This window comes from Symsagittifera roscoffensis, chromosome 1, assembly GCF_963678635.1.
Source record: "Symsagittifera roscoffensis chromosome 1, txSymRosc1.1, whole genome shotgun sequence".
Taxonomy (NCBI): domain Eukaryota; kingdom Metazoa; phylum Xenacoelomorpha; order Acoela; family Convolutidae; genus Symsagittifera; species Symsagittifera roscoffensis.
In genome coordinates, this window is record NC_087062.1 from 54,292,030 (window position 1) to 54,436,208 (window position 144,179).

Sequence of the window (144,179 nt, forward strand, 5' to 3'; positions counted from 1 at the left end):
GTTTGGAGAGTCCAGAACGACTGAAACAACTCCTCTGATGTAGTTTTTGTCATATAACAGCTCCAATTGATGGCAGAATTTTTTGCGTACTTGTGGGGATTCTCAACCACGATCAAATTGGGTATGCTTTGACTTTCTTGACTTTCTCGACCGACAGTTTTCAATATTTTGAAAATTTGTTTGTTTGACCCTGCATAGATAGGTTTCGACTTTCTAGGCCAAAAATCAGTATGTTTCGATTTTCTCGACCGAAAATTTTTAAAAATGTTTTTTTTTTACCCCGAATAGATTTGTTTCGACTTTTCGACCATGTTGAGTAAGTATGTTTCGACTTTCTCGACTTTCTGACCCCGCATTTTTTGACTTTCTCGACCGACAGTTTTTAAAAATATGAAATTTTGTTTGTTCGATCCCGCATAGATAGACATGGACCTGGGAAAAATGATACGTTACAAAATCATTTTGCACAAAAGCACCTACACTCTCTTTTAATCTTTGATTCTATCCAAATTTATAAAGTACTTCCAAAAAACAAGTCTGTGCCTTTAGTGCATTTCACTGTCATACAATTTTAAAACAGTTTCTAGACCAAAGCAAATGAGCTAAAATTTAGTATGATTGTGGTCACTTACTTGATAAATCTTTATCACCACAGATAAACTAGTGAAATTGTTCAAATGCAAATGGCGTGATAATAGTTTACACATCAATTACTTGTCTTTACTCTTGAGCTCTCGTTGAAATTCACAGTTTTTGAAATATGTTTAAAATAAATATTTTGAAAAAAGATTAAATTTTTAAGCGGTAATGCTGCGGCATTTTAAGCACACTTGGAGCCGAGCGACTATGTTGTTCGCTCTTTCGATCCGATTTAAGTTCCGTTTAACTCGACCGACAATTTTTATATACGAGTTTTTTTACCCCGCATAGATGAACTTAACTTCTCCACCAAAAATTGATATGTTTCGACTTTCTCGACCGACAATTTTTTTTTTAATTTTTTTTTTTTTTACAATGCATAGATATTTTTCAACTTTCTCGACCAAAGGTCGATATATTTCGTGTTTCTCGACCGAAATCTTTTTGAAACTTGTTTGTTCGATCCCGCATAGATACGTTTCGGCTTTCTAGACCAAAAATCGAGATATGGCTCGACCTTCTGCGCCGACAGTTTTTATAAAAGAGTTTTTTATGACCCCGCATAGATAAGTGTTGACTTTCTCGACCAAATTGGGTATGTTTCGACTTTCTCGACCGACGATTTTTCAAAATTTGAAAATTTTTTTGTTCGACCCCGCATAGATACGTTTCGAATTTCTAGAACAAAAATCGATTTGTTTCGACTTTCTTCGCCTTTTTTTATGACCCCGCATAGATATGTTTTGACTTTCTCATCCAAATTGGGAATGTTTCGACTTTCTCGACTTTCTCAGCCGACAATTTTTCAAAAACTGAAAATTTGTTTATTCGACCCCATTTAGATACGTTTCCATTTTCTCGACCAAAAATCGATGTTTCGACTTTCTCGACCAAATATTTTTATAAATTTTTTTCCTGACCCCGCATAGATATGTTACGACCTTCTCGACCAAATTGGGTGTGTTTTGTCTTTCTTGGCTTTCTCGATCGACAGTTTTTTGAAAATTTGAAATTTTGTTGATTCGACCCCTGCAATTTGGAATTATGGGTCTGGTTTTGCTGCAGTTTACAGAGGTAATGGGGATCAATTTTTCATTTTGAGGGTGTTTCAGATAATTCAAAACAGCTCCAATCTCCTTGCAGCGAGTAGCAATCATGTCAAAGGGGTTTCGAACAACCATCACTCCCACTAGTTTCCACTTGTCCTACAAGCTGTTAGAAAAATGAAGTCAAACGTATCTGGTATCTGGCTCATAGATGATAGAGAGCTTATTTTCAAAAATTGTGCGAAACATGTCGTGTTTGTTCATTTTTTGGAAACCTGACAAAAATTTTGAGGCCGAATTATAAAAAAAAATTGGTCAATTTTAGATGACGAGGGAGGAGTGTCACATTTAGCTGGTACACGTCAAATTTGTAAGAAGTTTTTCTACAAATATCCTATGCAAAATCCTCGACTCGCCAGAAACTTGTGCAAATTCTAATTAAAAAATTAGTACACAACTTTGAGATCCATAAATACACTTCAGATTTGAGCTTCCACATATTACCGTATGAAGTATAGATGAAATGAGAAATGAGAAAACTTCTGTAGACTCCACGGTCTTGAAAACGCATGCTAAGAAAATCAACTGACTGGTCAAACAAACACTCCAGGGCGTGGAAGACTTAGAGCTCGTGTCGTAAGAAACAGAGTCAAAAAAATTTAATGAAGAACTTGCGTTGCAACAACCAATATGATCAGCTTACATGGAAAGCAGTCCTGAAGATAATACAGAGAGGCAGTTTGACAACAGTTTGGTTACAATGAAGCATTTCTGTTCCCCAGATAAGAAACAGCACTAAATTGGGCATTGTCTTATTTTCCTGAAACTGAATTAGTTCAACAAATCAAGCAAGCAAAAGACAAATAACTTCGCTTTAATTACCTTGCATGAATGCAACTGTGCAACTCAGCGATCAGATACACCGTCCCAAAATGCAGAGCCAATCACCACAGCACCCCAAAATGTGAAACAGATCAACAGCCCCGATAACTACTTTTCCTTGCATTCTGCTTCAGTGTTTAAATCTCGCGAGGGTCTCGCTAACAAATCAAGTTTCCACAAAAAAAAAACAAACGTATTTGTTTTTATTAAAAAAATAACCAAACTACGCTAAAACATTGCGCACAGTTTTCGTTGTTTGCTGGTCCTGGTGGCATTGCGTGCTAATGCATAATAAAACAGCGTTATGAACATTTACTAGAACCGCGGTAAAACAAACTTATCTGAACCCAAAAAAAAAGATTTTAGACCTTGCTACCAATTATTAACCGATCTTACCCCCTTTGATTCACCAAACTAACGCCTTCCCCAAGAGTACTCATGACATGCGGTGTAAGCAAGAGAGCGGTAAACTCATGTCAAAAATAACAAGATTATGACTAAATGACCACACTGATTGATTGGTGGCTTTCAGTAAGCAAATGACAATGACGCTTCCTAAATATGTAGAAAAAAATTCGTTTACTTTTCTAAACAACAAAACTTTTACAAAAACTTTCGAAAAGAGCGTTCGAAAGTATTCTCTACCAAAGTCGTACTGCAAGATTTTGATTAATCACCATACGGCAAAAATATTAACTGACTGCCTAAGTTTTTTGACGAACAAAATTTATTTCACAATAACTTTTTGCCCCATATAAAATTTAAAGGAAAACTTCAGTATGAAGGGTGCTAGTATCTTCGGTGGCAATCTAAACATTTTCTACTTTATGATCATTTGAGGTATAAGGTTTTCCATTTTTTTAAAAATAAATTTGCCGTTGAATTTGCCCTCATTATTATATATTTTTTTGAGTTCACATAGAACTTGAGCAATTCTAGCTTGACAATTCAGCAGTTATTGCTGGGCAGTTATGAAACAACTTTTGGTGTTTTCTTTGCTTTCTATAAGGGGATAGCAAGGTTTTCCAACTTGAACACCCTCTCCTCATGTGTTATTCTCAATGATAACGAGACAAGCTCGTGCACTAATTGAAAAATTAACAAACAGCTCAGGAACAGAAACAAGCCCTGAATGACCTGACTGGCCTTCTCGGTCGGGCCAGAAAAAGTTTAAAAACTCTACCAACTGTAATAAGAGCTGTATATTAAACTTGCACAGCAACCAGATACCTCACTCATTCTTTATACTCGCTCTAGTCTAGTGGGAAGTAGGGGAACGTATTATGGGAAAAAGTTGTCTCCTGTTGCCGTTGAACCCGATAAAGAAGACAAAATTATCCACGTGTTGGAAGATTTGTCCACACCCTTATTTGCAATCTGTAGTCTCAGTTGGTTCGAGTTCGTCAACTAGGCTCATGTTATCGTCGAATATTTTCATAAATTTACTGCTTTCCAGTTTTGGAAAATTGGGCGTTACTATTTCCGAATAGATGAAAGTATATTTTTGAGGTTTTATCTCAGATTTTCAGGAACTAACTTTAAAGAGAAACAAAGCATAACTAACAAGAAAAAAACGTATACAACAAGTTTTTTTCGTCTTACCGTAAAACGTCAGTTTAAACTTTATTAAAGATACAGTGCTTTATTAAACATTTAAACTATCCGGACAAACCGCATAAAAATTGAAATTTAAACTCGTTTTTCTCAAATTAGGACGAAAAAAATAAAGGAGAAATGCAGCAGAATTGTTACAATGCAGGTGGTTTTGCGAAACTTGGTCCAACATTTCTACGCCAAAAACGGATCCTTTTAGACTTTTTAGTCAATTAAAAATTTCACTAAAAACACCAAATCAATTACTGTCAAAATTATATCAAACTGAGCCTATTGCGTTGCCCAACAAAATTTAACAACGATATACTCACCAAAACATAGCAAAAAATACTTCGTTTTTGTTTGATCTCCAAAAAAGTAATTTTACTTAAAAAAACCAATGTTTATTGAAAAACAATTGTTTAAATGTGTCGCGCAACTTTTTGCAGACTATAATCTTCTTAAATTTTGTTAGGCCACATAAGATACTCACTTTGATATCAATTTGACAGTAATTGATTTCGTAGTTTTGGTGTAAATTTTTTTGTTCCGACTTTCGATACGAAAGTAGTTTAATATTTGTGCTCAGGGTGGGTTTTTTTCTTTAGACACATTAATTTCGACTTTTTAACTAGCCTTTTTGGACGGAATTTTTTAAATATCATTCGAAAGGTGTTGTTGTCCTGAGCTCAAGTTTGAAAAGATATTTCACCTGTGATCATTTTTCGTAGTGTTAGCGCGGTTTAAAGACTGCCATTTTGGCCAATTTGGGACAATTAACGCGCGACATATTTCGCGCTATTAAAGCGTAAACGGAGAGTTAATCCGTCTTAGAAATTGTTCCAAATTTGTTGAAAGAAGCTTATTTGCCATAATTGATTTGTTACAAGGAGCGAAATCTATCCTTTTGTACTTTATATGGCGTGTGGGGGATGATTTTCATTAAAAAAATTCAAATTTTAGAGAAAAAAAAATTTTTCAGGTTTTTTATTACAATTATTTTTTAAATGTTATTACTGCTCCATAAACCTTAAAAAGCAGTCGGAACATTCAGGGCTTCGCCCTGATACGAGTAGTCTTGTTTGACTAAAAAGTCAAAAATGATCCGTTTTTGGGGTAAAATTTTGGGCGTTAATTTCGCAAATTAAATTGCAACATATTAATTCTGCTAAATTTTTAAGCAAAAGGTGTGTTGATTCTTGCCTTAAGTCAACGCAAGCCTTTTGTTCGATCAACTTGAATTAGGTTGATATACTCGATCTAACAAAAAGATAGTACAGATTCTGGATCAATTTTAAAAAAATTGTTTTGTTCTCAAGATCGCTTTTGCTCTCCAGATTGTCATTTAACATGTAAAATGCAAAAACCATTGCTTGTTTAGTATCAATTTATATTTATTTTGTGAGATATGCACATGCTGTATATTAAACTTGCACAGCAACCAGATACCTCACTCATTCTTTATACTCGCTCTAGTCTAGTGGGAAGTAGGGGAACGTATTATGGGAAAAAGTTGTCTCCTGTTGCCGTTGAACCCGATAAAGAAGACAAAATTATCCACGTGTTGGAAGATTTGTCCACACCCTTATTTGCAATCTGTAGTCTCAGTTGGTTCGAGTTCGTCAACTAGGCTCATGTTATCGTCGAATATTTTCATAAATTTACTGCTTTCCAGTTTTGGAAAATTGGGCGTTACTATTTCCGAATAGATGAAAGTATATTTTTGAGGTTTTATCTCAGATTTTCAGGAACTAACTTTAAAGAGAAACAAAGCATAACTAACAAGAAAAAAACGTATACAACAAGTTTTTTTCGTCTTACCGTAAAACGTCAGTTTAAACTTTATTAAAGATACAGTGCTTTATTAAACATTTAAACTATCCGGACAAACCGCATAAAAATTGAAATTTAAACTCGTTTTTCTCAAATTAGGACGAAAAAAATAAAGGAGAAATGCAGCAGAATTGTTACAATGCAGGTGGTTTTGCGAAACTTGGTCCAACATTTCTACGCCAAAAACGGATCCTTTTAGACTTTTTAGTCAATTAAAAATTTCACTAAAAACACCAAATCAATTACTGTCAAAATTATATCAAACTGAGCCTATTGCGTTGCCCAACAAAATTTAACAACGATATACTCACCAAAACATAGCAAAAAATACTTCGTTTTTGTTTGATCTCCAAAAAAGTAATTTTACTTAAAAAAACCAATGTTTATTGAAAAACAATTGTTTAAATGTGTCGCGCAACTTTTTGCAGACTATAATCTTCTTAAATTTTGTTAGGCCACATAAGATACTCACTTTGATATCAATTTGACAGTAATTGATTTCGTAGTTTTGGTGTAAATTTTTTTGTTCCGACTTTCGATACGAAAGTAGTGGAATATTTGTGCTCAGGGTGGGTTTTTTTCTTTAGACACATTAATTTCGACTTTTTAACTAGCCTTTTTGGACGGAATTTTTTAAATATCATTCGAAAGGTGTTGTTGTCCTGAGCTCAAGTTTGAAAAGATATTTCACCTGTGATCATTTTTTGTAGTGTTAGCGCGGTTTAAAGACTGCCATTTTGGCCAATTTGGGACAATTAACGCGCGACATATTTCGCGCTATTAAAGCGTAAACGGAGAGTTAATCCGTCTTAGAAATTGTTCCAAATTTGTTGAAAGAAGCTTATTTGCCATAATTGATTTGTTACAAGGAGCGAAATCTATCCTTTTGTACTTTATATGGCGTGTGGGGGATGATTTTCATTAAAAAAATTCAAATTTTAGAGAAAAAAAAATTTTTCAGGTTTTTTATTACAATTATTTTTTAAATGTTATTACTGCTCCATAAACCTTAAAAAGCAGTCGGAACATTCAGGGCTTCGCCCTGATACGAGTAGTCTTGTTTGACTAAAAAGTCAAAAATGATCCGTTTTTGGGGTAAAATTTTGGGCGTTAATTTCGCAAATTAAATTGCAACATATTAATTCTGCTAAATTTTTAAGCAAAAGGTGTGTTGATTCTTGCCTTAAGTCAACGCAAGCCTTTTGTTCGATCAACTTGAATTAGGTTGATATACTCGATCTAACAAAAAGATAGTACAGATTCTGGATCAATTTTAAAAAAATTGTTTTGTTCTCAAGATCGCTTTTGCTCTCCAGATTGTCATTTAACATGTAAAATGCAAAAACCATTGCTTGTTTAGTATCAATTTATATTTATTTTGTGAGATATGCACATGACTGTATTTTTGATTTTCTAAAAACCAAACTAAACAAGACTGCTCGTATCAGGGCCAAGCCCTGAATGTTCCGACTGCCTTTTAAGGTTTTATGGAGCAGTAATAAAATCAAAAAATTAAATGTAAAAAAATTCAATGAAAATCATCACCCACACGCCATATAAAATACAAAAGGATAGATTTCGCTCCTTGTAACAAATCAATTATGGCAAATAAGATTCTCGCAGCCAATTTGGAACGATTTTAAGACGGATTAACTCTCCACTTACGCTTTAATAGCGCGAAATAAATCGCGCGTTAATTGTCCCAAATTGGCCAAAATGGCAAATTTTAAACCCCCATAACTTCACGAAAAATGATCACAGGTGAAACATCTTTTCCAATTTGAGCTCAAGACAACAATACCTTTTGAATGATATTAAAAATTCCGTCAAAAATGGCTAATTAAAAAGTCGAAATTTGTCTGAAGAAAAAAAAACCCACCCCGAGCACAAATATTCCGTTACTTTCGTATCGAAAGTTGGAACAATAAAAACTACTTTAAAACAAATTTTCTGCGAAAACAATTGAGTGTTAAAGATCAAAGTTAGTTGGAAACACACTGTCTTTCCGAAAAAAAATATAACAGGCAATCGCCCGGACCATTCTTGTCCTTTGCAAATCTCTTACACATAATAAAAACTATAGTTCGTGAAACATTACACAAAATATGACAAGACTGCTCGTTTGTTCATATGCTCATATGCAAAGCCCTGAATATTCTGATTGCCCTCTATTGTCGATCACAATCTTTTCGCTTCAAAACTTTTTATAAAATGTTTGAAAAAAATAAGTTTTTTAAAGTTTCCTTTATTTGTCCGAATTTCCGAAAAAATGACGGAACTTTTTTGCTTGGGGTGTTTTTTTTCTCCAGACAAAGTTCGACATTTAACTAGCAATTTTTGACGGTTTTTTTTGTATATCATTCGAAAGGTACAGCAGTCCTGAGCTCAAAAAATCACCTGTGATCTTTTTTCTTAACAATCTGGGGTTTAAATATCAAAATTTTAGCCAATTTGGGTGAAATAATGAGCGATATAGTTCGCGCAATTAACGCATAATCGGAGATTTAATACGTCTTAAAAAGCTTCCAAATTGGTTGCAGCAAGCTGTTTGCTAAAATTGCTATGTTACTAGTAGCAAAATCTATCACTTTGTATTTTTTTTGGTTTGATTTTTAAACGAATCTTGAATTGCGGTAAAATCTTGTTCAGACAAAGTAATGACGATCAAAAATATCCCGAGAGAAATTTTGTCACTTCATCAATGCAACATCAACAATTTTGTTTCAGTTTTTCGAAACCAAAAAGATTCGTAATCCTTACCATGTCAACTGATGGTTAATTGGTAAAAAAGTTCATTGCTCTGCCCAAAAAAACTCAATACCCGTTAAATCCCACTCCCTTTCAACAATTTGCGAAGGTTGATAGCTTTGCGCACACATAACCATTTTCTTGAAACTCTTACAAAATAGTTTTTAAGCTCAAATGTACGCATTTAATTCATGTCTAGTTGCCTAGCACAATTTATTGTTCCGTTACATTCACCACTCACACCATTCATTCAATGAAGTCGCATTCAAACAATTATTGTACTCTCGAAAAAAGTGACGCAATATTTGTCCTCGGGGTGGTTTTTTTTTCGATATTTTAACTAGCTATTTTTGACGGATTTTTATATCCTCTGAAAGATGTTGTTGTCCTGAGCACAAATATAAACAAGACTGCTCGTATCAGGGCGAAGCCCTGAATGTTCCGACTGCCTTTTAAGTTTTTATGGAGCAGTAATGACAATAAAATTTTGAATGCAATAAAAAATAATAATTTTTTTTTTCTAAAATTTGAAGTTTTTTATGAAAATCATCCCCCCACACGCCATATAAAGTACAAACAAATAGGTTTAGCTCCTTGTAACAAATCAAGTATCGCAAATAAACTTCTTTCAACCAATTTGGAACGATTTTAAGACGGAAATAATTCTCCGCTTACGCATTAATAGCGCGAAATATATCGCGCGTTAATTGGCCCAAGTTGGCAAAAATGGCAATCTTTAAACCCCCATAACTTCACAAAAAATGATCACAGGTGAAACATTTTTTCCAATTTGAGCTCAAGACAACAATACCTTTTGAATGATATTAAAATTCTGTCAAAAATGGCTAATTAAAAAGTCGAAATTTGTCTGAAGAAAAAAAAACCCACCCCGAGCACAAATATTCCGTTACTTTCGTATCGAAAGTTGGAACAATAAAAACTACTTTAAAACAAATTTTCTGCGAAAACAATTGAGTGATAAAGATCAAAGTTAGTTGGAAACACACTGTCTTTCCGAAAAAAAATATAACAGGCAATCGCCCGGACCATTCTTGTCCTTTGCATATCTCTTACACATAATAAAAACTATAGTTCGTGAAACATTACACAAAAAATGACAAGACTGCTCGTTTGTTCATATGCTCATATGCAAAGCCCTGAATATTCTGATTGCCCTCTATTGTCGATCATAATCTTTTCGCTTCAAAACTTTTTATAAAATGTTTGAAAAAATTAAGTTTTTTAAAGTTTCCTTTATTTGTCCGAATTTCCGAAAAAATGACGGAACTTTTTTGCTTGGGGTGTTTTTTTTCTCCAGACAAAGTTCGACATTTAACTAGCAATTTTTGACGTTTTTTTTTGTATATCATTCGAAAAGTACAGCAGTCCTGAGCTCAAAAAATCTCCTGTGATCTTTTTTCTTAACATTCTGGGGTTTAAATATTAAAATTTTAGCCAATTTGGGTGAAATAATGAGCAATATAGTTCGCGCAATTAACGCATAATCGGAGATTTAATACGTCTTAAAAAGCTTCCAAATTGGTTGCAGCAAGCTGTTTGCTAAAATTGCTATGTTACTAGTAGCAAAATCTATCACTTTGTATTTTTTTGGTTTGATTTTTAAACGAATCTTGAATTGCGGTAAAATCTTGTTCAGACAAAGTAATGACGATCAAAAATATCCCGAGAGAAATTTTGTCACTTCATCAATGCAACATCAACAATTTTGTTTCAGTTTTTCGAAACCAAAAAGATTCGTAATCCTTACCATGTCAACTGATGGTTAATTGGTAAAAAAATTCATTGCTCTGCCCAAAAAAACTCAATACCCGTTAAATCCCACTCCCTTTGAACAATTTGCGAAGGTTGATAGCTTTGCGCACACATAACCATTTTCTTGAAACTCTTACAAAATAGTTTTTAAGCTCAAATGTACGCATTTATTTCATGTCTAGTTGCCTAGAACAATTTATTGTTCCGTTACATTCACCACTCACACCATTCATTCAATGAAGTCGCATTCAAACAATTATTGTACTGTCGAAGAAAGTTACGCAATATTTGTCCTCGGGGTGGTTTTTTTCGATATTTTAACTAGCTATTTTTGACGGATTTTTATATCCTCTGAAAGATGTTGTTGTCCTGAGCACAAATATAAACAAGACTGCTCGTATCAGGGCGAAGCCCTGAATGTTCCGACTGCCTTTTAAGTTTTTATGGAGCAGTAATGACAATAAAATTTTGAATGCAATAAAAAAAATATTTTTTTTTTCTAAAATTTGAAGCTTTTTATGAAAATTATCCCCCCACACGCCATATAAAGTACAAACAAATAGGTTTAGCTCCTTGTAACAAATCAAGTATGACAAATAAACTTCTTTCAACCAATTTGGAACGATTTTAAGACGGATTAATTCTCCGCTTACGCGTTAATAGCGCGAAATAAATCGCGCGTTAATTGGCCCAAGTTGGCCAAAATGGCAATCTTTAAACCCCCATAACTTCACGAAAAATGATAACAGGTGAAACATCTTTTCCAATTTGAGCTCAAGACAACAATTAATTTTAAATGATATAAAAAAATTCTGTGAAAAAAGGCTAGTTAAAAAGTCGAAATTAATGTGTCTAAAGAAAAAAAACCCACCCTGAGCACAAATATTCCACTACTTTCGTATCGAAAGTCGGAACAAAAAAATTTACACCAAACTACGAAATCAATTACTGTCAAATTGATATCAAAGTGAGTATCTTATGAGGCCTAACAAAATTTAAGAAGATTAAAGTCTGTAAAAAGTTGCGCGACACATTTAAACAATTGTTTTCCAATAAACATTGGTTTTTTTAGGTGAAATTACTTTTTTGGAGATCAAACAAAAACGAAGTATTTTTTGCTATGTTTTGGTGAGTATATCGTTGTTAAACTTTGTTGGGCAACGCAAGAGGCTCAGTTTGATATAATTTTGACAGTAATTGATTTGGTGTTTTTTGTGAAATTTTTAATTGACTAAAAAATCTAAAAGGATCCGTTATGGCGTAAAAATGTTGGACCAAATTTCGGAAAACCACTTGCATTGTAACAATTCTGCTGCATTTCTCCTTCATTTTTTTCGTCCTAATTTGAGAAAAACGAGTTTAAATTTCAATTTTTATGCGGTTTGTTCGGATAGTTTAAATGTTTAATAAAGCACTGTAACTTAAATAAAGTTTAAACTGACGTTGTACGGTATGACGAAAAAAACTTGTTGTATACGTTTTTTCTTGTTAGTTATGCTTTGTTTCTCTTTAAAGTTAGTTCCTGAAAATCTGAGATAAAACCTCAAAAATATACTTTCATCTATTCGGAAATAGTAACGCCCAATTTTCCAAAACTGGAAAGCAGTAAATTTATGAAAATATTCGACGATAACATGAGCCTAGTTGACGAACTCGAACCAACTGAGACTACAGATTGCAAATAAGGGTGTGGACAAATCTTCCAACACGTGGATAATTTTGTCTTCTTTATCGGGTTCAACGGCAACAGGAGACAACTTTTTCCCATAATACGTTCCCCTACTTCCCACTAGACTAGAGCGAGTATAAAGAATGAGTGAGGTATCTGGTTGCTGTGCAAGTTTAATATACAGCTCTTATTACAGTTGGTAGAGTTTTTAAACTTTTTCTGGCCCGACCGAGAAGGCCAGTCAGGTCATTCAGGTCATTCAGGGCTTGTTTCACACGTCATAATAAGTACTAAGTGATGGATTTTGCTCCTATTAAAAAATCAATTAAGGCATATAAGCTTCCTTGAACCAATTTGGTACTTTTTAAAGACGGATTAAACCTCGTTTCTGCGTTAATAGCTCGAAATATATCGCGCGTTAATTGTCCCAAATTGGCCAAAATGGCAATCTTTAAACCCCTATAACTTTACGAAAAATGATCACAGGTGAAATATCTTTTCAAATTTAAGCTCAGGGCAACAATACCTTTCGAATGATACAAAAAAAATTCCGTCAAAAATGTCTAAATGAAAAGTCGATATTTGTCTGAAGAAAAAAAAAACCCACCCCGAGCACAAATATTCCGTTACTTTCGTATCGAAAGTCGGAACAATAACTACATAGAAATTAAAACGCAGCCGGAACATGCAGAGTCTTAGTTTGATACCAGCGGTCGTGTTAATTTCATCCCGCTTTATATAAAGTGCCAAATGCTATAATTCTCGAACGCGAACCTATTATTACGAGCAAATAGCCTGTCTCAGTTTCAGGAATAAATTTACCGCTTACGCCTTAATAGAACAAAATATAATGCGCGTTAAGCATCCCAATTTGATTTAGTCGAAGTCTTATTTTTGAATTGAAGTAAATTAGTGAATTAAAATAGTCTCAAGTTTTAACTATTTTAACTTTGCGAAAACTGATAACAGATGACTAGTTTTTGTTCCGACTTTCGATACGAAAGTAACGGAATATTTGTGCTCGGGGTGGGTTTTTTTCTTCAGACAAATTTCGACTTTTTAACTAGCCATTTTTGAAGGAAGTTTTTTAAATCATTCGAAAAGTATTGTTTTTCTGAGCTCAAATTTGAAAAGTTATTCCAGCTGCGATCATTTTTCGTAAAGTTATGGGGGTTTAAAGGTTGCCATTTTGGCCAATTTGGGACAATTAACGCGCGATATATTTCGCGCTAATAACGCGTAAGCTGAGAGTTAATCCGTCTTAGAGATCGTTCCAAATTGGTTTAAAAAACCTTATTTGCCATCATTAATTTGTTACAAGTAGCGAAATCTATCCTTTTGTACTTTATATGGTGTGTGGGGGGAGGATTTTCATTAAAAAAATTCACAAATTTTAGAAGAAAAAAACTTTTCATTTTGTTTTTTACTTTAAATTTTTTTTAATGTTACTACTGCTCCATAAACCTTAATAGGCAGTCGGAACATTCAGGGCTTCGCCCTGATACGAGCAGTCTTGTTCACTTTGAGAACAAGGCATCCATATCTTTCAGATGGTATAAAAAGTTTGCTTGAATTTATTTTGACTGAAAAATACTTACAGCAACTAAATATGTTCAGCACTTTCTTCCAAAGTCGGAACATCAAGGCTCCTCGTATAACAGGGCGAAGTTTCCGACTGCCTTTAACTGGTCTCGACTAGGTTTTGGAAATAATAAGTACTAATCAGTCAGTTTGTTTAGACTGGTTTCAGAATTACTGTAACGTCAAGTTAATTTAGTGGTCTACGCGTCCCCTCTGTGATTTTGAAAAAACAGGGATCGCTTTCCACGCTGAGCAAATGTTTTTTTGTATGGCCCTGAGAATGATCTGATTGCTTTTGTTCCGACTTTCGATACGAAAGTAACGGAATATTTGTGCTCGGGGTGGGTTTTTTTTCTTCAGACAAATTTCGACTTTTTAACTAGCCATTTTTGACGGAATTTTTTTTATCATTCAAAAGGTGTGCTTGTCCTGAGCTTAAATTTGAAAAGATATTTCACCTGTGAACATTTTTCGTAAAGTTATGAGGGTTTAAATATTGCCATTTTGACCAATTTGCGACAATTAACGCGCAATATAATTCGCGCTATTAACGCGTAAGCGAGATTTAATCCGTCTTATAAATCGTTCCAAATTGGTTGAACGAAGCTTATTTGCCATAATTGATTTGTTACAAGGAACGAAATTTATCTTTTTGTACTTTATTTGGCGTGTGGGGGGATGATTTTCATAAAAAATTTCAAATTTTAGAAAAAAAAAATTCATTTTATTTTATTTCATTTAATTTTTTTATGTATTACTGCTGCTCAATAAACCTTAAAAGGCAGTCGGAACATTCAAGACTTCGGCCTGATACGAGCAGTCTTGTTAATGTTTATCGAGTAGTGTTGGATTTTGCTAATTTTGATTAACCTTTAATCAATCAAAAACCTATTGCCAAAAAGACGAGATTGTGCTTAATGAATGCACTCGTTTAGAGCCATTTGCGCAATCACGCTACTTTACTGGAACAAATGAGAAATCGATAAGCAAATATGATAAATTCACAGGAGAAACAACAAAATTAAGCAGTAAAATCATACTGCAACTCTTAAATACTTTTCTTTCAGACTTGGAAAACATGATTAAAAGTTTTGCCGACTGATTTTTCTTGGAATGGAACTTATCAAACTACTTTTGGCAAATTAGGAAGAAACTAAATACCTATTATTAGCTCAGTTTATTTCCCAACATATCAGTTAACTAAACGTCGACAAATAAAAAAACTCGTAGAATAACATGATACCAAAACCATTCAAAGCAAACTATTTTTCTGGAGAGCTGTACCATTATGAGACGACATACATAACCAAAATCCATTAATGAACGCTCTGACGTTTAAATTAAAATAAATAGTTTTTACTGTAGAAATGTTATCAAAATTACGAAATTCTAAATTTGGCTAAGACTGAAGATGATGGTTTTTGAGTGCCACATATTGCGAAATATTAATATTAAACTGAGGCTTCATTTAAAAATGATTCCCAAAGCGTCATTTGTAAATTATTTGAGGTCGTGAGTTTACAATCGGAGGTAATTAATATTTGGGGAGAAAATAAAACACTAAAAATCCATTGTTCCTTCTCGGTGGTTCTCGTAATTTAGGTGGAATTGTTGAAGCAACAAAAAAAAAACGGAATGAGTTTTTCACTAGATAACAAAAATTCTGTTTTTAAATTTTTTCATTGCGAAGAAGAAACACAGTGGAATTCCTCATAAGCGAAGGACCGAATGCGCGAAAATGAAAATCAGACAATCAGATTTCAGTAATCTAAAATTTGGAAAGAAAGTAAAAATTTCCAGGGACTGAATATTGATATTGGCCGAATATAAAAACGGTCAAACTGTCACTGACAGCCGCCGAATTGCTTCATGTATTTTCATTTTGATTGAATTGCAATTGCTTCTTTTTAAAAATTGACTTTCGGCTTATTTTGTTTTCGGTAATTTAAAACAGAATGATTGTCAACTAGTGAAAATCTCAATCAGTTTTTTTTTCATTGTTTCGACAATTGCAACTCCAGATGAAGAGAAGGAACTTTGTGTTTTTTTTTCCTCGCCAAAATTTAATTACTTCCAACTATAAACCCATGACTTCAATTTTACAAATGACACGTTTGAAATCATTTGTAAATGAACCCTTAGTTTAATCTGCTCGCAATTTTTACCTTAGCTAGTATGTTGTCGCATTAAATTAGGTCCATTGCCTTTTATCGGAAACTTATAAAACTTATGTTTGTTTTCCCAATTTTTTCATTTTTGTTTTTGGAACTTTCTATGCTACTTGCACAGCAATCAAACAATTAATCGAAAAAAAAAATCGGAATGCGTTTAGTGTGAAGCATGGAATCTTTTTTTTTGAGTTAAAGAAATAGTAAGATAAAATTAAAGTCTGTCAAATGAAATAACATGATAAAATAATGTTTGTTAAGGAAAAAAATATTAAAGTTTGTTCTAAAAGTCTAAATCACGACTTTTAAATTATTATGGTACCAACTCAAAAGTGAATTATTATATTATTATGGTACCAACTTAAAAGTGAAGCTGCCCTTCAAAAACACTAGCCAGAAAACGGCAAAAAAGCAGTTATACTATGAAATAAGAGAAAGTAGAAATAAGCTTCGAATTGTTAAGACTTTGCCATGAGTCGGATTTGATGTTGCGACATCGAGGTAACGAGTCTCACGTCCTCTCCTCTCAGCCACGGACGCTTACAGTCCTTCAAACCCTAGGCAAAACAAAAACAGAACAGATGCTATGAAGTTTCCAATGCAACAGATTGTGATTAGCAGACAGCGGGAAGAAAGTAAATTTTTGGCGGCAAAAAATACTTTGGAGGCAAAAAAGTAGTGAAAAAGTAAGTTTTTTTTGGCAAATTAACGCAAAGTTGTTTGTTCTTGTTTTTTGCGCTACCTGCTGATTATAGCTAAAGTGCAACCAAATGAGAATTTGGAAAAAAAGTAGATTCATACTAATACACTAAGCTCTCTACATTGTTTAAATACAGATAAAAGGCGGTAACAACCATCCTATTGCAGAGTTCATTAACAGTAGGAACGTGGTCTGAAAAAAAATTTTTTGTCTATTATATTTCATTTAGTATATTTTGTACAATCACGGATTTAGTGTTTTTTAGAGAGGGCGGGGGTTGTTAGGCGGAGTTTCAAGTAATATTTATTCAATTTTAGATCAAGCCAATCGGTTGTTCGAAGTCTGCCAAAATATCGCCGCCGACGTTTATATGAGATAAGGCAAAAATTGACGCTTAAGATCGTTCATTTTTTCTGAAAACTGACGAAGTATGTTGTTTTCCAGCGCGCTTGTTTCTCTCAAAATAAGTGTACAATGGCGCCATAAACCTCTTCAGACAGACTTTAGGACGATTATCTAAACGAAAATGTGTCATGTCAAAGCAGTGGCCAAAGTGCAAAAATATGGAGTTCTCATGTACAGGAGATGGTCAACCCGCGTTCTTAATTCCTCACTTGTCATTGGCTTGAAGTTGCCGAATGATGTTACTATTTTTTAACGGGGCGGCATTATTGCCACCAAGTGCACTGACAAAGTTATGCACGAACTCGAGGTAAGAAATGTTCAGAATGTAGTTGGTAGGCAAGAACAATCTGTTCGATAACTTACCGATTCTATAATAGGTAGAAGAATTCAACTACTAGACCCCGCTTAAGGTCTCGGATTAAGGCCCCGATAATGGTTGAAGATCTCAACTACGAGCAAGACCCAGATTAGGGTCTACGACAATAGCTGAAATGAACCATGAAAAAAAGTGCGAAGAGGCGGATAAAACAAACAAACGGACACAGAGGCAAAACTATGCTTGGCAAACACTATGGAGGAAACGAAAAAAATTGCTCCATTAAATGCAATAAAAAAAAGTATGAGAAAGCTTTGAAAAATGAAACGTTTGCTGTGGCAGAATCGGTCCTACCTCCAAAAGATTTATAGTCCCATGTTCTCGCATCTGCTCTACAAGCCCTTAAGAATTTGCAAACACTAACTACAAACAAGACTGCTCGTATCAGGGCGAAGCCCTGAATGTTCCGACTGCCTTTTAAGGTTTATGGAGCAGCAGTAATAACATAAAAATTTAAATGAAATAAAATAAAATGAAATTTTTTTTTCAAATTTGAAATTTTTTATGAAAATCATGCCCCCACACGCCATTTGAAGTACAAAAAGATAGATTTCATTCCTTGTAACAAATCAATTATGGCAAATAAGCTTCGTTCAACCAATTTGGAACGATTTGTAAGACGGATTAAATCTCCGCTTACGCGTTAAGAGCGCCAATTATATCGCGCGTTAATTGTCCCAAATTGGTCAAAATGGCAATCTTTAAACCCTCATAACTTTACAAAAAATGATCACAGGTGAAATATCTTTTCAAATTTAAGCTCAAGACAACAATGGCTTTCGAATGATATAAAAAATTCCGTCAAAAATGGCTAGTTAAAAAGTCGAAATTTGTCTGAAGAAAAAAAAACCCACCCCGAGCACAAATATTCCGTTACTTTCGTATCGAAAGTCGGAACAATAAAGTAGCTAGATATGCTACTAAACTGACATTGCGATGCAGCAAAAAAGACACCAAAAACCAACAGACACAATTTTGCATAAAATAATTTGGAATATATCAAACTGAAAGCATCCACACTAAATTTGCATGTAATGAAGTGGAAAGCATAAATACGAAGAGTTAGAAAATTTCTGAAATCAAGAAAAATGAATGAAAAATGCATCAGCTGTGTTTACGTATTACTAATCGAATGTCAAAGCACATGCGATCAAAAAGCCGTAAAAGTGACCTAAAAGTGGCACCAATATTTGCTAATTTGGTTGGGAAAAAATATTATTATTACACTACGCTCGCTTAAAATCCCAAGTTTTAGGATGATGAATCCCTGAGGGTGGAGCGTCCACTCTCATTCGCTAAATCAGCCACATATTGTGCCTTGTTTTTTAAAGCTCTTTGAACGCCAAATAATTTTAAGATTAAAATGCAGCAGCAAACTTCTTCGAATAAACCACACTTTAGTAGTAATATTCTAATGTATAACTCGAATTAAATGGATCTGAGCTCTAAACTTGAGTCTGAGCCGCAAAATTTCATACCAATTTTTGTCACACTCGAGGAATTTTATTCTCTCTATCCGGCGCATGAGTTAAAGCGCGTTCAGACAATTCGGCCACAGACAATTCAGCCAATTTCAAATTCAGACAATTCAGTCAAAATGAGTGAGACAATTCGGCCAGACTATTCAGACAGTTTTAAAGTTTTGAAACGTGCGCGCAAAAACTTTTCACATGCGGCAAAACATCAAAGCTTTCATTAGACGACTTGTAAGTAATTCCTTTCAAATGCACATAAAACAATTAAAATTAACAGAACCAAAAATACCTAAGCATAATAAAAATTTATACAACTCATTATGTTTCCAATTTTGGAATAATAGTTAAGCAAAAATCGAACTCAACAAAAAACTGCGCAATACTTAAAAGTTAACCAATTTACACGAAAGCAGACCCGGAATTGGGAATTTACAGGCGGTCAAAAAGGATATCAGTTAAAGGGCTGACCACCCCTACCACTTACTGGCCACACAGTTACGCTGATATTCTTATCATGCCTTAGGCGGGGGAGGGTGCCACCGCCTATCAGGTAATTTGGGTAGTTGGTTGATACTAATTTGAAACTTAAACTTTTTTAAAAGATAAACTAATTGCGATTAAAATATTGACCAACCAGAAACCAGTACCGCGTTTAGCGCCTACTTTTTGCAGTTAAATGGTCCATTGACACAATTAACATTGATTAATTTTCATTAGTAAGTAGCTTGAACAACTGGTTGATTACTACCCGAAACATTCTCATTCATTCACTTTTAGCAAAAGTTGACGTAAAATGGAATTCGTAAAATCTGAACTCGGAAAAAAACATCTTTGTCTCGACGGTTAAAGACACTGTGAAAAAAACTAACTTAAGAACGGTCTCATTAAATGGCAATCTACATTTGGAAATTGTTGAGCAGTGGGTTATTTGGACGAACAGCAAGAATTTACCTTAAAAACCGAGCACGCTCATTTACCGAGCCCCTCAAAGAGTTTTAGTTTTTGCAACACTACCAGCGCTTGATTTGCTTTCTCAGTCGGAAATCTGTCATTGCGATGGAACGTTTTCAGTGGCACCAGACGTCTTTTACCAAGTTTATACTATTCATGGTGTAATCGAAAACGCAGTTATACCCTTGGTGTATGCTCTGTTGCCCAATAAGACGCAAGACACTTACGAAAAACTTTTTGGCTGCTTAGAGCAAATTGGAAAAAAAGTAGTCATTGACTTTGAAGCCGCTGTTCGCAACGCCATAAAAAAAATGCAACCTGATACAGAAATTTAATTCTGCTTCTTCCACCTGGGCCAAGCAGTATGGCGCAATGTACAAAAACTTGGTTTTACGCGCAAGTACATGGACGATGATGAGTTTTGACTGAATGTCAAAAAAATGATTTGCTTGGCATTCGTTCCCATTGACGACGTTATTTTCGCGTTTGAGGCGCTCCGAAAAGAGGATCCCTCAGAGGAATTCCAGAGTCTATCAGACTACTTCGAAGACACCTATATTGGTGCTTGTCGAGGAAATAGACGCGTCAAACCAAAGTTTGACATTGCCGATTGGAACGTTTTCAATCGGGTGCTCAGCGGAGAACCTCGTACGAACAATGCGTTGGAGGCATGGAATGGCAGCTTCAATAAATTCGTATCGACAAAGCATCCAGCCCTCCCCAAGTTGATCACCCGATTCAAAGATGAGCAAAAAAACGCCGAAATTAATGTAGAGAGACTGATGTCCGGTGATATTATCAGAAAACAGAAGCCCAAGTATTCAATAGCAAATGGTAAACTCGTTCAAAACGCAAAAAACTACAATCGAGACCATATACAGAAGTATTTAAAACTGTGTACCTTCAATGTACATATTTCGTAAAACTTTATGCATAGCAAGTTTGTTTTGATCTTCGAAATTTAATATTTGATGTTTTACATTTCTTTGGTAAACTGTTGAAAGCCTTCTGACTCTAATCAAATTAGAAAAGTTTTATTGTTCCCTTTTATCTTCTCTCTTTAATCTAAGTAGGCCGAATTGTCTTTGGCTGAATTGTCTGAGTTTTTTTGACTGAATTGTCTGTATTTTAAATCGACTGAATTGTCTGTGGCTGAATTGTCTCTGCGCCGAGTTACAGGTCTGAATCCGGTACCACGATCAATTTTGTACGAATTGCGGAATGCAGGAATGATCGAAAAATTAAGCCTTGACCGCAAAATTAAGCCTTGAGAGGGCTATAAAAAATTCTTCACGCAAAAAATCTTGATCCTCTCCGCAGATTCACAAACTTTCTTTACTAAACACTATATTTCAGCTGGAAAAAAAACGAATAAGTAAGCAAAGTACTCTTAATTGAAAATTAGAAGTGCACATTGTATCTAACATAGCATTCAAGTTACAAAAATCAAAATGGCGTGCAAATGTTTTCGAATGAAAATTAGGCTCGTAAATTGTAGGAGAAATGCTTGACGCTGCGTATTCTACGAGGAGCCACACCAGGATATTCTGAAACACAGTAGTTTTCAAGAAACAGCAATATGTTTGATGAAGGCCTGAAATCTTCATTTTTTACAGGTAGACTTGCAGCTTTGAAACTCATTAAACTAGTTGTTTACTCAAACTATTACTTTATTTTCAGCTGAATTTGTCTACTAACGGGGATAAATGACGGGCCTATACTGGTCCAAAGCGAAGTTATAGTCCAATGCTGAAACATGCACATAAAATAGTGATTTGATATCTCTAAATGTTTTTGTTTATTATTATTATGAAAGGTGGTCGAAATTTTGAATTGAAATGAGTGAGTGAATATGTCTTCTCACCTGACTGGTATGCCAGGTGTCGCATGTAGTAGGGTCTCTTCTGTCGCTGCACTCGCATTCCATAAAACTGCTTCGCCCGCTCTTGTCGATCTGAAACAATTATGTCCATTCATACTAACTTAATTTATATTGCATTTAAAAAATGGATAAATCAAAAATTTTAAACAATTTTTCGCTCTCAACAAACCATTTGAGTTTTGACGGAACTTTAGATCCCAATGTTTTCTCCACAAAAACTCCGGTTCAACAAAAAAGTCGACAACAAGGCGAAGCGGAGCCTTCGTTCCACTCGCGATACAACACAAACAAAAAACATAAGTCGAAAAAACTGAAAAATTTGGAAAAAATCTAGGCGAAAACTTTCGATAAGACAACTATAAGACAACTAGGGGCCCAGCTAAGGCTGCGATTCCCATTAGGGACTAAGCCCGATTAAGCCCTTCATTCCAGATTTGATATTTAGAAAAAGTCAAAAAGCTTTATAACTTTAAAAAACTTTCTGCAAAAAAGTCCGTGGCCACTTAAGCAGAGAAGATAACCAAAACCCAAATTTATCGATTGTATACCAAACCTGAGAAGTGGCAGGATAGTTTTTGAAAAATTCCCAAAAAAAACAGTCAAAATTTCAAAACTTTGACATTTTTGAAGAACAATTTTTTTCTAAACACAATTGGGAAAAACCGCTTAAGCAGGTGTAGGTTTTCAACAACCTGTCGTTTCAATTAAATCCTTGATATCAGAATTGACAGGATAGTTATCGAGAAAAGGCAAAAAGTTTCCAAAAACGGTCAAACGATCCAAAATTTGATTTTGCCGTGAATCATAGCTTTTTGTATAAAAGAAAAATGAGCGTCGCAACCTGTAAATTTTTATTGAAACCAAAAATAAAGATTTGGGAGCTAAGTTTTCGAGAAAAGTCAAATAGTTTCAAAAACCGGTTAAAAAAACAAATATTAAAAACAGGGCCTTAACTTTTAGAGAGATACAATTTGGGCGTAGTCACGTACGAGAAAAAAGCTTCCTTAGATTGAACCAGTTTCAAAAGCGGTCAACATTTCAAAACTTTGACATTTTTGAAGACCATGACGTTTTGAACGAATAAATCAATATTTACCGGAAAAATATTTTCAATTGCATACCTACTAAGAAAAACCCAAATACCGGATTTTAGGGTGCAAAGGCGACGGCGTTACCTATATGCCAAGAGCGAGGGAACCTGATATTTCTTAAGAATCGGGAATAAAGCAAGATGAAAATGAGTAAAAAAAAGGAATTACGGGAAAAAAGCCTAGTTCCCGATTACATGACACTTGCTTTCGCAGGTGTAAAGCTGAGAGGCGAAGCTGCGCTTCGAAAACAGCAGCGAGAGTTCGACAAAAACAGCTTTCAAAGGAAATTAAAAAAAAATAGAAATACGCCTCGGATTAGTAATACTTTGCTACGTATAGGATTCAAACCTGCGACCACGGATGCGTAACAATCGACAAGCACTAGTCTCAAATGAAGCCGCTACCAATGCTAATAACATGGCAAAGCGATGCGGCAGAAGTAGTACCGAATACAAATAGACGAAATTTTGCATGTAATAATTTAAAATATAACAGACTGAAGGCATCCACATTAACTTTGCATGTAATAAATTGGAAAGCATCAAAAGGAATTATGTATAAATTATTCTTTTCAAAAAATGCGAGAGATTGAGTTGGAGAATTTAGGAAATCGATACCACAAAAATAGCATTGCAAGCTAGCAGACAGGAAAGGAAAAGAGAGCCAATAAGTCCAAAGAAAATTGAATTTTTCTTCGAAAATACCACAACTAAAAACTTCAAAATCTTGTCTGGGATGATGCGTTATTTGCTGAACACACGTCCAGAAACACATTGGACTGCGTTTAATGAGCAAAAAATTGTGAGCGAAAATAAAAATGTCATGAAAAACTTAGAAACATAAACTCTATTCTGAGATTTTCAACGTTTTTCGCAATCGAGAGGAAAGCATACAAATTATTGTTCCAGCGAAGGACCCAAAATTAGGTGAGTAAGCCGATAGATAAATTATAAACCGAAATAGTTTTGGCCGAAAAATTTTTCAAGTGAAAAAAAAATGAAAAATAAAGAAAATATACGATGTCAAGGTTAGTAGAATTACAAATTGAACGAGTAAATGAAAACATAAAAAGCAACTACAATGAAAACTGCATGCAGCACAAATAGCCAAAGACGTGGCAACTGAGTCAAAAAAAAAACATAAGCATGCCAATAATAAGCCGACAATAATTTTAAAACGGAGAATTTCCCGTTTGAAAAAAAACAGGTCCTGGTCAGATTCGAGCCCAGGACCTTGTGATTTAGTTCAAAAAACCTAAATTCCGATTTGATTACGCTTGCCACTCGCAAGCGTAAATTTTGTAGTTGTTTGGAACAAATAGCTTTTTTCTGTTCATTTGAAGAGTTAAAAATTCAACAACCGTGCTAAATTATTGCTAATCAAGTGCCAAGCACATGCCATCAAAAAGCCGTAAAGGTGCCACCAAATGTGGCACCAATACTTGCGACTTAAGTTGGAAAAAAGAATAGTCGTACTATTACACTACACTGACTAGTGTAAAAAAGAGCTCAAAAAGAACCTTCGATTTTGGGAATTTCAAAAAAAAATCAGCTTTATGGTTTTTGACTTTTTATGTTAAACACTATTTCGATTAAAAAACTGGATCAAAAATACTTGTTTATTCGCTGACTATTCTCAAGGTTGACATCCATTTTTGAAACTAGAATTAATTCGCATTTCTCAAGCATTCTGCACTTTGCTTTTCAGAAAATGAATTTGAATTAAACATCAAATCGCGAAAAGTCAAATTTGCGCTGAGCACACTTCAAGAATGTTTACTAAAAATCTCAAAAAAAACATCAACCTGAAATATATTCGTGACTTCACTACGCGTTCGTTGACACGTTATATTCTATTCATTCCTATATACGAAAAACACTGTGAAAGATATTGATACCAGTACTCGGAGCATACAATTCCAGTGGCGTATGTAGTTAACTGAATAGGGCAAAACTTTTGACATTAGGCTGAGCTACTTTCTTAAATGCAAATTATGTTGTTTGTTAAGTTCTATCGAGGTAGCCAAGTTTCCTTTGAAAAGTTTCTTATCTTGGATGGTTTTGAATGCGACAAGATCCAGAATTTTTTTTAAAAAAGTCAAATATGTCGGTTGGGAAAATTTGATCTTCAGTTTTTCATCCTTATCGTGAATGCGAAAAGATCCAAATAACAAATTTTGAAATCCGTTGAAAATTTTTGTCTATTTTTTCATTTGAAGGAAATATGTGGTCCTCGTGTATTTATATTAGAACATGATATAAAAATTATTTCACTGTTGAGTCAAAAAATATTAAGAGCCTTAACCAGAGGCGGATCTAAGATTTTCTCGAGAGGGCTGATTTTCAAAAAAAAATTCGAATTTTTTGTCGACCTTTTCTTTTAGGTCGAGACCAAACTGATTTTTCGAGAGCTCTCCCAAACAACTAATAAGTCCCTGTTTTGGTCAAATTTTCTGCGCCGGAGGCAAAATTAAAAAAAAACAGGCCAAAAATACAAGCCACTTTGAACAAAAAAAAGTCGCGTTTCTTCGGCGCGCGCTCCCCCCTAAAAGTTATTAAATTTTGGCGCTGTAAACTCACTGTAAATTCTAGCCTCTAGAAAGTTCTGCTTCTTATTTCTAACTGCACGACTGTTCTTGTTCAGCATAGTCCTGTGGGGATTGTTGGACATGAGGACCTTGCGTCTGTAATATCTGCGCCAGGCCAGTTGGATGGTGAGAGCAGCCACCTCTTGCTTCAGACTCTGCTCCTGGCCGATGCTCCTCCGAAGCAGAAACACTTCCTTGAACGCCTTGTAGAACTTCTTCGATTTGAACCCATACCTAAGAAGCACACTATTGAACAAAAACGATCAACATCTAAGAGTACAATAAATAATATGAAATGAGCTGACAGTTGTGTAATATTCAAAACCTGGAGCTGAACGCAAACTGTTAGTGAATTAGTCATTGCTGAGATTTATCAGCCACAAATGCTACTTTAGACAAAATAATGACCGAAATGGTGATCTATTCAGAAAAATAAGAGCAATTTCCAGCCTCTCTTTGGTACAACTCTAAATAAGGTATAAGTTCAATTTGGATATTGACTGCTCAAAGGGAATGTGTTAATTAATATTGAGGAACGATGCAAGTGCAAATTAAGGATCTGATTCATCTGAATCTCGACTTACGTCCTCCATGCTCTCTGGATGAGTTTGGCTGCATTATTCCTTCTCTGAATCTCACTCCTCCGTTGCTGTTCGGCCAGTCGGATCCTCTTGAAATGTTCCTGACGCTCCAACAATCTCGCCATACTCTCCCCTCCCCCTCCCCCTTCCCCTCCAGCTCTGTCGCCACTTCCAGTCGCACCCAACGCATCATTGGTAGTCAGGACAGGAGATCTGGTCACACTGAAACAGAATAATTACATCATCTGTAAGATTGATGAAGAGGTATCTTTGACTTTCCACACTCTCCAAAACTAAAATCGCACTCTCTACTTTCGTTAGGGAGAAACTTCGAAATCGCATCGCATCACACAGATTTTTTTCTTCATTAATGAGTGAGTCTAAGCTAAAAAAATAAATAAGAAGCAAATAAAACCAAACTAACGCTTCGCCGAGAAACTCTAATTATACTTATAAATTATACAACAATATTCAGTGTTCGGATCACCGGCTTTGTTTTCTTTTTCCGCATTTTTTTCGAGACTCAAATTAGACTGATAATTTATCGTTAGTGCTAATCAATCGATCGCCTCCATTCATAACACGAAACTCGGGTGATGAAAAAAGCCGTCCACACATTTTCAAGAAAAAAGCTTCGTATCAAAACTGCGTGTAATGATTTTCGAAGATCATGCATTTGTAAATTTGATTTTCTTTCTAACTCAAGTTTTGGTCACACTTCACACGGTCAAATCTTCACCTGAAATAGAATTTTCTTCTCGCATATTTTATCCATTAAGTTCTATGGATGACTATGAAATGAATTGTATCGAGCCATATAAGACAGTAATCTACTGATGTAGCTATTTGGAATGAAGTTGTATAGCATAGCTAGAACTAGTATTAGGCTTGCTTTTGACTTTTAGGGCGAGCACGCGTAGCTTGCTGATCTCTTCAAAAGAATGGACAGCATTTTGGGCACACTTTGTTGCCCTGGTGGTCATTATTTAGACACACTTGACCCTCGCACCAACATCTGCAAAACGAACAAATTAGATACTCCATATAGTTTTCAGACGTTTGCTAAATTTTTCAACTGAAGAGCTAAAATTAAGGTTAATGGTTAATACAATTAATTGTTAGTATCACTTTTAGCTCAGAAAAGCTTACGAGCAGCCGGTTGCTCTGTAGCACAGAATGTTCCGATCACAATGACGCTATTAAAGAAAAGTCATAAATCAGAAAAACCAAAAAAATTCTTAAGTTTTGTTGGTTTTTTATTCAAGTTGAATTTGCTTTAGAAAATACAATAACTAGAGTTAATAATGGCTAAATTACGCCAGGTTTGCTTTAGAAATGACCTAGGGGTTACTAAATTGAGTTCAGTGTCATCATTAATTTTTTGCCATTAATTTTTTGCCTTAAAAACAGGCGATTTTAGACGAGTTTTTCTTAAAACCGAAAGAAGTAGACTGAATTTGTTTAGAATCCGAATCACGGCTGAAAGGACTGTTTTTGGAAGAAAACATTCATTCATTTTAAGTTAAATTTCACCTGTTTTTAGAGCACTTGAGTTTCCGCTTTCTACTGCCAAACTGCCTGGTGTTAGATGATCGAGCAAGTTGTTCAGTTGAGTTGTGGTTAGTAGCATTATAGCTGTACTGTGACTCATTGTGGCTATAGTAGTCACTAAACTCCGAGTCACAGTCAGCGGTGGCGGCGAAGTCCAGTTCGGAACAGTGGTCATCTGTCGCCGACTGACAACCGTGCCCCTTCTTACCCAGGATGACCAAACGAACTCAAGGAAAATCTATACATCAATTTATACCCCAACTTATACTTGATATAAATATAGCATTGATAAACGGCTGCCTTTTGGAAAAACAAGCAAAAATGCAAAAAAGGAATACAAATCACAAAAATAAAAAAAATTATCAGAAAATACAAACAGCCAATGAGCGCAAAATTACAAACATAGTCAATGAGCGCAAGAAAACAGAAATAACAAATCATCCAGAATTTTTCGCATCATTTATGCTTTTACTATTCAAGAACACAATTTGCCTTCAATTTAGCAAATGAAATTGAAGCGAATTTGAAAAGTAATCAAAAGTCAAACTGCTGAAGTTAAAAATTGAGCATGAAAAATTTTAAGACTTTTTGCTGAAAAAACGCTACCTAACATTTCGCATATCAAAACTTAATAAATAATGTTGGGAAGCCGCCAACCATCTTATGATTGACAGAAGGATGAGCCAGTCAAAAGCTTTCGACTGTTCGAGTCTGATTTTTGTTTTTTAACAAAACAAGCTTATATTCCTCGACTCGATGTTCAAATAAAATGTTCCGAGTGAGATACTAATTTCAAAACAGAGTGACAATGATTTAGTCTCCAAGGGATGGCAATATAGTTGGTCACCCTGTGAGTTGAGTCGCACTGCTCGTAGTCGTCTCTGTCTCGTACATCTCCCAGAGTAGACAATGAGAAGTTGGCATGCGACAGATGTCTCTGGATGGGTTGGAGGGAACTGGTCGGGGTCTGGAAGTCCACTGAGCGTCTGACAATTTAGTCTTGGTTAGTTTAGTTAGTATTAATTAGTGGTTACTGTTCGCAGTTAGTTCACAGCAGGTTCTTTAAACCATTTGAACAATTGAATTTTCGAAAAATACTAAAAGGATAAAGGATACTAAATACGAAACGGCAAGATATTCTCAAGTATCCTGCTAACTATTTTGCAAATTTTTCGTCGAGGGATCTTCTTCTGTGCTATATACCTTTTTTTGGACTCGTCTTCAGCAGTGACATCAAATGGCACCACACTTTCCTGTCGCATCTGTCTGTACATGGACACAATCGACATCTTACTATTTCTACCTTCCTCTCCCTCTCCCTCTCCCTCTCCCTCCACGCCCTCTCCAATGGTGCGACTACTCAACGAGGAGCATTTCGAAGATGTCGAGGAGGATGATGACTCGGGAACCGGATGTGCCCGTTCTCGATTCGGACTTCTGACCTAAAAAAAATCATTTCATCCTCTACTTTGCAAGACCTCCTGAATCGCTAGCATGCCTCATTACTCGCTCAATCAATCCTCATAACCAGGAGTTTAAAATAGTTGATCCGTTGCATGCATTTAGAAAACTGCTTGAGAAAACCTGCGATTTTAAAGAGAAATCCACGAAAAATTTGAAGTATGAAAGGAATGCTACTCGCCTTTTTCCTTCGATCTTTTCCCTCATCCTTAGGTGGTTTCGGAGTGCTTTGTGTCATGTGTGCACGTTCGTTAATCCGAATAGACGATGTCTCGCTGTTCGCCCGAGGCGTCTCTGCCTGAGCTGCGGATCTCTCAGACTCCGAGTAGGGGTAGAAGTTTTCACTGCCTCTCGCCGTTCCCCCAGCCGACTCAGTTTTGTTTGACTTCTCTGACCTGGTTGTGATCTTTTCTTGTTGTTCCTCGTCTGTCTGAATTGGACTTTCTTTCATGAAGAAACTCGCAATATCTTGCTGGTTTTGAACTTTGGCTTCTTCATTGTCGCTTTTAGACTTGTTAGAAGTAACTGAGATCTTTTTGTGCTCTTTTTCACTTTTGGCACTTCGATCACTTGCGTTTTTGGCATTTATAGAGTCAGAATTAGACAATTTTGATGTGTTCTGGCCAGGTTTTGCTTCAATATCCTCATTTGCTGACATCGTGGATTCGTTGATATCTTCTTTAGAATTAGAAACTAGGGTAGCTTTGTTTGTACTCAACTGCAACTGATCATTTTGTGCTGCATTAGCGTTTGTTTCTTCGACTAATTTCCTTTCGTCTAATACATTGTCGGATTCAACTTCCTTTGATTTTCGGTTTATGGTCGAATTTTTACTTTCCGTGTCTGAATCAGTAACCATGTCCTTCTCGTTAACCGATGACGTCTTATCAACCGGATCAGCTCCACCTTCCAGATCCAGTTCCCTAGCTGCGTGGTCCTCTGGAGCGGAATAAATTTTTTCTGTCACGTTTGGCTGAATTTGAGACTGGCTGCGTTGATTGCTGTTTGTATTCTGCTGTTGTTGTTGGTTATTTGTAGATGAGATTTTATTTTTTCTATAACAAAGATTTTTATGAACATTTGTTTTAGAGCTATAAGCTGTCAAAATTACATTTGTAAATTAACTAACCGTATTTTATCATGCTTTAGCAGTAGTGTTCTGCGTTCGATAAAACTGCGTCTCTCTCTTGCTCCTTTGAAAACGGCCTGAAAATTATAAAAATAAAATTACTGACAGAAGTGGGATTCGAACCCACGCACACATTCGTGTACCAGAATACTCCGTGAGCAATTCTTGAGTCTGGCGCCTTAGACCGCTCGGCCATTCTGCCTTAATAATCACTCCTTCTAGAGAATACTGAACGACATACCACATTGATTAGACTCTTGTAATAGTTTCTATCAAAATTTCTTCCGTGCTACTAATAATATACTATGGTACTTAACTGGAGGCGGATCAATAAGCAGAATGGGTCAAAGAACAGAAAAACAGAAAATTATTGACTTATATTGGTTTATACGGGCTAATTGAAAAAACAATAATTAGAATAGTCAAAAAATACCAAAAAACGAAAAAGTTCTGCATGAATTGACTGTTTTGTGATTAAATTTTTTCTAAATTCTTCATTAAATTACTCAAATTATGCATAAAATGTTCGTTGCTTTGGTATTATTGACATTTCTGATATTTAATTTACCTATTAGCTTAATAAAGTTGATAATTTGTTTTTCTGCTCTTGCACTCATTCTGCTCTTATACCATTCTGCGTATTGACTGGCCACCTACTAAACTATAAACTTATAACCAATTCCCTTGAGAAAAAGACACTAGCACTTAAATCGGTACACAAGAGTGATAGAGGGGTCCCGGTAAAAACCAAGTATTACAGAGCAGGGCTTGGTGAAAGTCAATTGGTGACCAATTAATTGCAATTAATTGGATACAATTCATTGACTTCTTTGTTTTTCCAATTTTTGACTATTGACAAAATCCGCCAATTAATTGCAAATAATTGAAGGTTTGCTAACTTTGAAATTTATATGATTTTGTCTTTGAAATGTAAAGCTAGTATTGGTACTACTATGAAAAAGCAACTATGATAGACAGGTCCCGCATGCATTTCGCATGTTATAATTTTGAAAACAAGTTTGTGTATAAATTATTCATTTCAAAAATCTTGCTAAATATGTTCAGCCAGAAAAAGCAACTATGATAGACAGGTCCCGCATGCATTTCGCATGTTATAATTTTGAAAACAAGTTTGTGTATAAATTATTCATTTCAAAAATCTTGCTAAATATGTTCAGCCAGAAAAAGCAACTATGATAGACAGGTCCCGCATGCATTTCGCATGTTATAATTTTGAAAACAAGTTTGTGTATAAATTATTCATTTCAAAAATCTTGCTAAATATGTTCAGCCAGAAACTTTTCAGATTGAAAATTGTAATCACTATTGTTTATATATTGAAATTTGCTCGCTTTACTTTATTTTACGGTTCAACAACCATATAATTGGGTTGACTTATTTGACTTCAAAACCCACTATTGGCGTTTTTTTTTTAGATTTCAACCTTGAAATGTTGAGGGGGAGGTTTTAAGAGGTAACATAACATGAAATTTGTTTGAAAATAAACTGCCAGATATCTTTCTGAAAGGCGTAATCATAATTATTAAACGATTTGAGAGCTCTAGGTGTCTTATTCTCAAGGGACCTGGTTATTTTCAAGGGACCACTCTATCATAGTAGTACCCTAGTATTGATTTAAAGTGTACAAAGAAATCAGCGGACAGTGTTTATCAAGATGTACGATATTTGAGGCCAACTTCCAACATGGCAGAAAGATTTTTCAAAGCGGGATTTGCTTTTGGTGACTTACGACAGAGTATTTTGCCGATGAACCTTGAAATGCAGCTGTTTCTGAATGTTAACAATCAATTTTGGTCGAAAACTGACGTTGCTAAAGCTATAAATGAGACCCAATTAATTGCAATTAATTGATAATTGACAAAGCTTGAGCAAACAATTCAATTAATTGACAATCTTTTCAAGTAATTGACTTTTTGTCTACCAATTGACTTTTACCAACCCCTGTTACAGAGGAGTTCCACGTCCCAAGGTGCTAAGTAAATAAGACAACCGGCTTTTAAAACGACAAGACATTAAGACGACAATTCAAGAGTAAAATGAGCAGCTCGAAATTAAGCGGCGATTTTTTTCCTCAGAACCCGGGCTGAGGTGCTCGACTCATGATTCGACCGAAACAGTCGAGCGATGTCCGATTTCGACTTTTTGAGTTGAACGATGTCCGTTTTCGATTTTGTTCGACTTTACCGGATATTGTTCGACTTTGCTCGACATTGTTCCACTACAGTGCTCGACTTTACCAGACACTGTTCGACTTTAACGAAATATTTTCGCTTTTAGTGGGAATTAGCCGAAGCGTCCTGAACTGCAACGAAACTCGGACATCATTTGACCATTTCTGCAAATCATGTGTCAAAAACCTCAACCTGGGAGCCGCAAAATATAATAGAAAATGCCACAAACTTGAGCATCGAAGGTTCGTATAGCCCGGGTTGAGTTGTTGGACTTACATTTCAATCAACCAGACCAAAAATGGCTATGTTTCGACCGGCTTGTTTAAAAATGGCTATGTTTTGACCGACTCGACCCAATTTGGCTAGGTTTTGACCGACTTGATCAAGCATTTTTTGGTTCCCGGGTTGAGGTCGGGGACTTATGTTGCGAGCATTGCGACTCAAAATGGATATGTTGCGACCATTGCGACCCAAATCGGGTATGTTGGGACCATTGCGACTCAAAATGGGTATGTTGCGACTTTCCGCGACCGAAGAATTTTTATGCGACTTTGCGCGACCCAAAGAAGATATGTTGTGCGACTTTGCGCGACCCAAAGAAGATATGTTGCGATTTTGCGCGACCCAAATAAGGTATGTTGTGCGACTTTGCTCGACCCAAATAAGGTATGTTGCGACCATTGCGACTCAAAATGGGTACGTTGCGACTTTGTGCGATTGAAATAATTGCGCGACTTTTTGGTTTTCCCTGTAAACTCGAATTGAAATTGTACTGCCCTAAAATATAAAAAGAAATCCATATTTTGAACTGCAACTTATTGCAATCAAGGAAAATGAAAAAAGATAATTGTGAAGTATATTACGTTCCAAAATTCAGCGTGATTTTAAAAATAATTTTTTTTTATAAAATGTAAATCAGACGACGGAACATTATAACGACATGACATTTCGACGACAAATGAGCGTGCTTAAATAATCAACATGAACTTTCAAATTGGCGAGGCGATTTATTTTTTCTCAGAATTTCAATTGGAGAATTGCATGTAGCGTCGTCTTAAATTCCCATCAAAAATGGTTGTCGTCTTAACAGCTGTCGTCTTTTTTGCGGGTCACCGAGTCCCAAATCACACTAATTTAGGCAGTAGCGGATTTGGGGGGGGGGGGGGGGGGTTGGTAGCTGCGGACGCCCCCTTTTCAGGGATTCGATACGCTGAGACCCAAATGGTCCCCCCTTTGTATTATTTAGAGATATCTATTTTTGGCGAGGTACCCTTAAACTTTCCATATATACTAATTTTTGATGTGGGAGCGCGCCATAAAAAAACGCGATTTTTTGGTCAAATTTTTCCAAAAAATGCCTAAAAACACCATTTTTGTCCTGTTTTTCCGTACAAATTTGGTCAGAATGGGGGCTTAAAGTTATTTGAGAGAGCTCAGAAAATCAATTTGGTCGACCTAAAAAAAAGAAAAAGTCGACAAAATTTTCAAAACTTTTTGAAAATCCGCACCCCTCGAAAAATCCTAGATCGCCCCTGCAAGCAGTAACAAATGTTTCGACCACAAGCATTGAAATAAGAAATTCAAAAATCTGGACAGATAAAAAGGAATGATTTCATTTTTTTTCAAATTCTTGTCAAACGAATGTCCCACGTTTCGCCTTACACACATTTCGCCCCTCTTAAATTTAGTGGCACGTTTCGCCCCTCACACTATTTTCCCCAAATAATTTCACAAATTCGTCCTCGCACGTTTCGCCCCTAACTTATTACACAGTTAATTAACCGCCGCTTTCTCAATGTACAATTTGAGGGGCGAATAGTGCAAGTAATTTATGAGGGTCGAAACGTGCGAGGGGCCAAATGTTTGAGTACCCTATCAGACCCTAAGCTCTAATCGTTTAATAATTTTAAGTTCACCATTCAGCAAAATATCCCAGTATATTTTCAAACAAAATTTTTGTTTCTTTAATTCGCATGACTTCTCCCTCACATTTTTAGGCGCGAAACAAAATAAAAATGATCAAAAATTACGAGGCCAAACTGTGCACTGATAGATGCACAATTCGGTGTCTGTATGCTCCTGGATTCCAGAGACAAATCTTTAAGCATGTTCGGAAATGTAAGCTGATTCCACTTCAAAAATTCCGTGGATTCTGCGTACAAAAATCTGTAACGTAAATTTTGTCGGTACATTAGTTTTGTTGCGGAAGTTACTCCGGTTTCCGCAAATGAAAGCGGAATTCGCAAACATAAGTGGATTCCGCAAATTTATGCGGATTCCGCTAACAATTTACGGAACCCGTTAACAATTTGCGAATTCCTCTTACAAATAACGGATTTCACTTAGTTGCGGATTCTGCGACAGCTTAAGTTTCCGGGGCACTACAACAGTCCCGAAAATGAAAAGTGCTCAACAGTGCCGAAAATTATTGATTTTCGGCACTGTTAAACACTATTTCATTTTCGGCACTGTTGTACTTTGGCACTAATTTACTGACCTTAGAGGGTCGCTCAACGTTGCCGAAGCACTTAAAAAAATTATTGCTCAACAGTGCCGTAGAATGATGATTTTAGGCTCTGTTGAACGGTTTTTAAGTTTCGCTACTGTTGGGTTTCGGCACTTTTGCGCGCCCCCAAGTTTACTTAACACATATATTATTAATTGTTTGTAGATTCCTCAAACTGCTCCGGATTCTGCAAATTTTGTTGCGGATTCCGCAGTTGCCTGTTTTTGACCTGTTGCGGAATCGGCCTACAATTCACAAAATTCATAATTTGGCCTTGCAATGACCGTAAAATTCCTCTTTAAATCATTTTGGGGATTTAAATACCGGTTTTTCAGAAATTGATTTCGCGGGCAACACAAAATTGATCTAATTAGTAAAAAAAAATCAATCATTTGCAAATTAAGATTAATCTACTACGCTATTAACAAGATAAAATAGCTATTCGATATAAAAAAAATTCTCCCAGCTGTATATTCAGCGAGCTTGTTTGAAATGAACATTTTATGCGGAATTAAACTTCAAAATTGATACATGCTTGAGGAGGACATTCTATGGTAGGTCACTTAGTGGGAAGGATTGTACGGTTGAGCCAAAAAAAGTGTCTAAATTGCGTTTTGATGAGAATAAAGTTAACCCAATTATGGTTGTTGCATCATAAAATAAGTTGAAACGAGCATTTTTTTAAACGGCGGTGCATTGACTAGCATTAAGCAGGACTAGCAGAAAAGGTTCAAGCTTGAAAATTGTTTCGTTAGCATAAAATCCAAACACAAAATTCAAACGAGGATAGCCTGTTTTCGAGCAAGTAGCACATAACTTTCCGACCATGGTCTTAAGAAAACAAAAATTGTCCCACTAAGTTCCACTTTTTCAGTGTGGTGTGATAGATAACTGGATCCGAACAAAAAAACTAGAACTTAAGCCACATTCGACAGGAAAATTTGACAACAGTTTTTGAGTCTTTTTCAATTATTCCGCACAAAAATCAATTTTTAAACATCTTGAGCTGAAAGTATTTCGCTTCAATTTGATTAGCTAGAATTAGCCAATCAAATTTCAGCACCATTTCAAAATCTTTTATTTACAAATAATCCGGAATAGCCACAACAATAATTCTGTAAAAAACTATTCAAGTTTGATAAAATAACCGCTGACAGAAACGCAGAAAAAAGCTACAGGAAAAAAATGCCAAATATCTGCTAAAACTCGGCCTTTTTAGAAACCGGTCGAAAATTAAAATGATCGCACTTGTATTAAAAAAACGAACTAGTGCGATCATTGCTTTGGACTCTGTATTTATAAATTGAGTAATAAAAAAATTCAAAAATTGGACGGAATAACATAAACGACCCCAATTTTTGAAAAAAAAAACAAAAAACATCTTGTGAAAATCAAAAACCAATTGCCAACAGCTTTAATTAAGCATAAATAAGCCGATTGGCTTGCTTTACTTGCTCGGAATTCGACGAAAAATCAAAAATGTCAAACTAGTTTTTCTGAACACAAGTAAAATGTTTTTAACATTTTTAAGAGTCGTTCAAATCTTAACTGAAATGGCTTTAATATGATATATCCCCAACTATGTCCGATGACTAGTTATGGCACCTGATTTTGCCTAGAAAATAAAAAGAAAAAACTAAAACACACCCGAATACAAAGTTCCTCCTCATTTTCAATGATCGCAACAAGTCACTTGCTCTCGAAACTGAAACAAATACTGTCACAACTGAATCATTATACAAAAAACATGGATCAACAAGATTAATTTTTAAAGGTGAATAAATTAACTTAACTATTGTTAATACATTTTTTCTTCTTTCCGTGCATCGTAAGACCACGCATCCAGTCATTATAATAGTAAATCAATAAAGGAAATTGAAAATCTGAAAAATGGGAGGAAATGTAGGTTAGTAGGAGGAAATGTAGGTTAGTTTTCACGGCCGCATCTATCACAGTAGTTACTGCGTCCGGTAAAAAAACGACAGCTGTAGGACGAAAACCATTTTTGATGAGACTTTAAGACCACGCTACACACAATTCTCCAATTAAAATTCTGAGGAAAATAAATCGCCGCTTCAATTTGAAAGCTCATTTTTATTATTTTAACACGCTAATTTGTCGTCGAAATGTCATGTCGTTATAATGTTCTGTCGTCTGATTTATATTTTATAAACAAATTGAAAAAACAGTCTCTTGTCGACTAGGGCGATGAAAATTCAAGCTGACATGTTTCATCTAATTCTATTGAAGTACACATTGTAGAAGAAGGAGTGTTTGAAAAAGCAACAAACCGCCATATCTTGAAGTCGAAGTTGCATCAGAATTACGTAACAATTGCATAAAAACAATGACAATCTGTTGTGATATTGCATAATAATGATAGTTTTCGGCTTGTTGGAATGGCAATCCTATTTTCGGTTTGTTGACCCTTCGGCTTACTGGTCTACCGCGATTTTCGGTTATACCCTCCCTGGATGATAAATTTTTGCATAAATTGCATAAAACAGTGGATCGATATTACATGGAAAAGCTAAGTGTTAATAGTGGACTGGCTATGAAGAAGCAGTTTAACTAATTTACTTTCAAAATCGCACTTTTCTCTATTTTTTAACCGTTCTCTCCATGTGAGACCAGATTCAAATCAGACTACATGTTGTTTATTTTCTGTTTTGAGACCAAATGTAGTTTAATTCGTGCTTTTTGCATTATTCTAATGTGACTCAGTGCTCGGGACATGCAAAATAGGGTGCATATACAAAACAGTCCCATACAAAAGAGTCCAATACAAAATAGTCCAAAAAATCATGTAATGGAGGAATAAAACAGTCCAATACAAAACAGTCCGGTTTAAGGTCGCCGGTGGGCGCGCTTTTGCAGCAATAACCGGCTCTAAATTTCGTATAAAGTCCTAACCTCTGTTGGCAAGCTAGCAACACGTTGGCGCGACTGCGGCGGTCACTATTTTGTTCATTATGCTTGTTGGACAACGAAAAATTCTCGGCCTGCCGGCTTGTTACAAAATTATTAATTGGGACTGTTTTTCGGACTGTTTTGTATCGAATTGTTTTTTCGTTCATTTTCATACTTTTCCGGACTGTTTTGTATGGGACTGTTTTGTACAGACACGGCAAAACAGATCCATTGGTGTAATGAAAGTTTTCATTTTATTTTGTATCATTCAGGGGGGACAACTGAAATACGCCAAGCTTGTTGAGCTCCCTTTCATAGAAGGTTAGTAGGGGACGAATGTAGTATCATACGGGTCAAATCGTAGTTACCGGTTTTACAAAAATCAATCCAATATCGATCAACAATTGCACGAAAAAATTAAAACATTCTTTTTTCAGATTTTGGATCAAATTAACATCCTCAGTCCTTTCCCTCAGATAGCCAAGTTAATGTCTTCCACTACAGAATTTAAATCAGTTTATTTTGCTAAGCGCTGCATGTAAAATGCTCGATTCTGATTGGCTGAATAAATCGCCGCTTCAATTTGAAAGTTCATTTAAAATATTTTGAATAAAAATTCGAGCTGAAATGTCTCATCCAATTCTATTGAAGTTCCCATTGTAGAAAAAGCTTGGAACGTTTTTGGTTTACCCTCCTTAGATGATGGAATTTTTAAAATAAAATTGCAACATTGTATCGATATTACATGGAAAAGCAAAGTATTAAAATGGTACTTGCGATAACGAAGCGGTTTAATTAATTTACTCTCAAACTCACTCTTTTCTCTATTTTCTAACCGTTTTCTCCTTGTGAGACTAAATTAAGTTCGAAACACATGAAGTTTATTTGGTGTTTTGAGACCAAATGCAGTTTAATTAGAGTTTTTTTGCATTATTCTGATGTGATTCTATGCTCGGTTCTCCATTTTTGAACAAACTAGATCCATTTTTAAGCTGATGTTTTCATTTTAAAGTTTTATCATGCATGGGGTGGGGGTAACTTAGAAAAACCGAAGCTTGTCGAGCTTTGTAACCAGTACCTTTTGATAAAGATCGAAAAAAAACTGATGTTGTGATCTACTGTTTTCTCTTTGACGCATCTATTTAACGTATATTGAATATCTCATAGAAAGCTAGTAGGGGTCGAATGTAGTATTATGCGAGTCAAATCGTAGTTACCGGTGATACAAATATCAATCCAAAATCGATCAACAATTGCACGAAGAAATTTAAATATTTAATTTTCAGATTTTGTATCAAGTTAACATCCTCACCCCCATCCCTGAGTTAAACCAAGTTCATATCTTCCACCACAGCATTTAAATAAGATTTAGTTAAGACCATTTATCCACGGAGGAAAGGACCAACACAAGAGCTGTACAGCTCATCACGGCGAACCGCTGTTGTGCCCCTGTTTAAGAACTACATGCAATTTTTTTTTTTGGTTATTTTTCTGGGCTGGGTAATGTTGCTTCACCCTCAAGCAACGAGCACGGATCATGGTGGGCCTCGAACATCCGACCTTTCGATTGAGAGGCGGAGACGTAACCACTTCACCACCGCTCCCCAGCTCTGCAGCTTCTTCCCACTTTCCTTCACATTGAATTTCAGTTTTGAATTTCAGTTTTCGTAATGTAATGATTTTCGCATGGTGAAAAATTTATCTATGGTAAACATATTTGATCTTCGCACATTACATCGTACATAACATTCAGCTATAATAACAAGCAAGACAACTGAGAAAAGGAAAAAATGAAATGTGGGGTGAAAATGGAAAAGAGCCAGAGCTGCATGTAAAAAGCTCGATTCTGATTGGCTGAAATTTCAAATTTTGAAACAAGTTAAAACCTCCCTTCCTCCCTCCCCCCCAACTACTTTGGGGGTGTAAAGATTTTAACATGATCCCAGATTTTTGATGATTCTATCACTAAAACTATACACCGAGACAAAGCTGCGCTTCGCAAACACTAGCGAGAACACGACAAAAGCATCTCTATAAAGTGCAAAAAGAAAAAATAGAAATAAGCCTCGAATTAGAAAAAATTCGGCTACGTCTCGGATTCCATCTGCGACCTAGAGATTGCAAAACTCCCACATTAAGCACTCAGCCACGGACGCTTGAAATATCACCAGCCAATAAAGCAGAGAAAAGATGCTATGAAAATTCCAATGCTAGATTGTGATTATAGCAAAAGTGCAACCAAATAAGTGAACAATTTTAATGAACATTTTTATTTGCGAGTTAGGTTAGAAAAAAAAGATTTTGTTCACATTTTTAAGTCGACTTATAAATAAACCGAATTGACCAAAATATAAAATGTTTGGTTAGCTATTCAAATTTTATTTCAAAATAGCTTTAGGGAAACAAATGCCCTCATTCACATCAGCTCAAAATTCGGCCAAGTTAGAAATCGGCTTAACGATAAAGTCATCGCATTTGTATTAACCAAACCAATCAGAGCTATCAGTGTTTTGCTCGCTGCATTTATACATTGCATAATAGAAAACCGCAAAGTTAAGATATTTGGGCGGAATCAGTAAAAAGACTCGGTATTTCTTTTTCCAAACCAATTTCTGTATTTGCAATGCATTTAGATGAATCTCACATTATATTTTGAACCAAAAGATGTACGTCAAAACGAGCAAATTGTTGAAAAATGTGGATTGAACGATTGACAATACGTAGCAAGCTCGCTGGTGTAAATATCTGAAACAGCTGCGAGACCCTCGGCCATTGTGAAGCATTTCCCCCTTAATAGAGCAACTGAACAATCTGCCCAACCCCTTAAATTAAAGGGCAAACTCGAGCAGTAAGGTCTGGATGTACTAGTAGGTTCTGAAAATACTCAAATTTGATTGGCTGGGGAAAAGACTGCTTTCAACCAAGTGAAACCTCCCTAATATTGTTCACTTGGTCCTGGTCCGGACCCTCTCCCATTCTATACTTTTTCCAATTTCAAAGTTTTCGTCTTGATTTTGACTGTTACCTGTATCTTGGAAGCGGCAATGTCTCTGATTCCATTGATGGACAGTGCGCCAGCATTCTCAATCATGAACTGGGCCACTTCGTGGTGACTGTTCAGCAGGGCGTAGTCGAGCGGTGTGTACCTCTCCTCTGAGAACTCCATATAGTTTGGGAATGCATCGCACTTCACCAGCAGCCTCACTGCGTCCAGGTGTCCCAGGCTGCAGGACCAGTGCAGTGCTGTTCTGCCCTGGAACAGTCCGAAATTATCTATACTTCCAACCTATTTTTGTACTGCAGTTAGATGCTTGAAACAAGTTAGTCTCTGGTGAGTTTTTTGAAAGATGTTTGTTGTTTTCTCTCGTAGGCAACTTTTTATTCATTTCTACTTGGAAACTTCTAGAACCTCGTTTGCTCAGAAACACTAAGGTACCACGGAGTCAAATATTATTAATTAAATTTAAAAGAGAAACTGAATTCAGTTACAAAATAGGCACATTTTAGTTATTGTTAAACGGAAACACTCAAAGACGTAAACTTTTGAATTTCTGATCTACGCTGCAACTTCACGGCTCTTTGCATTTTCTAGGGGGACATAATTAATTATGTCGACTTTTTTTTCTTTGAGGTTGACCAAATATATCATCCGAGCTCTCCGAAACACTATAAATACCCTGATTAGTCAACAATTTTTTTTCGCGGGCAACTTTGGCGGAACAAACAGGTCAAAATTACCCGTTTTTGGCAACTTTTGGCAGGTTTTGCCAAAAAATGCGTTTTATAGGCGCGCGCTCCCCTCAAAATTATTTTATACTAGCAAGCCCGCCTTGAATAATCAATTAGCTCGCAAAAAATTAGTTGCTGTTCTGATCAAGTTATCCAACGTAAAAAAAACTTAGAACAACTTCAAGTTAGGCCATTTCATAAATCGGTTTGAAAAACTTTAGGTTTCACAGAACGAATCGTTTCCTGACAAAAATGAGTTTTCCTAAGCAAGCTATGAAACTTTGAGATATTTCAAAATGTTTCATGAAGCAAATCGAATGACGCAACTTAACTCAATTAGCAAAAAAGTTAAGTTTTTCTAGGCAAGCTAGGCAAAAATTTAAACTTTTTCTTAGCAAGCTAAGGAAGCTATGAAATAAAACTTTTCAAGTTAATTCACAGAACGAACTGGTTCACAAAAGGTTCAAGTTTTTCTATGCAAGCTATTTAAAATATGAAACTTTTAAAATCTTCTAAGCTATTGCACACACTCATTCCGTTCACAAAAGTATAGGTTTTCCGAAGCAAACTATTAAGCTATGAGTTATTTCCAGTTATTTTAGACTAAAAAACTCGCAAAAAGTAAATTTTTCTGAGGAAGCTGTTTAAGCTATGAAATTTCAGATAATTCAATTTTTTTTCAAAAATGAACCGGATGGCAAACTGTTTTTCTATTGAAGCCTTTCAAGTAATTTCCAGGTTTTTCAGTTTTTAAGTTTTTTTTCGCGAGCTAAAGGAGCAAGGAACTTCGAAAAAACCCAAGCTATTTCTTAGACCGAATCGTTTTTGCCAAAGGTTAGAAATTTCCAAAGCAGGAAATTCAAGCTATGAAACTTTGACATAACTCAAGATATTTAATAAAACAAATCGGTTCACGAAAAATTTGTTTAAGCAAGCTATGCGAAACTTTGAAACTGTTCGATACTTCGAAAACTACGAGACTTCAAAAAATTTCCGAGTGAATTCATAGACTGACTCGGTTTGCGAAACTTAAGTTTATCTAGGCAAGCTAATAGAGCTATGCAACTTTGAAATATTTCAATTCACCTCATAAACAGAATCAGTACGCAAAAAGCTTTAAAATTTTCCAAGCAAGTCAATAAAACTTGAATTCTTTCAAGTTATTTCGTAGACCGAATCGGTTCGCAAAAAGTTTAGGTTTTCCTAAGCAAGGTTCAAAGCTATGAAACTTCAAATTATTTCAATTTATTTTGCGGATGGAACCGGCTCGCAAGAAGTTTAGGTTTTTCTATGTAATGCAAGCTTTTTAGGCAAGAAATTTAGAAATAATTCAATTTATTTCATAAAATGAATCAGTTTGTGAAAGTTTTCTAAGCAAGCTATTCCAGCTATGAAACTTTGACTTTTCAATTCATTTCGTAGACCGAGTCGGTTCGCAAAAATTTAAGTTTTTCTAAGCAAGCTTTTCAAGCTATGAATTATTTTATGTTATATCATAGACTGAATCGGTTCGCGAAAATTTAAGTTTTTCTAAGCAAGCTTTTCAAGCTATGAAACGTTGACACAATTCCATTTGATTCCTAGACCGAACCGGTTAGCAAAAAGTTTCTTTCTTAGCCTAGAGATTGCTGTTTTTAAGTGCTTCGTTACAGACTGAAATGAATCTAAAAAATGCAAAATTTTGAACAAAAAGTGGGCAGGTGCTGTCTAGTCTTAAAATTGAATCGAGTTCATCTCGCTCTGATTGTTGCATGAGTGAATCTTAAAGTACCGATCAAGGCCTTTTCAAACATTGCGCTCGATAGATCCTTAAACATTAGGCGTCGGCATAAGATTGGCGTCGGTGCTTAAGGACATTTTCAGCGTCAACGAAAATTGAAGTGAAACACTACGAAAGGAGGAGTCGAATTCGGATCAACCGTACAATCCCTCAACCCTCAACCCCCAACCCCCACCCCACCCCCCCAATCAAACTAGGGGGGATCAAATATGGATTTTTCATGAACTAAAACTAACTTTCATAATAGCCTATTTTAGTCAAAATTAAGCGTTTCACTTAAAAAAATTGAATTGAAACATTAATCTAAGCAATTACCAGCAATACAAATGCAATCCCGGGTACTAGTATGATAGAGTGGTCCCTTGAAAATAACAAGGTCCCTTGAGAATAAGACACCTAGAGCTCTTACATCGATTAAAATTTCTGATCTCGCCATTCAGAACTCTTTCGCAGTACATTTGGAAACATATTTTATGTTTTATTCTCTACATTTTCAGGTGGAAAATCCAAAATAAAGTCAAAATTGAGTTTTCATGACAAATAAGTTAACCCGAATATGGTTTTTAAACCGTAAAATTAGTTGAAGCGTGCATATTTCTTGATATAAACACTGTAGTAATTACACTTTGTAGTAAAAAAAGTTTCTGAATCATTATATTTCGCGCGATTTTTGAAATGAATAATTTATACACAAATTAGTTTTCAAAATTAGGCTCTTTTTCCTTTTCCCCCCACCTGAAAATTTTTATAATTAAAATTTTTGTTCACATTGGCCGATTGTCCTGAAAATTGACATGCAGACTGATTATGCCATGATGGCAAACATATTTGGTCTTCATAATTAACCTCGTAAAACCACTCGTTAGGCCATAAAATGGATGGTCGTGTGAGGTGGGGGGGGGGGCTCTTTTTTCTTCCCCCCCCCCCCCCCCCACCTGCAAATTTTTACATGTAAATTTGTTGACTACATTGTCCGATTGCTATGAAAATATACATACAGACTAATAAGGCCACGACAAACATATTTGGTTTTCATACTCAACCTCGTAAAACCACTCGTTACACTAATATATTGAAGGTCGTGTGAGTTGGGGGGAAAAGGAAAAAGAGCCGGTGGGGGGTAGGAAAAAGAACCCAAAATTATAGCATGCGGGACCTGTCTTTCATAGTTGCTGTTAGTTCTTAAACAGGGGCACAACAGCGGTTCGCCGTGATGAGCTGTACAGCTCTTGTGTTGGTCCTTTCCCCCGTGGATAAATGGTCTTAATTAAAATGCATATTCTATACAGAATCAATTTTCAGATATAATACATGCTTGGAGGAGCATTCGGATCTACTTAAGTTCCATTTTTCTGAGCCAGTAAAAAGCTATTTTGATACTTTGACATGCATTTGTTTCATTTAAGCCTACCTCTCTTAGTAGGCCGATAAAAACTTCTCTCAATCTCTCTTTAAAAGTAAAAAGGATTGATCTCTCTGTCCAGCAACATTTGATGAACTAAATTTATACACTCAAATTCATATTTCGGGATCAGCTCGGAGCTTATTATGTCATTATCCAACCAGACAAAAAGAAAGCAATAATCTATCTGATTCTGCTTCAACCCAGCTTGAAAAGCATTCAAAGTAAATGATACCTAAATGAGAAGAACGACTGAACAAATTGAAAAGAATATTTTATGCGAAAATTTCGCGTATTTTATAGATCTAAGTTTATTTTCCATTCCTGGTGTGGAGCCATTTTTCATAGAAATGAACTTATTGCAGGGCTATAAAGAAACAGCGCAGAGGTCATATCGAAAAATCAAATGTAGCATTAATTCACCGGGTATTTTTCAAATTCTAATAAGACTAACGGGGTTCTTTGGACCAATCAGGGCCCTCTGGTCAATTCTGGCGACTGCGACCCTCAATTTTGGTTCACCAACTAAATGAAAGACAGATTCCTCACAAAGCTACTAGTCCCGCATGGACAACTTCACTACTTGTGCATTAAATTATTAAATATTTAATAGCGTATAAATTATGCATTTCAAACAACTCTTGAAATATACTGATTTAACACTTTCTCAAACCGAATTATGATGGCCATCCTGTTGCTGATGCAATTGCTAGTTTCTAACTAATTTATTAATTCAATTGCACGGTTGTAATTACGTCCATCTTTAGCAGAAATTTTTGATTTTTTTAGAGACTTCTTATAGATCAAAAAAGAAAGTTAGAGTAGTCCCTTGAAACGTACTACCAATTTAAATACCAAGTTTTACCTCCTTGTTAAAAACTGTGACTCAATAACTTGAAAACTCTTTGAAATTATGTAACCTCTTACCTGATGTATAATACGTAAATAACAGTAATTTACTGCTTTGCATAACTTTTACCGTATACAAAGCTAATTCAAGTTATTCGAACAAAAGGCATGAAATTTTAAATTTAAAACGCGTTTTTATCAAATTGCGTTGACACCTTTTGCTTAAAAATTTAGCAGAATTAATATGTTGCAATTTAATTTGCGAAATTAACGCCCAAAATTTTACCCCAAAACGGATCATTTTTGACTTTTTAGTCAAACAAGACTACTCGTATCAGGGCGAAACCCTGAATGTTCCGACTGCCTTTTAAGGTTTATGGAGCAGTAATAACATTAAAAAATTAAATGTATTAAATTAAATTTTTTTTCTCTAAAATTTGAAATTTTTCAATGACAATCATCCCCCAACACGCCATACTAAGTACAAAAGAATAGATTTCGCTCCTTGCAACAAATCAATTATGGCAAATAAGCTTCTTTCAACCAATTTGGAACAATTTCTAAGACGGATTAACTCTCCGCTTACGCGTTAATTGCGCGAAATATATCGCGCGTTAATTGTCCCAAAATGGCAATCTTTAAACCCTTATAACTTTAGGAAAAATGATCACAGGTGAAATATCTTTTCAAATTTAAGTTCAAGACAACAATAGCTTTTGAATGATATTAAAAAAATCCGTCAAAAACGGATAGTTAAAAAGTCGAAATTTGTCTGAAGAAAAAAAAACCCACCCCCAGCACAAATATTCGGTTACTTTCGTATCGAAAGTCGGAACAATAATAACACGTATTTATAACAGTATTGAAGGCCTAGTGTAGCCTGGGTATTCTGGGGTGGCTAGTCAATAAGCAGAAAGATCTAAAAGCAGAATAGATCTAAGAGCAAAAAAATATTAACTTTTACAAGCTAATCGGTAAATGGTCGGTAAATTATATGAGAATTGTCAAAATTACCAAAAAAAAAACTAATATTTTATGCATAATTTGAGTAGTTAAATCAAGAGTTAAAAAAATTCAATTGAAAAAAATGAAATTATTCCTTTCATGCAAGATTTATTCATTTTCTTGGTATTTTTGACGATTCTAATAATTGTGTTATCAATTAGCCCGTATAAACCAATTAAAAATAATATTTTTCTGTTTTTCTGCTCTTGGACTCATTCTGCACTTGGACCATTCTGCTTATTGCTCCGCCTCTGTATTCTGGCATTGTGTGATTGGCATCGACTTTTGCCGGCAAACTTGAATGTCAGTTATTCCGCAAGTACAACCGCCGACTATGAGACAAAAAGGGGGCTATTCTCATGCGCGAAGGACCGAATGGGCAAAAAAAATTTGTGGGCCAAGGACGGAAGACAAAATTAGCCGAAAATCAATTTTCAAAAAGAATCAATTGCCATTCAATTAAAATGAAATAAATGAAGCAATATTTTGCTTTTCTAACGAAATTCTTGAAATATAAAGTTTGTCGCAATTCGGCGGCGGTCAGTGACAATTTGAAATTTTTGCATATTTCTTTCGTGTATATAATTGGGCAATATCAATACTCAGTCCCTAGAAACGTGCGAAGGACATTAACTTTCTTTCCAAATTTTGAATAACTGAAATCTGATTGGCTGATTTTTATTTTCACGCATTCGGTCCTTCGCGTACGAGGGATTCCACCGGACAAAAAGACACGAAAGTTTGTTATAAATCATCCTCAAAATGAGGATCAGACAGTATATTGGTATATTGTCTTGTTGAAAATATGTTTTATTTGAGAAAGCCCATTAATTGCAATTAATTGCATTAATCAGGGGCGGATTTAGGGATTCGACCCCCTGCCGACCCAAAGGGTCCCCATTTGTACTATTTTCCAATATACATTTTTGGTGATAGACCCTAAGAACTGTCTAAAGACGCCTTTGGCGCCAATATGTACTAATTTTGAGGGGAGAGCGCGCGCTGAAAAAACGCAAATTCCAAAAAGTGCCTAAAAACGCCTTTTTTGGCCTGCATTTTCCAAATTTCGCCTGCGGCGCAGAAACTTTGGCCAAAATAGGGACAAAACAGTGCTTTGGGAGAGCTCGAAAAATCAATTTGGTCGACCAAAAAAAAGTTCGACTAAATTTTCGAAAATTTTTGAAAATCCCCCTTGAAAATCCGTCCCTGGCATTAACTGATTGATAGAAAGCCCCCATTACAACTAATTGATTTTCTTGAAAAGAACTCAACAAACTAATTTCAATTAATTTTTGAACATCCCTGTTTCCAATGCTATGAACAAAATTGGATATTGTGCGATAGCTTAGGTTATTCATGGTGCAAGAGCAAATGGTTTTGGAACTATTATTTACCCTGCATGACAAATTTTATAGTAAACAAGTTGTTTACATATTATTTATTTGAAAAAACTTTCAGAGCACTAAGATGCCATTTTCCGTTTTTTTTCAAGGCTCGTGTTGGTCTATATAATATTTTGGGAGAGCTGGAGAAATCTTTTTTGAAAGACCTAAAAAGGTCGTTGAAATTTGAAAATGCTTTTTTGACAATAGCATCCCCCAATTGAGAAAATTTTAGACCCGTCCTTGGTTTTTGTGGTAATTTAGCAACAAATACTTGATAGAATCTCTCACGTTGACGCATCTTTTGGATCTTTTTACTAATTCCGCCCAAATTTCTTAATTTTGCCATTTAGTAATGTTCAATGTAAAAATACTTAAAAACACTGATAGCACTGGTTGATTTGCATAATACAAATTCGTTACTAATCTTAAGCCGACTTCAAACAAGGGCGAATTTGGAGCCGATACAATGGTGGTCATTTTTTCCCTGGAGTTGTTTTATTTCTAATCTGGGCAAGACTATAGGGCGTATTTGAAACAATTTTGAGTAGTTGAATCAAATTAACATCCTCCTCCCTTATCTCTCCCCCTCCCCCCCCCCCCCTCCCAAACTCCCTCCCTCCCTCCCTCCATCCATCCATCCATCCATCCATCCATCCATCCATCCATCCATCCATCCATCCATCCATCCATCCATCCATCGATCCATCCATCCATCCATCCATCCATCCATCCATCCATCCCTCCCTCCCTCCCTCCCTCCCCAAATAGACCAAGTTATGGTCCTCCACCCCAGCGTTCATTTTAATTTATATCTACTTAGCGCTGCATGTAAAATGCTCTATTCTGATTTGCTGAAAATTCGAACTCACAACCAAGTTAACATCTCCTCCTTCCCATACGGATTGGGGGGATATTAACTTGGTCTGCGTAGTTTACCAAACATTCTTCATTAAAGGCCATTTCGGCTTATTTATTATTTGATTTAAAATTGTGAACAAAACATTTTGAGATGGTACTATTATTTGATTGAGTTACTCAAGCCAATCAGATAAAAGCAAAATAGTTTCAGCTCAAGATAATGAAATACTGTTTTTTGGACGGAATACGTAAAAAGACCTCATATTTTAACTAAACGTATCGAAAAATGAACAAGGATAGCCGGTTAGTGCAAGTTGCCCAGAATATTCCGACCATAGTCTAGAAAAATACAATTTTTTAAAAAAAATTAGTTGTGTTTTTTTCTGCCCGGTGTGATAAAAGGATCTGAATTAAAAAACTAAAACAAAGAAATCTTTGAGAGTCATAGTTAAATAAGCAAAATTGGACAACAGTTCTGAAAATTTAGACTTGGTAATTTTAAGTAAATTCGACTAATAGCAAATTCGCTGTGTATTTGACAAAATCACCTTGCGTTTATAGAGGTTTAGAATTGTACGCTACGATAGTTTAATGATCCAGTTGAAAACTGTTATCCGCAGGTGAACGAACTTGGAAAATCAATATTTTGAGAAAAATCAGGTTTTAACCTCTTTATCGATACTTTCCGAAAAACCGGCATTTAGGTCTTGATGTACAAGTAACAACAGCTTCTCCCTCTCCAATGATATTTATAGCTTTCATAGAGCACGAGCATGAAATCGGCTCACTAGGAGATGCCAACTTATTGAGATCTCGGTAAATCCACCTGTTGCCCATGGATTAAGAAAGGCTAAAAAAATTCTAGACACAGCTAGAGGAACTCAAAAATTTTAAAGCCGGTCATCTTAATGGTTCTATTTAGGAACACATACAACCTTAGTAGACTAGGCGATAAAAACTTCCAGGTATTCAGCGCTAACAAATACCTTAAGAAAATAGTCCTCAACCCGGACTTTCGGAAGTCGTTTATCGGCTCCCGCTGAACACAGAGGGTCAAACTTTTTGGATATGATAGATAATGGCAAGATAATCGTATGCCAAGAACTGAACCTGACGATTGGATTGGAAGTTATTAGTGTTTGAGAAGAATACCCCTGAGACCAGAAGCGGGCAATTGACGCAAAATAATGAGCGAGTGCATATTGAATTTAAGGCGGCAAAAGACAAAAGAAGCCTACCCCTAAAAGAAAGTAAAGTGACCCAAACCCCTCCGACGACCCCTTCCGGTGTTAAAAGCCATCCCACAGGATTAGTGACAACGGACTAAAAAAATGGGACAAATTGGGTAGTAATGGAATATGAACTAAACTTGGTGCGTAGGATCCCTATGGGTTTATGAACTCGCATTTGGAAGATTAACCCCGGGTGACCTATAAATGAACTTAAAGCGTTTATGACCAAAATTGCAAAAAAAAACCCGAGATTAACACCGGAAAATGGCGTAATTCCCAGCCCCAACCCTTTAAAATCGGAAACGGTGACCTTACTAATTAGAGGTTAGCCTGACTATTGGGAAATCAATCAGAACGTAAAGGGATTTAGCTTTTATATTGCGTTCAAGTAGTCTATTGAGTTTAAGTGAAAGTAGGTAAACATTGGGTTGAGCGTTGCTACGATGGCTGAGCTATTATAAGAAAGACAATTAGACCAAAGCAAACAGTCCCAGAAAAAATGGGTATTAAGTGAGTGAGTGTGTCAAGGAAATAACTGCTCATAAACAGTATGATTGTACGGAATATTCATTTAGCTCCCTAGGTAGATTTTTGGTGCAATTAGACCCGTAGCGCTCGCTACCGAATGAAATACGCTCTTCAAAAAGCTGGAGGTTAGGGACTGAAAAAGAGTATGGGTGGGAATTTTAGAAGCTTGAAATGCTGGAAATGACCGACCTTTAGACCTAGGAGCGCGGAGCGCTAATGTGATAATTAAATTAAATCCTTGGGAAGTTGTTTAAGTAAACATTACTTTAGGTTTAGAGGTGAAATCGGACATGCCATTTGTACAACGTAGTAAGGGATATCTATGGTGAACTTAGCATTCATAACTAGCGCCGCCAGGGACAAACTCTCAATAGATTCTTTGGAGAAACAGTATGTAGTTGTTTCTCATAGTTAGGCAGAGAAAACTTGCGCTGTGAGAGCGAAGGGTTAGTTCTCATAGTTAGTTAGAGAATAACTTGCCACTTGTGAGGGTAGTTTTTCTCCCAAGCAAACGTGAATACGTTGAGTTAGTGAATTCTCAAGAGTGAGAGATAGTGAGGTAAAAAAATAGCTAGTGTTAACGGGAATTTCAATTGCAACCTGGCAATTGTGTTGACTGATCGCGTACCTTTTCCTTTTGATTCGATTACTAAGTTATAATATGGCCACTTTGCAGCCCTCTGTATCTGGATTTATATTCATCTGATCCAACTTAACCCTTTCGGGATTGTGAGTGGTACTGAATCTCGGTCAACCCGCTGAATTTAGTACCCAAGGAACTACTTTGCGGTGTCATTAAGAGAGCGAAAAAAATATAGCAAGAGAACAAACCTAAGGAAGCAATTCCTCAAAACTATATAAAAAATGACTTAAAACAAAAAAAAACAACATGCAACAACTTTTTGAGTTTTTGAAACTTTTAACTCCCAAATGGCGCTAAACACAATCTTCATTTGATTAAAACTAAGTTTTCACGGCCTACCGTAAGCAACAGGAAGCTATTTTTTGGAAAGTTTTAACGTCGTTCGAATTGCAAATGAAAAGACTTTATGATACATAACTCAACCCGTTCCCATGATTATTTGTGGTACCTGATTTTGCGTTGAAAACAACACATAGCCAAAAAATTAGATGGCCTTAAGCTCTTTGAACTTGTAGAACAATATATGTTTTTTGGTTAAAATTAACCCAATTTGAGAAAACTGGATCAATAGATAAAACTTTTATTTCGCTGCGAAATCTGATAATTAATTTCCGTTTTCGAAATCAGAAGTCAATCACGTTTTTCGTGGCCTTCACAATTTTGCTGTTCGATAGAGGAGCTCGCCCTCCTTTTAACAATAGAATAGCACTGAGCTTTAAGAGAAATCACAAACCGTGAAAACTGAAATTGAGCGGGAACAAATTTTAAGACCTTTTCCTGAAAAAAAATCAGCAAGTTCTATATAAGAGTACTCGCTACGTTCATTACTCTTAAAAAGAAAGAAGAACTAAAACACCCGAATACAAAGTTTCTCCCCATTTTTCAAGTGGTCGGAACAAAAATTATACGTAATGAAATGCATACGTAACGGTACGCCACCCCCTTTGCTAATATGTGGTCATAAAATCACTTTTTATCAAAACTTTGCCCGAATCTCAGAAAGTTTTGCCAAATATGGTCGTTATGGGGTCTCAGCAGAGCTCAAAAACTTGAATCGCCGACAAAAGTTTCCATCTATATTCCAGCTCTCGTCGACACTAACTTGGTTCAGCAGACTAATCTAAATGATGATAAATTGCGGGCTGCGTGATACCTGAGCGTCCTGTAGGTTGGGGTCTGCTCCGTGTTGCACTAGGAGTGAGATGCAGTTGTTGAATCCCTTCTGGGCCGCATACTGCAGTGGAGTCCTGCCGAGGTGGTCGCTGCAGTTCACATCCACACTCTGCTGCTGGCCCACCACCAACAGCTCACACATGCGCAGCGAGCCACCATAGCAAGCCCTTAATAGTATAGATATGCTTTCTTCAATGGCATGCCCCTGATCAAGTTTACATCTTCCCCTCTAAATAGATTAAGTTAAGAGCCTCGACGTCGACACCTTTATTTAATTTGGATTACATACAACTGCTTAGTACTGCGAGAAAAAACTCAATTCTGATTGGCTGAAAATTCCAAATTGGAGCCAACTTCTAACCAATCACCTAGAACGCTTTAGGGTGAGGATGTTAGCTTGATCCCATGTTACTTGCAATAACTATTACAATTGTAGTCTGCACGGCAACATCCCTACAGCCAAAGAGACAGTGGTTTATTTGTCAAAGAAGCAATTGCCAATTGGCTGCATCTGAAGTTGTTATAATAACAGGTCGTGTCTGGCCTTGGCGTTTAAACATTCCGTTGGAACAGATACGTTCATTTTTTGATGTTTTACTTTTAACTGTTTCATTTATTTGCTTATTTATATGTTTTAGTAATTTAATTAGTTTTAGTTGTAACAAAGGAACAATTCATCGTAGAGCACCCAAAGAGTAACGGCTCATCAAACGTGAGAATCACAGAGTTGATCTACCAATGCCATGGAAAGACTGAAGTACTGTATTCCGTTAAGCTATTATTGCGAATTTAAAAAAAATCGGTAAACTTAGTAATCCAGAAGAACGATACTACCCTCAAATACCAAAAAAAAGACGATGGAAAAAAGAAGAAAATCTACCGAAAAGATGGAATACAATTCCACAAAAACCGAGACGAAACGATTCAATGCAATGAGAAGGGAGGCAGCCGACAAGAAACTCCAGTCAATGCTGTACTTCATTCTTTGTTATGAAAGCATACGTATCTTCAGCCAAAAATTGCCAAAATAAAAGTGCTCAAAACTCCGCTTGAAAGTTTCTGAATACACCTTGCAACCACCATTGTCAGAAATACAATTATCACGTTTGAAAGACAAAAACTCCTATAAAGAAAACAGAGGCATAGAAAATGAGCAGTTCCGGGGAGCTTTGGTCAAAATGGCCGAGTAATGTGATATATCCGCTGACAAGAAGAAGGGATAAACGACAAATTCATAAAAATTTTGCTTAACTGCGACATCGAATGTAATCTTTTAACAGGAATACTACCTCCGGTGAAATCCTTAAATGTGGCATCCATAGATCCAAAAACATCACCAATCATCAAGATGACAAAAACGTTTCTTTACTTTTGAATCTAGTGGATCCTCTGTAAATATTAAACAATTTACCGAGCCGAAGCTTCGCTTCGCAAACAATAGCGAGAAAACGACGAAAACGCAAATCTATTTTACTAATTCGAGAAACTAGTCTCGAATTAGTAAAAATTTTGCTATTTGTCGGTTTTGAACCGGTGGCCTCCAGACTGGGAGTCTCAAGCCCTTCCCTTTCATAGGCAGCCGCTTAACAATAGTCAACACAGAGTCGAAGCTGCGCTCCGCAAACACTAGCAAGAACACGACGAAACGCAGCCCATGCCTGGGGAAACGAACATTATAATTAGCCTAATAATCCAAGTAAAATTCCACAAATTTTATCAAAAAAATTCGAACCCAGAATACTTTTATGTAAACGAACTTAAAAATTTACCAAAAAATCAAGTTTTAACACAGAGGCGAAGCTGGGCTTCACAAACACTTGCAAAAAAACGACAAAAAAGCAGCTTTATGAAGTGAAACAAGAAAAAATAGAAACATGCCTCGATTAAATAAAACTTTGCTACGTATCTGATTCGAACCTGCAGCATCGAGATTTGGAGTTTCACGCCCTGCCGCCTCGGCTATGAGCACTTAACAACCCACAAACACAAGCCACGAATAAAGCAGCTACATATGCTAATAAATTGCCAATGCTATGCAGTAAATAGGCAACAAATACAAATAGACACAATTTGGCATGTTTAAGATTGTAATATAACAAACTGAATGCATCCACGCTAACTTTGCAATATAATATAATAAATATTTGGAACTAATATTTGCGACTTACGTTAGAAAAAAAGAATAGTCGTTCCATTAACACTACCCCACTAAAGATCGCGGGTGTAATTATAAGAATGGGATATACTTCACAACTGTTCTGCTTTCTGAGGTATCCCTTGGCAGATTTCGTTTGAAATCTTAAGGTTTCCCTCTCAAACCTACACTAATCGAAATTTTCTGAAAATGGTGTATATAATTGGTTTGAAAACAATTCATCATGATTATTATTAATAATCTGGTACCATAAAAATTACACTAGTAAGAGATTAATGGATGTTATTGAACAAAAAGTAAGATCATAAAATTTACGAGGTGCCTGGGTAACCATAGGTCAACTGACTGTACTTCTGCAAGAAGTTGTATCATAGACAATTGCGGGGAAAAACATCACTCTAATTTACACAGGAATCAGGATAAAACTGCGCAGCGGCATACTCAGAAATCCAACAATATCAATTTGGAAAACCAAGTGAATGCGAAATCCGGTTTGAAAAACCAACTTCAATTTATGCCCATAACTTTATTCAACAACAACAAAGCGGTTCCTTGCTAAATAAAATTCTTGACAAGTGCAGTAGCTGTTCTTACGTCCTGAAATGCACAGCTGATACCTTACAGTGTAAGACCAGTCGAACAGTTGAATTAAGCATTCGTGGTGCTTTCAGTGAGGACACTGTTTCGTCAAATCTGGTTCAATTACACATTGGGCCTTTCAACTCTACTTCTGCTACGTTTATCTAAAAACAGTCTACTCGGTGGAAACGTTCAACTTCGATTTGATAGATGTCGCAAGACTGAACAACATAAGTTCCCGGTATGACCATCTACGACACATAGCGTTTCCTAATTCCGTCGACAATTCGGTACACATTCTACTCGGCGTCCACGCTTTCTGGCATATCGCAGAGAGGGAACATTTGAAGGGCCCTAACGACAGTCCGTATGGAGTGAGCAACTTACTGGGATGGACGATAACTGACCCGCTTCACCAAAAGTCTTAAGATGAGTAGTGCAACTATCATCTAACCAAATTCAAAGACATATAGCAACACGAGGACGCTTCCTTAAATGAAATTGTTGAAAAATTTTAGAAACTCGAAGAATCCTGCACAACTTCGAACGTAACTAAAGGACCATTTTCAAGCAAACATACTAAGCGATTAGAAAATTATGAAACAAAGCATTCAACATGACGGAACTCGCACCGATTCAATTTGCTTTGGAAGAACAACATAACGATGACAAACAACTACGTTGTTGCTAAAACTCTTCTCTACAAGCAATCACAACAAGCTACTTTCCCTGACACTATTAAACATTTAACTAATAATGAAGCCTTGGACAACAAAGATGCTTTACTGCCATACTCATCACTTATGGATGATAATCTTATTCCTGCGCAAGGACGACTGAGACATTCACGAATGCCAGGTGCAACTAAGTACCCCATTGTTCTGCATGTGAAGGAACCTTCAATTCAACTTATGATCAAAAAAGCGTATCATAAATGCATGCACCTCGGCACCGAATTTGTACGACATTACTTGCAACAAAGCTTCATAATTTTGGGTCTAAGAAAAGCCTAGAGACACATTCGCCGCCACTGTTTTTTGTGCCGCCGCTTTCAAGGGTGATCTACCTGGACAGCGCTTCGATGAACCGGAAACTAATCCATATCCCTTCAAGAACGTTGGACTTGACTACATCGGTCCATTCTATGTTGGTGAAAAAGATATAACAGAAAAAACTACATTTGTCTCTTCATTTGTTTAACAACGCGTGCAATCCATCTGGAAACTACCGATAATTTAACAACTGAAAATTGCTTTACAGCAAATCGTAGATCCATGGCGCGACTTGGGTCTCCTAAACTTTTTCTTTCGGATAACGCAGCACACTTTGTCGCCGCACGTTAACAAATCATGAAACAACCTTTAAATATCAACGAAGACGAAATTGCAGACAAGCTTCAGCTGAAGTCAGTCGACTGGCGTCTTAACCCACCATCTGCTCCTCATTTTGGTGGGGTGTGGGAACGTCTTGTTTTGATCATCAAACGAGTCTTTCTATTGAATCTAGGATCGGACAGACTTTCCAGGGATCTTTTTTCAACTATTGTAGTAGAATGCGAAGGCCTCATCAACTCAAGACCACTGATCCATGTAAGTTGCACCATAATGACATATTACCAATTACTCACTTCCTACTTGGGAGCCCATTCATTTATGCTCCCGCAGCTTCATTCTGCGACCAATCAAATTCCAACAAATTAAGCAGCAAATCCTGGAAGCTAACCAAGGACCGACTAGACAGCTTCTGGAAGCGATTAAAGAAAGAATACGCTCCAACACTGATCAAACGAACCAAGTGGAACCAAAAAGAGTAAAACATAGAAAAACAGGACCTCGTATGGATTCTCGAAGTCTTTACTCCACGAGGCATATGGCTCCTGGGTAAGGTTGTTGAAACGTTTACCAGTCCTGTTGGCATTGCGCGCTCATGCGTAAGCAAAAACGCGTTAGGAACACTTATGGGGACCGCGGTGAAATTACTTTAGCTTTAGTAGAACCAAAACCAGATTTTTAGACCGCACTAGCAATTTTAATACGAAGCCCTAACCCCTCTGGTCTCGGTAACTATTGCCCCTCCCCGAGGATATTCATGATGTGAATAATCTTTAACGTGAATTACTGGAAAAAGCGGTGAAATCCAGTGCATAATTAATAAATTATTGGAGTGCTATTAAAATTTTGGATGATATAGCAATTGACTTCTGACAAGTTAACGAAGTTAATTCAAGACACATATGAACAGAGTCTTAAATAGATAATAAATATTTTCAAATTTTGAGACAATCAGTACTAATCTAATGATATTGTCAACTCTTTCGTTCTTATCATCTACCAATGCGGTCTTTATTTGAGAGGGCTAGAATATTTAATTGGAATTTAAAGAAAAATCTGGCTATTTTGTGCCGCTTATTACCAATGCAGAGGGTATCTGCCCTCCCTGTCTTGGTGTTTGAGTTTGGCCCCGTGTTTGATCAGCAGCTGGGCAATGGCCACGTGACCCAACTCAGCCGCCCTGGCTAGAGGAGTGAGCTTCATGTTGTCAGCTGTCATCTTACAGCCCACCTGAAACAGTATTCAGCTAATTGAAGGCATGGAAACCAAAATTGCGTGTATATGAAGAGAATTATTCATTCAATCATTTTTCAGAAGCCTTTTCACGTGACATTAACTCGGTGAACCAAAATTTTCGTGTCTCGATAAAACACAAGTGGCCCAGCTAAAGCTGGAGGTACGTTTTTGATATAAAATAATATTGCTATACTGATGCGTCACGAAAAATGTGATTTCAAAATTGGACTTTGCCCAAAAACGTATTTGTTTCTCTACTAAAATAAGTGAGAAGAGTAAAAAGTTTTGAGATAATCAATTTTCTCAAGAAGATAACTTTTCTCACATAAAAATTAAGGAATTGCCCTTTCAGCAGTAACCACTATCGCAACCGGTTCTTTCAATTAAAATTTTTATATCAGATTTGATTGTGTAAATTAAAAAAAAAACTCAAAAAGCTTCTAAAAAACGGTGAAAGATCCAAGAAACGGTCAAAAAGATTTCCAAAATCCATCACTTTTTCTGCAAAAATCAGGTTGAGGCCGCTTAAGAAGAGAAGATTCCTAAAAACCGGATTCCTAAAAACCGGATTTCTCGATTGAAGGCAACCTGAAAATTGGCACGGTAGTTTTCGCGTAATGTAAAAAAAGTTTCCAAAAAACTGTCAAAGTTTCAAAACTTCGACTTAGCGGAAGGTCATTACTGTTTTCTTAAAGGCTTTCAACAACATAATTTTTCGATTAAACCTTATGATATCAGATTTGGTGGAATAGTTAGCGAAAACGCTCACAAAATCAATACTTGGACTTTTCCCAGAGCCATAACTTTTGGAGTCAGAAAAGTTAAGTAATATTCGCAAAAGAAAATGAGCTTCGCACAACCTGTTCTTTCAACCGAACTAAAAATTAAATGCCATTTTCGAGACTTGAAGTCGATCACGTTTTTCGTGACCTTTTAACTTTTGCTGTTTGATAGTGCATTTTACCTTTCTTTTAACAAAGCAAATGAACTGATTTCAAAAAGAAATCGAAGTCTCGAAAAAAGTAAATTTGAGCCTGAACAAATTTTGAGACTCTTACAGAAAAAAATCATCACGACCTTTGTAAGAGTCTGAACTATGATTATCGGTTCTTAATTAGAGAAAACTGAGTCAATAGATAATTTTTTTATTCCCCTGAGAATTTTGAAAACTTACATTTCTTTACAAAACAAAACTTCAATCACGCTTTTTCCCGCAATTTCAACTTTCCTAATTGGAGAGCTTCAACTAACCTCCTTTTAGCGAATGAGTTTGAATTGAACTTAAGAACATGCACAAGTCGAACCAGGAAAGTTCAAACTCGAGTGTCAGGTGAACAAACAAAAACTTGACCTGAGTACGCCATAAGTCACTTCGTTTGCTCTTTCATTGACGGGTTGACCCATTTAGAATAATAAAGCTTTTTCAGTCAAAGTCGATCAAATTTTCTGAATATCGAAAAAAGTTGTTCTAAAATGTTTTGTTGTTTATTTAGAAGGAAGAGATCCGGGATAGATTATGAAATGCACGATTATTAATGTTTGAAATGAACTCTTGCATTGCTAAACTCTGTGCAGTCCCACTTCAATTCTGATCAGAGATACAATCAGAGTTAATTGTTGCAGTACAGTAACAGTAATGAATCATCGATGTAAGTCTTTTATTTTTTAAACAAGTCTAGCAAAAACAGCTCACTACCCAACTTCGAACCCTCATATCATAGTGTACATTAGAAAATGAAAAATCAAAGTTTTTTTCTCTAATACTGCACAGAAACATTGATGATAAAACTGTGATTGATCAGCGTTGCAGTATTGCAATATTATTTCAAGTTCCAAATCTATGAATATGCTTGCAGCTGTCTTTGATTGACCTATGTTATAGCTTTGTTCTTTTTAACAGAGTAATAAGACAAACTATGATGCTATCTTCCACCCCCTTTCAAAAACAACTTCAATGTTGCTACTCTGTAATGGAACTTTGCGAACACGTGTTTCTGGACGTGAGGCGACAATTATTAACAGGCGACAATTCGTAGCAGGCGCCAATTCATATTCATGATGTGAATTATCTTTCACGTGCATTACTTGAAAAAGCGGTAATTTCCAGTTCGTAATCACCGTTATCACCAGAATCGGATTGGCCTCAACTAAAACTAAAGGACGACACAATTATCAACCGCTTTTCACAACTGCAGACAAGGAGAGAACTACTGCACTAAAAGTCGACAGTACAATTCGCCATACCAACGCTATGGTGAAACAGGAAAACATTTCTACTAGCGCGAAAAGGGAACCAACCATTGATGTTTCGAGTTTTTCCGATTGACTTCGTCTAATCCGCGCTACTGCTCGTGTTGTACAGTTCAAGGACATTCTTCATCAAAAACGAAAACGCGATTTTAGAATAGACGACCGGGAGATGGCAAAAATTCTTTTATACGAGCAATCACAAGACACTATTTTCCCTGATACTTTTAAACGTTTAACTACCAACAAAGCATTGGACAAAAAAGATACTTTACTGGCATACTCACGATTCATGGATGGTAATCTTATTCGCGTGCGAGGACGACTGAGACATTCACCAATGCCAGATGCAACTAAACACTCTATTATTCTACATGCAAAGGAACGTTCGGTTCAACTTATGATCAAAAAGGCTCATCAAAAATGCATGCACCTTTGCACCGAAACTGTACGACACTGCCTGCAACAAAGCTTCATAATTTTGGGTCTCAGAAAAGCCTTGAGACACATTTGCCGCCACTGTTTCTTGTGCCGCCGCTTTCAGAGGTAAAGTTTAAGCCCTTTCATGGCTGATCTACCTGCACAGCGCTTCGATGACCCGGAAACGAATCCATATCCTTTCAAGAACGTTGGACATGACTACATCGGTCCAATCAATATTGGTGAAAAAGATACCACCGAAAAAAAACTACATTTGTTTCTTCACTTGTTTAACAACGCGCGCAATCCACCTGAAAACCACCGACAATCTGACAACTGAAAATTGCTTGATAGCAATTCGCAAATAAATGGCACGACGTGGTTCTCGTAAACTTATTCTTTCGGATAACGCAGCATACTTCGTCGCCGCACGTAGAAAAATCATGAAACAACTCTTAAAAATCAACGAAGATGAAATAGCAACCAAGCTTCAGCTGATGTCAATCGAATGGCGTCTTAACCCACCATCTGCTCCTCTTTTTAGTGGGTTGCGGGAACGTCTCGTTTCGATGATCGAACGAGTCTTTCTATTGAATTTAGGATCGGACAGACTTTCCAGGGATCTTTTCTCAACTATTGTAGTAGAATGCGAAGGACTCAACACAATTCAAGACCACTGACCCATGTAAGTTGGGACATTAATGACACATTACCACTTACACCTGACAACTTCCTAATCGGTAGGCTATTCATTTAGGCTACCGCAGCTTCATTCTACGACCAAACAAATACGAATAAACTAAGCAACCCTGAAAAAATACGCTCCAACCCTGATCAAACTAACCAAGTGGAACCAAAAAGAGGAAACAATAGAAAAACATGACATCTTGGATCCTCGAAAACTTTACTTCACGAGGCATTTGGCCCTTGGGTAAGGTTGTTGAAACGTTTACCGGTCCTGGTGGCATTGCGCGCTCAAGCGTAATCAAAACAGTGTTAGGAACACTTACTAGGCCCGCGGTGAAACTAGCTTTAGTAGAACCAAAACCGGATTTTTAGACCTCAAAAGCAATTTTAATACCAAGCCCTTACCCCTCTGGTCTCCGTAACAAATGCCCTCCTCGAGGATATTCATGATGTGAATAATCTTTCACATGCATTACTCGAAAAAGCCTTCTTACGAGCTGTCGCTTGCTATGAATTGTCGCCCTAACGTTTCTGGATACCTTTACAACATAATATTACGCATTTAGCCATAATAGCACAAAAAATTTAATCAATGAGTTAAGAAAAGCCATGAACAAAGAAAAAGGCCAGGAGTCTTGTGGCAATATCGTTGACTTAAACAGGAGCGGCAAATCAATTTAAGATGAGCCTGCTAAAGGAATTGCACCCGGTTCGCCGACCTTAATCAAGCCTTATAAAAACCTTTTTCGTTTGTTTATAGTTAATCTATCAAGGACACATAAACTGAATTGTTTAATGCACGTGCATTTGTTTCGAGGTGTCAATATATTTCTACATCTTTGAAACTCAGACTTATCTCTTATTTCAAACCTCAAAACAGATTTCAATTGAGATCTTTCTTCATCCCATTGGGTCATTACCATCCATTTATCTGCTCAAAAATTAGTCTACAGATATATCTGGATTATGGGAATAAACGCTACAGGCACGTGTCTTTTTTTTAAATTACCAGTTACCCAAAACTTCGAGAAACAACTAATTGTTGAAATAACTGATGCAGCTTTTGGCTCTTTTCCTGTTGTCCCCCCCCCCTTTTGATTTTTTTTCTGAAATCCCATTTACCAAAGCCTATTTGAAATGGCTTCGATGTTATTAACTGCCTTAAAATGTTTCAGCGTGAAAATTTTTTTTACAAAACTTCTCATGTCAAAACAATTTTCAAAACAATTTTGTGTTGTTGTTTTACGGAGGGGGGGATGGGAAAATGGAAAAGAGCCCATATTTCCATAACACCCCGACTACAAAATTGTATTTTATAAAATTTCTCAAAGAAGCCGACGATAAATGTTATCAATGTATTTATTTCTCTGTCCCCGTCAAAAGGCTTTTTTCCACTCCCACCTCTCCCATTTTTCAAATTTTCCAAATTCAAGCACGATGTTACCCGGGTCGAGGTGCTAGACTTATGTTTCGACTTTGAGTCGAGAAGGTGCAGTTTTGCGTCGACTGAAATTCCGCGGTCGAGCACAGTCGAAGCATGCCTGATTTTGGTCGAGAAAGTCAAAACATAGATCGAGCCTAACCTAAATTTTCAAAATTTTATTTTTTTTGAAGATTTCAATTGTTTTGAACTCGAAACGAGCAAAATAATCTGCTCAGAAAACACCTCCGTCAGAAAAAGTAAGCGAGTGTCGAGTTGGCCCAGCGGCAATCACACTGAATCTGTCCCTCACGGGCTTCGATCTCAGTATTACGTGTGAAGCGTGAAATGCTTTTGGCTCATGTCAGAAGCCACTGCGCCACGGCTCACCTGATTGTTGAGGGATTTCTTGTTGTTTTATAATAACTCCATTATTCCTTTAATCAATACCATCGTTTGGCAATGAAATTTTATTTCTATTGGTATGATAAAATGATGTCATACGAGTTCTATAAATAATGACATTACAACAGCGTGTCTTTCTTCAGCAATTACATTACAGTGAAACGAAATCCTTTGCATAGAGGTATAAAACAACAAGCAATCCCTCTACATATAAGCGAGCCGTGGCGCAGCGGCTTCTGACATGAGCCAAAAGCATTTCACGCTTCACACGTAAAACTGAGATCGAAGCCCGTGAGGGACAGATTCAGTGTGATTGCCGCTGGGCCAACTCGACACTCGCTTACTTTTTCTGACGGAGGTGTTTTCTGAGCAGATTATTTTGCTCGTTTCGAGCTTAAAACAATTGAAATATTCAAAAAAAATAAAATATTGAAAATTTAGGTTAGGCTCGATCTATGTTTTGAACTTCTCGACCAAAATCAGGCATTCTGGCTTTCTTCCCCCTCCCCCTCCCTCAACTACATGCTCTAAAAAGCAAGGGTTTTACAACCTTGGGTATGGAAAAATTGCCAAACCCCTTCCTCCAAATGAAGGCGTGGGCTTTTTCTGTGTTCAAAAAAATCAGCAAAGACTCTGGTCAAAATTAAATCGGCCAAAATATTTTTACTTCTTTGAATTATCTTTGAATGAATTTGGTTTTTGAGATCTGAAATCTTGAAAAGAGCCTTTCTCTTGCTCTGTCTCTGCTAGGCACTCTTGTCTATTGGGGTGTGGTGTTTGGCGTGAGTGCAGCCATAGTGTTCTACTTCAACAGTGACTACAACAGTGAAACACCACAGTCATCAGGACTGACCTCTCTCTTCTCGTCAGGACATGACGGCACTCCTTATGGGAGAATGAAGCAGTGGCTGGACGCTCTCCTTCAGGTATAATAATGAAACTTTTCGTTGGCTATATTAAGACGATTTCTCCTCAAGGGAGCTGTTCACCTACTTACGAAAAGCCAATGTTGCATACTTGCTTAAAAGTCACTTGCATTTCTTTGTAATTTGCCTTTTACTCAAGCAACTGGCTCGGATCATGGTGGGCCTCGAACCACAGACCTTTTAACTGAGAGGCGGAGACCATTACGCTAAGTGAAACGCAAAGTGCTGTTTCTTGTCTAATAACGCATTGATAAGACCAGGTGACTTGCCTCAATTGAATTTGGAGTGAATTCTGAGCCGCATAAATTCTCCGCTGACGCGTTCATAAAACTAAGTACATAGTGGAGAACGTAGCAGAGACACTTATATAGGTCGCGATGATTTGTTTTTGATTTATCGCGGTTTGGTTTTAAATTTTTTGGAAATTCAGTTCATTGCTTTTGTTTAAAAAAGGCTCTTCTCAACTTTCCCCCCGCATGTGAGTTTCACGTCTAAAAAAACTAATTTTACGTTTTCATAATGGTAATAACTTCATTATGGTGATAAAAATGGTAATAATTTTGCATGGTGAACAAACTAACTATTGCTTGTTCTTCATATCTTACTTCGTAACATCACGCTTTCAACCATAGTGACACGTAAGGCAATTAAAAAAATGGAAAATTTGAAATGTGGGGAGAAACTAAATGGAAAAGAGCCAAAAAACAAGCAACTTTTGTTTTAACCACCTCTCCTCTTTCCTCAGCGGAACAAAAAAATTTTCAAGGCTCCTAAAATTGCAAAACTAAGCTGTTCAAAAATTGTTCACACGTCTCTTTGCATGTATGAAATTTGTTCACCAGTTCACGCTGACACGTTTTGATGCAGTTTATAACAAGAAAAGTAATTTTAACTAGACTTTCATATATTGAATTTCAGAAAAATTCAAAAAGGGGTGGAAAAGAGCCATTTTCAGATTACCCAGCGCAACAAAAATTTTAACCTATTGATCCAGTTTTCTCAGATTGGGTTATTTCTACTAACTTCACCAAGTAAACTCGAAAACCATTTTGAAAATCAAAGAGCTTGGGCCATATACTTATTTCTTTAAACTTTAAGAAATGAGATTTCTTTTAAAACAAGTCAGTATAAGTTTTTCCTGTTTTCTGGCGTTTCTTCACTTTTTTTCAGCTATGCGTTTCTTCACTTTTTTCTTTACTGATTGTCGGCTATGAATTAATTTTCGAGTTTCGCTCTTTTTTTTGTTCATTATAAATTACAGTTAGACCCAATTTAGTAAGAACTCCAGAGGGCCTAGCTTCGATATTTAGCTTTCCAACGAATTTTTTGCCGAAAGTTTCAATGTGCTCCTGCTTTTTAAGGAATTTTATAAGCAATATGAACCACCTGGCAATATAAGCAATATCTGGCGTCCTCAAGTTAAATGACCAAACTACGCCTTGAAAACAAATTTTATAGAATTTTATCTGGCTATTTTCTAACAAAGGGTTTTATCCAAGACGTGTCAAAACTTAGCCCGTGAATTTCCTGTAATTGTAGAGAAAACGGCAGAACCGTGAAAAAAGTTGCCCATTTTCAATTTTACTGCCCATTTTTGTTGCAGTAAAATTGCTTATAGTCGCTTAATTACAGTCACTGGACAAAGAAGTTGCAATTTTTAGTTGTAACAATCTATTAATGGCTTCACAGTCGCGGGTTCGAACAAAAGAATAGTTTGCGAGAAAAGTCCACTACCCTGTCCATTTTCAATTCAAGTTCATTTGTAAGAACGGGTAATTGGAGACTTAAAACATTGGATGTAGCCATTTATGCAGAGGAGCTTACCATAACCCGTGCTTACGATTGAACTTAAGACCTCAGATTTGGGCGGATATTTTTTGAAGAAAAAGAAAAATTCTACAAAAAAATTGGGTTAAAAAATTCCTCCCACAAAATTTTTCGAAAGCTGTAGAAACTGGGTTATGGTAGAAAGAGACTATGTAATTACAATAGAAAAATTGGGTTAAAAAATTCCTCCCACAAAATTTTTCGAAAGCTGTAGAAACTGGGTTATGGTAGAAAGAGACTATGTAATTACAAGAGAGTGAAGCGGATCCTCACAAGAAAATAGGGGAATGGGCGGTCTTTCTATTAGAACCACTTTTTCCAATTTTGAGAAAAACGAGAATATTTTCCAAATCGTCACAAAAAAATTTGAAAAAGTAAATCCCATACATTTTCAAAAGACGTGTTTTCATCATACAAGAACTGTTCGAATCCTAAATTAAAGAAACTAAAGCTTTCAAAAGATGATTGAAAAGCGTACCAGATAGAAAAAATTGCATTTAAAAAAACGGAAAATCAGACGACAGAAATTCAGTTGAAAACCCTAAATCCGAAAACAAATCAATATTTTTTCAATACATATAATTGAAAAAATAAGTACTTCCTCAAATGAACTAAGCAGTAGTTTTATTTGAATTTGAAAAATTAAAGCAGATATGCATAAAAGTTGTTTACAGAAACAAAAGTCTAGTTCCCGATTACAAGTGAAATCAGACTTCCGAAAAAAATCGAGGAACTTTAAAAGAAGCGAAAAAACAAATTCGTAGTATAAAATAACAATTTGATTTGTGCAGATATAGAAGTAGTAAAACTGGCTCAATCAGACTTTTACGGAATCATTGAAAAGTAAAGACGAAGTTCAATCAAAATGGCTTCATGAATTTTAGGAATGGAAAAGAATTCTGGACGCGATGGCCGGCCTTCTACCTTTAGTTTTGGCTAACGTGTTGAAAAGTATGAACGGAGGAATCCTCTACGCTTTCCGAGGTCTTTATCTAGCTGTCATCTACTTCACTGTTCATCTATGCGAGTTCCTGGGATTCCAAATGCTACAAGAGATCTTAATGTCAGACACTCTCGATACCATAATTAAGTTTTCAATATTCAACGGATTCGCAATCACCCTGCTCATTATAGAAGTGTACGTTATGCTCATTGTTATGAACAAGAGAGGCAAAAGATCGGAAGCTCAAGAGAGTTCGGAGATGGCAAGTGAGGAAATGCAAGATGCACAAGAAGGTGACCGGTTCCGTCTAAAAATTACTTTATTCTTTTGAAAGCATTAATTTTTGCCAATAATTTGCCTGTTTTTTGCTTTTACAGAGTTGGGAATGAACTATGGCGTTGGGGTTTCTCCATATTTAAATCAATTTAAAAAAGCTCGTATGGTGTCAAATGCCATTATTATTCTAGCCATATTTGTCGTGATTCCGATTCCAAAAAAAAAAAAAAGTTGTCTCAAATTCGATAAAGCGAAACGTAATTTACAAATTCGATCAAGCAAAACTTAATTCAAAATAATGAAAAACAAACTATTTGAATCAAAATAAAACATTTCTGGTATTTGCATAGATTCATCACGCATTTCACAATATTTTTACGTCGAAAATTGGCAAATAATTGAAAAATTCAAATGATTAATTAAAAAAGAGCCAGGTCGCCGTGCAACTCGGGATACGAGGTCAACGAAGAGTCACGTGTCCACGCCTCCTAGCTCACAGTACCTGCCCGACCAGGAGACTGTAGGAGAAGAGGATGTCCAAGATGAGCAGAGGAGGGAGGAAGGCCGAGGAGAGAGCATGAATGCCGAGGCAGCAGCGCCCAAAGGTGCTATGCAACCACCGCCTCAGGTTAAATCTATGATTGTGGTCTATGGACCAACTTTTTCCCTAAACTTTTGATCGAGAAATTCAAAAGGACCTGATAAAGCTACTAGAAACAAATCCATTTTCGTTTGTGATCACTACCGTTGAAGAAGTCGATTAATCAAGGAACATTGCGAAAAAGTTCAATGACTAGAATTTTCCTGCGCTAGGTTAAAACTTATATGGAATACTTTCCAAGAAGAGTCAAAGTTAAAAGACTGACATTTTCCAGGACCAGGGTAAAAGTCTGGAGCTGTGGAAACCAGAAGAAGACAAAGACGAGGACGAAGGAAACGAGCAAAACGAAGACGATGACGACGACATGGACCTGAAGACTGTGGCCATGTTCGCTTACATTGCAGACTGCGAAGCATACGAAGAGGATGACTTGAGAAGACAGAATGGGGAGCTGAGGAAACAGATCGAAGAAGGAAGGGATGCTTTCAAAGATATAGACAAGGAAAAGGAAGACGAGATATCGCGACTCACTCAAGGCAAACATATCATTAGTTCTCTTTATATTTGACATGCTTACATATAGGTCTTAGAAGGTTTTAAGATGAAGGCCAATTTCTTCGGTACTTAAACGGGCTAGAACTTTTCCGGTCATCATGATTAGCCATTCCAACTAAACAATGGTTCAATAAATTTGGACAATGCAGACAATGTAGTTTTTCCCATATCAGACGACCTCAAACAATTTTAAAAAATTCGTACCTTAAGTCGACAACTGACTCAACAAGCGATAAAAACAGAACAAGGATAGCCGGTTACTGTGTAAGTAGCATAGAATGTTTCGCACATAGTCTTAAGAAAACTACGGTTTAGAAAGTTTTTTTTCCAAATTAGTTTAGTTTTTTGTGCTTGGTGTCGATAAAAAGATCTGACGTAAAAATATAATATAGGCATATTAGACAGTAATAGTAATATAGGCAAATTGGACAAAAATTTTTGTCGAAAAATGACTAGAAAAAAAAACTTTAAAAAAATTTTTCAAAGATTTTTGCAGAAAATGTATGAATTTTTTGAAGTTTTTGGTTCCCAAAATGAAGCTAAAGAACTCCAAAAACTAGTTTTACTTGCTTGCTTAGAATTAAGATTTAAGGTCTTAAATTAGGCATAATTCAGCTGTTGTAAGCCTGCTCGCTTGCTTTATTCGCTCGAATTAAGACGAAAATCAAAAATTTCAAACCTGTTTTTCTCGACACTTAGAAAACAGTTTTGGGAATTTTTTAATGTAGTTCAAATCACGACTGAAAGGGCTTTAAAATGATACATCACTCAACCCAATACCCAATCCGACGATTATTTGTGGTATCTGATTTTGCGAGGAAAACAAAAAAACTAAAACACCTGAATATATAATGAGGTACTATTACAATCATATCTGCCTATAGGTATGAAGAAAATGTTGAAACGAGTGAAGAAGGAATCGCAGTTTGCAAACTACGCATTGGACACTTTGAAAGCGGAGAAAGATGTCATCAATGAGGAGCTGCAGCGGCTATTGGCACTGGAGCCGGAAGAGCTTGCCAAGATAGATACGGCCGATTTGTTCAAAGACCTATCTGGAAAAGTATCCAAGACTTCCAAGACTTAAGCTTCTCTTACCGTTTTGATGGCAGTTGAATTTACGTTTTTTCCTCAGAATTATTTCTATTAAACTCATATTCAACCTTGATAAAAAATAATCATGTTTTTTTGCTGTCCTTTCCCATTATAGCCCACCAAAACAGTGTTTTTGCAATTAGGAAGAGACACAAAATGTGGAACTATAATGGAAAGAACACTTTTTTCAAAGCACCAAAAGAACCACTTTTTTTCAAGAACAGAATTGATACACAACTCGCCCTCCATTTGATTCGTTGTTCCAGACAAAAAATTGATGTCAAAATTATCTGCTGAAATAACTAACATTAAGAAGCAGTTTGACGCAGTCCGCGTTTCCAGAAGTGGCAGCGGCATGCAGTGCTGAAACAAAAGCATCAATAGATTCATTCGACGCTCAAACTACTTTCACTCTTTTAATAAGAAAAAGAAGACCTATGTTTAATCATGAAACAGGTGACAGGACAAAATATCCCATACCAATATATCGCAATGGACACAATAGCCCAAGCCATTTTGGGAGGTGATAGAGGCCAATACAACAAAAATTTTGCCTTTTCCCTCACTCCGCCTCCATATAGAGTACCCAGTACAGTGGGGTTTGCTGGGGTTTAGGGGACAATTTTTACCGATTATCGAGTCATAGCTTTTTACTTTGAGGCACTAGAAGACAAAATTGAGCGCAAATTCAAGTTTTCCCTCTTCAATGTCGCTTTTCAATATCCATTTTAGATAACAATTCCTTTGATTTTCAGTTAAACTTTTACTAAGACCAAGAGCAAATCATCAGAGCTACCCTCTATGAAACTATCAATGTTTGGTTTCACTGACTTACCAATGTAAGACGGGTCTGAAAATTCCTGATTTTTCATCTGCACTAAGTTTTGCATCTAGTGAACACTTTCTTGAATCGGCGGAGTAAAATGATTTAGGTAGTGTGAAATTTTTCTTGAATTCGGCAATTTTTTTCTAGTTTTTCCAGCAGACTAAAAAATTTAGTGCAGATGACGAAATCTGGCATTTTCAGACCAGGATTACATTGGTAAGTCTTCGAAACCAAATTCTGATAGTTTCATTAGCTCTGATGATTTGTCCTCGGTCTATGTCAAAACTTAACAAAAATTCGAAGTAAATGCTGTCCAAAGTGGACATTGCAAACAGGAATTTTAGAGAGTAAAATCCTGAATTTGCGCTTAATTTTGTCTATTAGAGTAGTTCGAAAAACGGTTGATTTTAAAAATGCGCTGAAATTTTCACGCTTTGAACTAACTGAATTTGATTTCAAGTGCTTTTTCAAAAGTAAGCATTGCGTCGATCGGTTTGTTCAATTGTGGCATCTCGGTTTTAATTCCTTTGATTAACATATTGCGATATTTTAATCGTTTGATTCCTCAGATCGGACATTTTAATTTGAGTGGGCTACTTCGTCCTGGGCTATTCTAACTGCTGGATTATTGTTGTAATGGATACCTCCGCGTGGGATAAAAAGGTAAGGGATAATTTGTCATGAAACCTTCAAAAAACCCAATTTTTGTTTTAAGTCCGCCATCGGTAACCATCTTCTAATGGCCACCGTTGGCTCACTGACTGACCCAGAGCAGTTTTGTTTCCTATTTTGACAAGTCATTTCGAGGACTGTCATCTCATTCTCACCTGTAGCCCCGTTCTTATCGCTCTGACTCAGATCCACCCCACAGTCCAGCATCACATCCAGGGTCTCCAGTGCCCCTGCTCCGGCTGCCCACATGAAAGCAGTTCTGCCCTCGATGTCCGCCTGATCCACCAGTTCACTGAATTCCAGAAAAGCACGCATGGTCTCCTGAAAAAAAAACTATTTTTTAAAAATTTTACTTCGTTTAAGTTTTAACAGGTTTTTATTCTGAAACTCATGCTGTTTTTCAAAATCTGGAAAAAATGATTACATCGAAAAATAAATGCCAGGAATTGTTTAAGTTTAGAAAAAAAAATCTGTTTGATTTTTTTTGAAATTGTTTAATTGATTTGCGGTCAAAATCGAATCATTCAATATACTAGCACAGCAATGTTTTTTTTGTTGCTTCATGCACAGAGGCGCTACAAATGACTACGTTAAAATAAAAAATATAAAATTTGCAACTACCGAATTGTTTTTGTGCGCGGCGTAGTGCAGTGGAGTGGCCCCGTTAGAGTCACTGCATGTCCAATCGCAGCCCTTGTTCAGCAGAAGTGTCACTATCTGGGGTGCAGTGGCCTCGTTGTCCATGACCGCCGCCCAGTGCAGCGGAGTGCGGAACATGTTGTCCAGGCAGGAGAGCTTACAGCCTTCAGTGCCGATCTAGAAATGCCAACTTTATTAATTCATGATCATTTCAACAGCTTGCAGTAACAACTTAACACACAGAGGCAATCTGCACTTCGCCAACACAAAGCGAGAACTGAAGGAAAAGTAGCTTTAAAAGAGTCAAGATTACGAGTCATATACGTCCCAGCATCTGCGCCCTGGCCATCAATAAACCGGATACAAAGACATAATGCTATTGCTGCAAAATGGCACCAAATAAATGAGCACATAATAAATGTGTTTGAAAAAAGGGCCGGCGCAATATGGCACTACGCTCACTAGCTCTCTTGTATAAATGACAGCACTCAAACTCCGTATCAAAAAACTGCCCCCCCCCCCAGAACAGATTTTATTCAGTACTGTCAGAAGGGGGCCTTCCTGCTCTTAGCGAAATCTGGGAAAGCCAGAGTTACTGTTTTATGGACGAGACAAAACAATCAATCTCCACAATCTTCGATTGTGGATTACTGAAAATAAACAGCAATGAAGACACGAATTGGACGACCCCTCCTTTTGCAGCTACAAACAACAACAACAACAACAACAACAACACAGCAAGCAAACCGAAATACATGAATGCAATTTGATTCGAGCCGTACGAGTTCACATTTGATAGCAACGCCAAAAGATTTGAAGGTTGGACCAGTTCTCAATCCCACGATTTAAACGTTGGGACAGTTCTCAATCCCAATTACTAAAATACGCAAAGCAACAGTAATAATAATTCAGGTTCATTTTCTTCCCAATATTTTCAGTATGAAGCTTTGAACCGTTGCTGAGACTTCAACTAACCAGGGTCTTGACCAGGTTGTAGCTTCCCTCGGCCACAGCGAGGTGGAGACTGGTCCTGCCATCATGGTCCTGCCAGTTGACCACACTTGGCATGTGTTCCACCAGAGATTGCACAATTGAGCAGCTGTGTTGATGTTTGCTGTTGATGGCCCAGTGCAATGGAGTTTTTCCCTCTCCGTCTGGGATGCCGACATTGGCGTCTCTTTGAAGCAGCATCTGCACCTGGTCATACGATCCGTACATGGCAGCCAGATGCAATGCAGTTCTCTGAAAAAATTATTATATGTTACTCAACTAATACATTAGTTGCTCAACTAATACATGCCCCAGACTTGAAGCAATACCTGAGAAACTTTCATGCAAAGTTGTTCAATATAATTTTTCAAGGATAGTAGCTCATAAAAAAATAAGACCGATTCCAAGAGATTATCAAAACAATAATTAAAGGTCAATTCAGTATGTTGTCACAAACAAGGGCGGATTTGCAAGTGGCTCAAGCTTTTTGGTCAAAATAGGGTCATCATAGTGTTCTGTGAGTGCTAGGAAGATCAATTTGGTCGACCTAAAAAAAATATCAACAAAGTTTTCGAAAAATTTATGAAAATCCGCCCCCCACCCTCTCCTCGAAAAAATCCTTGATCCGCCCCTGGTCACAAAGCTACCTTGTAGTTATCTTGTTCTTCCAAGTCATTTGCATTCAAATTCTTCATCATCAAGGCTGTACTTTTTGAATTTCTGTTCTTCATACACATATGAAACGGCGTCAGACCATCTCTATCTTTGGCCCTGCAATCCGCGCCTCCCTTCTGAATCAACAACTTTAGCATCTTGTGATGCTCCTTGTTAGCTGCCCAATGCAGAGCAGTTCTCCCTAGGTTGTCGGATGCATTTACGTTTGCCTTTGTAGACTTGATGAGGTATTCAGCACAGTCTACTTTGTTTCCCAGTACACAATACATCAGAGGGGTTCGGCCCAGGCTATCCGCAGTGTCAACGTCTAGAAGTTGTTGACCTGAAATTAGTGATCAGCTTATGGCAAGCACGACTAGAGACTAACAAGGATAGGTAGATGCAGTGCAAGCAGCACAATTTTCCGAACAGAGCGATTGAAAAAATCGAAAAAAAAATTAAGATCAAAAAAGAATTTTTTTATATTTTAATAAAAGGGTATTGAATTCATTCCACAACTGCAAAACTTATAGACCATAATTGCTAATTTTAGCTAAAAATTGCATTAGAAATGAATTGCGAGTTTAGGGTAATTTCTTAATTTCAATTTTTTTAAATCGAAACCGACCATTTTTATGAAATTTCAATTTGTAATCCGAACGAAACATGGCTAAAAGCGTTTGAATATGATACCACACTTCATTACATTCAAGTTTTCTTCAAATTAATCAAAATCGAGCGGGAAAAACATAAGCTAATCCACAGCTCTTTTTTTTTGGGTCCCTTTCAGTGCCGTGGTCAGAACAATAAGATAGCCGGTTGCTGTGAAACTTTCAGACCATGCTTATTTTTGCAATGCAGTAAAAAATTTAGAAAAAATAGTCTAGTTTGTCCAACTTATAACTCAAGAGAGGGGATGGATTGGCTGGCAAGCTATAAGAATAACTGGCATTAGCGGTGCCCACTCGACTAGCATAAAAGTTTGAAAACCTGAAAATGTATCGACTAGCATAATTTTGATAGCTTTATATTTCAGAAACACAGGATCTCTTTAACTATTACCATCCGCTTGCTATCTAGTAACGATATACCACTTTTTGAAAGAATTCAACACTTAACATTTGAGATTTGTGCCTAGTAATGAATCTCCGCCTTTCATTCTAAAAGGGTGGGAATAGTTAAAGAAATTCGAAATACAAAACAGCAATCATGATCCTTTCAAATTAGGACTTGCATTTCTGAGAAATAGAATTTTGAAAATTTCTCCAAAACAACCAAAACGCAAATGGAATTCCTCATCACATAAATTATCATCTGTCCCACCCCGCCCATGGGCGGATTTTTTTTGGGGGGGGGGGGGAGGCGGACGCCTCTTCCTCGAGGATTCGGCCCCTCACCACACAAAGGTCCCGCTTTTGTTCTAATTCGCGACCTCCATTTTTGACGACAGACCCAATGCATTTTGTTTCAATGTTTATGCTAGTCGATGCGATTTTCATTTTTATAACTTTTATCGGGTCTTATGCACAAAACGGCCCAAAATCAAAATTTTTATATCTTGAATTAAAACTTATGCAGTCGAATCTGACTGGTTAATATAAGCCATTCAAATTCAAGCAACATTTTCAGGCAATTCAATCAAAACTTCCAGCAAATAAAAAAATATTAGCCGAAATTACCAAAATGTTAAACTTTGTCTTATTTTTTTTTTCAAGTAACTTGGATAATTTTGCCCGGATGAGAAAAATTTTGCAAAATGGCTTCAGCAGAAGAAAATTTTATAATTTTGGTTATTTCGGCCAATAATTTTATTCGCTTGGAACTTGGAAAGATGTAGAAATACAGATTTTGGGCCGTTTAGTGCATAAGACCCGTTTTATCCTAGACGAGCTTTATGCTGTCGATACACCACCGGCATTAGCATACATAACCCAAAAGTCGAGTAAAAATTAGAACTGAGACAAATGAAAAAACTAAAATTATACAAAATTTGATTTAGTAAATTGAAAACCAACAGAAAAAAAACGCAAATTGCGAAAACAGCGGGTTTTCAAAATGCACACATGCTTATGGTTGACAAAGTACAGATTTGAGAAAATGTTAGACAAATTGTTCACCTGGATAAAAGTCTAAGAGTCGATTTGATTATGATTGCTCATCGCAAGCGTAATGATTGACCAAAACTTGTATCAAAAAATCTATCCTATGTACCACCGAATCAGTATTTGCTGCTATTCTAGATTGTTCTGTATTCAATTATTAAACCGTTACATGCGCGAAAAACAATTCTTTCCTCATGGTAATAGGTGCTGATCCACGCATTAATATAGAGGGAATAATAACACTCTTTGTTCTTTCTACAAAAAAACTTTAGACCATTTTCGTATGATCGGTCATTTTTAGACACAAATGATTCAAATCTATTTGATCGAACGATTCAGACTGTAAAACTAACATAACAAAACTTTCTGAACCTACCATTAAAAACATTTTTGGCACTCCTGGTACTATTCCTTGCACTGTTCCCGCTATTTCTATCGACTGATCTCGAACTCAAATTTCCATCTGAGCTATTGACCAATTTAATAACCAGCTGTTTATCTCCATTTATACAGGCCAGGTGCAAAGCATTGGTGCGTGCATTGGGGTTCACATGGGGAATGGTAAGTCGAGACAGGGAAGGTGCCGCGAACGAGGCAGTCGGAGAACCGAGTTGAGCCCTGTCAGCAGACCTGCCGAAGAAGCCCGAAACATTGTGGGAGCGGTGTGCGTGTGAAGTCACACTACTTGAAGATCTACTCGAGTGTGGTTGGTTGTTAGAGAAATGATAATGATGATTAGATGACGAAGAGTGTGTGTGATGATTGGTATGGTGATGACTGTGTCTTCGCGAGGAGCGGGAACTCTTGACATTGAGGTTATCCATTGAAGAGGTGGCCGGTTAGACCCTCGACAAGAGAACGGGGCTTTTTTTCACAGAACTAAAAACATGACAACCCTGAAAGATCAACTCAATTTTTAACTCATCGATACACAGAAGCGAAGCAGTGCTTCGCAAAACTTGCTATTCAAAATTAAAAGCTGAATATCGGAAAAAATCAGGCTCGTATGAAAAAGATAAAATTAATTGAATTATGTTGAAGAAATCGTCAGTGGAAAACACGAAAAAAAAATTGGCAATTCTTTAAAAAAGTAATCACTTGAAACATAAAAAGGACATCAAAAAACTTGAGCAATTAAATTTGGCAACACAACTTTTGCAACACAGATTTTAGAAAAGAAAAATCGCAGCGACACAGATCAAAGTAACTAATCCGAAAATAATAAGGCCGAATGAAGCTGTTTAGCGGAAAAAAAATGCTTACCGTACAAGAAAATTCCACAATGCGACAAGTAAGCCAACAAAACATAAGCTGACAAACGAAAGTCGATTTTTCCTGGAACATTTTTTAAATTTCCTACATCTACTGCAAAAAAAAACAAGTTCCGACCGGGACTCGAGTCCCAGACCTTGGCGCAAGGATAACCGCCTTAACTCTGGGCCAGTTGGGAAGGCTTCTCGGAATTGCCAGGGTTCATTAATAAAGCAACTTCAATTTCAACTTCAGATTTGTAAAAAAAAATTGTTAACGGGAAAAAGTCCACATCCCGAAAACAAGAAACTTGTTCTCGCAAATTTAATGACTATAAGACGGAAAGGATAGGAATAAAGTGAGATTTCGGTCCATAAATCATATGCCAAAAATTCCAAAGAAAATATTGGAACCAAACACACAGTATGTCTGTCAAGAACATTTGGGGCACTTCCTGTCAAGGCACTTTCGATTGCCTGCTATAAACGAACATCAAAATGAACGAAAAAATTAATAATTCAAAAAAATGACGACAATTTTCAAACAATTATCACAAAAAAGAATTTGCAGAAAACTCAAACTCAAAAAATAACAAAATAACCCAATTACATCAACCGTGTCAAATATGTTGGTGATACGCATAGCCACAAAAAATGAATACATAAATTTCGAAACAATTCAGCCAGAAGCAACCCCAATCTTGAATTTTGTGCAGCAAAATACCTTTGTAGACAAACCAAATGAAAACAGAATGAAACAATACGCTGTACTATTCCCTTGATTGGATTTCAAATGAAACTGCTCAAAAGTAATTATGACGCTAAATTTTTGTTGAGCTAACTGTGCACCCTTACAAAACTTTTAAAAAAATCAGAAACCACGCATTCAAAAAAACGGGGAAAATTCAATAAAAACTCGCTTTGAAATTGCGTTTTAACGCGTTTAAAATAAAAAAAATCCTCGAAATCTTCGAAATTTAATTGAAAAAAAAACAATCCATTCTAACAGATTATTTAAAAAATAAAACACCCGGCAATAAGCTGACAAAAACATAAATTAAGACGAAGTCAATTAACCCTACAAAAAAACAATCCACACCTGAACATTTTTTCAGCTGTAGAATGAGTAACTAATTAACTCTAGACGCACTAACTCTAGATCCAAACTACAACTGCTAAAAAGACAACTAGGGTGAATCTGGAGATCTTCAGCAATTGGAGATGCTGTGAACTAAGTTGCTTACGGCAAAAAGTCTAGTACCCGATAGCAACACTCTTGCCTATCGGAAAGGTCAAAATTCTTAAAATCGACTTTCAGAACTTAAACTATCCTGTTTCTTTAGTTCAATTTGCATATTCGTAACTGGAGAGCATAATTTGCCTTCATTTTAGCAATAAAATTTAAAATGAACTTAAAAACAAATAAGTGTCGTCACTTCGTTCATTGGTACTTAGAAAATTAAAACTATACAAAAACAGGGATGTTCACTTTATATATTACAGGAACAAACCAAAGCTGATTTTGAATTGAAACGTAAATTTCTTAAATCACGAGAAAATTTCGCGATGTGGCAACAAAGCAGACAAAAATCATAAGACAAACGGGAGACCGACAATACAATTTTTTTCAATAAAAAGACAATTCAAAAGACAAATCCCTGGCAAAAACTTTGCCGTCCGAGGCATATTCGTTACCGCTAGGTTAAGTGTGCCAAAGAAGACGTCAAATTTGAATCCATAATTTAGTTAGCAATCGAAATTATTCATTTATTGTGTTAATTATTTACTTGCAAAAAGTCCGTTCCGATTCTATAATGCTTTGATAACGCAAGCGAAATCACAATACTTGGCGAAAGTTATTTTTCTAAGTTCCGAAGGCTTCGTTATTTTTTTAAATAGCTCTATCAAAATAACAAGACTGCTCGTATCAGGGCGAAGACCTGAATGCTTCGACTGCCTTTTAAGGTCTATGGAGCAATAATAACATGAAAAAAATTAATGTAATTTAACAAATGTTTTTTCTAAGTTGATATTTTTTGTGAAAATCATCCATCCCCCACACGCCATGCAAAGTACAAACTGATAGATTTCGCTCCTAGAAACATGGCAATTATGGCAAATACGCTTCCTTCACCCAATTTGGAACGATTTCTTAGACGGTTCAAATCTCCGCTTACGCGTTAATAGCGCGAAATATATCGCGCGTTTATTGTCCCAAATGGCAATCTTTAGCCCACATAAATTTACGAAAAATGATCACAGGTAAAATATCTTTTCAAAATTAAGCTCAGGGCAACAATACATTTTTAATGATATTTTTTAAAAATACGTCAAAAATGGCTAGATGAAAAGTCGAAATTTGTCTGAAGAAAAAAAAAACAACCGAGCACAAATATTTCGTTACTTTCGTTACGAAAGTCGGAAGAATAATATTATACCGAATGATCTCATCCTCAGTCAACCTAATGCTATCAGTAATTATAGTATTTGTCTGCTTACTGATGAGTATGAATACGCGGTTGTCTAAATACAACTGGACTCCAGCATACCTTACTCATTTCCATTCAACCTTGTCGTATGACTTAAAACAACTTGATAAGAGCATTCAAACGGAAGTTGTTTGTGACCATTATTGATTAAGATGTTAGCTGAACAAGTGTAATTTCAAGTGCGAAATACAACAAGTGGGTTCCCTGCTTTTATACTCATGCATCCTCTCCTGTAGGCATTTATAGTTTAGATGGGCTATCATTAACTCAGTCGTCAGTGGGGCAATTCAGTGGGAGAGAGGAAACGATTAGCTTGTTCAAAATTTCCTTTGAATTTCGATGTCTTCCTGTTTAATATGAGTTTGTTTGCCATCAATTGGCTCTAGATTGGATAGCAAACAGATTGGATCAGAACAGCAACACTAACACGACACCACTCTAATCACAACAAAGCTCACCCCGGCCCGATTTTAATAAAAGCTTCGATTTTTAAATATCCTGTTTCCATTCCATCGAATGAACACGAGCGCTATTTATTTATGTCAAACTCAGATCAAGTGATTAGTGCTTTGCAAATTCTCATCCAACAAAACCAACAGTCAACTAAATTAGGCATATTCAACACAGTAATCAGAGCGTTCTCACCAGTGCGGCTTTTATTAGGGAGAAATAGCATTAGGAAAAATTGAGAAGCGGTTTTGCCCGAAAAATGAGTCTACTTCCAACTCGCCCTGCCCTTTCAAAAAACCACAGGCAAAAACTACGACAGCGAATCAAAAGTTTCTAAACCGAGTTAGCTTCCTCATCAAAAACGTTGATAACAGGTCAGGGGCGGATTTAGGGGGGGCGGACGCCCTTTGGTACTTTTAAATAAATCCATTTTTGGTCGACCGGCATAAAATTTTTTCTAAAGGCGCCAACATATACTAATTTTGAGGGGGGGGGGGGACAGCGCGCGCCGAAAAAATGCAATTTTTCGGTCAAAATTTTCCAAAAAGTGCCTAAAAACACCTTTTTGGCCTGTTTTTTTTCAAAATTTTGCCTGCGGCGCAGAAAATTTGGCCCAAATAGGGACAAAGCAGCGCTTTGAGAGAGCTCGAAAAATCAATTTGGTCGACCTAAAAAAAAGTTTTTTGAAAATCCGCCCCCCCTCGAGAAAATCCTAGATCCGCCCCTGAAACAGGTAGTGTGCAAGCAGTCACCAGCGGATTTAGGGGCGAGGGGCAGACGCCCCCCTCAGGAATTCGACCCCCTGCCGACCCAAAGGGTCCCCCCTTTGTACTATATTGAGATATCAACCAAAAAACTTCAAAATATTGCTTGGAATGATGTCAATTTTTGCGGAAAACATGTCCAGAAACACATTCGACGACGTTTATTTAAATATTAAAAAATTTGAGAAAAAACTGTTGCCATGAAAAACTTTGAACTATAAAATCTATTCTGGGATTTTTAACGTTTTGTGCAATCCGGAGGAAAACAAACAAAATATCGTTCCCTTGAACGACCCGAAATTAATTGAGTAAGCCAATAAAATATCAACCGAAATCATTCAGGCCGAAAACTTGTTGAAGCGAAAAAAAACAAAGAGATATTATACGAGGTAAAGGTGAGAAGCATTACAAATTGCAGGAGTAAATGATAACATAAAAGGCAAATATTATGAATACTGCATGTAGCAAAATTTCTAAGATGGGGCAACGAAGCCGACAAAACATAAGTAGAGAAAAAATAGGCCGACAATTTTTTTTAAAAGGGAGAATTACCCCGTTTGAAACAAACTACAGGTCTTGGTCAGATTCAAACCCAGTGTTATTGTTATTGCCCTCCCAGGCGTATTCTTTGCCTCTAGACTAAGTTTGCCTGAGACGCTTGGAAGATTGAATTCTTTATCAACCAAGATAACAACTGATTCAAGTGATTCTGTTAAATAAGTTGTTAACCCAAAAAAATATAAATTCCGATTTGATAACGCTTGCTGATCGCAAGCGTAACGACGTCAACTAAAATTCAATAAAAAACTGAATTACGAAATTACCATTTACTCGCTTTAAGTCAATCAGAGTCAAAAGCTATTTTTTTCAAATTTCAAATTGCGCTATTTTAAACCACATTTTGGAAAAAAATCGAAACGCGCACTTCAATATCGGATAACTATTTAAGTGCATTGCACCACGAATGGAAACTAAGGTAGCAAAAACTACACTGAGCAGGATATTTTGGAAACCAATAGCGAAAACCGTTTAAACTTTATCGTTGTTTAGGTCACAGATACCGCTAACAAAACTCGGTCAAACCATTTCAACACCTGCCTAAGAAACACACTATCATAAATAAACCAATCAGTCAATTGAAAACTTTTGACTATTCTCAGAATTTTTCAGTTGTTAAGTATTTGTTGCAAAACAATGAGGGCATAAAATCGCTAGTTCAGACTAGCTTATGCGCGTTTTATTACAAGTTTCGTGTCTTTTACCATATTCGGCCAAACATCTGGTTAACAACGCCACATTATAAACTTCATGCAATATTTATATTATGAATAGACAAAGTATTTGATTTAAATTAGGCAGGATTAATCACAATTTTTTTTTCAATTCAAAACTTGCAAATTTGAATAAATTAGTCAGAAATCAAGACTAATATGCAAGTGCACTGAAAGAAAACTGGAACAATACAAAATGGAAGCCGAGCAATAGTAAAAACAACCAAGCAACTTTCGGACGCCAATAGCGAAATATCTGTTCACCTTCACCTTCATCAAGATCTTCAATATAGCAAAAAATATATATTTAAAAATCATAAGAAAGTACACGAAATTCAACCTCGTAAACCTACTGAGCTCCAAAGTTATAGATAAGTTTATAGAGCAATCAATTCAATTGATCGTTTATTTATTGCTATGCTCGGACCATTACGGTTTTTAAGATTTTTGATTGCAAGTGTTTGTTGCATATGATGAAGGCGTAAAATCCTTGATTGGACTAGTTTAAACGCGCGTTTTATTACAAATTTTACAGTTTTTTTTTTCTATATTCGACCCAAAGTCAGGTTTATATCACTGCAATAATAAGTAAATGCAACAAATCAACTAAGAATAGACGAAGTATTTGATATTAGTTGATCAAGTTCAACTGCATGTTTTTCTTCTAAATTTCAAAACTTACAAATTTCGATTCAATCAAAAATCCAACATACTTTTTAAAACTAATGACAAGTATAGTTCAAGTCTTTCGCATAGTTTCAACTTCGAAGATATAAACATGATTGTGGGTCGAATATGAAAAAAAAACTCGGAAGGTAAAAAAAAAGCGTGTATAAATTAGTCAAAACTAGCAGTTAAAAGCCCTCAATAATTTGCTGCATTGAAAATTTGTGATACAGAGGCGAAGTTGCACTTCGCATACACCAGCAAAAATATGACCAATAAGGCTACTGTGACCAACTGAATGAGTCTGATAACCAGGCTGAAAACTTTCAGTCGCCTTGAATGGTTTTTTCACACGAATATTTTTTAGGCAAAATAAATTACACGAAGAACGTTTGGCGGTTGAAAAAAATAAAATTACTCGCCCTACTGTCGCATTTTGTACAGAACGGCGAAGCAGAGCTTTGCACCACTTGCAAAACTTCACAGACATAGCATGACAAACGAGCAGTCGAAAAATCAGAAAAAAATCCCCAATTTCGGTAAAGAAGTTTTATAATGTTGAGAAAAGCCAGATTTACCAAAATTTTTGTATTTTCGCCTTGAATAAAATTCAATTAGAAAAAAAACATAACATAAAAGACAACCGAAAGTTATATTTGCCTCTGCAGGAATTAAGTGTCAAAAATCAACAGACGGACGATAGTCCCAAAGCTGAAAATTTTTAGTCTGAGGCCAAATTTGACCCACAAGCCTTTGTCGTCACAAAAAGTTGTGTTACCTCTACACCAGATGCGCTGGATGGTTAATTGATTTTGATTTCATTATGAAGCAAGATGAAACATCTGCGAAATCTTGTGAACAAAGCTGTTTACGGGCAAAAAGTCTTGTACCCGGCTGCGACACTCTTGCTTATTGCAAAGGTAAACATCATAGAACAGTCAAAAATCATTAAAAAAAGCGTTTAAAACCAGCTCATATTTCTCAAGAGACGTGACGTGGATTGTTTATGCAAAACTTCCCAATTTTCATTGATTTCTTTTATCAAACCGAAAACTATTTCGAAACGATATAACGGGGTAGTCGGATAAAATAGGGCTTCAATCGGATAATACATGAGTTGTTTGGTCTTCTCAACAGTCTTGGATCTACTCAACAGTCTCTCCCCAAGATTTTAATTAAATAATCTCTCCCTCTAAACAAAATTAGTAATTAGATGTTAGAACTTTTCACTAGAAAGCTATTCAGTAAAAATTTTGATTGTTCAAAAATTCGCTGATTAATCTACTTAGCAACCCCTTAAAAAAGGGGGAGATTTAAAAGTCGACCCAGATTTTTCAATGATAGAAATACACTTTTATGACAGAATTTATTTCTCACATATCAATATATGGATGACTTGAACTCATGGGTGACTTGAAAAAAATTTATCATCTGTTTTTTTTTCTACCATTAGGCGCGCTGAATAAACGAAAGAGCAGCTGAATCGAAACATGCGGGCTTCGCCAGAGTTCTTTTTTCAGTAGACATTTAATTATATTCCAGCGAAAAACGAGTATGCGAGACCACAGTTCCTATGGAAACTCTTAACGCTAACATCTTAACTTCCCTTCATTCATAGAAAAAGAATATTTCAAAATTACAACTCAGCCTGAGGCTCCCATAGCTAATTAATGAGATCATTTTAAACCTCTTTTAGCCAAGCTCGTTAACTTAATGAAAAGGCATTGCTTAAATTTTGCTTTTCATCATCAAACTGCGAACAATTGTGATAAAAAGGAAATTGACGGCTTTATATCGAGAAATTTATTAGCATTTACAAAACAAAAGTTGCCACGGGCAATCAGTCATTTCAACAACACGGCAAATTACTTCACATTTCAGTATTTTTCAACTACACAAACTAGATATTTGTTGTTTTCTCTTGATTTGAGCTTAAAATTGATAATTAGGCAATTTCTCATCATAATACATACTTAGTTTCCTTGTACTACAAAGGCAGAAGAAATCTGTTCAACTTAAGCAAAATGGGAATCTAAGGAAGTATTTAAGAAGTATTGAATGGGAATGAAAAACTACCATTTTAATCTTTGTTCATAACCTGTAGCAGTGCTCAAATTAGTTGTTATCCTTATTATATGCTGGGAATAATAAAAAGGGGAATAGTATAGTATGAATATGTGATGTTTTCATGTCTCTTGTCGTCGGCCGGGGAGGGGAGGGAGAGGTGAGGGGGGAGGGGAGGGGATGTAAGATGTTGCTATTATGTGCTGCTATGTGGTTGGGGGCGCGTTTCGTTTCGAGACGACTGTTTTCTTCTTTCGAGAGAGAACACAAGAGAGCGAGATTGTTGTGCATTGTTGTCAGTGTAGCGGGCGCTTTTCCCGCATTGTTGGGCTGATAAAGACAGCAGCAGCAAATTAGAGAGCTAAAGCAGGCAACTTTTCTTTGGCCGGGAACCATTCAATTGAATTCCTGCTAATTGGTCGTAAAACGGGAAGTCCTGTAGCGAAAGCAAAAGATGCTCAGGCCTCTTATGTGCTCTTTACAATTTACTTCAACTACTGATACACAAACAAATTGTTTGTTGAATTGATAAAAGCCCAGTTTTATTAAATACCTTCCCAATTATACGAGCCCCGCTGGCTAATATCTCAACATTCGCATATGCATATCCAAACACCACTAACCACTACCACTACCCTCCCCCCTCCTAAACTCATTAACACATTACAATTATGATCCCATCTAACTCACCCAACCACCTCCCATCCCATTCACCCCATCTAATTAAACTCAGCTGCGATTATGCCAAAAATGTCGACGCAAAAAATCGACGCAAAAAAATGAAATTTGAAACTGACATGATTTTTTAAATAAAAAGTTTTTCGAAGCTTTCTTCATGAAAAAGGAGGAGCTAAATTGGTTTGATTTGACTGGTTATAAATCGAGGAGGATCATCTTAAGGATATTTAAGGGCTAATTTGGGAGATAACCCCGGTGCGCCATGAACAAACCCCCGTCGTGAGATCACTATCATAAATTAGTTCCTTTCAAAATGCACGAAAAACAACTCTACAAAGCAGTACAGTAGTTCTCACGCAGATAAAAATTAAACAGCGGGCTTCGAGCACAATTTTCCAAGCGTGTCCCGGAATGTAACTGATCGGGCCAATTAGGAAGCTATTTGTGAGAGCAAATAGGAAAGAAAACAAAAGTGCTCAAAAGGTGTTCAGTTGCAAATAAATTTAGCCCCAGATTTAGAGCGGATATTTGGAAAGAGTTTCCAAGCTCAAATTGCGTTGCCACATTAATATCAAGCCAACTCGTATATCAACACGGTGAAAAAGTTATTAATAAATTAATTGATTCTCATTTTTGCAGACAAAACAGACAGTTGTGGTTAATTTACTCATTTTTTACTGCTTTTTTCAAACTTTTTTGAAAAAATTTTCAAACCGCAAGTTAAAATCTTTTCTGACACAAGCAAAAAATCTGCTGATGAAAATCCTTATCTAATAGAAACTCTGCTTCAGTTATTCATTGTAACTTTTACCAGGTTTGACGTGAACTCTCATCCTATTTCATAGCAGTGATCATCAATTTAATACGGGTTCAAATCTCCTCCGTTTAAAAGCTGTCTTAGTCATCTCATAAAGATGAAATATCGATCAGCAGACACTTTTGTCATAATTGAAGTTTAAATTGTCTGGTGATTTAGTGGGCAGGGTTTTCGGACGGCCCTAAGGGGGAGTGTATTCTGAATGCGAGACAAACCAATTTGACCTGGAATATCGGCATAGCCTTAACCCAGACCGCCTTGAACACTTTAGTCGAGATTAGACATAGCAACTTTTGTATGAGAACCAGTTAGATTTACGACTTGGCAATCAAACTTGGGTGCAAAGGGTTTGATCAGTGTTAAGTAGAGAAAATTCTCTGAAAAGCAGCGCAAAGTAAAGATGTCTCTACTCACTTTGGTAAATTCAGTTATGGTTCGGGAATCTTAACTAACTTGCTGTTTGTTTTCTCTCTCAATAGGCATAACTCAAAATGGCTGCTCTGATTTATAAGGGACCAATGATTGTTTATTTAGATTGTGCAAAGCACCTATTAATTACTGCACTTAATTGTGACAGAAGAGCTGCGACCGACAGATATAGTTCGTGATGCAAGAGAGGGGATGATTTAGCGCCCTCTGATTTATCTGAATGTCATCTGTGTGTGTGTTTAGATGTCTGTGTAGTCCTTCTCAAGAAAGCTGGGAAAACTTCAGAAATATCAGAAACAAAGCACCTCTTATGTGATTGAAGTGAAACTCTTCAATTTAAACTAAATTAAATGGCATGGGAACCACAAGTAAACCTGACAGAGTTTGGTGGTAAAGCATAAAAGATACAAGCATTCACCTTGAGACTCAATAGCTCAGCAAACTTCTTTATCTCAAATTAGATCCAAGAATTATAATGAAATGCGTTAAGTTCATCAACGCCATGTAGCCGGTAAAACAAAGCCACATCACGAAGAAGGCTGTCGAAAGCTAGCGAAAAAATGTCCCCCCTTTTGTACTAATTTGAGACATCAATTTTTGACTGTTGGACCCTAAAATTTTCTAGTCGCCTTTTGCGCCAATATTTGCTCATTTAGAGGGGAAGCGCTAGCCAAAAAACGCAATTTCTTGGTCAAAATGTTCCAAAAAGTGCCTAAAAACGCTTTTTTAGCCTGTTTTTTTCAAAATTTTGCCTGCAGCGCAAACAATTTGACCAAAACAGGGTGTGTTAACGGCTTTGGGAGAGCTCGGAAAACCAATCAAGTCAACCTAAAATAAAAAGTTGACAAAATTTTCGAAATATTTTTGAAAATCAGCACTCCCTCCCCCCCTCGTTATAATCCTAGATCCGCCCCTGCCTTGAACTGCATGGTAAAATGTACGAACGCTCAAATTATGGAGAATTTAAACAAAACGACTTTTAATTTCTCGTGTTTTAAGATGCTATTGTTATAGGTAACAAAACCGCCAGAACTAGAGCTAATAAAATTGGGAATTCAGTTTTGTGTCATCAAACTTCGGTTGTCATTTACTATGAAAACTGAAAAACCAAAAACGTTTTTTTTGGCGACACTGAAAAAATCTGTTTAAAGTTTTTTTGAAAAACGAATAACAGTACATATGTTTTTAAAAAATTCTACAGTAGGCATCCTACGCGCTTTTTTGAGCCGCCTGAAATCGAGCGAATAAAAATCACCTCGTACTGTAGTTCTATTTCGCGTCGTGGTTGGAATGTAGCCAGACACTGTACAAGTATCACAAAAAGTTGCGACCACATTATTTGTTAATAAAACTCAACGAAAAAATTAGGAAATATAGTAATAAATTAGCATAGGTGGCAGGTCTGAACTCACAATGCACTTCTTAACTAAATCGCGTAAGGTTACATTTAATAGGCGGCTTAAGATACAGCAAGGCAAAGCCATAAGTGAGGTACCAAACAAATTTAATTTCTTTGAGATAATAGCCTTAGTTAATGTCCACTCCGTAAGTACAGGTAACGATAAAAAACTGAAAATATTTCCCAGATGCGAAATTCAAACTGTAGATCTCACTCGCCTTAGTCGTCCATCAGAAAAACAACATTTTTTACTTAGAAAAAAAAGCCCTTTTGCGTGATCTTACGTTTCGTGCGTGAAGAACGTTACCTTATTGTTCCGACCATAGAAAATAAGGAACTTTGTATTCGGGTGTGTTTTAGTTTTTATTCTTTTTCCCACGCAAAATATGATACCAAAAATAATCATCTGACTCGGTTGAGTGATATATCATATTCAAGCACTTTCAGTCTTGATTCGAACCACATTAAAAAATTCATTTGATACGAACCACATTAAAACATTTTTTTCTAGGGTCAAGAAAAACCGGTTTGAAATTTGTGATTTTTCGTCTAATTTCTCGTCTAAATTTTCTCGCAGTTTGCAATAGCTTATTTAAGCTTAATTTTAATTGTATTCGAATAAAATCAGTTTTTGGAGATTTTTAATGCCATCTAGAATTTAAAAAAAAATTTTTCTAGTCATTTTTCTTCACATAACTGTTGTCCTGTTTGATTTTATTACTATGACAGTCGAATATGCCTCAATTAAAGTCATACGTCGGATCCTTTTATCACACCACGCAAAAAAACTACACTAATTTTAAAAAAAAAACAATTTTTTTCTTGTAGTTTTTTGAAAAACTATGGTCGGAACATTCTGTGCTATTTGCACAGTAGCCGACTACTCATGTTTAATTTTTGCAGTAAGAAACAACATTTTGTAGGCACCGTTTCGTTAATTATTTATCTTGAATACATCAAAATCACAGAAGACGGCTGCTCTCTCCAATTTAAGCATCAAATTTGCCACCAAAAACACACCCATTTAAGTAAAAACTTCTGTATTGAACAACTTCGCCACAAAAACAAAATCAATAGGTGGTTGGAACAATCTTACAGAAATGAAGGAAACTGAAAAAAAATTGATTGGAAATGTTTGAATATTTTTCAACTTTCGATTGTCGAAGAAAACACATCAGGTTAAAGCTCTTTGAACTTCAAGAACTCAGGCACTTTTTCGATAAAATTATCCCATTAAGAGATAAACGGATCATTAAGTTTTGACCATAGTTTTATAAAAAAAACGGAGTTTTTTTTTCTAGAACTACGGCATATTCGAAAGGCATAATAAGGAAGGCAAATTAGAAAATACATTTTGAAGAACAAGGAACAAAGAACGAAAAAAATAGTCAAAAAAATCAAATCAAATTTTCAAAAAATTGCAGAAATTTTTTGAATTTTGAGGAAAAAAAATTGAAATTTTTGATTCCCAAAATGGCGTTAACCAACTCCAAAAACTAATCTACTTGAGAGAAACTAACTTATATTAAGCATAAATAAGCCAAAAAACTAAAACACACCCGAAATCGTTCAATGGTCGGAATAACAAATTTGAGCGTGAAAAAATACTAAAAAAAGAAGGGAGCTTGCGCCAAAAAAAAACGATCAGAAAGGACTTTCCTTTCAAAAACAAAAAAAATTTCGCAACAAAAAGTTTGCTTGCAACGAAAAATTTTTAAAGATAAAGGAACTTCAGCAAGAAAAAAATTTGAAGAAATAAATAAAAGTTCACTATTTTCTTATAACAAAAAATTTCTAAGGAAACTTCAGCAAAAAAATACTCAGAAAAATAAATAAAAATTCAGTCTGATTCCAATTGACGTTTTAAACTTGACTGCAAAAAAAAATACTTTTTCAGAAGACGAGCGCTAAAACTTTTTCTGAATTGCACAGAATGGTGAGATCCAATATTGACTGTTTTCAGATTCTTTTGTTCAAATCAGACAAAGATTTAAAAACAGCATAAATCTTACTTTAGGAGACAAAAAAATTAATACGGAGAAGGAGGCTTCAACAAAGTTTTTATAAATAGATCTGCCGAATATAAATAATCTGATTATTCAGCTCTAAAAAAATAAATTTCTCCAAAACTTTGAAAGCAATTCAAAACATGCAAACTAATTTTCATATTTTCATTAAAAAATAACAAGGATAAAATCAAATTAAAAAAGAAAACAAGAACTGAGAAAAAATCAATATGCAAGTAAACAAAAAACATGTCGTTTTGAAAACTTACGAAGCCAACAATAATAGCCGATTCTTTTTTCGAAAATTTTCAGAGAAGAAATAGAAAAAAGTACAATTGAACAAAAGTCAGTGAATAAACAAAGAATGAACACTTATGAAATATTTCTCAGAAAAAAGAGGCGTACTAAAACCCGGTCTAGCCTTCAACTCGGTTATCGGCCTTCAAGCAAAATAGACTAAAAAACAAAGAAACCAATATAAAGACAGAGCCGAAGCGACGCTTTGCATCACTTGCGTTACAACACAAACATAAAAAAAGTTTAAAAAATGAAAAATTTGAAAAAACAGCGTCTACCAAAAAAATTTTCTAATGTTTCGGTATAAGTGCATAAGCAAATTTCTCTCTATCCTCCTTTATCTCAACTGAAACGACAACCTCAGGTTTCGGTTAGTTTTTAAGAAAAGTTGAAAAAGAATAAAAAAACGGTCAAAAAGATGAAAAATTTGACTATTCGGAGGGACATAACTTTATGTCTATAAAAAAGTTAGGCGTAGCCGCTAATGGAGGGATCCTTTTCAAGTCGATTCAAGTTATTGAAATTAAAATTCCAAATTTGAAAGGTTAGTTTTTGAGAAAATAAAAAAGATCCAAAAATAAAAAAAATGGGTAAATATTCCCCCCAGATTTTGAAGGCTGTAGACTAAGGCGTAAAGCAGAAAGAGACCGGCGGAGTACACAGGCAAACAACAATGTGGGCAGTCTTTGTTTTGATACCTTTTTTTAAAAATCGGTACAAACATTTTTGAGAAAAAACTATTTTTGCAAAAATTGATAAAATTTTTCAAAGAAACAATAAAAAAACTGAATCCCATACACTTTCATAATATATGTTTTTATCAATCAAGAACTCTAGGCAAACACTCCTAGCAAAAAATTTGAAATTCAAATTAGTAACTGAACAAAACTTACAAAGCGGAAACAAGGCCGACAATCTCTAAGCAGACACCGCCGAAAAAGAACTGATTTTTGTTTACAAAACTTACAAAAGTTTCAATTTCCCATAAAGATACTCTATAGTAACTAGTTATTACATACTTGTTACCTCTGTGCCAGGTTTGCCGGTGATTGAGCTCGAGAGCACGTGAGTGGAGAGAGTGCACGTGAATGAAGTCTAAAGATTCAATTGATTTTGTTAAACTAGTTGTTATCCCGAAAAAAAATCCATATTCCAGTTTAATAACGCTGGCTGATCGCAGGCGTAAAAAATAATTGGGAAACTGTTTTGAATTTATTTATTTTCTTAAAAAAGGGGACTGTTGGGCAGAACTTTTAACAAAAATCAAAAGAATTTAAAAATTCTTTAATGAGTTCAACCAAAATCAAATAATATGACTGGAATTTAGTAGAAAAATCACAACAAGCCGAAAGAATTAAAGCCGACACCCAAAAATTTAATCTACCAAAAATTTTTGGCAAAAAGCTGAAAAGTCACAGCGCGCAACATCAAATTTGCCGTTTCTTATTTTCACCAATATATTATCAAAGTTGGAAATATATTATCAAAGTTGGAAAAAAATTAAGTAACCGAAACCCGATAAAAAATACCCTTTCTTATCTCAAGGTTTACACAGCGGTAAGCTACAGCTTCGCAAACAAAAGCGAGAAAGCGACAAAAGATTCGGCAGCTTTAATGACACCAAAACACAAATTCTCAATGTAATAATTTGGAATATAATAAACTAAAAGGCTATCGCACAAAATGTGCATATAAAAAATTAGAAACTGTAGAGCCAATTTTTGTATAAATTATGCATTTCGAAAATTTCGCAAGACATACTGAGTTGGAAAATTTCTGAAAAAGACTATGAATTATTGTAGTGCTGTATCTAAAAAAAATTCCCTAAAAAAGTGGTATTTTATCAGCGACTTACAGTGGAAAAATGTTGTATCGTACAATCACACCACGCTTTACTTGTGTAAAAAGCTGCTTTAATGAGAAAATTTCCAATTCCAAAAAGCGGTTCAATTGAAAATACATGTGAGGCAAGACAAAAATTGTGTCTAGATAAGAACACCAAAAAGGTTTAAAGCCATTTTTATTCGAAAAAACTATCCTAAATAAACAGAAAACTTGAATATTCATTCGGATTGGCTGTGTTGATTGCTGAGAAGAAATGTTTTCAGGTTTTGAAATGAGAAGAATGTTTGAGAATGGTTGAGATAAGGTTTAGATTTTTATTGAAGAACAAAGAGGCAGCTCTTGGGACGATACGCGAGTGTAAACAGTGGACGAAACAAACTTATCACTCTTAACCCACTTCTTAACGTCATTACTGGGCTATTTCTCTTTCCATTGTATACCTTTAGGGTTAAAACAAACTATGATTTGTTATTAATGAGCAATCAACAATGCAATCAATGGGTGTTTTCGCACTTATCGACACGCTGGCTGTCTAGTTGTAAACCTTTTCAGCCCTGTTGACCTTAAATTGAAGAGAAGCTTTTTGTAATCGATACCTACCAGTTACAGTAAGTAGTAATCTAACGAACTATATGCTGACTAGTACTGTCAACTTGAGCCAACAACTCAAGCTAACTTCATCAAATCTATTTCAAAACTCGTAGCCTTTCGGTGCTATTTTCTTCTCCTTTTTTGTTTTCTATCGTTCTGTATTCCAATTGGTTCGATTAATTTTAATCAGAGCAGCCTAGTTTCAGGGTCAACAGTACTATAACTTGTAACTGTTTAAGTAGTTCAATTGCCATTAGCCCAAATTGCCCCGACGTTCGCCTCCTGACACGATTGACCCCGCCCGGCACATGTTGTTTGTTTGGGCCCAAGCTAGTGAAGTCATCAGAAAAGCGGAGCTAAAAGGGAGAACTGGGCATGAAATTACTTGAACGACAAACAACTCTGCTCTCAATTAGACCCCATTGTGAGTTGTCTTGTCTTCGCCTAAGTCACTTGTGAGATAACCCTAATTGGAATCGGCCTAGAAAAGTATCAAATGTGAGAGGCACTGCTGACCCTAATCACTTCAAAGCAGACAGAAAAACAACACCACCACCACCACCACCACCAAGTATAGAACATAACGAAACAGCAGCTGCTGCGAGCAGAGCTCAGTATTATCCATCCACGCACATAATTCTCTGTTCACACTTTCCATAACCACCTATCATCTGCTCCGCCCCGAAAGACCCACCCTATTTCATTTGATAACCGAGACGTCAAATTGCTAATCGAGCAACAACTAAAGCTCACAAAAACTAATCAGCTAATAGAACAAGTTCGAAACTTCTGTTGAAACATCAGTAAAAGGTCAAATTGGTACAAAGAAAAATTGCCACATCAACATAACTGGGTGAGTGAAAATTTCAACTTAACTAAAATTCCTACTTTTTTACTGAATTAACTCATTTTTCCACAAATGAGCGACCTTCAGTATTCTGTAGGGCGAATTTATCATGTCTACATTTTCAGTTGAATGATCGATAAAAAGGTAGTTCATCGGACAAATTGAGATTGAGAGGCGAGTTTCGTCACCAACCGAAACATCCTCTACTCAACTTGCTATTTGATTCTAATTCAAAATGGTAAACAGTTTGTTTACTGCCGCTCTTGAAGCAATCCAAGACATTTTGAAACTTTGCTTATTTTTCCTGAACATCTTAACTAACAAACACGCTTTGCAAATTGCAAAAACTTGGAACTCAAATCAAACTTTACTTGCTTTATTTCTCGAAACTTGACCCAACACAGCTAACAATAGGGCAAATAATTTTGAGCTTGCAACTTTTCCGATTAAAAAAATAGATGAAATAAAGTGATACTTTAATAGCGTAAATAAACAAGGGGAAATCCACAGGGAAAACACAGGTAAGTACATGTTCGTCCAATCAGATTTAAGCAGTGGGAAAATGGGCCATAATTGGCTGTTTGACATCAGTATCAATTGTTCAATCAAGAATCAATTGAATGCAATCAATTGGAAAAGTTGACAACATTTAAACACCTCTTTTCTCTCCATTTAACCAAATCGGATAAAAAATAAACAAAACAAACAAATTTCCATTTGTTACAGAAAACTTCTTCTCATCCAAGTAATTTAACTTCTTCGCAAGAGAAAACACTTCAGAAATATTCAATTTTGGACTCATACTCGATATCAATCCGTTCTTCTGGTTAAGCAATGCCTGGATTTTCGATGGACGAAATACTCGGATTGGGTTCCCAACCTCAGCCCAATAACTCTCGTAGCTCAGGAGATTTCCAAACTTCCCCACTAATTGCCTCTTCAAGAGAAAGTGGACTGAGACTGGCATCGAACGACGCATCCAGTGATGCCGGATCGGACGAAGTCCTGGACTACTATGAAGAGGATGAGGCCAATTTGGGAGACGATAACATGGATGACGATGAGGAAGACGAAGACGAGGGAATTGGCTCGGGAAGCAGTCATTCTTTCGGACGATTTCCTCAAGGCGAGTTGCAACCTAAGTTCAATTCCGTTCACAAAAAGTAGAAAGAAAATCATCTCACATTTTTTCACAGCTCTGTTGCAACTCACAGTTAACAATTTATGGTTTCAACGAAGTAGAGAGAGAACAGCGAACAATACAGTCCACGAAATTTATTTAAAATGAAGGCAAAAACTCTAACTGATTATCATATCTTCTAACGGATAAGAAGAACATAACTAACAAGAAAGATTGAATAGCTGAATGAATGCACCATTTCGAAATAACTAAAACAAGCATCATTTTTTCAGATGGAGCCTCGAACAGCACTTTTGGCGGCTTGGGTGAGGTGGACAAGTCATCTCTGCTGACTAATCTGATGGGGGACAAGAAGAAGAGGAAGCGGAGGGTTCTGTTCTCCAAGAGCCAGACATTCCAGCTGGAGAGTCGCTTCAGACAGCAGCGATACCTCAGTGCACCCGAGAGGGAACAGCTGGCCAATGCAATTAACCTCACACCCGGACAGGTAGTCAAACAGCCAGTTCAATTTTCAAATTAGCTGTACTCAAATACCTCAATCACACAATCGTAATTAGAGCTTCCAATGGGAAAGCGAACGTTTCCAGAATGAAGACAAACTTGACCATTTAGCAAAAATTAACCAATTTGTACTTCAGGGTCTTTTAAATTATTTGTTCTTCGTAATTTATATCGAAACACAAACTAATTGTCCAAAATATTGATACAATAAAAAACTGATTTGGTTCAAAATTTTAGTTAAACGCCAAATAAATTGAAAAGAGCTTTAAACTCATGCACTCCTGAGCTATATCAGCTCACCAGTCTCAAGTTTAATAATTTAAAATACGATGATATTTTTTGTTTTATCACCTTCTCGTGATTTATACAATTTAAATTTTCTCCAGGTCAAAATCTGGTTCCAGAACCACCGCTACAAGTGCAAGAAATCTAGCAAGGACAAATGCAGCCCCACGATGGCACACTTCGATCCACAGGGATACTGCCACCCAGTCACCGGCAGCCCCTACCACTCCCTCCTGAACCCCCCTCCCCACTTCTCCCTGTCAGCTGCAGCAGCCAACTCACCTGGCCAATCGCCAATCGGGGCAGCCGCTAACTTCAACCTCCTGATGCACCACCAACGTCAGCATCAACAACAACTCGCAGCAGCAGCGGCCGCCGCTTCCGGCTCGTCATTCGGAAAACCCTCGCAACAAGCTGTGAACGAATTTCTAAGACAGCAGTCGTTAAACGCACTCAACAGTCGAAATCAGCAAGCTTTGAGTCTTGCGCAGACTCTAGCCGCTGGAATGGGTCCCAATGGACAGAAGATCGGCAGCTCATGGGCACAACAAATGGGTTTGCTTCAGTCACAAATGCAGACCCAAGGACAGGTGATGGGAGGAGGAAATCCTACTATGATGAACCCTCTTGCCTACGCCTATCTAATGGCATCTGCAAACAATAACTCGAGTCAACAAAAGCAACAACAGCAGCAATCACAAAATCATTCTTCGCAGATTGGGTCATCGCAGCTACATCAGGAACTGACCTCGAATCAAATAAAGGCACAGCTTCAAAAACTCTCTTTGCAACAGCAACTTCAAGATCTAATTGGACTGAGCAAAATATCACCGCCAAATAAAAAGAACAATTCAAGCAGTGCTTCCTCTGAAAGAGAATCCGATGACGTAAAAACTGCAGATAAAATGAGCAGTAATCAAAACACACACTCGCCAATAACACCTACCTCCACTTCTCAGAACGGAGTGAAAGATTTCACTCGCCGAACTCTGGAGCAGGAAGAGGTCGTGTGAGCTAAATGCTTAGAGCGAGGCATCGTGCAATATACAAATTTTAAACTTCATATTTTTATATCAATTGTGAAACAAATTTTAGAAATTCAACCTATGCAAAAATTTTTTCCTACAATAGTTTGGGGGCCCATAAAATTGACAAAGATGAAGTGAATGCATTGCGCAAACAAATGCAAAAAAACTAAAATTCTAAAAATCTGGAACTGTTTTCCGGCGTTGATCTTAAAAAATGATGACCTACTCATTTTTAGGACCACTAAATTAATTTTCCGAGCCCCTTCAAAATACTATAACCTCCCTATTTTGCATAATTTTGAAAAAAAAAACGGCCGAAAACAACATTTTTAGGCACTTTTGGAAGATTCTGACCAATAGATCGTGTTATTTCGACGCGCACTCTCCCCTCAAAATAAGTATATATTGGCGCTGTAAAAAATGTTGTTTTTACAAAATTGTTTTTTACAGCCAAAAATCGATGTGGTGAAATAGTACCTCGGGCCCTAAATCCGCTACTGACAGCTTTCCTGAAAAAAAACATAGCTCCACCTGGAACCGTTCCATACATCATCTTCTTCAAAAATCATTTGCTTTTACCACTGCGCAACTGCGTTCGATTCCCGTCTCCTTATGGTTGCCAATTTCTCCCCCTTCAAATTTTTTCACAACAGCAATTAAATACTAATTCGGCGCCAGACTATTCTAATTTTGGGGGTGAGCACGCAATAAAAACGGAGTCCCTTCAAAAAATTTCCAACAGAAATCTCATCATAAGAAGTCTCATCAGTAACTAAATCATTCTGGGGCTTAGGTAGAGCACAAAATATACGACCTAAAAAAAGAGACAATTTTCAAAAAAGGCCCCCGTCAAAAATTTCCTGAACAAGCACTGCTGATGATGATTGCATGCTGTATGAAATCCGTTAACAGAAATTGGACAACACAACGTTGAGTAGATTACAAGCATTCCTAGAGCAAACAACCAAAGAAAACTGATTATTTCAACGTAAACTTCTTTGGACAACTGTCAAAACTAGCGTCAGTAATTTACGAAGAAAACCAGAAATCTTCAAATCAAACCTAAGATATAAAATGATGAAAAAGATTGACTACTGAGCCATTTAAAGGATGTAACGCAAGTCAAACAAGACTGCTCGTATCAAGGCGAAGCCCTGAATGTTCCGACTGCCTTTTAAGGTTCTGGAGCAGTAATAACATTTAAAAAAACTAAATTAAATTTATTTTCTAAATTGGAATTTTTTTTGAAAATCATCCCCCCACACGCCATATGAAATACAAAAGGATAAATTTCGCTCTTTGTAAAAAATCAATTATGGCAAATAAGCTTCGTTCAACCAATTTAAAACGATTTCTAATACGGATTAACTCTCCGCTTACGCGTTAATAGCGCGAATTATATCGCGCGTTAATTGTCCCAAAACGGCAACCTTTAAACCCCCATAATTTTACGAAAAATGATCACAGGTGAAATATCTTTTCAAATTTAAGCTCAGGACAACAATATCTTTCGAATGATATTAAAAAATTCTGACAAAAATGGCTAGTTAAAAAGTCGAAATTTGTCTGAAGAAAAAAAACTCACCCCGAGCACAAATATTCCGTTACTTTCGTATCGAAAGTCGGAACAAAAATAAAGTCAGCTCGACAGTAGAACACTGACCGTGAGCTGAATTCGCTGAAAAAATAAAACCACGCGGCGTAAATGTGAAAATACTTTATTGACTTTGACATCTAAATTTAAGTCTTCATTCAAAAAGTTAGCCTTTCGTCTAAACTGCTCAAATCAAACAATCTCTAGTTGTTAATGGTTTGAAATAATGAGAAGCATCAACGTCTTTTTTGTATGTTTTTCAACTTTCGAAATTCGAAGAAACAAATTATCGTTAGCGCTCTATCAAATTCAAGTATCTTTTTTGATTGCCACTTTTTTCAAAGAAGAGAACAAACCCAACAAGACTGTGGAGCAGTAATAACATTCTGGAGCGGTTTTATGGAGCAGTAATAACATTAAAAAATTAAATGTAGCAAAATAAAATTAAATTTTTTTTTCTAAAAATTGAAATTTTTTAATGACAATCATCCCCCCACACGCCATACTAAGTACAAAAGAATAGATTTCGCTCCTTGCAACAAATCAATTATGGCAAATAAGCTTCTTTCAACCAATTTGGAACGATTTCTAAGACGGATTAAATCTCGCTTACGCGTTAATAGCGCGAAATATATCGCCCGTTAATTGTCCCGAAGTGGCAATCTTCAAACCCCCTTAACTTTATGAAAAATGATCACAGGTGAAATATCTTTTCAAATATGAGCTCACGACAACAATAGCTTTGGAATGATATTTAAAAATTCCGACAAAAATGGCTAGTTAAAAAGTCGAAATTTGTCTGAAGAAAAAAAACTCACCCCGAGCACAAATATTCCGTTACTTTCGTATCGAAAGTCGGAACAAAAATAAAATCAGCTCGACAGTAGAACACTGACCGTGAGCTGAATTCGCTGAAAAAATAAAACCACGCGGCGTAAATGTGAAAATACTTTATTGACTTTGACATCTAAATTTAAGTCTTCATTCAAAAAGTTAGCCTTTCGTCTAAACTGCTCAAATCAAACAATCTCTAGTTGTTAATGGTTTGAAATAATGAGAAGCATCAACGTCTTTTTTGTATGTTTTTCAACTTTCGAAATTCGAAGAAACAAATTATCGTTAGCGCTCTATCAAATTCAAGTATCTTTTTTGATTGCCACTTTTTTCAAAGAAGAGAACAAACCCAACAAGACTGTGGAGCAGTAATAACATTCTGGAGCGGTTTTATGGAGCAGTAATAACATTAAAAAATTAAATGTAACAAAATAAAATTAAATTTTTTTTTCTAAAAATTGAAATTTTTTAATGACAATCATCCCCCCACACGCCATACTAAGTACAAAAGAATAGATTTCGCTCCTTGCAACAAATCAATTATGGCAAATAAGCTTCTTTCAACCAATTTGGAACGATTTCTAAGACGGATTAAATCTCGCTTACGCGTTAATAGCGCGAAATATATCGCCCGTTAATTGTCCCGAAGTGGCAATCTTCAAACCCCCTTAACTTTATGAAAAATGATCACAGGTGAAATATCTTTTCAAATATGAGCTCACGACAACAATAGCTTTGGAATGATATTTAAAAATTCCGACAAAAATGGCTAGTTAAAAAGTCGAAATTTGTCTGAAGAAAAAAAACTCACCCCGAGCACAAATATTCCGTTACTTTCGTATCGAAAGTCGGAACAAAAATAAAGTCAGCTCGACAGTAGAACACTGACCGTGAGCTGAATTCGCTGAAAAAATAAAACCACGCGGCGTAAATGTGAAAATACTTTATTGACTTTGACATCTAAATTTAAGTCTTCATTCAAAAAGTTAGCCTTTCGTCTAAACTGCTCAAATCAAACAATCTCTAGTTGTTAATGGTTTGAAATAATGAGAAGCATCAACGTCTTTTTTGTATGTTTTTCAACTTTCGAAATTCGAAGAAACAAATTATCGTTAGCGCTCTATCAAATTCAAGTATCTTTTTTGATTGCCACTTTTTTCAAAGAAGAGAACAAACCCAACAAGACTGTGGAGCAGTAATAACATTCTGGAGCGGTTTTATGGAGCAGTAATAACATTAAAAAATTAAATGTAACAAAAAAAAATTAAATTTTTTTTTCTAAAAATTGAAATTTTTTAATGACAATCATCCCCCCACACGCCATACTAAGTACAAAAGAATAGATTTCGCTCCTTGCAACAAATCAATTATGGCAAATAAGCTTCTTTCAACCAATTTGGAACGATTTCTAAGACGGATTAAATCTCGCTTACGCGTTAATAGCGCGAAATATATCGCCCGTTAATTGTCCCGAAGTGGCAATCTTCAAACCCCCTTAACTTTATGAAAAATGATCACAGGTGAAATATCTTTTCAAATATGAGCTCAGGACAACAATAGCTTTGGAATGATATTTAAAAATTCCGACAAAAATGGCTAGTTAAAAAGTCGAAATTTGTCTGAAAAAAAAACTCACCCCAAGCACAAATATTCCGTTACTTTTGTATCGAAAGTCGGAACAAAAATAAAGTCAGCTCGACAGTAGAACACTGACCGTGAGCTGAATTCGCTGAAAAAATAAAACCACGCGGCGTAAATGTGAAAATACTTTATTGACTTTGACATCTAAATTTAAGTCTTCATTCAAAAAGTTAGCCTTTCGTCTAAACTGCTCAAATCAAACAATCTCTAGTTGTTAATGGTTTGAAATAATGAGAAGCATCAACGTCTTTTTTGTATGTTTTTCAACTTTCGAAATTCGAAGAAACAAATTATCGTTAGCGCTCTATCAAATTCAAGTATCTTTTTTGATTGCCACTTTTTTCAAAGAAAAGAACAAACCCAACAAGACTGTGGAGCAGTAATAACATTCTGGAGCGGTTTTATGGAGCAGTAATAACATTAAAAAATTAAATGTAACAAAATAAAATTAAATTTTTTTTTTCTAAAAATTGAAATTTTTTAATGACAATCATCCCCCACACGCCATACTAAGTACAAAAGAATAGATTTCGCTCCTTGCAACAAATCAATTATGGCAAATAAGCTTCTTTCAACCAATTTGGAACGATTTCCAGGACGGATTAAATCTCGCTTACGCGTTAATAGCGCGAAATATATCGCCCGTTAATTGTCCCGAAGTGGCAATCTTCAAACCCCCTTAACTTTATGAAAAATGATCACAGGTGAAATATCTTTTCAAATATGAGCTCACGACAACAATAGCTTTGGAATGATATTTAAAAATTCCGACAAAAATGGCTAGTTAAAAAGTCGAAATTTGTCTGAAGAAAAAAAACTCACCCCGAGCACAAATATTCCGTTACTTTCGTATCGAAAGTCGGAACAAAAATAAAGTCAGCTCGACAGTAGAACACTGACCGTGAGCTGAATTCGCTGAAAAAATAAAACCACGCGGCGTAAATGTGAAAATACTTTATTGACTTTGACATCTAAATTTAAGTCTTCATTCAAAAAGTTAGCCTTTCGTCTAAACTGCTCAAATCAAACAATCTCTAGTTGTTAATGGTTTGAAATAATGAGAAGCATCAACGTCTTTTTTGTATGTTTTTCAACTTTCGAAATTCGACGAAACAAATTATCGTTAGCGCTCTATCAAATTCAAGTATCTTTTTTGATTGCCACTTCTTTCAAAGAAGAGAACAAACCCAACAAGACTGTGGAGCAGTAAAAACATTCTGGAGCGGTCTTATGGAGCAGTAATAACATTAAAAAATTAAATGTAACAAAATAAAATTAAATTTTTTTTTCTAAAAATTGAAATTTTTTAATGACAATCATCCCCCCACACGCCATACTAAGTACAAAAGAATAGATTTCGCTCCTTGCAACAAATCAATTATGGCAAATAAGCTTCTTTCAACCAATTTGGAACGATTTCTAAGACGGATTAAATCTCGCTTACGCGTTAATAGCGCGAAATATATCGCCCGTTAATTGTCCCGAAGTGGCAATCTTCAAACCCCCTTAACTTTATGAAAAATGATCACAGGTGAAATATCTTTTCAAATATGAGCTCACGACAACAATAGCTTTGGAATGATATTTAAAAATTCCGACAAAAATGGCTAGTTAAAAAGTCGAAATTTGTCTGAAGAAAAAAAACTCACCCCGAGCACAAATATTCCGTTACTTTCGTATCGAAAGTCGGAACAAAAATAAAATCAGCTCGACAGTAGAACACTGACCGTGAGCTGAATTCGCTGAAAAAATAAAACCACGCGGCGTAAATGTGAAAATACTTTATTGACTTTGACATCTAAATTTAAGTCTTCATTCAAAAAGTTAGCCTTTCGTCTAAACTGCTCAAATCAAACAATCTCTAGTTGTTAATGGTTTGAAATAATGAGAAGCATCAACGTCTTTTTTGTATGTTTTTCAACTTTCGAAATTCGAAGAAACAAATTATCGTTAGCGCTCTATCAAATTCAAGTATCTTTTTTGATTGCCACTTTTTTCAAAGAAGAGAACAAACCCAACAAGACTGTGGAGCAGTAATAACATTCTGGAGCGGTTTTATGGAGCAGTAATAACATTAAAAAATTAAATGTAACAAAATAAAATTAAATTTTTTTTTCTAAAAATTGAAATTTTTTAATGACAATCATCCCCCCACACGCCATACTAAGTACAAAAGAATAGATTTCGCTCCTTGCAACAAATCAATTATGGCAAATAAGCTTCTTTCAACCAATTTGGAACGATTTCTAAGACGGATTAAATCTCGCTTACGCGTTAATAGCGCGAAATATATCGCCCGTTAATTGTCCCGAAGTGGCAATCTTCAAACCCCCTTAACTTTATGAAAAATGATCACAGGTGAAATATCTTTTCAAATATGAGCTCACGACAACAATAGCTTTGGAATGATATTTAAAAATTCCGACAAAAATGGCTAGTTAAAAAGTCGAAATTTGTCTGAAGAAAAAAAACTCACCCCGAGCACAAATATTCCGTTACTTTCGTATCGAAAGTTGGAACAAAAATAAAGTCAGCTCGACAGTAGAACACTGACCGTGAGCTGAATTCGCTGAAAAAATAAAACCACGCGGCGTAAATGTGAAAATACTTTATTGACTTTGACATCTAAATTTAAGTCTTCATTCAAAAAGTTAGCCTTTCGTCTAAACTGCTCAAATCAAACAATCTCTAGTTGTTAATGGTTTGAAATAATGAGAAGCATCAACGTCTTTTTTGTATGTTTTTCAACTTTCGAAATTCGACGAAACAAATTATCGTTAGCGCTCTATCAAATTCAAGTATCTTTTTTGATTGCCACTTCTTTCAAAGAAGAGAACAAACCCAACAAGACTGTGGAGCAGTAAAAACATTCTGGAGCGGTCTTATGGAGCAGTAATAACATTAAAAAATTAAATGTAACAAAATAAAATTAAACTTTTTTTTCTAAAAATTGAAATTTTTTAATGACAATCATCCCCCCGCACGCCATACTAAGTACAAAAGAATAGATTTCGCTCCTTGCAACAAATCAATTATGGCAAATAAGCTTCTTTCAACCAATTTGGAACGATTTCTAAGACGGATTAAATCTCGCTTACGCTTTAATAGCGCGAAATATATCGCCCGTTAATTGTCCCGAATTGGCAATCTTCAAACCCCCATAACTTTATGAAAAATTATCACAGGTGAAATATCTTTTCAAATTTGAGCTCAGGACAACAATACCTTTGGAATGAGATTAAAAACATCCGTCAAAAATGGCTATGTAAAAGTCGAAATTTATCTGAAGAAAAAACCCACCCTGAGCACAAATATTTCGTTACTTTCGTATCGAAAGTCGGCACAATTTTTTCGTATCGAAAGTCGGAACAATAAGAGAACACTAGGAAGACAACCAATAAGAGAACACTCGAAAGTGAACCAATAAGAGAACACTCAGAAGAGAACCAATAGGAACATTTTTTTTTATTCCACTGAAAATTCTGAAAATTCTAGTCCAATTTTGAAACCAGAGATAATTTACGTGTTTTTCTCGCCATATTCAGTTTCCCGATAAGAGAGAATAAGTAAAACTCCAATTAACGAATGAATTTGAATTAAACTTCGAAAGTAATCAAAACTCAAGCAGCGAAACATAACATTTCAGCACGAACATATTCCTTTAAAAATACACTATCTAAATAAAGATCTTCATTTCAATTATTGACGCATAATAAGGAACACCAATTCACGTTATTTACTCAAGCATGCGTATTTAAGTTTTTGAATTTCTCCTGTGCAAAAACAGAAACACCAGAAATTGATACTTCAGCGTTAACCTCTCACACCAAACACTCTTTTACTAGCTCTTTCTTCAAAATTGTTTTTATACAGTTCAAATCAACACTAAATTCACTGCTGTAATATGAAACATATCTTAAATTAGCTTCAATTATATTTCAAGTAGAAAAAAAACAAGTTTTCAAAGCCTAAATAACCAATTTATGACGGTCCATTTTTGATAGTACCACTGTGAAAACTAATTGATAAAACACATATGTAGTATGATGAGCTTTTTTCCTATCAATTTTGACAGTTGAAAAAAATCGTAGAGGGTAAAAAAAACGTGGAAACGAAAGTATAAAAATACCCAAATCCAAAGTTCCTCCCGAATCCTAATTCGGACCAAATCAAATAACAAGAAAGGTAACGATTGTTTTTCAATTGACCTCTTAGAATGCAATTTTAAAGCCCTATTGCTCGTGATTCGGATTCTAAAAATTTCAAAAACATGGTCTCAGTGTTAGAAAAATTGGTCGGAAAACCTGGTCTGAGTTTTAAAAATCATATATTTTTTATTTTTGTGTAATGTAGTAGAAACATTCTGTGCTATCCTTGTTTAGCATTAAGATTTATTGATTTTAAGAAAAGAGGGAGGTCAAAAAATGTACGTCAAAATCCGATTCGAACATTTTACTCTGGTCTGAGTTACAAAAATCATATTTATTGATTTTCTTTTTTTGTTGTTTCGACAGAATTGCCGAAACATTGTACTATCCTTGTTCAGCATTAAGATTTATTCAATTTAAGAAAGGTGGGAGGTCAACAAATAAATGTCAAAATCAGATTTGAATATTTATTTCTTTTTACAACTCCAAAGCGTCGCCAGAATAGTTAAAATCGCGCATGGTAATATCATTATGCGCGGGTAACATCACATGATACCGAAAGATTTTGCAGCACTCTGAAGCAAAATTGGGCGAGTGTCAGAAAAATTAGATGGAAAACGTGCAAAAAAAGTTAGTTTATTAGTTATTTAAGAAGAAAATCAAAGCGTTCTGTAACTAATTTTTTAATAAAAGATTTCGGTGGTAGATCAGTTAACCGAGGTATCAGCAACCCGAAAACGGGCAGACCAAATCAAATAACCAAAAATGATATTACCTGATCAGCAAACCAATAATTGTGAAAAAAAGGCGTTCAGTACGCCGAAAATGTAATTATCAGTAACAAAGTAACGTTTTTCATTTGTTTAACTTGCCAGGAATTATGGGCAACATTCTTGAGGCGTTTATTCAAAGCTGAGTTATTACCTAACATGAAGCAATCGATTACTTAAATACTCAGTAATAGATACGTAATTGTTTTATACTTCGATTTACTGATATGGTAATTTACTGATATATCGATTTACTGCACGCACACCCATTATTTTACATTGAGTTCCTCACATTTTCACTCAATGCAATTTACCATTAAACAACGTGTGTGGATTATTTTAACTCTCGTCAACATGCAACGAACAGATGAGATGATTCGTCAATTTACTCCAAATTCCCATCGTTCTCCGCCGAAAAGCGTGATGGGAAACACTTACAAAGAGTGCAGTGAAAAAACACGTTCCATGACTGTGGCACTAATGGTCGGCGCAACGAATACCTTTGAATGCTAGATTTGAGTGTGAACTATCATTAAAATTGGTCAAGAGGAATATTTATGCTTGGTGTGGTTTTTTTATTCAGTCATTTTTCGGCAACCGAAATAATAGTTTTTAACAAAAAATTGTAGCTTAATGAAAATATTGACTTCCAAAGTTCAAAAATAAAAAGATATTTTACCTCCAATTACTTTTTACAAAATTCTAGGAGCTTGAAAGTTGTCAATTTGGCCATGTTCTGGACTAAATTATGCGCGCTCTGAAGAATTTATTAATAATGCCACAATGCATGAGTGGCGAATTATCTCTAGCTTCATACGAACAGTCTTGTTTCAGTTGAGACCTTTTTTGGCACACCCTAAATTGCTGTCTCTTAGAAATTACAATGACTTCAATATAGCCAGCAGGCAGTAAGAAAAGTGTCAATGAACGCAGAGAAAGGCTTTACGGCCCTAAAGCTCTTTGAACTTAATGAACAATTCGAGAACACTGCAGCAATATGTAAACTTCAACTCAATTTGAGAACACTGCAGCAATATGTAAATTTTTGGAAAACCTGAAACTTAAATCCACTTTCGAAACTAGAAGTTGATCACGTTTTTCGTGACTTTTACACTTTTGCCGTCTCATAGTAGAATTTACCTTCCTTTCAAAAAAGGAAAAAACTGAACTTAAAAAGAAATCAAAGTCAAACTTTATAACTGCACTCTTCTCTGTCTTTAGTATCAGGCAGAGCTTTCAAAACTCATCGCTGAGCTCTGTAAACACCCTAATGCTCTCCGTTACTCACCTTCAGTTGAGAATAATGAAAGAAACACTGTAAATTGAGTTAAAGTACAATTTAAAAAGATTTGGATGATACATGCCGATCATGTGAAACTAAAACTAATAAGGAAAGTTTAGTGAGCATACTAGAATGAGTTTGAACACTATAAAACATGAACTTCCACTCCGTGCATCAAACATTTTTTCACTTTTTATCAAACTGTTGCATCCGCATCAGGTCAACGTCTTCGAATAGATTAGTTCTCATCATGATGTCCACAAACTCGTTCTGCTCAATCAGACCATTTCCATTCGCATCTGCCATTTCCATCATCTGCCTAAGGTCTTTCTCGTTCAAGATCAAATCAACATCGTGGCACAGCTTCTTCAAATCGTCGATGTCGAACCCGCCCTTCTCCTGCACAAAATTAATTATTGCCAAGCTAAATAGTGGTAACTAACATAATATACCAAGTTTTGACACACTTAGAGCGCAAAAACTGGAATAGAACTATGATGCGTACCTTAGTAGCGTATTGCCTTGAAAGTTCTCGTCTAAATTCAGCAATAAATAATAAGTCTCTTACCTTTGCAGCTCTTCTTTCAATTTGATTTCAATCTTTGTAACGTCAAATTCTGATTTTAGGGAGTAAAATTGTAACACAGAGGCGAAGAAGCCGAGTTTCGCACCACTTCCGATACATAACAAGAAAAAAGAGAAAAAAAAATCCGAAAATGTCGAAAAAAAACTATACCTATCAAAATGAATACAGCTAGTTTTGAAACAAAAACATACCAACAATAGAATGTGAAATAAGCATCGGACGACAATTTACCCAGTGGCAGCAAAACCGAAAATACCTTACCCCTCACCCTAACACAAACAGTCAAAAAACTTTTTTTCTCGTCGAAATAAAACAATATGAGGCCACTAAGCCGATATAATATAGACCGAAACCTATAAGCCCAAAAAATGAAAATAAAAAAAGCCGAAACTTTATTAGACTAATAAGAAGTTATTAAGTTCCCCTCGCCCTCAAAACGCACATACAAACTAGTTTTGCTCACCGAAAGACGCATTACAAGGCAAATAAGCCGATATCATATAAGCCAAAACCTATCAAGCCGAAAAAAGGAAAAAACAAAAAAGCCGAAAAAAAAATAATTTCATGAAAAAATTGAACTACATTTTTTCAGCATTTTCTGCGACCAAAGGTGAGCATTAAAAAATGTTTCCGTTGAAACATCTTCAAAATTAGGTCACTAAGCCAATAAAAAATAAACTGAAATTATTTGGTTAGATAGAAGCTTTCAAGCGAAAAAAAATGCAATACCCTTGCTTATTGCAAGGGTAATTATCGCAAACACCATGAACTAAATTGATAGGAAGTCATTACTGAAGACAACAGAAATAAAAACTAACCTTCAAGTCGAATAGTTTCCAGTTTTGGTTCAATTCTTCGTAAACTTCGATACTGTCAGACTGGCGTGCGATTATAATGTCCAGAAAATCGTGAAATGTAGCAGTGTTGGGAACTTTGTTTTCCAAATCTTTCACGAGGCCTTCAACTTCGGCAGCGTCTATTTGGAATCCCAGTCCTCTGAGAGCCCTTCGTAAGTCCCTTGGTCCAATAGCCCCACGCGAAGCTCGGTCCATCGTGTCAAAAACGAACTTCAGCTCTCTCACTTCCGATGGCGTCAAATACTCCAATACATGTGATGGAACTTTAATGCCCATTATATCTTTCTCATGTATTTTGTTCTCTGACAGAATTGCTTTTAGCGTGTCTACACGAGTTGGCGGCGGTTTAACTTCTACATATGGAGGGATGGGATTCGGGTCTAGTCTAACCTTCTTTTCCCCTCCTCCAGACTTCTTTGCACTGTCTGCTTTCGCTTTCTTCTTACCTTTAGTTCCTTTCTTACCAGGCATTATTCAAGATTTAAGAGCTGAGCTGTTTTACAAAGAGAATAAAATGAAGCGTACACAAAACAAATTATGAAACAGCATAAGCCAAAATCAATGGTTTGAGGCTAAACATTGAAGCACATTCTAATACTGTGCGTGATTGAAAATACAGAAAATAAATGTGATTTTTGTTTTTCTTTTTTACTTCTCAATATGATAAGTCGATTTCAATCCTGTTGCTAAAAAAAATGACCTCAATTGAAATATTTGGCGACTTTTAGGTAACTTGAATTAATGTTATTCGATTGAAATTTAATTTGGAAAACTGATACGAATTCATAAGTGAAAAAATATTCACCTGCAACTATTTTTCCCAATTTTGTGACGTTTAAAATCATGAAAATTGGCAATTTGAACTAATGATTTTATTGATATGAAATTAGATGTACTAGCTGCTCATTAATGCGTAAAGCAGTTAGTAAATTTTACATTTAAAGCTCAACCCGAATTGAGCCAAGCTGATTTTTCAAGGCCCGAATTGCAACAACCAATAGTATATCTTAGAAAAATTCTGGTTAACAGAACGGTGCTTCCAACAGACTAGCGAACATGAAAGTTGCTTCTACACACAAATATGGAAAAAACAACGAAATAAATGCAACTGTAAAAAAAAAGACGCGGGAATCCACAACGCTCCTGATTTCCAAATTTGAACGATAGAAATAATTTTGACTTCTAATAGACAAATCTCCAAAACTACTGAGTTTCAGACCTCCGTAAGCAAACCCTTAAAATTGCCGACAGCATACAACTGCGCTTTCCATATTCAAAGCATGAAAAAATTTCAACTGCAAAATCATAAATGGGATTCATAATACAGCGTAATTATTTTTAAAAAAAAAACCTTTTTTCTTAATTTAACAAAAAGTTTAATGAAAAAACTTGGGAGATAATATAGGGATGAGAGGCCAAATATGCATTTGCTTTTAGTAACCTGATATAACCCCACCAAAGGGACGACACTTTCAATTTTTGAAAAGTATTTATTTCGATTTTAACTCTTTTGAAAATTTTCACAAAAGATAAACACGTCATATCTGAAAAAGGCAAAAGGCTTTGAGCAGTCATAATTGTAGTCCAGACAAACAACCTGAAAAAACCTTGAGAGCGCCTCGCTATAGTGTTGATTATTTCGAATTTGGAAATTAGGACTAAGAAAAATAGGACAAAAAAATTCTTCAGCATTGCAGTATACGATCTAGCTTAAACGTGCACAAATTCTTTCTTTAAACATGCAAAAATATTACGTTGAAAAAGTTTAAGCATGGCGAGATAGTAAATTCCGCATTTAAATATATAAATAGTGTGTAACGCACCTCCGGAGCTTCGAATTTTTGAAAACTCATAAAAAAATACGCATATAATGAAAAACGATCGGTTAAAAATTGCAAATTTTCTTTTCTATTAGTTTCTTTAATTCACATTTTGAAAAACCATTAAATTTTATGAAGTTTTTCATTTCTAATTTCTTTTTTAAATTTTAAAATAACATAAAAATGTCAGATCTTGGAAGCTAAAAGCATTTTAGCAGTCACATTTGGACGCAAAACTTGCAACTCCAGAGAGTACTCTCACAGTACCCTACTACATGGTTATGAATTTCAAATTTTGAGAAAAAACTGAAAAGCCATAAAAGAGCCACATCTCGAAAACTACAAAGATTTGAGCAGTCATATGAGGTGTAGATACTCGCAACCCCATTGAGCACTCTGAAAGCCCCGAATAAAGGGTTGGGACATTCAAATTTTAAAGAAAAAATATCACATTTAAGTTTTCTGAAAACTTTTTTAAAATTGCAAAAATTCCTATCTCGAAAACTACGAATAATTTAGCAGTCATATTTGGAGGCAAGATTTGCAACCACTGAGAATACTTCGACAGCCACCAACTCAAGAGTTGGGAATTTCAAAATTTGAAAAAACATTGAAAATAAATTTTCTGAAAACTTTTTAAGAAATAACAAAAAACGTCATATTTCGTGGACTACAAAGATTTGAGCAGTCATAATTAGAAGTGAGATTCGCAAACCTGATAGTATTCTGATAGCTCTCGAATGGTGTTGGAAATTTCAAAATTAAAAAAAATAAATTGAAGTATCCTGAAAGTTTTTTTGAAAAACTACAACAAGCGTCATATCTCGAAAACTAAAAGCATTTTAGCAGTCAATTTTGGACGCAAGGTTTGGATCTTAAATTTCTTGAAAGTACCCTCCCAGTACCCAACTGCAAGAAAAGGAATTTCAAATTTTGAGAAAAAAATTGAAAAACCATAAAAACGTCACATCTCGACAATTACAAAGACTTGAGCAGTCATATGAGGCGTAGATACTCGCAACCCCATTCAGCACTCAGACAGCCCCAAATAAAGGGTTGGGACATTCAAAATTTGAAGAAAAAATGTCAAATTTAAATTTTCTGAAAACTTTTAAAATCGCGAAAAATTCATATCTCGGAAACTATAAATAATTTAGCAGCCATATTTGAAGGCAAGATTTGCAACCACTGAGAATACTTTTACAGCCACCAACTAAATAGTTGGAAATTTTAAAATTTGAAATTAAATTTTCTGAATTTTTTTAAAGAAATATTAAATACGTCATATGTCGCGAACTACAAAGATTTGAGCATTCATAATTGGAAGTGAGATTCGCAAACCCGATAGTATTCTCATAGCTCTCAGATAGTGTTGGAAATTTTAAAATTAAAAAATATATATTTAAGTATCCTGAAATTTTTTTTGAAAAACTACAACAAACGTCATATCTCGAAAACTAAGAGCATTTTAGCAGTCGATTTTAAACGCAAGGTTTGGAGCTTAAAATTCTTGAAAATACCCTCATGGTACCCAACTACAAGACAAGGAACTTCAAATTTTGAGAAAAAAACTGAAAAACCAATTTTTTTCCAAGTTCTTTGAAAAGTTTTAAAATTTCATGAAAAAAAACGTCACATATTGCAAACTAAAAGCATTTGAGCAGTCGCATTCAGACGCCAACAATGCAACTCTTGAGTTTACTCTCACTATACCCAACTACAGGGTTAGGAATTCCAAAACTTGAGAAAAAAACTGAAAAACCATATAATAGATAGTAGATAATAGATTGCAGTTTTTCATCAAGTTATCCTTATCTATGAAATTGTAGAAATTCATAATAAACAAATTCTTTTGTTACACATACAAAAAAATACGTTGAAAAAGCTTAAACATTGCGAGATAGTGAAGTTCGCATTTACATACATAGATTTTTGTGTAATTTTTAAAGATAAGTTTAATGGAAATCTTCTATAAGAGAAACACAAATAAACTTCGTATCTCCTTAACTAAAAATATTTGTGTACTCATATTTGGAGGCCCAATTTTCAAGCACTAGAATTATCCTGACAGCATCCCACTTTTGGGTTTCTAGTTTTAATCTTGGCAAAAAAAAACTGATTTTATGCTGGAAAATCAAAAAAATCTTAAGCATTGCAATATACGATATAGCTTAGCCGTGCACAAATTCTTTCGTTAAGCATGCAAACATAATACGTTGAAGAAGCTTAAATATGGGGAGGTAGTGAAGCCCGCATTTAAATATATGATAGATAGATAGATAAAAAGAAAGCAGATTTTCATTATAACGTCTTAATCTATGTAATCGCATAAATTCATAGCATGCAAATTTTTTCGTAAAACATGCTAAAATAATACGTTGAAAAAACTTAAACATGGCGAGAAAGTGAAGCCCGCATTTAAATATTTAATGTATTTTTAAGGAATTTTTAAATCTAAGTTTGATGAAAAATTTTGAAAAAAAATCACAAAAAAACTTCGTATCTCGTAAACTAACAATAAATCTGTATTCATATTTGGGGGCCCAATTTGCAAGCACAAAGTTAATTCTGACAGCATCCCACTTGTGGGTTTCTAGTTTCAATCCTGGCAACAAAAACCTGAATATAAGCTGCAAAATCAAAAAAATTCTTAAGCATTGCAATATACGATATAGCTTAAACATGCACGAATTCTTTCGTTAATCATGCAAAAATAATACGTTGAAAAAGCTTAAGCATGGCGAGATAGTGAAGCCCGCATTTAAATATATGATAGATTTAGATAGATAAATAATAATTGCAGTTTCTCATCATAACGTCTTAATCTATTTAATCGCACAAATTCATAACACGTAAATATATTCAGTCGATTTTGCTCCCAATGAAATCATAAATATTTGTAATGCCCAAGCCACTTTGAAAATCTATTTGCGACTGACCTGAGCTAATGATTTAACATTGTTTGCAAATAGCAAGGATGTTGGATTTTTATAGAACTCTGGTTAACATAGGGCCCAATATGCTACCATGAGGCAATCGATATTGAACCATTTCCGTCGAAGACATTTGCCCACTTATCCATAAAATCTGTTGCCTGTTGGTCAGATATGGGTCTGGGACAACAAGCCGACGAGACTTCAAGCCTCAAACACCTCAAATCATTATTTTTTCATCTGTAAAACGTTGCTTGTCAAACTCGTAGGCTATTTTACTCCATAATAAGCGTTGATTATGACAATGAATCACTTGGGATTGGCATCCGTTAAAAATATCAGCCGGTTTTTGAAATGCATAAATTATAAACAAGAAAATTACCTTCAACAGTGTTTTATTTTTCAACTTTCCTAAACATCATTTGGAGGCTTAATATTGATGAAAACGCTAATAAGTACCGAATAAAGATCATGAAATTGAGAAATTCTTCAAAAAAATTTCAAATTAATCATATTTAATGATTTAGAGAGAAAATTTTTGGCTTGAAGTCCCTAATTTTACGATTTGGCTTGAAGTCCCGTCGGCTTGATGTCCGGCACCCGTCAGATATGACTCAAATAGTAACACATAATGGCGCAGCCTAGCTCTGCACCACTTGAGGTACAACACAAACAAACGTCAAAAATTAAAATGTTGAAAAAAACTGTGTTAACAAAAATTTTCGTATGTGTAGATAAAACAAATAACTAGGGGCCCAAGCTAAAGATGGAAGGTATGCGTTTGATATTGAAAGAATTTGCTATACTGATGAGACACGAAACTGTGCTTTCAAAAATTGGATTTGGCCCAAAGCTTTATAAACCGTATCTTTTTCTCTACAGAAGAAGTGAGAAGAGTATAAAAATTTTAGAGATAATCAAATTTCCTAAAAATATAACATTTCTCGTACATAAATTTTCTTTTTCTTTCTTTTCTCTATTTTTTCTTTTTTTTTATTATGTTTTTTCTTCATTCTTATTTTCTTCTTAAATGTAATCAGAAGGTCAAAAGTATCATAGTAACCGAGGTTACAGTCATGAGTCCCTTCATCATGTATTCAAGTCAAAATCCTTGGAATTTTCTAGATATGGAAGTGATAATGATAAAAGAAGATGACAAGTGTTTAAATCCTTTTCAATTAAAATTGATACGGGTGTAACATTCGCCGGGAAGATACATATCGACGGATAACAAAACTAAGTCTTAAGACGACTGGCTAGCGTCTAAACAGAGCTTTGCATGTTTTTCGCCGTCTCTACCAAGCCAGTACTTTTCGGTGGTCTTTCTTACATCGGGTCGACAAAAACGTTACTGTTCTCCGGCTTCGACCAGAACGCTCAAATTAACTGAATTACATGCAGAAATAGTGAGCTCATGGCTGGGTCTCAGTATCCCCAGACCACGAGGTCACTCCTAAAAACAGGGCTACTACTTAATATATTACTATTGTTTTTGTTCAGTAGATAAAAATCATCATCTCCATCGAAGATGGATCAACCCTTTCCCCCCAACTCTTAGCACCTCATCCTTGTCAAAACTAATCCAAATATCAATTAAATTCAAGTCAGGACATGACAGGATGCTAAAAGTTCATATGAGTCAATAAAAGTTTTCCGTCCCGAGACCCTTCCGGATTCTTGAATCCGGTGAATCAAGCTCCTTAAGTTCGATTTCACGACAACACGGAAGGCTGGTTTCTTACCCTTCACCGTTGTTCGCAACGGCCTTGCAACTATTGTAGCAGCACAATAGTTGCAACTCGGAACGTTCTCTGTAATTCGTTGTCGTTTTCTTCAATTTCGACTTCTTCAATTTCGATAAAGTTGTTCTCGTCAGCGCAACTAATGTTGTTGTGTTTTTTCACTCGTTTTCTGTTAAAATGGCCGTTTCAGCGTTTCTCAGAAATGTGACGTCATCATTCGAATTTTTGAAATTTTAAAATACTAGAATATTCCAGCCCTCACCGTTTGGCTAAACGTTCCAATAACGCTCTTAGTTCTTAAAAACCACCAATCCGGAAGGCTTGCTGCTAAAATTCCGAATTCTGCAGAGATTGCATTTTTCACATTCTGGTCGAATGTCACATACTCCCCGGACAGTCCGGTCAATGTCCTCATTGAATCGCGCAATGTTCACAAAATGGTTACAGTGCCATCGAACAGAATTTACAAAATGCACGAAATTACTTTTATCCACGTCATATCAACTCACTGCAGAATACAAATGGCATCATACTACATCACTATAGCCTTCAAATTCTCTCATTAACCTGCACTCTGAGGATATGACTTAAGATAAAACATTTTTTCTGACTTCCAGTGTCAATGTCCCGATTAAAACTTCTTCTCTTATATTTAAAAGGTGTTGGCTTGCAGGACAGTCCTGCCAACCAACAAGCTAAAATTATCCTACTACGCTCCTTCCCTTCGGAAATCTTGCTTGTTTATTGTCCTGAATATTAAAACTAAGAAACTTTGTGGTTAGAAAGAACAATGCAAGAACCTCCCTCTTCAAGAGATTACTCAAGCCTTCCACGTCACCACAAAGTGATCAATCTTCCTAAGTGATTAAAAACAATCATGCAGGCTGGAATATTTAAATATACTCCTCCCTTAAGCCTTTCTAAATAAATAATAAGTGTCTCTAAAGCCACTTCTGTTAAAATCAAAATGCAAATTTATAAATGCAACAATTTCAAAACTCAACTAAATGTTTCAGTTTTCAATTGCAACTTGGTTGCTTGGTTTCTCACTTGAGTTTTTCACACACACAAAACAATTCTGAGTTTTGACTTTTCTTCATCATCCCTTTGTTCTCTTCTTTTTCGTCGTTTAGAAGTTCTAAAACTTCTAAATTCTTCTAATTTTCTTTCTTGCTGCCTCTTGTTTTCTCGACCATTCGTCAATGCTCCATTTCCTCCTCCTGTGACACTGACTCCGCACTTTCGGTTTCTGTGTCTTGTAGCACGTCATTGACTATCCTGACGCTGTTGGAAGCCGTCCTCCAACACTTCTGCTCTTCCACCCTCTGTTTACAGCAAGGTAGGGGATCCACGTTTGATTCTCTGTTTCTACAGAAGCTGTTGTGGAGACACAACGTCACGTTTCTCTCCAAATCTTCTTTCAGCATCTCTGCCTTCTCATTTCCACTACGCTCGCTCGTCCTGGAAATTCTTTTCACAGCGGTGGTCACTGCATTCCGATGGGTCACTAAAGCTCGCTTGAAAGCTCCTGCCCCAATGTCCAGCTGATATTCACTGTATACTCTGCCATGCTTCGACATATGCTTTTTCGCATACTCGTACAACCATGCAGTCATGTTAGCTCTGAACCATGGCATCAATCGTTTTCTTGCCCATATCTTCCTCACTTCCATCGGAATGTTTAGAACTTTGCACATTGTCTCAAAAAGATCTAAATCTTTTAGACAATCTAATTTCCGCAATTGTTCTCTCGTCGGTGCCTCCTGTCTATTATTTTCTCTCACATGAGCTTCCAGCCATCGTATTGCCATCATAACTCCCACTATCACTATTGTTACGGGCTGTGATGAATCTGGTAAACCCATGGAGAGCAGCTCTCCAGAGTCCCAGATCAACATCAGATTACTACGCTTGGGATACCACCAGGTCTGCAGCAAGCAGTGGCAAGGAAACTCATCATGCGTCAACATGATGCTCCTCCAATTACGTTTTCCCGAAGCTTCCAGCAATGGTTCCACTTCCATCATCACTCGGTGGATTTCATCATTCTCATCTACTGTATTGTAATCTGTGACAGTTGATCCTCCCTGTTTCTGTTTTTCGAAGTCACTGAAGTTCCCGCTCACATATCCCATGAACTTCTTTCCTAGTATTGACTCCAACTCTTCTTTGGTTCTCTCTGGAATTGCTGAGAACATCTTACATAGTAACTCGTAAGACTTTTCAGACATCCTCGCTAATCTCACACACTTCGGCACTGAGAAGGCTTGATCCACAATCGTTCTTGTACTCTTTACGTCCTCAGCTACGAAATGTACAGGATATCTGCTCTTGCACATTGGAGCCAACGTTGAGCCCACCAAATATCGTGCTCCTGATGGTCTACAATAAGTTTCGCTGTGTCTGATGTTCATCTCTCTTTCGATTGCTTCCCTCCATTTTCCTATATACTTCTGCTCAGTCTGCAGAACTCCTTGGAATACTTCTACGCTGATGGCTGTGACCATCTCATGTTTCTGTTCTAGATTCAATAGTGACTCTAAAGAACCAAACATGCTGTAGAACCCTAGTGCTGTCACTAGATTTACATCGGTTCCTCCATGGCAATCTGCTATCAGTTCCGTTTCCGTTCTTGCTTTCATCACTACATTTCCAAACAATACTGTCAAATGCTTGTGTTGTTTCTCCAGGGTTTTCACACAGTCTAGACTTCCACAAACGTGACCCTCTAGTCCACAGACTTCCGCCAGACAGCTACCAGGTTTGACCCAGTCTTCTGGTCCCCAGCCAGGCAACTCCACTTTATCTTCTCCGTTGCTCTTAGAGGCTGTTATCATCACATTATATATGATGTTGAGGTCACGCAGGTTACAGTCTGCATTCAGTTCCCTCTGTATGTTGTGTCGCCCGTAATATTGAGTCAGCGTTGGGACTAGGACACCATGATGGTCTCATCAATTCCCACACTGCCATCAAGCTCGTTCTCAGTAATTCATCTGAGAATCCCAACCCAAACTCCACTCTCTTGTCGGATTTTGGTACTGAAGGTGCAGTCACCTCTTCTTCCAAGATCAGTCCCAATTTGGCCTGTGAATTGTTGACGCTTTTAATCGTTACAATTCTGGACGTCCAGAATCTTAGTAACACCGCCTGCTCATAATCAAAGAAGCAATCACGTATGTCTTCACTCAGGAAAGGATTGTATGCTATCCCTAAGATCCCAGATACATAGCTATATGACTTCTTCTTGATCGGTCCACAGTATTCACTGGATTTCGGCAATGCTCCCATAGATTCTTTAGTGAGTCTCAACTACTTGTTTGAGAATCTCCTGATCTCGTCTATCTTTTTCATGGGTTCCAATTCTTCAGGTTCTTTCATGTTCACCCTCATCGGTTTACTTTGCTGCATCTCCAGCATTGCTAGTAAGAACAAGGCTTTCGTTCGCTCATCGCCTTCCTTCAACATTTTAACACAAGTGTTTAATGCAGGTACTGAAATCTGCTCTATCAGGAATCGAATGAAACAGAGAGCGTCTCTCCGCTTCGCACACGCTACTGCTGCTCCCTCCTGGACTATCAGATCCCTCAGATTCGTCATAAGGAAAACCTTTTCTTCTTTTGATCTCTTTCTTTCTTCTGAATCATATTCTTCGCGAGTCAGTCCCATCATACACCAGGCGAACCTGAGTTGTAACTCTGTCCTTACGTAAGGTACTGCCACGAGAGCATGTATTCTTGGCGTAGTCCTCATTTCTTCCTCGAAATACCTTAATACTACTGCTTTCCATGGAAGGCTCACCAACTGCTCTATCGTTTCTGCCTGTATGTCAGACGAAGCTAAATTCCCGTACGCCTTCTGCTTGGTCCATCGATTCATCCAAGTTGAAGTTATCCATTCTTTTCTTTCAAGTTTGATTCGGTTTTGATTCCAAGATTTTGACTCAAGTGAGTAATTAAATGATCAATCAGGATCTAGAAAAGAAGTCACAAATATCACACTTGTCTGTTTCACCTTAACATATATCGTTAAAATTTGCTTAAAAACAGTTCAGATAAAAAGATATTTGTCCTAAAATTTATTAAAATCAATTGGTTTCTAAAATTTTGGAATTCGACCTAAGATTGGACAGTCCAAACTTTGGATCTATTCCCAAGATCGTCATTTAGTTGTTCATGGTCACTAACCCCTACTTACCCATGATCTTAATAACCTAACACATAACATAACATAACATAACACATCTTACATACAACTTAGTCTTTGGCCTAACACTCTCTCGCACATCACTCAGCCTATACTTAAGTAATATTTCTTATGTAGATATACTTGTATGTTCGTATCAGGAATATCACGTGTACAAGCGCGTACAATTCCCGAGGATGCAGTCTTCCTCTATTTGGATCGTACACTGGAAGCGAGAGCTCCTTCACGTCCATTTCCACAAGGAAGTCCCTCAGCCTCGTCAAAGACAAGACTAGGTTTTCTGGGTCCACGTGCTGCTTTTCTGTCGCCCTCGTTTCCAAGAAGCATAAGTACTCTCCCGGTATCTGCGACACCACCGGAGGTAAGGCTGCTACGCCCCCTATCCCTGGTCTCTGCTTCCAAAGGAATTCCACGTTTTTATATTCCCTCTTAAAATCTGCCGCTAGCGCCGTCCTAAAACTCATGTCTGCGGTGATTGCTATCGCACATGTTCTGTTTGTGAGTATGAAATCACTGTCTGTTAGTATTATGTTACTAGAATATTCATTTGGTAAATTAAAATATGACTCAACTACCCTGCCTATATCAGGTTTCTTAGGTTCTTCGCCTGTTTCTGCTTCTAAGTCTCCTGTTTCTCTTGCTATTCTTAATTTTTTTATTATCAAGTTTTCAGTGTGGGTAAGTCCTACCCCCACTCCCCGGACAAAAATATCCATCAGCGTCCCCGTCGATCGCATACCGGGTATTAAGTCAAGGTTAGAAGCTGGAATGAGAAGTTGTCCTTCCTGGGCAGCCCAGGAAGGATCATCTCGTTCGGTCTTAATGTATTTCGCGCTTTCACGATCTACGTCTTGAATCGTAACGCTGGTCTCTTTAGGGTCTGATTTCATTTCGTTCAGCCACTCTAAGACACGCAGGTTCGTCTGGTCTTGTTCATATGACTGCTGTTGCTCATCGTCAAATTCTACCTCGGGTTTCGACCAGTCGTCAACCCACTCATCGTTATGATCATCGACTATGTCAATGTCTTGTGACACAGTTATTTCTTCTAAACCCACTACTTCCTCCACTATTTTCTTTAGATCTATCCTATCCACTACAAAGTCGTCACCGTAAGGATTGTATTTCTTTCTTGGTCTCGTCCCGTCCTTCTGACGAGTCTGCATCGTGAACGGAAGGTCCGGTTCGAAGTTCTTGGGAACCTCTGTCTGTTCGGGATCCTGCCAATCTTCCTCTGCGTAGGGTAAGGTTTCATCGTCCGCTTCGATCTGTTCGTTTGGATCCAGGTCCAATGGTGTATCCGTACCTTCCTCTACGACTTCGTTTCCATCGTTCTTCTCCCTGGTGCCTTTTTCATTGACCTCACAAGCAGGATCCATCATTAGATAATCCCCTTCTTCCATGTCTGCAGGTATACACCAGTCTTCTGTCGATGGATTGTGTGGCTTGATGTTCTCGTAGTGGGCGGCTCGGCCAGTACTCAGTCTATAAAAGCGTCCCTGTTGGTGCACCTCTGTAATCATGAAGGGTCCCCTCCACTTCTTCAGAAGCTTCTTTGTCCCTTTCGGTGGTATAACGTTCTGAAATACCCATACGTAGTCTCCCACCGAGTAAGCCTTTGCACCAGCTGCTTTCTTGTCGAATCTTTTCCTCTGCCTTGCCTGTGCCTGCTGAGTGTTTCGTCTACACAAGTCGTTCAACTCCTGTTGGCGTCTGATCACATCCCTCACGTAGACCTGTGGGGACATTTTCTTTCCCTCATATTCTGGGTAGAAGAAGGTTAAGGGTAAAGACTTTTCGTGTCCAGTTAGCATCATGTGTGGACTGACTCCAGTGGTGGAGTGTTGCGTGCTATTATAAGCTCCCTTCACCTGCGGAAGGTATCTGTCCCAATCGGTCATGTACCTGGAACAATATACCCTCAGCATCGACACTAACGTCCTATTCTGTCTTTCCACTAAGCCATTCGTCTGAGGGTGGTATGTCGTGGAGTGAGCCTGAGCGACTTGTGACCTTCTCATAAGCTCTTTCGTAAGCTCGCCTACGAAAGCCGTTCCATTGTCCGATTGAAACGTCATTGGACAACCATGTCTTGCTATCCACGTTTTGATCAGGTGGTCGCATGTCTCTTCCGCCGAGGCAGTGATGCAGGGCACGGCCTCTGCATACTTCGTGAAGTGATCTATCATGACCAAGACTTGGTTGTAACCGCTGTCTGTCATGCATATCTTCTGGTGATCTATCTGCACCACCTCGTTGAATTCAGACGACTCAATTGATTGTAAAGGAAATCGCAACTTCCTAGGATCCTTGACCTGTTGGCATGACAGACATGCTGTCACCCATTTCTCGCATGCCTTTTTCATCCCGGGCCACTCAAAGCGCTTCAGGATCCTCTGATACACTTTGTCGATCCCTTGATGGCCCATCTGATCATGCGACCTGAATAATAGTTCTGTCTGATAGAGTTGCGGCAACACTATCGCGTTATATTTGTATAAGACCTTGTCTTCTTCTCTTCTCCTGCAAGCCACGATCCCGTCCTTGTTCAGATATAATCTCCCCTCCTTCTGCATGAAGTATTGTCTCAGGATCCTATAGCTGTCTTCTTCCAGGTCACCTTTGTCAGGTGCACCGTTTTCTATCCACCTTTTTAGGTTGCTTGTCATGCGATCATTTCTCTGCGCCCTTAGAAGGTCCGAGAGTCTGTATCTCGCCTTCAAGTACGTCTTCATGACTCTCATCTGACTATTCAGCTCGTTGGGCTGATGTGTGTCTTCTTCCATCTTAACGCACCAAATCTTCGCCAACGGTTGTGTTTCTTGCTGAAACGGTTGAAGATCAGTCCTGACTACCTCTTTCTGCGGCAACAGGCTTATCGAACGTTTCGATACCGCTATCGTTTCTAAGTCATCCGCTGCGTTGTCAAAGACTCTTTCGCTTGGTATTAGGTAGCGATCACTGTCAGGATCCTGGTACACTTCTCTGTCCAGGTCCTTTGCCCGAGTTTCCACTAGTAGCGTGTGTATCGCTAGTTCTGACAGTTCCGATCCCGAGGTCGAATTCCTGTCGGAATAGGTATCCATTCCTGAGTTTCGGGATTCATCATCCGTCGAAGGTGTTGTGCTGGAGACTGCACGCTCCTCCAGATCATGTCTGTATTTCCTTCGCATCCATCTGAACTCCCCGGACAAAACCTTGTTCTCTAGGTCCTGTTTCTCCTCAGGAATTTTCTCGTCTATCTCGGACTCCCCGGACCAATTCACCTGTCCCGGGTGTTGATCTTGTGATCGCTGGTTTTTCTCCTTATCCTTCTCCCCGGACAAATAGTCTTGCAGCAGATTTTGTTTTACAACTTCACCCTCTTTATCCCGGTCTACAAAGGTGACAGTTTTCTTTTGCTTGCCGCTCTCCTGTCCTCTCTGTCCGTAAGAAGTACTGGTTAAAATCTCTTGGGGTATTGAGGATACTAGTTGCTGAACTATTGTCCTACAATCCCTCTCGTTCTCTTCGTGTTGTCGTCTGGACGGCATGATCTTCACCTTCTCACTGACTGTCAGCGATGCCACTGCTGCTGTCCACTCGGGGTCATCTCTGGTCACTTCTCTTTCTAACAATCCACCCAGCATCCGCATTACTTGTGGTGTGACTTGCACCGTTTTATCCAATAATGAGAGGCTGTTTATATTCATGCGAGAGAGTTCTTGCTGGACCAGGTTCGAGCGCAGCAACAAATCCAAGGGGACCGGATCCTCCTTGGACAGGATCTTTATCTCGGCTGCTTTCTCTACAGGTAACTCAGGGTGCCCTGGAATTGGATGTCCTGATTTATCCAACCATCTCGTTAAGTGAAGCGCTTCATAATTTTCTTTGTCCAAAAACGAGAATCCCTCCTTTACTTCCGCCTGATTGGCCTGCTTCTGCTCCAATCTTTCATAGAACTCAGTTTTCTTACTGAGGCTGTCAGCATTCTGGTGTTTATCACGCATCCTATGTTCGATTATCATATGGTAGCCATCCAGTCTCACTATCCATCTACCAATATAACTCTGATCCATCGAGTAGGTCTTCAACCAGGATAACGCTCTGTTGTCCACGCGTAACTTGAAGGGAGCGCTCCCCAAGTATGCACGGTACTTCTCCACGAAGGTGACTACTGCAAACATTTCTGCTTTTGGTGCGCCATATTTCATCTCTGTGTCACTCAAGACTTTGCTGCCGTATGCAATGGGACGGAGAACTGTTCTTCCGTTCCATTCTTGCTCTTGATGCAATATTCCTGAGATGGCCACCACCGATGCGTCTGTGTCGAGAACATACATGCCCTTTTCTGTAGGCATGCCCAGCACTGGCGCTTCGCACAGTTCCCGCTTTATGTTCTCGAAGGCAACCTGTGCCTCATCGTTCCATTCGAACTTTTTCCCTTTGTTGCGCATCAGCTTCTGCATCGGGTACACCTTGTCCGCGTATCCTTTTATGAATTCTCGGTAGTAATTGGCAAACCCTAGGAAGCTCATGAGCTGTGTGTCCGTTCTTGGAGCTTTCCATGTCATCACTGCTTCTACTGCTTCCGGATCTGGCCTCACACCATGCCTGTCCACCATTCTTCCCAGGTACTTGATCGAATCCCTAAGGATTTCACATTTCGATGGTTTGCATTTCAAGCCTGCTCTTTTCATACATCCGAAGACCTCATCGAGTCGATCAATGTGATCCTCCAGGGTTGGTGTCGCTATGACTACGTCAAACACGTAGCACATCAAGAGATTCCCGTACTTTTTGGTCACTCCTGTCAAAGCCTGAGCCATCAGCCTTTGAAAAGTTGCTGTTGCATTGCACAAGCCGAAAGGCATCCTCTTCCACTGGTACAACCCCAATTCGCACGCGAATCCGGTTTTCTCTCTGTCCTTCTTTAGCAGAGGAACCTGCCAGAAGGCAGAACCCAAGTCCAATGTGGTGAAGAACTTTGCATCACCAAGTTTGGATAGGCTCTCGTCTATTCGCGGTATCGGGTACGCATCTTTAATCGTTACCGCGTTCAAGTAACGAAAGTCGCAACAAAATCTAAGCTGCCCCCCTTTCTTTTTCGCCATGACTACCCCGCAAGCCCACGGCGATTTCGAGGGTTCTATCATGTCGTATTCAAGCAACATTTCTATTTCCGCTCGGCACGCTTCCGATTTATGTGGCGTCATTCGCCTTGCGCCTTCCCTATGGGGAACGGCGCCCTCTTCTAGTTCAATTTCGTGTTCGACGAAATTACAGCAACCGATGTCCGCCTTATGTTTTGAAAATACTTCGGCGTTCCGATCTAGGAGGTCCCGCAATTTTTCGAAATCTCCCTCACCTATTTTTCCTTTCAAATGTTCTATTTCTGGCAAAACCGGTTTGTCAGAATCTAGTTCATATGACGAGGGGCGTTCCGGAAAATTCGAGCAGCTTGATAAGCCGTCGTTCGTTTCGGATTTCATTGAAAACAATTTATGAATAGATTTTAATTCATTAATTCTCTTTAAGATTTTATCTTTATTTGCATGATAAGGACAGTCTTTCACACTATATTTCTTCGAGTTTTCTGTCTCCTCATAGTCGGTCCTCATCGGCAAGGCGTAGCCAAGCTTCTTTCCACGCTGGATTGAAACAGTGGTGTCCAGTGTGTTCAACAACACACTGACACACAGTCCGTTTGGCGTTACCGAGAAGCTCCGGCCTAAAATCACCGAACTCTGACTATTTGGATTCGGTACTAAGCAAACCTGTTTGCTATCACTTAACGAATTTAAATTTCTCATTCTAAAAATTGCTACTACAGCTTGTCCTGGTTGTAACTTTACTTTTCTATCCAAAAAAACTGGTACCTTATTTTCATCTGTTATTATCCTATTAATTGGTCTCTTAACATACTTTCGGTCCGGGTTTCTAATCCGTATTAGACCGTTGTTCAAGTCAATCATCACGTCAAAATTCCTGACAAAATCTCTGCCCAAGATGAATTGGTCGGCGTCGTCCAGATTCTCTACCACCAGGAAGCTCATCCAAAGGTCTCGTCCTCCCATGTGAAGGACCGTTATCGGTGTTCTTCCGGCTACGTAGATGGCTCCTTGATTTGCGGCGGCCAGTCGGAGGTTCGTAGGAATCAGATCTTCCCGTGTGAAGCCCATTCTTTCCCAAGTTTTTATCGGCATCACACTCACCACCGCTCCTGTGTCCAGAAGCCCTGTGACTCCGATTTTTGTTCCGTTGGTGTCGAGCAGGTGTGCTGTCACATCTGCTTCATATCCAATGTGTACCGCGTCTTGTTCCATCATGGCGTCATGGCCTATCCTGCGGACTTTGAGTTCCTCTTCACCCAAATAGATCTGCCCTATTTGGTCATCATCTGTCGTTACATAAGTCCTGGTGTAGATACTGATCCCATCCACGTTCAGCATCACTTGATACGGCCCATAGACTTCTAGGTAGCGTCCATGAAGTTTCTTCATGCGAGGGCCACCCGTGGTTAGTAGTGCCCTCACAGCCCTCGACTCGGTGCGTGGCTCCATCTGCCTCAGATAGTCTGCATATGTGTCCAAATGCATCAAAGTGAACTCAGATGGTTCACTCAGATTTCTGATTACCTGATGCCCTGCCACCGAGATTATCGACTGTATTTTACTTCCTTGCGGTGCCATACCGAACCTCTGACCAGAGATAACATTAAGTTTCATGCTCAAGCTGCTTGGTGCTTTTGCCTCTTCAACTTCCGTTGCTTCAAAGGCGTTCAGTTGCTCCTGTAATTTTTCATTCTCCAGCTCGAGTTTCACCTTTTGCTCAATCTCTTTCGTCACTAGTTCCTGCTGTACTCTATTTATAGCATCCCTCGCAGCTGCCCTATAATCGATTTTGAAGTCATCGGCCGCAGTTGCTGGTTCCGGTTCACGTGCTTCTTCTGTTACCGCTTGCATCTTCTTTGCCACCAGCTCTTGAGGTTTATCCTTTCTGCGTGCCTCCGCTTCACTCAAAAGTCGAGCCTTGCTGGCTTTCACTCCTGACAAAGCTTCTTCATGTCTTGGATGCTTGATGTCTGCCACTGCATCCCAGAATTGCGGACAATCTGATTTAAAATGACCTTCCAAATTACAAAAGAAACACCTCGGGCCGAATTTCGCAATTACTCCTCTCATGAAATCCTCATGATCCAACTCTGACGCATCTTCGTCCTCGAGGCTAAAGCCTATTGCTTTCATGCCTTGTTTGTAAGCTGGGCATGCTGACACATGATGGTCTGTTGAACTGCAATTAGCACAAGAACGTCTCTTGTCCATATCATCCCTCGGTTTGTACCAATTGTTCCCTTGGTTTGCTGGTCCGTTGTTAAAATTGCCATAATTGTTCTTGTAATATCCAGATCTCGAAGGAGGTTTCAACAAAAGATACTCTTTTGATTTGAGCCTCAACTCCTCCGGTGTTGGCGCATTAGTTGATAGTGGTGTGTAATGCGTTGCTAGCATCGTACGAAGTTCATCATTTTTCACACCATCGATGAATTTTGAGGCTACGGCCAGATTCATCCTTCGGTTTGACACATCGGGTTGGCTGCGTCTTCTCAGCATTTCCAAATCATCGAGAAACTTGTCTATTGTCTCATCTTCTCGTTGCCTCCGTTTCTCGAAGCGCATCATCGCCTGGTGCCCCTGCACCCCTGATCCGAAACGGTTTAACAAGATTTCGAAGATTTTCTCAGCAGTGTCACGTTGATACTGTTTCTTGGCCATGACACAGTTCAGGGCTGTCCCTTCTAAGTTGCTGGTGAGCGCGCTGCATTCCTGTCTCTCCGACAAGTCCTCTTCCTCGAAATGCAGCTTCATTACCTCTATCCAGGTATCAATACAGCCATCAGATTCGTCTTTGTAGCATCTTGGCTTCTTAAAGACTCTTCTGGACTTCTCACTGCGTTCATTGGTTCTAGATAACCTCGTCAGGAATGTCTCCAAAGACCTGTTCAGGGGTTCAAATGCTGTGGTCATTGCCGTAGCATCCCTTGAGTGTCCCGCTTGAGTGTCCTCACACCTTGTCGAAGGCTCTGTGTGCGGTGCATCCCTGCAATCCGAATCACCATGAGCGTTTCCTGCTTGACCTGCATGACTCCTCTTCGGGCTTGCATGCCCCTTGTTGCCGGAATCACTTCTCCCAGTCGCATGTGTGCCTTGCGTTGGTCGTTCGTCAGAGGTCTGTCTGTTCCCCGTTGAATTTGCTCTACTGTTCGGGCCCCATGCTGTATTACACCTTGTGGCATAGCCTGATGAACTGCCCCTGCCTCTAGTGGATCCATATGTCTTCCTCCTTTGATGTTCATTGAAGTTCACCCTCGGTTCCCTGCTGGGACCTCCCGAGTTCGGCTCTCCTTCTTTTGGTCCACTCTTGCTGCTTAGTAGCCCGTCCAACCTATCCATGATAGCCTGCGTTCGCCTCTCCATCATCGCGTCTATCTTTGTGTCAAGAGACCCAAGAGACTGCTCTTGCTGAATTCTTAACTTCTCCATGTCGGCTCTTAAGCGTAACTCCCTCTGTTCCGCCTCTCTTGTCATTCGCGACAAGTTCCTCGTCATATGTTCGTCCGTTCTTTTTTTCAAGCGTTTTTCGCTTCTGCCAACTTCTTGTCTGTTGCGGTTTATTTCTTCCCGCAGACTTTCTCTTTCAATGTGAACTGCTCTTTCTAGTTCACTCATCCTTATCGACATCTGTTCATTTTGTTCTCCTAAACTGCCCACTATGTTGTTTAAGGCTTCCTCTAGTGCTGCCCCGTTATCCACGAGTGGCGTCACTAGTGGCGGTGTAACCCTGTCAGTCCCAGGTAACTTCGTGCTTGTCGAGATCCGGGCCTTGACTCTCTGCTTCAACGTCTTTTCATTATTTATTTCTGGATCCATTAACGCATTGCCTAGCCCTCTGGTTCTACTGTCTTCAGTTTGTGGCTCCGAACTTGTCCTAATCGCGAAGTCCTTTGACTGGCCCGGTGTGTTTGCCTCCTTGCTTATCGTTGTCACTACACCAAATTTGTCCATGGTTCCAGTCTCTCTTCCGACGTGTGCCTCACTCTCCTGGATCGAACTATTGAGGCTGACTTGAGATCCAAAGTCCCCTTGCTCTTCTTCATCTTCCTCATCCTCCTGGGACTCACCATCGTTTCCTGCTCCTCCTCCCATGCTGAATGGAAAGAAGTTTCCTAAGGTGTTCTTCATTCTTTCTGAGAACGATGACGACGTTGTTTGCTTCCCAGTTCCGCTTGCCATCATAGTGTTGTCTGTCGGAGATCTTCTAGTTGTCGCTACTTCAGTTGAGATGTCGGACAGTTCCGATATCTCTTCCCGATCCAATGTCCCGGTGGAAGTGGCAAAATCATGGCCTTGTTCTACCGGAGTAGATTCACTCGCCAGCCTTCTGCCTCTCCCTTCCAGTCCATTTACTCCCTGGTTGTCGTTCATGGTATGGTCCGTATTGACCTCCACTTCTAACAGTTCTCTTCGCTCTTCTGAGGTCTTTTGACTTCTCGTTTCAACCATTCTGCCTGAAACCGTCCCCCTTTTGTCAGACCGGGATCGCTTGATCCAATCCACAAAAGGATCGGTCATCGTTTTTCTTTGATTTTCAGGTATGAATTTCCTAGAGCTATTACCTCGTTTTGGTATCCTTGACTTGTCTAAACTCATTCTTTATTTGTCACTTTCCTATGCCTACTCTTGACTCAATTGCTAGAGACCTTATAGTTTTATTAACAATAATAATGACACAACACAATAAATTTCACCAGATTCTACTAAATAGTGACCACGAATCCCTGTATGTTGTCAGAGTACAGTTTGTATAAAATTTATTCACACTAGCCGATTATCGGTCCAAAGATCTGGAAACTAGCACCATTTGATGTTATCAGTCAATTTAAAAGATAGTGTGCTCACTACCCAATCAAGCACAGTTTAGGTTGATTTAAAATCAAAAACCAAAAAATATATATTGACACAATATGAATGTATATATAAAAAAACGTATGTGTCTTGTACTCTTAGTTGGTCGCAGTACAATAGTCGAACCTGTCTTTTAAAGAAAGAGCTTTCCCTGCTTGGTGCTGCACCAAACAGACAAAACTTTGAAGGCAGTTATTTTCTCAAGTGGGCGTCTATTGCACCCACCGAGTACTGTGTTACCTATCTGCCTCCGGACTGCCCGAGCTAGACCTACTAAAATCCTCAGGGCAGTCACTTTTCCCAAAAACGTATTATGTTCCAATCCACACCAATGAGTCACGCTCTTTTTAATTTAGACTTAGTGTCGCGAATATCCGAGTTCGGACCTGTTTTATGTTAGTCTGGTTCTTTTTGAAAGGCAAGTTACCAGTGCAGTCACTGATACCTAGCCTGTGTATTAATAACCTAATACCTCTCGCTTTTTAGTCTTTCTTTCGTTTACCTAAGTCCTTAATAAAATAATACCCCTCCGGATTGGCACAAATGGGACCCTTCCGGACTGTCAGAATATGGAACCCTCCGGATTGGGACCCCTCCGAGTTAGTTAATAGTAGACCCTCCGGATTTGGACCCCTCCGAATTAGCAACTATAAGACCCCTCCGGATTCGGACCCCTCCGGTTTTGTGGAAAAGAGACCCCTCCGGATTCGGACCCCTCTGACTTTGAAAAATTTCGACCCCTCCGGATTGGGAGCCCTTAGCTCTGTCAAAGTAGCTTTTCGTAGTTTTCTTAATTTCAGCTTATACCCCTCCGGATACGTTCTGCGTTGTTTTTATGCTGTTTGAATTAACTGGGAAGGGTATAGGGTCCTTTCCTAGACCCCTCCGGATTGAAGTTAAGGCACTTATTTGACAATTCACACTAACGGTGAAGGGTCTTATCACTTGCCTAATTTCGACTCTACTATGGTTGTCTTGTGCCTTCAGCCCTCCCTTTTTGTCTAGAACTGTCCTAAGTTACTTAGTTCAATCGCTATCAACTTTTGGTAGGGGTATAAGGGTTTTTCAGAAAAATTTATAAAACGTGAAGGGTGTACCCCTCCGGATTTGTGTAATTTGCTAAAAACAATCTCAAAAAAATTTTCTCGCTCGCTTTTTCGAGTAATTCTCTTTCCTACTAGTAAGTTCAGCTAATTTCTGATCTAATGGTACCAAGATTGACTCGATATGCTCTGTAGTTCCAAAGTTATTAACCAAAACGTCTTTTTTCCAAACTCAAAAATTTTCTCTCTTATAGGTTCCGCCTAACTTTTTCCGCAAATCTGGTCCTTTCGACCTAAAAATTATTGATCTGAGCTCAGAAGGCCTATACTCTTCTAGTTCAATGCAAAAGACCCGATCTAAAACGCTTTTGTAGAAAAAATTTGCGAAAAACTATGCTGCCTGGACCCCTCCGGATTGATGAATCCACCAAATCAAACACGTTATGTTCGATTTCTCTGCAACCCGGAAGGCTTTCGGGTAGCGGGTTTTAAAACTCGTAGATTCACTAGTGGACGTTGTCCGAACAACTATTTTTACTGTCCTAACTCAAAGATTTCAAAAAATTTTCTGATTTTATAGTGCTTCTTACTATCAAAAAATGGGAAAATTTGGTTTTTGGTACCAAACTAGTTCCAACCACTTCCGAACTAAGGTTAACCGGTTCTACCTATTACAGTAGTGCAGTTACAATGTAACACACTAACTTAGCGCTTTTTTCCGTTTCAAGAAATATCGATATCTCAAAAATCGCGACTTGTGGGGGGATCAAAATATCGCTATTTTGACCCTAAAAACCGGTCTGTTTTCGTTGTTTTTCACTGAAAAACGATATAAGACTATTAATATAGGCTATATAAATAATAATATTAGTAATACTATACCCCTCCGGGTTTGTTTATTATCCAAATTAAGGTGCTTAACTCGGATATTCGCAGTTCGGTGAAGGGTCACTACAGTGCAGCACTGTCGAGCCCCCCACAGATTACTATCTTACTTTTTGTACCAAAAGGGATACAAAACTTGTTAACGATACCCAACAGTCGATTGTTGTTGTCGTTGAGCCCCTTCTTGTTGCTCCTTGTACTGCTTGCCGGATCGGTCTTCACCCAGGACCCTTCCGAATTGAGCGCAAATCAGCTGACCCTTCCGGATTGAGCGCAATTTATCATTAACGTGCTTAAATGCTCAAATAACCCTACAGTACAAGCCTCACAAACGGGCTACAAAACTGATCGTAACAATCCTGACTGATATAAATGCCTGTAATAACAATATATCTATCAACAACAAACGGGGGGGTTGAATCACATCTTGTCTGGGGGGATGATTTCTACTGATTTTTTACTTTTTTACTGTTTTTGGTTTTTTCGGTTATTTTTTTTAATGTTTTTTGTTTTTCTTGGGTACTATACTACTTTTTGTTTGGTTTTGCTTATATCTTTAAGTGTTTTTGGTCACAAACCACTCAGGGGATGAGGGGTTCATGATTCCCCCCACCCTTCCTGGTTCGTGAATTTTCGGTCTTAACTAGGTTAAAAAACTATTCACGGTAATCCGGAAGGCTTCCGCGTTCCGAGCTACCCTTCCGCCCCGGCAGTTTAGGCCTAGTAAGGGCGTTAATGTGAGCATCCGCTCGGCGCGGAGTGCTCGTTAACGGTTCCGCCGGTCATGATGTTATGAAAGAATAACACCCAGGAGCGCCATAAAAACATACATGTAACATTCGCCCGGAAGATACATATCGACGGATAACAAAATTAAGTCTTAAGACGACTGGCTAGCGTCTAAACAGAGCTTTGCATGTTTTTCACCGTCTCTACCAAGCCAGTACTTTTCGGTGGTCTTTCTTACATCGGGTCGACAAAAACGTTACTGTTCTCCGGCTTCGACCAGAACGCTCAAATTAACTGAATTACATGCAAAAATAGTGAGCTCATGGCTGGGTCTCAGTATCCCCAGACCACGAGGTCACTCATAAAAACAGGGCTACTCCTTAATATATTACTATTGTTTTTGTTCAGTAGATAAAAATCATCATCTCCATCGAAGATGGATCAACCCTTTCCCCCCAACTCTTAGCACCTCATCCTTGTCAAAACTAATCCAAATATCAATTAAATTCAAGTCAGGACATGACAGGATGCTAAAAGTTCATATGAGTCAATAAAAGTTTTCCGTCCCGAGACCCTTCCGGATTCTTGAATCCGGTGAATCAAGCTCCTTAAGTTCGATTTCACGACAACACGGAAGGCTGGTTTCTTACCCTTCATCGTTGTTCGCAACGGCCTTGCAACTATTGTAGCAGCACAATAGTTGCAACTCGGAACGTTCTCTGTAATTCGTTGTCGTTTTCTTCAATTTCGACTTCTTCAATTTCGATAAAGTTGTTCTCGTCAGCGCAACTAATGTTGTTGTTGTGTTTTTTCACTCATTTTCTGTTAAAATTGCCGTTTCAGCATTTCTCAGAAATGTGACGTCATCATTCGAATTTTTGAAATTTTAAAATACTAGAATATTCCAGCCCTCACCGTTTGGCTAAACGTTCCAATAACGCTCTTAGTTCTTAAAAACCACCAATCCGGAAGGCTTGCTGCTAAAATTCCGAATTCTGCAGAGATTGCATTTTTCACATTCTGGTCGAATGTCACAGGGTTACGTTTCTTCAATAAGAACACCCAACTCGACACGAGATAATATAAATATATGGGCATCCGTTTCTGCAGGAAGCACTATCGCAACTGGTTCTTTCAATCTGTGACAATCGACCAGAATGGCGGGCAGTTTAGTAGGAGGATTAGCTATTTCAGACGATTAAAGGTCTTATTTGATGGACTGATCTAATTGGGAGAGGTCGGTTTTAGCTGACATGTGAAACTTTAAAAATTCGATTGTAAAGACACCTGACCATTTTTAGTTAAGACAGAAAAATCCGGGGGCCGGAGGGTTAGGTGGGAAGTCGAGAACCCGCTTATCCCAAGGCCCTGGGACCAAAATAAAACGTAACCTCACGATAACAGCCTAATTGTTGTGCTCATACTTGTATTTCTGCCCCCTATATAAGGAATAAAGTCTTTTAGTAGTAGTAGTAGTGGTAGATAACATAAGATACGATATCATACTTCAACTCTATTACATAAAAACTATTACAAATGTGCCATTCTGCCGGATTGCCACAGTAGAACCTTCCGACGAGAAAAAAACGGACGTTAAAGCCGAATTCGTTCGAAAAAAGAGGGTCGGAATGTTCTGGAATTTTTAAATTTTAAAATTTCGATGGTAAACAGATTATTTCCATGAAACGTAGAAAACGGCCATTTTGACAAGCAAAAACGGAAAAACACAACCAACGAGAACGTCGAACGAACAAGTCGAGATGAAACAAGCTAAAAACAGAGTCTCTTATCATGACGTTCACGCACGATATGACACTTAACGGAAGCAGATAGGAAGGAAGAAGGCTTCAGTGAGACAGCCGGAGTGGATCCGTACCATCTCGGGCCACGAGATTGAGGAGATAACAGGAGAACGGAATTGAAGGCCCGGTGCCCAGAGACTCAAAAGAATATAATACACACTTTTTAGCTGCTGTGATGCCCTGAATAGTTCATTTAACTCCGATTTGTTATAGTATTTTAGAGCATGAGTAGCCAGAAAGAGGAAAGAAGAATAAATCCCCAATAGATGTGCCAGTCGGGCATATTTGGAAGTTTGACCTTGAGAAAACGTTTAGTCTTGATTTTGGCAGGAAATGCAATTTTTCAAAAATTCGAATTGAGCATGTCATACTCAAGTTCCTCGCGACAACTGAAAATATCAGAAAAATAAGTTCAGAAGATTCGAACTACAATCGCGGGAAAGTAGTCAAAAATAGCAGCGGGTGTTTTTACGACATCAAGGATACGAGATCAAACCCACTTGACACAGTTCCGGGCTACATTCCCATTCTAGAGTACCGGTGGTACGGTTCAACGGGAACGTATTCACCTTCTGGTTGTACCGCGTTAGCTTCGTCAGAAAACTTGAGAAAATTTCCCGGTGGGCTTTCCAAAACGAGGCCTAGCTAACCGAGTAAGGGGGTCACTAGGTGAACAAAAAACGAGTAAAAGAAAACAAAGCGGAACAAAAAACCCAAAAAGATTAGAAATAAGAACAAAAAACCATAAAACATAAAAAGGACAGTGGCTTTGACTTCAAATTAGGTGGAACAAAACTTTATAATAATTAAAATAGTATACCCATACTGTTTTACAATAAGACCGATCGTCTCGATCAAATCAGCAACGTTGTACAGGTGCCCATGTGTGGGGTGTTGTATGGCTTTCAGATCGCTTGTGATATCAGCAGACCACTGGGAGACTTGACTGGAAGAGGTGCCCAGCGAAGTGGGAAAGAGGACAACTATGAGGCTTGACAGCTGGAAGACTTGACTGGAACAGGTGACAAGCCCAGGAGGAAAGTGTGATCAACTGGCAGGTGAGCAGCCAGCATTGTGATAAAAGCAGAACAGAGCAAACGGAAGAAGGTTTACAGAGGTTCTGTTTGGTCAAACGGGTATCATTAAAATTCATTTTACATTGCAGGAAATATTTTTTACATAATAGGTGTAAAATTGAATAAGCGATTACCCACTGTTTTGAGAAAACGTTTTTACTTGAGCAGAGCTTGGAAACAGCTTCTACGGTGTTCTCTCGAGAGGTCTAGCACCCATCGCGCTTAGGGTAATTTTCGGCTGAAGTGGGGGGATAGACAGGGGGAGTTTAGAAGGGGTCTGGTTAAGATAGAGGTTGGCGGTACAAAATTAAAAAAAGGGGGACACATTATACTAACTATACAATCGATATTGTCCATTTAGTTACATTAGCGGACCCAGAGTCTGGAACGATCCATCTATAGACTCAGAACAATAGTTGCAACGCGAGGAGATCCAAATTTAAGATCGAATTAGGGTAGATAACTTGGTCGAATCGAGTGGGGGCATCGGAAATAGACAGTTTTTGGAACCCAAAAGGAGAATACCCCATAAGACTGCTAGCAGGGGAGAGGAAAAACGCCTGACAATCAGTTACCAGACATTTTTTTACGGAAGACGGCATAGGTTGCCTATGAATTTTTTGTATAATTAACTTTCTGTTTTTTGTAACTTTCAATTTATTGGAATTTTCAAAGTTTTTACGTTTTTTGGGACAGATTTCAGAGAGTTTTAACGAATCGGCTAAAATTACAAACTAATAAGAAAGTCATATTTCGACTTTCATTGATATGAAACAGGGAAGGTAATTTTAGGGGACTTAGCAAAAAAAAAATGGTGAACAGAATTGGGTTTTGGGGATTATTTTTAATACTAGAGCTCTAGAGGTGGTACTGGGACACTGGATCAGGTATCCCAATACTCGACCTAAGGCATAGGGAATTCTTGAATCAGGCATAGAAACACTTGAAATATAAAGTTGGAAGAAAAACAAGAGTCCTGCTGGCAGTCTTGGGATAGTGATCTAAGTGTCCCAACAGTCAGACTGGGGATAGTGATCTAAGTGTCCCAACACTCAGTCTAGGGATAGTGATCTAAGTGTCCCAACACTCGGTCTGAGGATAGAGATCTAAGTGTCCAACACTCAGTCTTGGGATAGTGATCTAAGTGTCCCAACACTTTAGCGAAAGGTCCTAGAAGAGTTCGTAAAAGCCCTGGGACAGCAACGAAGTGTACCAACAATTGAGCAAAGGGTCCTAGGAGGGTTCAGAAAAGTCCTGGGACAGCAACGATGTGAACATACACTTGAGCGAAGTGTCCTAGGAGCGTTCAGAAAAGTCTGGGGACAGCAACGAAGTGTACGAACACTTGAGCAAAGGGTCCTAAGGGGGTTCAGAAAAGTACTGGGACAGCAACAAAGTGTACGAATACCTGAGCGAAGGGTCCTAGGAGGGTTCAGAAAAGTCCTGGGACAGCAACTAAGGGTACCAACACTTCAACACTTGAGCGAAGGGTCCTAGGAGGGTTCAGATAAGTTTGGGACAGTAACGAGGTGTCCTAAAAGAGCACTAAGGGTCCTAGGAGGGTACATAAAAGTACTAGGACCGTACCAAAGTGTACCAAGACCTCATCGAGTCATCCCAACACTTAAGAGAAGGGTGCTAGGAGAGTACCAAGAAATCCTGGGACATTATTGAAGCGTCCAAAAAATAGAACGAAGGGTCCTAAGGCCTGAAACTGATTTAGATTCAAAACTGATTTAGACTAATTCGACTGGTTTAGTTTTTAATATATATAAAATTTTTTTTTGAATATTTCAAATATATATAATTTCAGATCGGATTTTACAATAGGCACTTGTAAATATCAAATTAGTAAATAAAGAAAATTGTATATAAAAAGCATGAAGCGAAATAGGGTATCGATAACTGACAGAAGAGTAACATGACTTAAGCAAAATCAAACCTCGTCGTAAGAGAAAGCAAATCCATCAAATTCGAAAGTAAAGAGAAAGAATATTTCAGTGAACATGGTCAATACAAGAAGCATAAAGGAACATAAGGCCAAGGAGAAAGCAATGGAAGATCCGACTGCTCGGAGACACCAGATCGGAGTATTGACGGGGTGGAAAGAAAAACGACGGAATCAACACCCATGCCAAATGCAGAAGAACAGGAGAAGAAAACGATAGAGTTCTCACCAATTGACAGGGTAGACAAAACAACAAGCAACACGCCGGAAACGATAAAAGACGATTCTCAAACAAAACGAACGTCGTTCACAGAGAGGATTGCAGCGATGGTAGGGATGAAACCAAAAGAGAAAGAGGAGGTTCTGCCGACGACCGAGAAAGGAAAAACATTTGGAACAGTCTCCGCAATTACAACAGAAACCAAACAAGAAAAAGAGCAGGTCAGACATGGAGCAACTTCATTTGAGCAGGGCGACTTGATGGCAAAATTGGAGCAAATTGACAAGAAACTGAAATACAGCAAGGAAGACCACCGAGAGCTAAAAAGGGAAGTTCTCAGAATGAGAACCTAGACAACTGCTTCAACCTGGCAAGGGCGACGGAAGAGAAGCTACAGCAGATGTCAGACAAGGTAGAGGCTACCGACAAAGAGCGAGAGAATTATATAAAGAAGGATATGGAAGAAATGAAGAAACGGTATGACACCGTGAATGAGAAGTTGTGGAATCTAGATACCAGAATGGATACAATGGGCAAGGACCAAGCTGAAAGTTCTTGTGCCCTAAAGTCCAAACTGGATGCACTCTTGAGAAATTCAATAGCCCAAGAAATTTAGTGGTGGAAAAGCCACCCGTTACTAGAGTCGATTTCGTGGAACTACAAGGAAAGAAACGAGAATCTACACCGTTAACGCGGATTGATAGCACCAGTGCGTCGTGAGGGATAATGACTGCCATGAAGGTGGGAATCTCAAACTCAACAAGGACAACAGAGGACTCAGGATCACATACGGGTGTTCAACCGGATGCCAACCCTTCTTGTCTCCACTTCATCGAGGTCATAACCTTTTGCTTTTAGTGTTTTCCTCACTATCTTCGACTTGAGAATCATTTCCATTGGCATCCCCGTTTTCGTCTTGAGAATTTTTTTCGTCTAATGTTCTGCTGGTAGCTCGGGATGGTCTTCTATCGGTTTCCCTGACTTGTCAAGCCACCTCGTGAATGCGAGACTGTCATACGTCTCCTTGTCCATAAAAAAGAAGCCATCTTTGATTTCCGGCCTGTTGGCCTCCCTTTGCTCCTGTCTCTCGTAAAACTCCGCTTTTTTGCTCAAGCTGTCGGCATTTTGATGTTTGTCTCTTGTTCTGGCTCAATAATCTTGTTTTAACCATCCAGGCACACTATCTATCTCCCGATGTAGCTCTGGTCCATTGAGCACGTTTTTGACCAACTGAGTGTTCTGTTGTCGACTCGCAGCTTGAATGGCTCGCTACCCAGGTATGCCCTAGATTTTTCAACAAAAGTGACTAGCGCAAATATTTCCGCTTTGGGTGCTCAGTGCTTCATCTCTGTATCACTCAAGACTTTGCTCCCGTAAGCTATCGGTCTCAAGACTGTCTTTCCGTTCCATTCTTGTTCTTGGTGGAGTATTCCAGAGATCGCTACCACTGATGCATCCGTGTCCAGCACGTACATTTCCTTTCCTGTGGGCATCCCCAGCTTTGGTGCTTCGCACAACTCCGTTTTTATTCTTTGAAATGATTCCTCTGCTGCGTTGTTCCCCATGAACTTCTTACCCTTGTGCCTCATGAGTTGTTGCATTAGATATACTTTGTCTGCATAGCCCTTGATGAACTCCCTGTAGTAGTTTGCGAAACGTAAAGAGCTCATCAACTGGTGTTCTGTTTTTGGCAATTTCCAAGTCAGTACTGCCTCTACCGCATCTGGGTCTGGTCTAATACCATGTTTGTCCACCATTCGTCCCAGGTATTTGATCGAGTCCTTGAGAATTTCACACTTCGATGGCTTGCACTTCAGTCCTGCTCTCTTCATACAAGCAAACACCTCGTCCAGTCATTCAATTTGGTCCTCTAGTGTGGGTGTTGCAATCATCACTTCATCTACGTAGCACATTTTAAAATTGCCATATTTCTTTGTTACGCTCGTCAGCGCTTGCGCCATTAGTCGTTGCAAGGTGGCAGTCGCATTGCAGAGGCCAGAGGGTATCCTCTTCCATTGAAACAATCCCAGTTCGCATGCAAAACCCGTCTTGTGTCTGTCTTGCTTCCTCAGTGGTACCTGCCAAAAGGCCGACCCTAGATCAAGAAATGTGAAAAATTTTGCGTCACCTAATTTTGAGAGACTTTCATCTATCCTAGGTATGAGATAGGCATCCTTCACCGTGACGGAGTTCAGATATCGAGAGTCACAACAAAACCTAAGTTGGTCTTCTTTCTTTATAGCCATCACTACTCCACACGCCCACGGTGATTTGGATCGTTCTATCATGTCATACTCTAGTAGGGTCTCTACCTCTTTTCTACAAGCATCCAATTTGTTAGGGGTCATACGCCTCGCCCCCTCCCAATGCGGCACCCCCGATTCTTCTAACTCTATTTCATGTTCAACAAAGTTGCAGCATCCAATGTCTGCCCTATGTCCCGAAAAAAAACATCCTGATTCCTATCTAGAACCTCTTTGATGGCTTCGAGCTGTTCGTCTGTTACCTTCCACCTTAAATGTTCAATCTCTGGTAATACTGGTTTATCCATTTCCAATTCCTCTGGCGAGGGTTGTTCTGGAAATTTCGAACAGATCGACAGTCCATCATCTGTCTCTGACTTATGTGACTTCATAAGATGGGTGAAGACTTTTATTTTCTTCAATCGTCTCAAGATACAAACTTTATCCCTGTGATTCGGGCAATCAAAAACTTAATTTTTTCTTTCACTTTTTCAGTCATTTCATATCTAGTTTGTTGTCGTTTACTTGTTTGTTGTCACTTATTTCATGATAGTTTTTCATCCGTAAACTTACTATTGCCGCCCCATTTTCTTGCAGCTTTACCCTCCTACTCAAGAAAACTGGAGCCTTATTTTCATTCGCCATTATCAAATTTACCGGTTTATTTACGTATTTCCTTTCCGGGTTCCGAATCCTGAACATCGCATTGTTACATCAAAACTCCTGATGAAATTTCTGCCTAAAATGAATTGGTTAGACTCATCTAGATTCTACACCACCAGAAAGCTCATCCACAAATTGCGTTCTCCTAGGTCTAGGGCTATTATTGGTGTCCTACCTATAACCCGAAGCGCCCCCTTGTTTGCCGCTGACAGACGTATTCTTGAGTCAATCAGGTCATCTTTGTCGAATCCCATTCTTCTCCAAGTCTCAATTAATATTACAGTGAAGACGGCTCTCGTGTCTAACAACCCACGCAGTTGTGTCATCTTTCCACTTATGTTCAATACGTGTGCAGACACGTCTGCTTCCCTTCCGAGATGCATGGCATCCTCCTCCAGCATAGCAGTGTGCCCAATGGATCTCACTTTTAGTTCCTCTCTACCAACATATATTTGCCCGGCTATATCCTCATCACATGTTATCATCGTTTTTGTGTAGATGTTTTTGGTTTCATTAACATATACTCTCTTGACTTTTGTCTCATCTCTTCTGGGGTCGGTGCATTATCCTTCGATAGTGTATAATATGTAGCCAGCATCGTCCACAAGTCGTCACTTCTCGCCCCGTCAATGAACTTTGAAGCGATGCTCAAGTTTCTTCTGTTCGTCAATTCTTCCGGGTCAATTCTTCTTCTCAAGCTCTCGAGATCATCCAGGAATCGATCAATTGACTCGTCTTCCCTTTGTCTTCTTTTTTCAATTCTCATCATCGCTTGATGGTTCTTCATCCCTGATCCGAATCGGTTCAACAGTATCTCGAAGATCTTGTCCGCTGTATCACTCTCCTCCCTTTTCTTTGCTACCACGCATTTTAGTGCGGTGCCTTCTAAGTTGCTTAGTATTGCCGTGCAGTGCCGTGAGAAAGCAGTTTTACATCATAACGTCTTAATCTATGTAATCGCATAAATTCATTACTTGCAAATTTTTTCGTAAAACATGCTAAAATAATACGTTGAAAAAACTTAAACATGGCGAGAAAGTGAAGCCCGCATTTAACTATTTAATGTATTTTTAAGGAATTTCTAAATCTAAGTTTGATGAAAAATTTTGAAAAAAACCAAAAAAATTTTTTATCTTATCTCGTAAACTAACAATAAATCTGTATTCATATTTGGAGGCCCATTTTGCAAGCACAAAGTTAATCCTGACAGCATCCCACTTAGGGGTTTCTAGTATCAATCCTGGCAACAAAAACCTGAATATAAGCTGCAAAATCTAAAAAATTCTTAAGCATTGCAATATACGATATAGCTTAAACGTGCACCAATTCTATCGTTCATCATGCAAAAATAATACGTTGAAAAAGCTTGAGCATGTCGAGATAGTGAAGCCCGCATTTAAATATATGATAGATATTAGATAGATAAATAATAAATTGCAGTTTCTCATCATAACGTCTTAATCTATTTAATCGCACAAAGTCATAACATGTAAATATATTTCGTCGATTTTGCTCCCAATGAAATCATAAATGTTTGTAATGACCAAGCCATTTTGAAAATCTAGTTGCGACTGACCTGAGTTAATGATTTTAGCATTGTTTGCAACTAGCAAGGGTGTTGGATTTTTATAGAACTCTGGTTAACATAGGGCCCAATATGCTACCACGAGGCAATCGATATTGAACTATTTCCGTCGAAGACATTTGCCCACTTATCCATAAAATCTAATGCCTGTTGGTCAGATATGGGTCTAGGACAACAAGCCGACAAGACTTCAAGCCGAAGGGACTTCAGGCCGAAAATTAAAGTTTACAAACACCTCAAATGGTTATTTTTTCATCTGTAAAACGCTGCTTGTCAAACTTTTACTCCATAATAAGCGTTGATTATGACAATGAATCACTTGGGATTGGCATCCGTTAATAACATCAGCCGGTTTTTGAAATGCATAAATTATAAACAAGAAAATTACCTTCAACAGTGTTTTATTTTTCAACTTTCCTAAACATCATTTGGAGGCTTAATATCGATGAAAACGCTAATCTGTACCGAATAAAGATCATGAAATTGAAAAATTCTTCAAAAAAATTTCGAATTAATCATATTTAATGATTTAGAGAGAAAATTTTTGGCTTGAAGTCCCTATTTTTACGATTTGGCTTGAAGTCCTGTCGGCTTGATGTCCGGCACCCTTCAGATATGACTCAAATAGTAACACATAATGGCGCAGCGTAGCTCCGCACCACTTGAGAAACAACACAAACAAACGTCAAAAATTAAAATGTTAAAAAACATAGGTGTTAACAAAATTTTCGTATGTGTAGCTAAAGCTGGAAGGTATGTGTTTAATATTGAAAAAGACTTTATTCCTAATATAGGCGGCAGAAATGAATTTGCTATATCGATGAGACACGAAACTGTGCTTTCAAAAATTGGATTTTGCCCAAAGCCTTATAAACCGTATCTCTTTCTCTACAGAAGAAGTGAGAAGAGTATAAAATTTTTAGAGATAATCAAATTTCCCAAAAATATAACATTTCTCGTACATAAATATATGGGCAGCCGTTTCTGTAGGAAGCACTATCGCAACTGGTTCATTCAATCTGTGACAATCGACCAGAATGGCGGGCAGTTTAGTTGGAGGGTTGGATGTTTCAGACAATTAAAGGTCGTATTTGATGGACTGATCGAATTGGGAGAGGTCGGTTTTAGCTGACACGTGAAACTTTAAAAATTCGATTGTAAAGACACCTGACTATTTTTAGTTAAGACCGAAAAACCCGGGGGCTGGAGGGTTAGGTGGGAAGTCGAGAGCCCGCTTATCCCAAGGCCCTGGGACCAAAATAAAACGTAACTTAACGATAACAGCCTAATTGTTGTGCTCATACTTGTATTTCTGCCGCCTATATAAGGAATAAAGTCTTTTAGTAGTAGTAGTAGTAGTAGTAGTAGTAGTAGTAGTAGTAGTAGTAGTAGTAGTAGTAGTAGTAGTAGTAGTAGATAACATAAGATACGATATCATACATCAACACTATTACATAAAAACTATTACAAATGTGCCATTCTGCCGGATTGCCACAGTAGAACCTTCCGACGAGAACAAAACGGACGTTAAAGACAAATTCGTGCTGAAAAAGAGAGTCGGAATGTTCTGGAAATTAATTTTTAAAATTTTGATGGTAAACAGATTATTTCAGGGAAACGTAGCAAACGGCAATTTTGACAAGCAAAAACGGGAAAAACACGACCAATGAGAACATCGAACGAACAAGTCGAGAAGAAACAAGCTAAAAACGGAGTCTCTTGTCATGACGATCACGCATGATATGACACTTAACTGAAGCAGATAGGAAGAAAAAAGGCTTCAGTGAGACAGCCGGAGTGGATCCGTACCATCCCGTGCCACGAGATTGAGGAGATAACAGGAGAACGGAATTGAAGGCCCGGTGCCCAGAGACTCAAAAGAATATAATACACACTTTTTAGCTGCTGTGATGCCCTCAATAGTTGATTTAACTCCGATTTGTTATTGTATTTCAGAGCATGAGTAGCTAGAAAGAGGAAGGAAGAATACATCCCCAATAGATGTGCCAGTCATATTTGGAAGTTTGACCTTGAGAAAACGTTTAGTCTTGATTTTGGCAGGAAATGCAATTTTTCAAAAAATCGAATTGAGCATGTCATACTCAAGTTCCTCGCGACAACTGAAAATATCAGAAAAATAAGTTCAGAAGATTCGAACTACAATCGCGGGAAAGTAGTCAAAAATAGCAGCGGGTGTTTTTACGACATCAAGGATACGAGATCAAACCCACTTGACACAGTTCCGGGCTACATTCCCATTCTAGAGTACCGGTGGTACGGTTCAACGGGAACGTATTCACCTTCTGGTTGTACCGTGATATCTTTTCAAGAAAACTTGAGAAAATTTTCCGGTGCGCTTTCCAAAACGAGGCCTAGCTAACCGAGTAAGGGGGGTCACTAGGGGAACAAAAAACGAGTAAAAGAAAACAAAGCGGAAGAAAAAACCCAAAAAGATTAGAAATAAGAACAAAAAACCATAAAACATAAAAAGGACAGTGGCTTTGACTTCGAAATTAGGTGGAACAAAACTTTATATTAATTAAAATAGTATACCCATACTGTTTTACAATAAGACCGATCGTCTCGATCGAATCAGCATTGTTGTACAGGTGCCCATGTGTGGGGTGTTGTATGGCTTTCAGATAGCTTGTGATATCAGCTGACCACTGGGAGACTTGACTGGAAGAGGTGCCCAGCGAAGTGGGAAAGAGGACAACTATGAGGCTTGACCACTGGGAGACTTGACTGGAACAGGTGACCAGCCCAGTGGGAAAGTGTGACCAACCGGCAGGTGACCAGTCAGCAGTGTGCTCAAAGCAGAACAGGGCAATCGGTAGATGGTTTACAGAGGTTCTGTTTGGTCAAACGGGTATCGTTAAAATCCATTTTACATTATAAGAAAAATTATTTACATAATATGTGTAAAATTGAATACGCGAATACTCACTGTTTTGAGAAAACGTTTTTACTTGAGCAGAGCTTGGAAACATCTTCTACGGTTTTCTCTCGAGAGGTCTAGCACCCATCGTGCTTAGGGTAATTTTCGGCTGATCTGGGGGGCTAGACAGGGGGAGTTTAGAAGGGGTCTGGTTAAGATAGAGGTTGGCGGTACAAAATCATAAAAAGGGGGGACACATTATACTAACTATAAAATCGATATTGTCGATTTAGTTACGTTAGTAGACCCAGAGTCTGGAACGATCAATCTATAGACTCAGAACAATAGTTGCAACGCGAGGAGATCCAAATTTAAGCTCGAATTAAGGTAGATAACCTGGTCGAATCGAGCGAGGGCATCGGAAATAGACAGTTTTTGGAACTCATTAGGAGAATACCCCATAAGACTGCTAGTAGGGGAGAGGAAAAAACGCGTGACAATCAGGTACCAGACATTTGTTACGGAAGACGGCATAGGTTGCCTATGAATTTTTTGTATAATTACCTTTCTGGTTTTTGTAACTTTCAATTTATTGGAATTTTCAATGTTTTTACGTTTTTTGGGCCAGATTTCAGAGAATTTCAACGAATTGGCTAAAATTACAAACTAATAAACAAGTCATATTTCGACTTTCATCGAAATGAAAAAGGGAAGGTAATTTTTTGGGACTCAACAAAAAAAATTTGGTGAACGGAGTTGGGTTTTGGGGATTATTTTTAATACTAGAGCTCTAGAGGTGGTACTGGGACATTATCTCAATACCCGACATAAGGCACAGGGGAATTCTTCAATCAGCCAAAGAAACACTTGAACTATACGGTGGGAAGAAAAACAAGAGTCCTGCTGTCAGTCTTGGGATAGTGATCTGAGTGTCCCAACAGTCAGACTGGGGATAGTGATCTAAGTGTCCCAACACTCAGTCTAGGGATAGTGATCTAAGTGTCCCAACACTCGGTCTGGGGATAGAGATCTA

At 37.4% G+C, this 144,179-nt stretch overlaps 4 protein-coding genes and 1 non-coding gene across 9 annotated transcripts; 2 read left to right on the forward strand and 3 right to left on the reverse strand.

The window, feature by feature from the left end:
* Positions 1-21,215: 21,215 nt before the first annotated feature.
* On the reverse strand, positions 21,216-75,791 carry LOC134845746 (inversin-like). 5 transcript variants are annotated; one of them, XM_063862826.1, is made up of 19 exons: positions 75,276-75,791; positions 72,791-73,140; positions 72,129-72,395; positions 71,136-71,330; positions 70,670-70,835; positions 69,324-69,379; positions 57,460-57,608; positions 52,294-52,480; positions 40,755-40,982; positions 30,122-30,198; positions 29,174-30,047; positions 28,735-28,973; positions 28,379-28,517; positions 27,514-27,716; positions 25,984-26,202; positions 25,392-25,633; positions 21,704-21,793; positions 21,538-21,588; positions 21,216-21,386 (listed from the first exon to the last, which is right to left on the reverse strand). In XM_063862826.1, the coding sequence occupies exons 1-19, from the start codon at positions 75,721-75,723 to the stop codon at positions 21,319-21,321; spliced, it is 4,248 nt and encodes a 1,415-aa protein (XP_063718896.1). In that variant the 5' UTR covers positions 75,724-75,791; the 3' UTR covers positions 21,216-21,318. The 5 variants fall into 5 exon arrangements, 4 of the variants coding, with proteins under 4 accessions (XP_063718896.1, XP_063718889.1, XP_063718881.1 ...); XM_063862819.1 differs by having other exon boundaries at positions 27,514-27,731; XM_063862811.1 differs by having other exon boundaries at positions 27,514-27,734.
* On the reverse strand, positions 30,224-30,323 carry Trnal-caa (transfer RNA leucine (anticodon CAA)). The gene is given in 2 exon segments: positions 30,224-30,269; positions 30,286-30,323. It is a non-coding gene; the product is annotated as a tRNA-Leu (tRNA).
* LOC134855119 (uncharacterized) lies at positions 59,020-69,008 on the forward strand. Its single transcript, XM_063871527.1, has 6 exons — positions 59,020-59,263; positions 63,544-63,719; positions 66,431-66,782; positions 67,194-67,393; positions 67,641-67,902; positions 68,806-69,008. Exons 1-6 carry the CDS (start codon positions 59,251-59,253, stop codon positions 69,006-69,008), a joined length of 1,206 nt encoding a protein of 401 aa, XP_063727597.1. The 5' UTR covers positions 59,020-59,250.
* Positions 75,792-93,232: 17,441 nt separating the features above from the next.
* LOC134856809 (segmentation protein paired-like) lies at positions 93,233-95,725 on the forward strand. Its single transcript, XM_063873088.1, has 4 exons — positions 93,233-93,283; positions 93,489-93,888; positions 94,176-94,390; positions 94,791-95,725. Exons 2-4 carry the CDS (start codon positions 93,597-93,599, stop codon positions 95,700-95,702), a joined length of 1,419 nt encoding a protein of 472 aa, XP_063729158.1. The 5' UTR covers positions 93,233-93,283; positions 93,489-93,596; the 3' UTR covers positions 95,703-95,725.
* A 10,280-nt stretch (positions 95,726-106,005) lies between these two features.
* On the reverse strand, positions 106,006-111,104 carry LOC134845773 (uncharacterized). The gene is made up of 2 exons (XM_063862852.1): positions 107,391-111,104; positions 106,006-106,385 (listed from the first exon to the last, which is right to left on the reverse strand). Exons 1-2 carry the CDS (start codon positions 107,898-107,900, stop codon positions 106,173-106,175), a joined length of 723 nt encoding a protein of 240 aa, XP_063718922.1. The 5' UTR covers positions 107,901-111,104; the 3' UTR covers positions 106,006-106,172.
* Positions 111,105-144,179: the final 33,075 nt, after the last annotated feature.

Coding starts and splice junctions, on each gene's coding strand:
- LOC134855119 (XM_063871527.1), top strand. Junction 66,783..67,193: donor AATGCAAGATGCACAAGAAG/GTGACCGGTTCC, acceptor TAATTAAAAAAG/AGCCAGGTCGCCGTGCAACT. Junction 67,394..67,640: donor CTATGCAACCACCGCCTCAG/GTTAAATCTATG, acceptor GACATTTTCCAG/GACCAGGGTAAAAGTCTGGA.
- LOC134845746 (XM_063862811.1), bottom strand. CDS start 75,723: ATGGATAACCTCAATGTCAAGAGTTCCCGCTCCTCGCGAAGACACAGT. Junction 52,481..57,459: donor GGCAGATACCCTCTGCATTG/GTAATAAGCGGC, acceptor TATACTATTAAG/GGCTTGCTATGGTGGCTCGC. Junction 21,387..21,537: donor TAGGCCCGTCATTTATCCCC/GTTAGTAGACAA, acceptor ACTGTGTTTCAG/AATATCCTGGTGTGGCTCCT.
- LOC134856809 (XM_063873088.1), top strand. CDS start 93,597: ATGCCTGGATTTTCGATGGACGAAATACTCGGATTGGGTTCCCAACCT. Junction 93,889..94,175: donor TTTCGGACGATTTCCTCAAG/GCGAGTTGCAAC, acceptor TCATTTTTTCAG/ATGGAGCCTCGAACAGCACT. Junction 94,391..94,790: donor TTAACCTCACACCCGGACAG/GTAGTCAAACAG, acceptor AATTTTCTCCAG/GTCAAAATCTGGTTCCAGAA.
- LOC134845773 (XM_063862852.1), bottom strand. CDS start 107,900: ATGCCTGGTAAGAAAGGAACTAAAGGTAAGAAGAAAGCGAAAGCAGAC. Junction 106,386..107,390: donor GGAAACTATTCGACTTGAAG/GTTAGTTTTTAT, acceptor AATTTTGTGCAG/GAGAAGGGCGGGTTCGACAT.